The sequence below is a fragment of the Pituophis catenifer genome, unplaced genomic scaffold (genome assembly GCF_029215685.1).
Source record: "Pituophis catenifer annectens isolate HBS135680 unplaced genomic scaffold, rPitCat1.0.hap2 SCAF_7, whole genome shotgun sequence".
Taxonomy (NCBI): Eukaryota; Metazoa; Chordata; class Lepidosauria; order Squamata; family Colubridae; genus Pituophis; species Pituophis catenifer.
Window position 1 is genome coordinate 75198437 of NW_027256887.1, and position 135000 is coordinate 75333436.

At 41.7% G+C, this 135000-nt stretch overlaps 1 protein-coding gene across 1 annotated transcript; it reads left to right on the top strand.

Moving 5' to 3' along the window:
- The first annotated feature begins 42831 nt into the window (after positions 1-42831).
- On the top strand, positions 42832-107863 carry IQSEC3 (IQ motif and Sec7 domain ArfGEF 3). Its single transcript, XM_070947128.1, has 11 exons — positions 42832-43919; positions 52280-52441; positions 77400-77522; positions 80423-80589; positions 84677-84816; positions 88857-88982; positions 95108-95207; positions 101973-102134; positions 106312-106404; positions 107662-107705; positions 107789-107863. Exons 1-11 carry the CDS (start codon positions 42832-42834, stop codon positions 107861-107863), a joined length of 2280 nt encoding a protein of 759 aa, XP_070803229.1.
- Positions 107864-135000: the final 27137 nt, after the last annotated feature.

The following is a 135000-nucleotide window of genomic DNA, read 5'->3' on the forward strand; positions in this document are numbered from 1 at the left end:
AGAGGAGAAATAACTTGCAGAGATCATATATAGAAACTCCTGTTTTATATGCTTACGGTTCATTGCCAAGCTTTGGCATCTGTGTCTTAAGGCCAAATTAAATTTAAATTTGGCATTAAATGAGTTATTAGGATGCTTTTCAGGTTTTTTCGAAAATTAATTGCAGATGAGCGTGGAGTGATTTTTATTAGACCACTTTGCTCAGGAAGAGGAAAGCTTCACTTCTCCCTTCCTGTTCTCATTTCTGTTGAAAATGGCCTCATCCCTTTGGGAGAAAAAGGTCTGATTGCCAACCTCAGTGGTCTGGGATTGGTGTGGCTGGTTAGAAAAGAGGAATTTGGCATTTCCTCTGGTAAATTCCAGGTTTCTTTTCTGCACAATTAAAAAAAAAACCCAATTAAACTGAATCTTTTAAAAAATAAATGCAAAGCAAAATGCTGCCACATAGGAGTTATAGGGAGCCATAGTTAGTGGCTCTTTAGGTGTATGCTCAAAGTAAAGTCTCATGAATTTAGTTTGACTCCTGAGAGTCTTCGGTGTTTGCTTGGCACAAAATATGAAGGCAGTTTGCCATCGCCTTCTAGAATATTCCTTCAACTTCTAGTCTTAAAAATTCCCTGAGATTTCTTGGTAGTTCATCATCCAAATACCAACACAGGTCTGAGAGGCTTATCTAGCTGAGTTCAGCCACAACCTTATCCTTGTCTCACTAGTTGCGACTGGATGTGTGCTCATCTGCCAAACACAATACACAATCAAAAGCCTAAATGTGAGCTGAAGTGGTGAAATGCATCTGGGTTATTTCCCATGATAGCCATTTTGTAAGAATCCACCCACAGGTCCTCAGAACATGTCTCCTCATGTTTGATTGCGGATGTGGCTTGGGCAGAAAGTTTGTAATCCAACCTTTTTCCCCCCTTGACCCCTCTCTTCCCTGTTGTTGTCTTGAATTAACCTCTTTCTCACAACCGTGTATGTGTGTGTGTGTGTGTGTGTGTGTGTGTGTGTGTGAGAGAGAGAGAGAGAGAGAGAAAGAGAGAGAGAGAGAGAGAGAGAGACAGACAGACAGACAGACAGACAGATAGTCCGTCTCTGGGCCAAGGTCACGCAGACTGTGCCTAAGAAGGGACTACCACTCATGGCCTCTGGTTTTCTAGCCTTAACCGTTATAGGTAGTCCTCAACTTACAGCCACAATTAAGCCAAAATTTCTGTTGCTAAGTGAAACATTTGTTAAGTGAGTTTTATGCCCCATTCTATGACCTTTTCTTGCCAGAATTGTTAGGGGGAAGCACTGCAGTTGTCATATTAGTAACACATTTATGAAGTGAATCTGGATTTCCCATTGATTTTGATTGTCAGAAGGTCACAAAAGGTGATCACATGACCCCCAGGGACATTGCAACTGTCATAAATATGAATCAGTTGCCAAGTGGTTGAATTTTTTTCACGTGACCATGGGGCTGTTGCAAAGGTTATAAGTGGAAAATGGCCATAAGTCCCTTTTTCAGTGCTGTTGTAAGTTTGAACGGTCATTAAATAACTGTCATAAGTTGAGAACTACCTGTACACCCAATATTGTGTGTAGTTTGATCTAAAAGAGGCACATGGTGGCTCAGAAATATATAACCTGCTACCCTAGGAGAACAGCAAGTCTCTAATAGCCTTGGCTGATGCCACCAGAAAGCTCCATAACGTTGATATCAACTGGTAATTTTTAATGGGATAGAAAATGATTAAATGCATGACTGAGGACTAATCACATTAACTCTCTTTAATTTTGATGAAATTTAAATGTAAATGAAGAGGAATTTAATTTAATTTTTGCCCTGCTCTTGTTACTTTTTCTTGGAACGCAGCCCGTGGCATAGGCCAAATCTTTCACCCAGGAAAAGTTGAGCATTCCTGCAGTAAATAATATTAAAACAAAAACAAAAACAAAATTAAAACCAATTAAAAAATTCAGGGCTAGATTCTTGACTGACAAATATAAAGAGCAACAATGAAGCATCTTCTTTTATTTTATGTTCATCTCAGTTACAGAAAGTGAATTTCAGAAAGATTCAGTTTTCCCTGACTGAAAGTATTTTATTGATTACAGAAATTTAGCACATTGAAAACAACAATCTTCTTCTTCTTCTTCTTCTTCTTCTTCTTCTTCTTCTTCTTCTTCTTCTTCTTCTTCTTCTTCTTCTTCTTCTTCTCCTCCTCCTCCTCCTCCTCCTCCTCCTCCTCCTCCTCCTCCTCCTCCTCCTCCCTCTCCCTCCCTCCCTCTGCCTCCTCCTTTCCTCCTCCCTCCTCTAATTTATTATATTATATATTAGAGAACCAGTCTGGTGTAGTAACTAAGGTGCTGGTCTAGGTGCTGGTGCTTCAAGGTGTTGGTTACCACCTTTAAAGCGCTCCATGGCATAGGACCTAGTTATCTTCGAGACCGCCTGCTGCTACCGACAACCTCCCATCGACCCGTGCGCTCCCACAGAGAGGGCCTCCTCGGGGTGCCATCAGCCAAACAATGTAGGCTGGTGACCCCCAGGGGGAGGCCTTCTCTGTGGGGGCACCTACCCTATGGAACCAGCTGCCCCCTGAGATAAGGAGAATCCAAGACCTTGGTGCCTTCCGCCGTGCCCTTAAAACTTTCTTTTTTCATCAAGCCGGACTGGCTTAACATATTTTTAAATTTTTAATTTTTAATTGGTTTGTCATTTTAAACTGGGGCCAAATTAATATATATTCTTTTAATTGTTCTTAATGTTTGTATTGTATGTTTTTATCTGGCTGTACACCGCCCTGAGTCCCTTGGGAGAAGGTGCGGTATATAAATTTGAAATAAAATAAAATAAAAAAAAAAATAAATAGAAGCCAGGAGACTGTGAATTCTAGTCTCTAGCTATCTGGGTGAGGTTGGGCCAATTACTCTCTCTCTCTCTCAGCCCAACCCATCTCACAGAGTTGCTGTTGCGGGGAAAATTGGAGGAGCAAGCAATACCAGGAATATTTGCCACCTTGGGTGGGATAAAAATCAAATAATACTAATCATACTACTAATAATTAGTTTTTACTGAGCATTGAAAGAAAAAGAAGACATTTGAAAATTAGATTTCTACTGGGGCCAGACAGTGCTAAGTTTTGAAATAGCATATCTTATTTTCTTAGCCTCCATTTTTCTCTGTAAAATACAAAGAGTAGTAATAATGCTATGCAGGCTGCTATGTGAAGAAGGTTGAGAAGTTCATTAAAACGTGAAAGGAAAGGACCTTTGAGATGGCGCGATGTGTTTTAGATGTAAATATATCTCTTTGTCAGATTGAATATATTTCCTCCCCTCATTCAGGTCTTGCTGCCCCGCAGCTTTCAGCTTTGCTCAGGGTAACTGTGATCCTGGCAGGCTTTGGTCTCTCTGCAGCTTCACCAACCACAAGAACTGAGGTAAAGTGGCAGAAAGGCTCCTGCTGCAAATCCGAATTTTTCTTTCCTGGAGCAATTAGCAGGCGGTTAACATTAATTCGGGTCGCCATCTGTTTCTTCCTTCTGTGAAGGGTCTTGTTTACCAAACCAAGGAGAGTTTGGGGCTACAGGGAAAGCAGTTAAAGAGATGGTTTTCCTTCTCTTCCTTACATTTTGTTGGAAGGAAAATCCAGTTCCAGTTCCAAACTGAGAATAAAATGGAGGCTGAGTGGAAAGAAAGTTGGTTTACTGATGAACAGAACCACCAACAGCATGTGATTATGGGACAGCTGACAAAATAGAGTTTAGAGTGGGTGGGTTTTATACCTTCTGGATTCCTATGGGGTCATGTAGGGGTCGTGGCTGGCTCTATAGGCAAAAGGGGAAATGTCTGAGCTAATTTTGTCAATTTTTGGCTTGATTGTATTGCTTATCTGAAGTTTCTGCCTGATCCAGTCTTTCTGAATGGATTACCAAATCTGCATTTCTAAAAGCTGCCCTCCTCAGTGAAATCTAGAACAGGTTTCCTCAATAGGCTAACCTATCTGGAACCAGAGAGATTCTGGGTTGAAATAATCCAAGTTCTGCACAGCTGAATCATCATTTCCACAACCTGGCTAAATTATGGCTGCCAAACCAGGGCCACTCCAAAGTACTGTGCAATGGACAAACCCAATTAGTTTACTTTAATAAAAATGAATGGGAAGCTATTATGCTGGCTTAATATTAATGATGGCTGGGTACAATCCAGTGTCTTGTTGATATTCTAGCATATAGTTATGATTGACTTCCCTCATCATGGCAGTCAAGTCTCTGAAAGTGTTCATGTACCAATGTAAGTAGTCCTTGACTTGCAACAAGTCACTTAGCAACTCTTTGACATTACGATGAACTTCCCTGGGGTTATATTGTGTACAATTGATTCTCTTAACAATCGCAGTGTTTACTTAACAGCCACGGCATTGGCTTAATGACCACTGAAAAAAAGAGAGTAAAATTGTCGTAAAAGTGATGACCCATTTAATGGCCAGCATGACTTACAGTCATAATTCTGGGCTCAATTATGTTGTAAGTCAAGGACTACCTGTATCCAAAATGCCTGTGGTAACCACCCTTAGCATGTTGCTCAAATGCAGTTTCTGAATTTGTACCTGACCTAGGGAAAGTATGTTGTGCGAACAGAGTTTCTATAGGATTAAGAGATCAGGATTGGAAAATGCCATAAACGTTTAACTCTTTTCTTTAATGTTGCCATCCTAAAAATCCAACTTCTTGCCTTTGCATTTTTGGAGCATCCTTTTGCTAAATTGCTGCTTTGGAAGAGGAATGTTGGTCAGGAATGTAGCCCCCCCCCCTTTTGTTTTTTGACTGCTAAATGCATTTTATTAAAAATGAGCACACATTTAGCATCCTATCTATTCCCCCGAACGGTAGGCTCTATTTTAAGTAGTTTAGCCCTTTCAAGCATTGTTTTCTCCATGCAATTAATACAGCTTTCATTCCGATAATTCCTCTCCGTTTTTTGTGCATGAATAATCCAAGTAATGAAATCATGGTCTTAAGTGATAGAAAAGCAGATTCCTGTGGGCCAGTAGGAAAAAAAAAATCTTCAGATCAGTCTGACAGCAGAACTAGTTACTAAGGGAGATGGTGGGCTTCCCTTTTCTTCATGTCTTTAAGCAAAAATAAGATAGCTATCTACTGAGGAGGCTTAAATTTGAATTCCTATGCTAAACAGACCTAAATTGCCCCTGGATTCTAAGTCTACAGAAGATCTAACACTTCTGCTGTCTCGCTAGGTGATATGAATTAATTATACAGAGAAAGGAACATCCAAATAGGGTTTCTTTCTCAGACTGGCAGTGGGGGGAGAGAGAACGAAACAGGTAAACGTAGCCGGCTATGGATGGTAAATAAATGCAAACTGGGTGAGAGAGTGGCCTCCTGCACTTATAAAATTGGATTGCAAAGTCAAAAAGCGCGGTTGATTTCTTAGCATTGTTCCCTATGTCTGCTTCTCATAAACGTGAAATATTCTCTCTGACAATGTGTAAATAATGTTGCCTAGATAAATCTATTTGAAACGAGCAATAGTTTTGTTATTTCAATACAGGACTGGCATGTTGCTTAATGGGTGCCATGGATTTTTAATAGTGCTGTGATTCAGTGCTTTTCGCTGGCTGATTATCAGGCTTTTTCACAGAGCCGTTGATGGATTAGCTAATTGAAAGAAATGTCATAGTCTTGCACATGCCTGACAAAGCTAGTCCTTGCTATTAACTGATAAATGTAGACAGAAACCATCAATTCCTTGAAAAAACACTTCCACAATACTCAAAATCAAGATGACTTTGTTCATTATTTGGGGTTATTCAAAATAATTCATGAAGATGATGGTTTAGATTTTCAAACATTTGCTTTTAAAGCGAAAATTGAAATCAGAGAAAACTTGAGAGTTGGTTCTAGAAGAAACACAATGTATAATTTATACCTTGGAAAAAACAGGATTTCCCCCTTAGCAATGAATATAAATGGCAGATACAGGAACCCATGTATTTTTCTGACTTGTCCAGAATATAATATTATAATATAATATAATATAATATAATAATATAATATAATATAATATAATATAATATAATATAATATAATATAATATAATATAATATAATATAATATAATATAGCATTATATATTATAGACTGATAGCATTGTGATTAACACCAGCTGTCTGCAATTACTGTAAGTTCAAATCTCACCAGGCTCAAGGTTGACTCAGCCTTCCATCCTTTCTAAGGTAGGTAAATTGAGGACCCAGTTTGTGGGGGCAATAAGCTGACTTTGTATAAATATACAAAAGTATGAAGGCTATTGCTTAATGCATTGTAAGCCGCTCTGAGTCTCCAGAGAAGGACGGCATATAAATCAAATAAAAAAATGAATAAAAAAATAATAATATTATAATATAATGTAATGTAATGTAATGTAATGTAATGTAATGTAATGTAATATAATAATGTAATGTAATATAATATAATATAATATAATATAATATAATATAATTAATATAATATAATATAATATAATATAATATAATATAATATAATATAATATAATATAATATAATATAATATAATAAATAATATAATGTATATAATATAAAAATGTTGAGGAATTGATGGAATTGCACTTAACTTTAAAAATGTATCGCGAGTTTGAAGAATCTCTTCCATTTTTTAAAAGAAAACCTAGGATATTCCCACAATGCCTCAGAATGGTAAAACTTCAGGGTCTTCTGGGAAATTAAAGGTCCATCTTCCTTTAGAATGTTAATGTTAGGTAATTTTGGAGGAAAAAGTGTTCCTTCTCCCAGAGTGAATTCAGCAGAGATGCCCTAGAGCTAGACATAGGAAGGTATCTAACTGTATACATTGTAATATTGACTTTCATTCATCTGGCTTGGAGATTTTTTGAGTCTGCAGATTTTGCTTGGATGAAAACAATTGTGGTCGATGTAGTTGACTTTTTTTGTCTTTGTAATTGATAGTTATCTTGCTTTTTAAGGAAAGTGAGGACAAACACTGATTAATTTCAGCCTTGTTAGTTTTTTGGAGAAAATGAGCAGAAAATTGTGTGTGTGTGTGTATATATATACACACACACACTTTTTGGACAGAGGTGTTTGCAATCTTTCAATATTGGAATACTAAATGAGAGATCGAGAGGAAAAAAAAGAGCTTTTAGTATTTTTCATATGAAATGCTGTATAGTTTGCTTCACTAAACTATTGTAAGTTTTATGTTATTTCAGTATCTCCAATAAAATATATATATTTTAATGCAAGAACTCTTCTGGCATGACTTCAACTCACAATTTACATTGAGCTGAGTCAGTTATCCAGCTTTATAGATAGACCTCTTTGCCTTGGTAAGAAAAAAAGATGAAGATTTATTGGAATTAGATTCCTAGAAGTAGATGTGTCCTTGCCAAATTTCCCCAACTAATTTAAAACAGGACTTCTGTATAGGGCTGGGGTATCCATAGCACCATGCCAATCGTAATAAAGAATAATGGGGTAGAGTAAATATGTTCTATGGGCTACAGTGCACTCTTCATATACAGTATCTTGTTTCCACTGATGGCCAGTTTATAAACTCTTTTTTCATCTTTCCCAGAAAATGTTAAAGAGATTTCAATTATTTCTCATGGCCGGTCGTAATTGATTCAACCTCATGGCATTGAACTTCAAAATTATGCATTGTTGGGCAATGTTCACTTGATCGAGAATCAGCTGTCCTTTAGTATCACTGTTTGCTTCCAATTTCATAAAAGGAGAAATAGAATATGCACATCAACACATGCAAATACAGGTCATCCTCAACTTACAATAATAGTTCATTTAGTGATCGTTTGAAGTTGCCATGGCACTGAAAAAAGTGACTTACGATTATTTTTCACACTTACAACCTTTGCAACATCCCCATGGTCACAGGATTTACATTTGGATGCTTGACAGCTGGTTCATATTTATGACGGTTGCAGTGTCCCAGGGTCATGTGATCATCTTTTGCGATGTTCTTAACAAGCAAAGTCAATGGGGGAGCCAGGTTCATTTAACAACCGTGTTATTAATTTAATGTCTTAGCAGTAGGACCACCCATCTCTGGTGATGTTGTTCTCTATACTCCCAAAGTTTAGGTTGTATTCCTATTGCTTATACACCTAAGCAGCTTTCACAAGATGACTTCTCCAGATAAAATATAATCACCCTCTTAGGACTTTCTCAGATGTAATGCAGGAAGCAAAATGAGCTCTTCCTTCACTAATCAGCAGATGCTCTGGCTGGATGCTTTCCATCACTCGGGTTTCTGGATGCCACCTGTCGGGGTAGAAATGTTTTGTACAAAGCCACCACTACAGCGGGTAAAAGATGGGACTGTTGTGGCCCGTCAGTGGCCTGTGCAGCTAGTACCTGATTCCGACAGCGAGGAGGCTGGTGTGCTGCGCCAGCAGCCTATGCAGCTGGCACTCGAGTCAGACAATGAGGAGGCTGGAGAAGATGTGGTGCCAGAGGCGGGGATTCAGCCAGGGCCTTCAGAAGCTCCAGAAGCTCCCTTAAGTGAAGAGGAAGAAAAGGAGTAGCCTCTTCTCGATGCACGGGCATGCAGAGCTGCCAAAAGGCAGGAGTGGCTCCTCAGGAGGAGGTCTCCTCAAGAGTAAGGCTTGGGGCTAATTGGCCACTCCCTTAGCCTATTTAAGGAAGGACGACGACTGAGGCAATTTGTAGGGAACAACTTCGTTCAATCTTCTTCACGTCCTGATCTTAGTTCTCTTATCAGTTTCCTGCAAGTTGCTTCTGGGCTTACCATAGTAAGATTATGATTATTTATTCTTTGGATTCTTGTAGGCTGTTAAGAAAGTTAATTAACAGCCTTTATTTGAAAAAGACTGATTTAATTTAGTAAACTAAGGTTTGTACAGACTTTGTGTGTGCTGTGTTCTTTGGGGTCCGTAGCTGGGGCAGAACAGGGACCTAGCAAATGAGGAAGCTTAGGCTTAGGTCTGTATGGATTGCAAATACCCTTAGACAGAAAACCTGGTACATGTATTTTTCAGAGTATAAGACTCACCGGAGTATAAGACGCACCTTAGTTTTTTGGGGAGGAAAATAGGGGGAAAAAATTCTGCCTACCAGGTATTCATCTGGCTAGTCCCAGCACATTAGTTTTCTTGCTAGTTTTGAGGTTGGGGCTGGTTGGGGCTGTGCTTCTAAAGCACAGCTGATTGTCAGAGGGAGCAGCAATTAGAAAAGCAGGCAAAGCACAGAAGATCGCTTCGTTCGCGTTGGGGCTGAAAAACAGCTTAAAAAGCACAGCTGATCCTCAGAGGGAGCTCCAGTGACTAAAGCAGGCAAAGTGCAGAAGGGGTAAGAGAAGGCAGCAGCTGTTCCTGGGAGCCATTTTGGGCACCGCACGCGGGGTTACATTTGGAGTATTAAGACGCACCCAAATTTTCAGCCTCTTTTAGAAGGGAAAAAAGTGTGTCTTATACTCCGAAAAATACGGTATATATTTCATCTGCAAATCATGCCAAACAAGTGGGGCACTGTAAGCCTCCACCTGGGATGAACATACTAAACAATTCAGTTTCATCTGGTCGAGGTAGTCCAGAAGATTGTCAGAAGCCAAGTCTCACGTAAGGCTTAAGTTAAAGCTAATCCTTTGAATTCCACCTGCGTGTCAATGCTGTATATGCCATAATGGTTGGTATTCTTCCCCCACCTGATGTTCAAAGTGGCCTTCAAAGACATTGCCATATAAAGCACACAGTGGTGCCTTCTGATGACAAAAAGAGTGTGAACCACTGCCATAGGGACTTGCTGTTCCAGAAAGAACCACGACTGATGCACCACCCAAAGCTAGGCAAAGACTATCCAAGATGTGGTATCTATCTGTGCATCCAACAGTAGCCATGAGTCCCGGGTAACTCCCAAGTTGTGACATGAACGCTAGAGTTAAAACGAGATATAAAAAGAACCAGATGGTTACTGGGCAAACAGGAATCACATTTTGCTAGGATTCAAAGCAATGTCTTTTGTTCTGTTCATGCCCTTACACCCTCTAAACCAGGGGTCTCCAACCTTGGCTACTTTAAGACTTGTGGACTTCAACTCCCAGAATATCCTCACATTCCCATGCTGATTGGGAGAATTCTGGGAATTGAAGTCCACGTATCTTAAAGTGGCCAAGGTTGAGAAGCGCTGCCTAGACACTGGATCAGGATTCCCATGGCATCTTTTTGTCCAGCTCTGAAGTACAGATATACACCTTTGTTTCATTAGCATCCTGTAGATATTTGAACCTGAACTGAGAGCAGCTCCTTTAAAGAGTAAAAGGGGGAGGCTTCAATTTTGTAGCATTCCAGAAGGAAGTGCCCAACAGTCTTGATTTTTCTTCCCCCACCAATACCATATGGAATCATTCCTTTAGGAAGAAGAAATGGAACTATTACAGAACAGTGTCCCCAACTCTCAAGTGATCCCTGAAGAACGTCATGGCCATTAGCATCAAATGCCACTGAAGGGTCAAGGAGAACTAGGATGGGACACTCCTCCTATTCGTCCTGACACAGGTGATGCCGAAAGAAAATACAGCCATGAACCCAGTCCTCACTTGGACAATGTCTGTGCAAAATCAAGACTGAAGTGAATCTGGGTGACTGCTTGAAAATTTTTATGCAAGTACATCACAAACTAAGTAATAATTTTAATTAGCAATTTTATGATGTTTGTGTGTCTATATTTTTCTTGACTGTACACCGCCTTGAGTCCTACGGGAGAAAGGCGGTATAGAAATATAATAAATAAATAAACAATGGCCTAATGGCAGATCTTCCTGTCCAACCTTCCCTAAAAGGCCAATTTAGAAGGATGTTGACTTAAATCTTGTGTCAGAAGAAAGATGAAAATTGAATGGATGGGTGCTAGGTGGTAAGAAAAGTCCTATACCTCCAGAATATTCTATTGCTACCAGATAGAGTATAAAGAAGTTTATTGTCAGTGTCAAAACCAGGATCAATTTCTAACCTGTATATAGTGGAAGGGTTATAATTTCATTCTGTGACTTTGGTAGCAAAGCGTCTATTGCAAGATGGGGCCAATCAAATATTGGGAGGGAGAAAATAACATGTCGGAGGTGAACAAATAGACAAACTGAAAATATTTGCTATGCTAAGGGTCTCCAACCTTGGCAATTCTGGGAGTTGAAGTCCACAAGTCTTAAAGTTGCCAAGGTTGGAGACCTCTGTGCTAGGCAGTCTAGTAATTTGGAACGCCTGCATGCATCATATGCATTCATCTGTCAAGCTATGACCCTTCTTACTCACTGTTTCGGCATGTCATAAACATATGCCTTCCCTAAGGCTTATGAATGTGCAGCTTCTAGCAAATTCTGAATGAAAATGGCATCGGATGTCCCTTCTCCACACTCTATAAGGAATAATAATACGTGACTTTCTCCCTATAATCCCCGCGCTAAATATAAATATCCTAACCATCCTCCAGTCATACAGACAAGTTGAAAGGGTTGGGGATTAGGAAGTTTAAATAACACCTACTGAAAAATGTCTCACAGTGTAAGGTAAATAATTTTCCTCCCCTTAAAACTAATTGGTAAAGGAGAAGCATTTGTTCATTAGGATGTCCCAATAAAGTAGCAGCTGACAGCGGGAAATAAAAATGGATGCTCCTTACCCCAAACTGTAGGCTGAAATCTTCCAAGATCTCAGTTAGTGCACTAAGTAATTAGAGAGCAAGTAGCATTAGGATTTGATTTGCATGTGCTCAAAGGAAGCCTTGAAATTTCTTTCGAAACTAGTTTTTCCCTGAGGCCTAATCACTACTTTGGACAGTTCCTTCCCCTACTCCATACCGTCTGAAGTTTAATCTTTCTCTTTAAGCCTAATACACATACAGTATTTTCTTTGCTGCAGCATGTTTTTAATATATGACATTGGGGGAGAGGGAAGTAGCTAAAAATGTAACATGGGGGGTGCAACCGTGTATTCAAAACCCTGTCCCTTTTCTATATGTTTAGCACGGGGTAGCATTCTCCCAATTAAATCATCTACATATTTCTACACCAACATAAGTAAAAGGCTTGACAAATCTATTTGAACTACATATTAATCAAAGACAACTGGCCTTTTCCATTCCAGATAATTGACTTCGGCATCTATCTCTTTTTATATTCATAATCTAACACTTACTTAATCATTCATATCCCATCTTTGACACATATTTATGGGTATATAACCTGCAAAAACATCACCTTCTCTCTCCGATTGGGAACTATTATTGTGTCAATTGGGGGAGGGGTGAGTCTGTGAGTCATTATTACTGCCTGGAAACTGCTTGGACTTGTTCTTGCAGTTTTCTTTTGGAAGTGGTTTGCCCTTGCCTCCTTCCTGGGGCTCAGAGAGATTGACTGGCCCAAGATCACCCAGCTGGCTTTGTGCCTCAGGTGGGACTAGAACTCTCAGGCCCCCGGTTTCTCCAGTTTGTGGGACCCATCTTTTTGTGGCCTGCAGTCCAGTTTAAAAATGTGATTTTTCAGGATCTATCAAATTAGAGATCTGTGAGGGGAAAAAAGATACATGCTATTAAGACTAATTCTATGCATATACATCTCGGAGTAAATTTTGTTTGCTTCTTTAGTAGGGTTTCATGCTGTGAGCAGTAGATAGAATATGCAAGTAAACTCATGCTTAGAGATAAGCAATATATACACAAAGACAGCATCAGCCTAATTTAGGATTAATTTCAGTTGGGAAATGAATTAGCAGATAGCAGCATTTCCCTCTTTTTCCCCTCTCTTTTTCTTTCTTTTTTTCTCCATTCCTTTGAGTCAGTAGTGATTCTTGGCAATTGCTTGGACTAGTCCAGGGGTGAAATCCAGCAGATTCTAGAGAACCGGTAACAGAAATTTTGAACAGTTCAGAGAACCAGTAGCAGATATTTTGAGTAGTTCAGAGAAAGAGCAAATACCACCTATGGCTGGCCCAGAGTGGGGTGGGAATGAGATTTTGCAATATCCTTCCCCCAGGAGTGGGGAGGGAATGGGGATTTTGCAGTATCCTTCCCTTGCCATGCCCACCAAGCCACATCCACCAAGCCACACCACACCCACCAAGCCACTCCCCCAGAACTGGTAGTAAAAAAAATTGGATTTCACCACTGGACTAGTCTCTGCAGTTTTGTTGGCAATATTTCAGACGTACCTTCTCCTTAATAGGACTGAAAGTTGAATCACAGCTTTCCATCAGCATTAAAGTTGTCCATAAAAATAAGAGTTCCCTCCCAAAAGAAACAATAACTCCCCCCCCCAAAACCCACAATCACCATGCCATATGTTTTCCCACAAAGAAAGATACACAAATCCATAGATAACTCATACACGACATTCTTCTGGGCTAAGACCAATGGTGTGACATCCTTCCAGCCCAGGGGATTCATGTTGTCTTTCCATCCCATCTGTGAAAGATAAAAGAAGAGGTCATTGATGTGAATGAAGCTGAAATTATCGGTCCTTTTTTGGAAGGGCAGGGGTTGCCTTGTAATTGGTTAGAAAATTCACCTAAGCCTTAAACTAACAAAGTTAGTTAGCAACTTTAAGAAATGCTCTGGGTGACTTTAGACTAGTGATGGCTAACCTTTTTCTTGTTGTGTGCTGAAAGCGCAAGCGTGCGCAACCACCCATGCTCTGCCCACCCTCTGCACATGCGTGTGTGACCCCCCCGCCCCCCGTTTTTGGCCTAGGAGGCCTCCCTGCACCCTCCTGGGCCCAAAAACGGACTGTGGGGGGGGGCTGTGGAGGGGGCGGGCTGCACCCCCACCCCCACCCCCATTTTTGGCTAGCAGCCTCCTGGGCCCAAAAGTGGGCCATGGGGGACACACCCCACCGCACACACTCTGCCCCCACACTCACGCATGCGTGTGTGACCCCCGCCCCCGCACATGCATGCAACCCCTGCCCCCCCCACATGCACATGACCCCTGCCCCCCCTGCGCATGCGTGCGACCCCCTGTGCATGCACATGCATCTCCCACATGTGCCCCGCCTCCGCGCATCCCAAAAATCAGCTGGCCAGCGGGAGGCACGCGCGCGCATGCGCAGTGAAGCTAAGCTGGGTGATGGCCTGCGTGCCCGCAGAGAGGGCACTGCATGCCAGCTGTGGCACACATGCCGTAGGTGCACCATCACGGCTTTAGGCCTACACGTTCGGGATCAAACTGGGAAGTTGCATAAATATACCATTCTGTGGTATAAGAACTTCCCATAAACAAACGTTTCAGTTTCCCCCCTCTCCAATCTGGATGGGCTCTGGGGCTCAAAAGTAGGATATTGGTAGGCTACAGTTGTGTATGCTGATATCTGTAAAAATTGCCTTGTCTCTCATTTCCTTTTAGTGTCTTCTCCCGCCATTCTCACTTTGGTGTCCTCTGAATAGATGTATTTGGACTACAATGCTGGAGAAAACTATTGCAGTACATTGTTTTATGAGTCTAGATTGGCAGCATTTGAAATATGAATGAAGATTACTTTGAGTGGATATTGCCCATCTGTGAAGTATTTATTCCACATCAAATACAAACTGAGTATTGAGGCTTCCTATTATATGTATGTCTCAATAATAAAAGAATAACAGAATAACAGAGTTGGAGGTCTTCTAGTCCAATCTCCTGCTCAGGCAAGAAACCCTATACCATTTCAGAGAAATGCTTTTCCGGTCTCTTCTTAAAAACCTCCAGTGTTGAAGCACCCATAACTTCTGGAGGCAAGTCGTTCCACTGATTAATTGTCCTAGCAGGAATTTTCTCCTTAGTTCTAAGTTGGTTCTCTCCTTGATTAGTTTCCACCCATTGCTTCTTGTCCTGCCCTCAGGTGCTTTGGAGAATAGTTTGACTTCTTCTTCTTTGTGGCAGCCCCTGAGATCTTGGAACACTGCTATCATGTCTCCCCTAGTCCTTCTTTTCATTAAACTAGACATACACTAGACATCCTGCAACCGTTCTTCATATGTTTTGGCTTCCAGTCCCCTAATCAGCTTTGTTGCTCTTCTCTGCATTCTTTCTAAAGTCTCAGCATCTTTTTTTTTTTAATATTGTGGCAACTGAAACTGGATGCAATAGCATGGTCTTATCAAGGCATTATAAATTGGTTTTAACACTTCAGGTGATCTTGATTCTATCCCACTGTTAATGCAGCCTAGGATTGTATTGGCTTTTTTGGCAGCTGCAGCACACTGCTGGTTCATATTTAAGGGATTGTCTAGTAGGGCTCCAAGTTCCCTTTCACAGTTATTACTATTGAGCCAGATACCACCTATACCAGGGGTCTGCAACCTTAAACACTCAAAGAGCCATTTGGACCCATTTCCCACAGAAAAGAAAACACCGGGAGCCACAAAACCCTTCCCGTGCCTGACTATTTCTTAAGCGGCCACAAAACTAGCATATGTAGTTGAATTAAACGTTCTGTTTTCTTCTGAAACTTTTCTTTTCTTGGATTTATCCATGGTTGGCCTACCGGGGTGTTGAAAAGCTCAATAAATCGCGTGCTGTCAGATGTTGCACATTGGCGGTTGTGACGCATATTTTTTGAGTGACAGGGAGCTGCAGCAGAGGGGTGAAAGAGCCACATGCGGCTCCAGAGCCGCAGGTTGCTGACCCCTGACCTATACTATACAAAGTATAGTATGGTATGGTATGGCATGGCATAGCATAGCATAGTATAGAACAGTATACAACATTCATCTCACATGTTCTGGGATATGTAATGGGATCTTCCTAATTCATAGCTAAAAGCGTCTGTGATCTACTTACAGACGTCTGTCTCATATGGTGATCTTGAACTCAACAACCTTCAGTATCTGCATTTCCTGAAAAGGAGTAAAAGTGGGGTAAAATGCTAGCAAGCCACAGTGCTTTATTGCCTTTGGCTCACTAAATTCTAGATTATGTCAATGTATTCTCATTCTGTAATCTGACTTGCCAAATCCAGTGTTCTTGAGATGAGTTAGAGTTCAATTTGCATAATTTCCCGCTGACTTGGGATTTTAGAAATTGAAATCCAATAACTGTTGAGGGTAGTGGACTGGGAAGTTTGTTATAATGCCTTTGAAATGCCTTTAGTATAACCAGAAACGGGCAATTTTGATTTTATTGAAAATATAATTGTTTCTGGGGAGCGTGATTCTGGGGTTTGAGGCAGTGAGATGTGATACCAATGGAGGAAGTGGGACAAGTTTCAACCATAATTTGAGGAGCTTGGGAATTTTCCTGCCCACTCAAAATCTTCATAGAGGCTTAGCATACCTATTTTAAGTGTTTATGAAAAACTTGCATGAGTGCAAATGCACTGGTAAGAATCATCATTTTGCTGCTGAATTTTGACAATGATCTTGGGGAGCCTCGGGGGGGGGGGGTAATTCAATAGAAGTTGGGGGGGGGGGCTGTCAATGACTCATCAACCATAGGTTGCTCCCTCCTGCCAGACTGTTGTTGACTGTTACCTAGGAGAGGCCTACAAGTTTTGCCCTGCCTGACTCTCTCATGACGATGATTCCACTAATGGTTAACTTTCCCTCCATTTCCAGGAGCTTTCTAACATCTGCCCTATTGTAGCCTGTGCTCCGTGGATTATTTTTTTTTGTTTTTTGTTTTTGCAAAGCCAGTTAGCTACGTAGAGCTAGAAAATTAAACCGACCAGCCAAAAACAAAACAAAACAAACAAACAAACCAAAAAACCAAATAAAAAAAGAGAAACGTTGCGTTTTGTTCACAGTGATGATCCCTGCAGTTCAGCCAGCAAGAAAACCGGGTGTGACGTGGAGGAACCGAAGGAGTCCGGCAGAGGCAGTGGCCAGGAAGGCAGGTCCGACACCTTGAAGTTAAAAGCCCAGCATGAGGAGCGGCAGGAAGAGCAGGCAGCGGGGTCCTCCCATTTGGTGCAGAAGGCCAGCCTCCACCACACAGGTTCCCCCGTGAGAGGGCAGCGCAGCAAAGGGGCAGCTACCTGTTCCCATGCGGCTGCGTCCAATTATGAGCTCTCCCTTGACTTAAAGAATAAACAGGTACGCCTGCTTCTCCTCATGCCTTGGGAGAGAGGGCTGGGGCGGGGCGGGGCCATTTCTCCATCCATTGTTTAGCTTAGTTCCTTTTCATGTGCACTCCCAGCTTGCGGACCATCACCAGGGATGGGGATGGGACTGGGCGGATATATTTTGGGAACAACCATAGGGAATATTTTGCATGAAGAGGGCACCTTCATCTTAAATCATCAGTAGGACCAGTGGTGAAATCCAAATTTTTTTACTACTGGTTCTGTGGGCATGGCTTGGTGGGCGTGGGGGGCTTGGTGGGTGTGGCAGGGGAAGGATACTGCAAAATCCCCATTTCCTCCCCACTCCTGGGGGAAGGATATTGCAAAATCTCGATTCCCACCCCAATCTGGGGCCAGCCGGTATTTGCCGGTTCTCTGAACTACTCAAAATTTCCGCTACCAGTTCTCCGAACTGCTCAAAATTTCTGCTACCGGTTCTCCAGAACCTGTCAGAACCTGCTGGATTTCACCCCTGGGTAGGACGTGATGGGAAATATCTGTATTTTTTTGGGGGGGCAGAGGTCTGGACAGAACTGTTGTCTATCAGAATAGGCAATATTGACCAAGATAGATGAATAGTCGGATGGTGTATAAGGCAGAATTCCTGATGTACATCTTAGCCAGGGATGAGGAAATTGGGATAGGAATGCTGATCCATCACAGAATAAATATATATTTCTGTTATATTGAGGGATCAGAGAGAAATGTGGTTATTTCTTTTTTTGACGCAAGCTTATTGAATTCACGCTCCCTGAATTTATACTTACTGTGCCAATGCGTGAGTCTAATCACAAATATATCTCAAGAATCATGCGTGCACAGTCATGGAGGCACAATTTTCACTCTGTTCAGAAAAGGGGTATATTAGGGATAAGCGCAAACAATACAGGAAATATTTGTGAAAATAATGTAAAGAATACATTATGGTAGATGGACTGCAAAAAATATGAGTGTTAGGGAAAAAGTTAAGTACAAGTAATATGGGTAGAAGGGAAAACACACACAAAATATTCACTGACGTATATGCAATTATAAAGTGTAGCAAAACAAATGAATGAAACAAATTTAAGATTGGAAAAATGAGAAACCGAGTGAAACCATCATTGACAATCCATGTTTTCTTAATTATTTTTGGCTCGCTGTATGCAATTAACACAAACCTTTCCATGTGCTCCAAGCCATATTATGCAAATGAAAACCTTTTTCCTAAATAAGGTAGAGTGTGTATATAGAATGTATCTAAAGTACGGCCCCATAGAGAAAGTCAGTTTTGATAGACAGTTTAGTATATACATTAAATGTTCAAGTGGTTTGCCATTTCTTCTAAGCACTTCCTTATTTATTTAACACATGACTGTTGAGAACATTCCTTAATATAATGACATTTTCTCTGAAAAAAGATAATATAACATATTGCGGTTAGCCTATGGGGTCTGACTTTTGGTATATACTGCATTTTGCCACTTTGTCACTACTCTACCTGACACATTAAATTTGATGCCTGGCTGCAATAAAAATACAACTTGTAAGTGAGTTGTCATTTGCATGCACCTCTTATATTCCCCTCTGCCTATGTCTTTAACTAGGCATATTATATTTGGACTGTAAATACACACACACACACACACACACACACACACACACACACACACACACACACACACACATCAGTTGATGGAAGCAAAGAGATGCAGAATAGAATAGAATAGAATAGAATAGAATAGAATAGAATAGAATAGAATAGAATAGACAGAGTTGGAAGGGACCTTGGAGGTCTTCTAGTCCGACCCTCTGCTTAGGCAGGAATCCCTACACTACTTCAGACAAATGGTTATCCAACATCTTCTTAAAAACTTCCAGCGTTGGAGCATTCACAACTTCTGGAGGCAAGTTGTTCCACTGATTAATTGTTCTAATTGTCAGGAAATTTCTCCTTAGTTCTAAGTTGCTTCTCTCCTTGATTAGTTTCCATCCATTGCTTCTTGTTCTACCCTCGGGTGCTTTGGAGAATAGCTTGACTCCCTCTTCTTTGTGGCAACCCCTGAGATATTGGAACACTGCTATCATGTCTCCCCTAGTCCTTCTTTTCATTAAACTAGACATACCCAGTTCCTGAAGCTGTTCTTCATATGTTTTAGCTTCCAGTTCCCTAATCATTTTTGTTGTCTTCTCTGCACTCTTTCTACAGTCTCCACATCTTTCTTACATCGTGGCGACCAAAACTGAATGCAGTATTTCAAGTGCAACCTTACCAAGGCATTATAAAGTGATCTTAACACTTCATGTAATGTTGATTTGTATAAATAATATAAATCAGATAAAGAAGATTCTCTTTACTGCCATTTAGTGGTTCTCTGAGGTTTTGCAGCCCAGCTATAGCCACCTTGCTTTAACCATACCAAGGCTGAAATATTTCTTCCTGCAGGCAGGTCAGGGAATTCAGGCCCTTCTGCCTTTCTAAAAGAGTAACTTCCTCAGTTGTGAAATTAGAAATTCCTAAATGTATTGGTTATTATTAATGCCTGCTCCCAATGTATGCAGAGATGGATGGAATGGTGTTTTCTGAAGAACTCTTAGAGCAAAGGCCTACAGCATTCTTTCTCAACTTCAGTAGTTTTAAGATGTGTGGTGGCCCTCAACTCCCAGAATTCCCCAGCCAGCATACCCCGCAGGGAATTCTGGGAGTTTAAGTCCACACATCTTTAACATGCCAAGGCCAAGAAACACTGGCCTTCAGCATTTGGCCTTTGATACATTGCCCTATTAAATCATAGGTATGGCTAGGAAAAAGAAAAGTAAATTATTTTAGGTTTCATTAAAAGCAGTTATGATTGATTCATCACAGGTAATGTTAATTCCTCCCTATGCAGTTAATAAATCCCTTCCTTCTTTAATCTTTACATTTGGTAAGAATTTTTATAGACACCTTCTTGAGATCCTTGAAGCTCTCTTTCCATTGCAGATTCTCCATCTTAAAAGCAGCTGCTTTATCTTTCAGTTTGGTAGCTCTTGCTTTAATGAACCTGAAACAGAATTATGATAAAGTTAGTTATTGTACGAAATAATTTTAAAATATGTTAGGCTACTTGTGTTCAGCTACTGCAGTTTTTTTGCTGGCATGTCACTCTTCTTTTTATAATGTTCACCGTCTGCCACAAAATATTTGGCTCCAGATCTTGTTTCTCATCTCACCATGTGTTTCTATGTGTGTTTTTATTCTTCACCCAGCTAAATATTTTCACTCCAGTGAGATAAGGAGATTTTTAGTATGCAGTTCAAGTTATAATATTTACCAATGTGCATTCTCAGAAATGCATCAAAGGTATGAATCTACTGATGCACTGAGAAAAAAACTTGTCAGCTTTTCACCAAATTTTCTATTATATCAACCATTATTTTGGGGAGGGGGGACATGTTTTCTTAATCTCTGCATAGTTGCATGTAAATAGCATTCAGGCTTAATATGAATCTGAATCTAAACTGAGAAAATGAAATTAGAATTTTCAAGTTTGGCTCAAAATAATCCGAGGTGGAAATACATGTCTAGTAGAATCCAAACAGAATGAATGGAATTGGGGATATCTGTGCCAAGCTGAGCCAAATCTAATGTGACTGATTAATGAGTGATTTTTTCATAAATCAGGAGACAAACAGAAGACCATTTTACTAATCGTGTCAGTAAAATACCCTGTAGCTGAGCGAGGCATGTAAAAAAGAACCTTTGAAAAATAACTGGCTCGTTTGGAGGTACTGCAATAAATACAAAACAGATTTATTCTGAAAGAACTCTCTAAAAGTCTTAACATTTTTTGTCAAAAATGAGTTAAGGCGAGATCTCCATTACATCAATTTTGGCCACAAACAATTTGTGTTTTTGAATGTATTTGGTAGTTTCTGTATATCATCTCCACGACTGCTCCCAGATTTACTAGAAAGATGGAACCCGAATTACTTAAATGATATGGGTGCTTTCAGCCTCTTTTTCTAACTTTGGAAATGTAGTTGAAAATCAACAGCCAACTCCTGAAAAAATTGGTACCGTGTTTTCCCAAAAATAAGACCCTGTCTTATATTTTTTTTGAACCCTGAAATAAGTGCTAGCCTTATTTTCAGGGAGGTCTTATTATTTTGGGGCATGTGGAGGAAACCAGAGGAAATGGTGGAGACCGGCTGTGCATGTGTTTAAATTTTTTTGGGGAGGGCTTATTTTCAGGGGGGGCTTATTTTAGTGCATGCGCTCAAAAGCCCAATTGGGCTTATTATCAGGGGATGTCTTATTTTAGGGGAAACAGAGTACATTTTACACACAAGGACAATAGGGAGTATTCCTATTTTGCTTTTAATCGTTGTCCAGATGTTTTTTTAAAAAGTTGGTGTTAATTTGTATGTTTGTATGTACACTGATTATATTACTTTGTTGTTGTATGTACACTGAGAGTTTATGCACCAGAGACAAATTCCTTGTGTGCCTAATCATACTTGGCCAATAAAGAATTCTATTCTATTCTATTCTATTCTATTCTATTCTATTCTATTCTATTCTATTCTATTCTATTCTATTCTATTCTATCCTATCCTATCCTATCCTATCCTATCCTATCCTATCCTATCCTATCCTATTCTTCTATTCCATTCCATTCCATTCCTATTCCTATTCCTATTCCTATTCCTATTCCTATTCCTATTCCTATTCCTATTCCATTCCTATTCTTATTCATGCCCTATCCTATCCTATCCTATCCTATCCTATCCTATCCTATCCTATCCTATCCTATCCTATCCTATATGCTTCTAGTGATGTCAGTGCTATGGCACCATCAGCCTTTGACCCTTGATACTGAAAAATGGTAGAAAAGATAGATATGTTTCCTGGTTATTAAATTGCCTGTCTTTGCTAAATTTTTGAGGCAACAGAAAGTATTGCATGACTTTACTCAGTAGAGTAAAGAGCTCTATTGAAAACTGCAACAGAACAAAAGGAAGTGATGACAATAGGTTTGCTTCAGTGGTGGGATTCAACCAGTTCACACCACTTCGGGAGAACCGGTTGTTAACTTTCTGAACAGTTTGGCAAACTGGTTGTTGGAAGAAATCATTAGGGCACAGAACCGGTTGTTAAATTACTTGAATCCTTCACTGGTTTGCTTGATAGATTAGATGCAGACATTTGGTATTTAGAGAATAGTTGTACAGATAGTTAGGTATCAATGTATCATAGTTACCAACATAGCCTGTCTAAAGTCCTCAAACAACTTTAAATTGATTGGCCTATATCTAATATTTCAATATACAACCATCCCAAATTTTGTCATTTAAAGCCGCCTAAATTCATCCTTGGCATGTATAAAGATTTTTTTAAATGTATTTTTTCCTTAGGAAGTAGCATCTGGCTCTCTTTTTTAAATGATTCATATAATCCTTGACAACCTCTTAGTTGGATAAATCCAGTCATATGTTACGTGAGAGCATAAGTAATCTGTTCCCCCCGCTTACATTATTTGAAGGCCATCTATTATTGTACTAATTTCTTGACACAAAAGCCCAAATTACATATTTTACTCTTGCATTGCTTTCTAGTACATGGTGCTTGCATGAAGCACTTTTAGTCCCATCACATATGCATGTTAGATAGCCCTGATTCCTGGTATCAATCTGCAGGTAACAGCTGCATCTTTTCAGACATTTATTTTGCATATGCAAATGCCAGCAAGTGGGTCTGTACTAATGTAATGTTGCTGACCTGAGGTTTCCACCACGGGTGGGCTTCAAAAATTTTAGCAAGGGGCTCCCTGCCCGATTGCTGAGTGGGCATGGCCATGGTGGGCGTGGCCAAGTTGGCCTCCTGCACTACAGCAGGGGGGCGTTTTTGCCCTCCCCAGGCTCTGGAGGCTTTTCTCGAGCCTCCGGGACGGTGAAAATGACCTCCCCAGGCTCTGGAGGCCCTCTGAAGGCCAAAAACGAGCCTGTTTCCGGCCTTCCTGAACTTCCGGTAGGCCCAATTTTTGCCTTCCCCGAGCCTCCGTGCATACCTTGCACTTATCTGAATCCAAACCGGGCCGCGTGGGGACTCCTGGGAGGGGTGGGGTGGGCGGGGCCAGCCAGGAGTGGGATTTGGGGGTTCTCCAAACTGCACAGAACCTTAGTTAGAGGATCTCCCAAACCCCTGCGAATCCCCAGCAGCCCATCCCTGGTTTCCACTCATCTTCAGGTAGAACATCTGAGTGGAACACCTAAATAAGGCTTACACAGAGAATTTCCATCACACAGAAAGTATTGCTATGAAAGATATAGGGCACGGGGCTACCAGTTAAGGAGGGCTCACCAATAAGCTTTGGATGATCTTTTATTCATGAATGGTCAACCTATGGCTCCAAAATTGTAGGCACCCTTTAAATCCAATTTATTTGTTTGCTTACTCAGTTATTTACATACATGTATGTAAACAGTTCATTTAGTGACCGGTCAAAGTTAACAACGGCACTGAAAAAAGTGACTTATGACCATTTTTCACACTTATGACCATTGCAGCGTCCCCATGGCCACGTGATCAAAATACGAATGCTTGGCAGCTGACTCATATTTATGACGGTTGCAGTGTCGTGGGGGTCATGTGATCACCTTTTGCGACCTTCTTACGAGCAAAGTCAGAGGGAAAGCCAGATTCACTTAACAACCGTCTTTACTAACTTAACGACTGCAGTGATTCACTTAGCAACTGTGGCACGAAAAGCCGTAAAATTCGCTTAATAAATGTTTCATGTAGGAACAAAAAAAAATTGCGCTCAATTGTGGTCATAAGCCGAGGACTACCTCTACTAATTGAACTGCCATAGACCGAAAAGAATCTCTTTTTTGCAGTCCTTAAAACCTTCTCATCATCTGCTGAAAGCTGTTGATAAGTTTCCTGTCATTTTTAGATGGGACATAAAACAAAACCATAGTACAGGCCCTAAAGCAGGGGTGTCAAACTCGATTTCATTGAGTGCTGCATCAGGATTGTGTTTGACCTCGGGGTGTGTGCATGGCCAGGGTGGGTGTGGCCAGCTTGACCTCACTTGTGGTGGCCTGAGTGCTCTGCCAGCAAAAACGGGCTCCCGAGCTCCATTTTTGGCTGCAATGGCTTCGTGCAACCCTCTGCCAGCAAAAACAGAGCTCGAGAGGGCTGCTCTGTTTTCCCTGGCAGAGGCACCACAGGTTGGTCCTTCACTGTTTCCAGGGCAACCCTGTGGGCCAGATCTTAGCACCCTGTGGGCCAGATCCAGTCCACAGGCCTTGAGTTTGACACCCCTGCCCTGAAGTAATCCAACCATATCAACTCCTTTCCATAAATTCCTTCAGAAACAGACCAATCCAACATCGGCCTAGCCCTCAGCCTACCTCTGCTCTGAGGGTGTCCATGCTAGCAGGGAGTTCTAAGCATTACAGTCTCATTTGCTCTGAAATTTTCAGGTTGGCAAGGGCTATTTTACAGGTTTAGTTCCATAAGAATTACTGACATGATTCACTTTCCTGCCATTATTCATTAGACTCCATCTAAACCTTTTTGAAAGCACTTGGGTCACTGATATGACAAATGCCTTCAGAAGAGGCAGAATAGCCACTGGCATGCTGGCCTTAGTTTATGAAAGTTCAAGTCAAACATGTCTGAAAAGGGGGATCTTAGAGAGATCTAAGATATATTTAAATAGATATATTTAATCCTTCCAGGTCCAGGTTCCTCTTGGAGTCAAATATCCAGAAGGTACAATAGCAGATATTAAGGGGTAATAAAAGCCCTTAATAGTGGTACAGAACCTGTGGCACCACTCTGACATAAAAACAACACCTGTCCAACTTTCCTTTATATTCCTAACTTAGGTAATGCAGTTCTCAAGTGTATCTGTTTAATTGGCCAACTTCCAACTTGCCTTCTTAAAAACTAATACCAGTCAACATCTGCTTGAAGTATTAATTCGGTAATATGCAAGAAGAAAACTCTGGCCTGGTGTAGCACTCAAGGAAATGTCTCAGCAAGTTTACAGGTCCCCATCCTAGCAATCTTCTGGTGTAATAAGGGAGGGACTCAGAGGTGAAATCCAGCAGGTTCTGACAGGTTCTGGAGAACCGGTAGCGGAAATTTTGAGTAGTTCGGAGAACCAGCAAATACCACCTCTGGCTGGCCCCAGAGTGGGCTGGGAATGGAGATTTTGCAATATCCTTCCCCCAGCAGTGGGGTAGGAATGGAGATTTTGCAATATCCTTCCCCCAGCAGTGGGGTAGGAATGGAGATTTTGCAATATCCTTCCCCTGCCATGCCCACCAAGCCACACCACACACACCAAGCCACGCCCATAGAACCGGTAGTAAAAAAAATTGGATTTCACCACTGGAGGGACTGAGAAACATTATTTTCGTTTTGCTGTTGACTATGGTTTGCTGTGTCATCTGAGCATGGACAGAGCTTTGCACATTGTTTTAACCAGGTTTTGTCATACATACTGCACTGCAGTGGGTTAAGTTCGTGTAATGCTAAACCAATGCTAAATCAAAAATCGTGGTTTACAAACCATAATGGCTGGGTTCATGCAATATGTTAAGCTAAATTCAAATAGACCACATTTCTGAGACAATGTTATGTATGAACTAGCCAGCCTTAATTATCGTTAATAGAGAGAACTTGGCCTGAAGCACTGTTTATGAAGCTAATTTGTATTCAGAAGCTATGTTTAAAACTTATTTAAGAAAATTCATATGGCTGCCCAACTCACACTCAGTGACTCTGACTGAGCAGTTCATAAGGATAAAATCCCAATACAAAAACAATTTAAAAAAGCAATAACTCCCCCCCTCTACAAATCTTGCTGGTGACAATAATCAAATGAGCCATTTGATGGGCTCCATCCCACTCTGAAATCCCGAAGCCCATTGGCAAAACCAGGTCTTCAGGGCCTTGCAAAAGAGTATCAAAATAGGGGCTAATCTTATTTCTGCAGGGATGATGTTCTACAGGGAGGAGCCACCATGGAGAAGGCCCTACTTTTTGATCCCACTGGATCAGGGGTATCAAACTCAAGGCTTAGATCTGGCCCATGGGGCTGCCCTGGAAACAGCAAAGAACTGGCCCGTGGTGCCTCTGGCAGGGGGTTGTGGCCTGTCAGCGGCCTGTGCAGCTAGTAGCTGATTCCGACAGCGAGGAGGCTGGTGTGGTGCTGCGCCAGCAGCCTGTGCAGCTGGCACTCGAGTCAGACAATGAGGAGGCAGGAGAAGATGTGGTGCCAGAGGCGGGGATTCAGCCAGGGCCTTCAGAACCTCCAGAAGCTTCCATCAGTGAAGAGGAAGAAGAGGAGGAGCCTCTTCTTGATGCACGAGCGCGCAGGCAGAAGTGGCTCCTCAGGAGGAGGTCTCCTCAAGAGTAAGGCTTGGGGCTAATTGACCACTCCTCTAGCCTATTTAAGGAAGGATGACGACTGAGGCAATTTACAGGAAACAACTTCGTTCATATTCCTTTGCGTCTTGATTCCAAAAACATCTGATTGGCTCTTGCTCCTTTCTTGTCAGTTTTCCTGCAAATTGCTTCTGGGCATTCTGCTAACCACAGTAAGATTACAGTTATCTGAAATACTGTGCTTCAGAATTGAGTTATTATTCTTTGGATTCTTGTCGGCTGCTAATGAAGTTAAATTAACAGCCCTTGTTCAGAAAAGACTGATTTAAACTGTACTTGTGTTTGAACAACTACTAAGAAAACTCATTAGTAGTCCTTAATTAGTAAACTAAGATTTGTATAGACTTGTGTGTGCTGTGTTCTTTGGGGTCCGTAGCTGGGGCAGAACGCAAGGAAAACAGGCTCCCAAGCTCCATTTGTGCTGGTAGAGGGTTGCAAGAGGCCATTGCAGCTGGAAACGGAGCTTGGGAGCCCGTTTTCGCTGGCCGAGTGCTCGGGCCACCACAGGCGCCCCCGACACGACTGACGTCGAGTTGGACACGACCACCGTGGCCATGCCCCCCCCCCGGCAAGGTCAAACACAACCCTAATGCAGCCCTCAGTGAAATCGAGTTTGCACTCCTGCACTAGATGGACCTCCTTAGGCAAGGGGACTCGTAACATTCCCTGCCTCCCTGCAGTGATGGGTGGGGTACATGTAAAATTAGCATTCTTAACTTGATGTAGATCTAAAAATGCAAGGAGATAGTTTGGGTTTCTTCCAGCTTTGTAGAAGAAGAGGAGAAGTGAGAGTCAGCAGGAGAGAATGGCTATGGACTTACCGATAGTAGTACTGTATCTAAATCCAATCTCTGTGTTTTAAGTACTTTAGTGTAAAATACAATCTGGATTCAAATCGTAGTCTGGAGAGCCATGAAATTGTTCCTTGTGAAGGAAAAGTTTCTTTTTAAGAGAACTTCCTAGCAGAACAAAGGGGTGGGGGTGGAAATCACTCTATCTCATTACCTTGGTATTAATTTTTCTCTGAGTGAGGCATTTGTAAAAGTTCAAATGATTTCTTTTCCTCCAGGGAAAGGTAAAATATTGATGCAATGGATAGTTGGAAATATATTGCATGGAAATTAAATTAAGAAAACAGTGAAACCAAACAAACCCACTCTGAGTCCTGGAGAATACAATGCAATTAAATTTAGAGTAAGCAGCAAAAGAAAAGGGGGGGGAAAAAAGCCAAAGCAATAACTGTATTCAAATAGGCAACCATATACTGAAAATGATTAGCCCCCATATCATTAGATATATACAGTATATTTGAAAAAAGTGCTGCATTTTTGTATCATACTGAGCTATAATGGAAGTTGTAATGTTTTGGTTTAGTATGTTATGTAAATCCAGCCATTTCTGTTTACCAATAATGGTTTCTGTCTTTTAACTATCAGTAAACTCAGCCATTTGTGGCTTAGTGAAGAAAACTTCTGGGCAGAGCAATCCTATATTAAAGATGATCTTCAAAAACCTTGTGGTTGTAACATGACAAGATTGAAATGTGACCAGAGGTAGAGAAGATATTTAGATTAAACCGGAGTAATGTAGAGGGATACAAGGTCCCAAGGGAGGAGCAAGGGAGACGGATCAAAAAGTCAATAAGAGTTGAAATAATAAAAAGGGCAAGAGATGATGGATAGATACAGAATAAATTTTGATATGGGATTTGTTTTACTAAAGATTAGGAAATAGAGCTAGAAACTAAAAACTGGGAAAATGTTATTATATATATATTGTTATATGATGAAAGTTATTATAGTTACTATGTACAAGTAAATGTTAGAAGTTAAGATTATTATTATATAGAATAGAATAGAATAGAATAGAATAGAATAGAATAGAATAGAATAGAATAGAATAGAATAGAATTCTTTATTGGCCAAGTGTGATTGGACACACAAGGAATTTGTCTATGGCGTATATGCTCTCAGTGTACATGAGGAGAATAAAATACATTCATCAAGAATAAAAAGATACAACACTTACTGATAGTCAAGGTTACTAATAAACTATCAAATCATACTAGGAAACAAATAAAAACAATATAAATTGAAAGGTACAAGAAACATGGTTATAGTAATAAGTGGGAAGAGGTAGATACTAGTAAGGAAGAGAATAATAATAGTAATACAGTCTTAGTAAATTATTTGACAGTGTTGTAGGAATTAGTTGTTTAGCAGCATGATGGCATTCGGGGGAAAAACTGTCCTTGTGTCTAGTTGTTCTGGTGTGCAGTGCCCTATAGTGTCATTTTGAGGGTAGAAGTTGAAACAATTTATGTCCAGGATGTGAGGGCTCTGTAGATATTTTCACAGCCCTCTTTTTGACTGGTGCAATATACAGATGGAAGGCAGGTTAGTAGCAATTGTTTTTTCTGCAGTTCTAATTATCCCCTGAAGCCTGTGTTTATATGTTTAAAAAGTAAAAAATGATGATGATGAAAAAAAGAGATGATGGATAGAAGGCTTACTGAGATAGATAAGCAAATACTGCTATTATTATGTGATCGTGATCAATGTTATGAATATTAACATTGATAATATTCAGTGTTAATAGTACCATTATTACTATTATTTCTCAAACCTAATTGTACCCAGACAACACACTGTTCATGTAGACATTGATGTTTTATGAAAAAAATATTTTTTTAAAAAAAAGAAAAAAAAAGAAATGTGACCGGAGGGATATTTCCATCTCCCAGTCCTCCCTGAATTTGGAAAGACTGTAGGGAAGACTCTGATATTCTTTGGTTCAGCAACATATCCTGATTGGTCATTGCTAGCATGGCACCATTTTAGACTCCCCCATTGTTAAAAAATATCACCTCTCATCGTAGAAGAAAGTGCCTCTTCTGAGCAAATGACAAACGGCACAGGCACAAACTTCCTTCAGGACTATTGTTTTTACCCCTATGCAAACATATGCAAATCTATTCGACAGCTGCATATATTAAAACAACCCAAGCTTATATGATTGATTGGCTTCTTTGAATCGGTTGACAGGCGTGCAAAGTAGGTAATTCCAAGCTTCCTTCCGAGGAAACATGGGATGGTGAAATTTTAGCACATGTTGAAGCCCCACTAAGATTATGAGAGACAATTCACCCACTTCTTCATAATTGCAATATCATTTTAGACTGCCCTCGTCAACTCATTGATAGCAACTGGGACAGATGTTTCTTTTCTATCGCCGAGCTTAAATTTGTTTTTATTTAAAAGACATTTATCCTGCTTTTCAATCCAGAACTCTTCAAGGTGGCTCACCGTGTAAATTAAAACAGTCAACGATGGATTAAACACTCAGTGTCTGTCATACACTTAACTGGGTCATGAACAAGGTTAGTGTATTTTGCAAATACCATAAGCCCATCAGCAGCAAAGGATAGAGGAGATTAATTTTAGCTCAACATAGCTCTGGATCTCTTTGGGCTATATTAACCTCCCCCAATTAGGTATATTATGCACAGAGGGACAAGAGGGGTAATGGAGTGTAAACCATGCTTTCCTGCTGTCGGCAGGTAAATAACATCCTCAAGTAGCCTCCGAACTGAGAAAAATCATGTTTCCTAGCACTTCAAACCTTCTCTCTTTTAACTTCCATCTTAAAGGTAAAGGTTCCCCTCGCACGTATGTGCAAGTCGTTCCCAACTCTAGGGGGCGGTGCTCATCTCTGTTTCAAAGCTGAAGAGCCAGCGCTGTCCGAAGACGTCTCCATGGTCATGTGGCCAGCATGACTAAATGCTAAAGGTGCATGGAACGCTGTTACCTTCCCGCCAAAGGTGGTCCCTATTTTTCTACTTGCATTTTTTACGTGCTTTCGAACTGCTAGGTTGGCAGAAGCTGGGACAAGTAACAGGAACTGACCCTGTTATGCAGCAGTAGGGATTCGAACCACTGAACTGCCAACCTTTCGATCGACAAGCTCAGGGTCTTAGCCACTGAGCCAGCGCAACCCCTTAAAAAGGGAGAGGGATTGGATAGGTAGAAAAGATATGAGAGATGAGTAAACGGCACTTAATTGTCTACAATTGGATCATTGCAATTGTTATTCCTCCTTTCCCCACTCCCGATATCAAGGCTGTGAAATATAGCAGGGGCTGAAGAGGTTGTAGAAAAAATGTTTTTCAAAGTAAAAAAAAAGTTGGCCATGCCCACCCAGTCACATTACACCCCCCCACACACAAACACACCAAGCCACACCCACAGAACCGGTAGTAACAAATTTTAGATTTCACCACTGGGCAAAGCTGAATAAAGCTTAGTGGAACTGTTTGTCTAAATGCCAGCAATCTAGCAAAGAGTTTTCCATTATTTAGTTAGAAGACTCTATCTGATGCCCTATCTATCCAATGGCAGTGAAACATAAAATACAAACTCTAGTGATGAAAGCAAAGGACAGATAAATTGAAATGAAATGAAAAAGAAAACCTACAACCGAATTTGATATTATTCTTATGTTAAACTGTAACCAGTTCTTCTACATTCCATCTAGAATCTCATAATTCTTCTTCTTGCCTTCAGAGATACTGGGCATGCTTGTATATTTAAGATATTTGGAATTTATCTACAGGGATCCAGGACTGATGCTTCTTTTTATTTTGTTCCATTGGCCTGAATCTTTTATAACAGCCTCTTGACAAAAGTCTTTCATCTTAACTAGAGCGATTCCCCAGTCGCCTCCATTTTCTTTTAGACTTTCAAGTTGTCACATAGCTTGTGTGTTGGGATCCAGAAATATATTGAGTTAATCATTATTTTCAGAAGAAAATTCCAAGAAGGGGAGTTTTTAAATAGTAGGCAATTACTTTCATTAGTCTGTTACTCAATTAGATGTCAGATACTCCATTACAAAAATGGAAAAGGGGTTCTTCCAAATCGGGTCGGTAATCTGGGCTATTTCGTATATGGTATTCATTTTTTTAAAAAAAAAGTACAGAGGAAGCAGCAGCATTTTTATATATTTCTTTAAATGTCACTGCTCAGAGACATCCTTCCTAAATAAATAAATAGGTTGATGGTTGCACAGCAGTTTATTTGGAATATACTCAATTTCCTATAAAAAGAGATAGGCTAGGAGTGGACACAGGTAAAGAAAGTCCTGAGGGAAATAGGGATCTTGGGGAAATGGGGGATGGGGGCGGCAGAATGTAGCTCTACCAATTTGGTTTGTGGTAAACTGATTTCTTTTGTGTGTGTATGTGATTGGCCACACCACCAATGAGCCTAACTCAGGGGTGTCAAACTCGATTTCATTGAGGGCCGCATCAGGGTTGTGTTTGACTTCAGGGGGCCAGGGTGGGCATGGCCAACTCGATGTCACTCGAGGGACAGGGACACCTGTGGTGGCCAAGAGCTAAGGCAGGACTTCCCTCAGACCCTCCTTCCTTCTCGTTATAATCTTCCTTCCTTCCTTCCTTCCTTCCTTCCTTCCTTCCTTCCTTCCTTCCTTCCTTCCTTCCTTCTCTTTTTTTCCCTTCCCCCTTCCTTCTCCTTTCTTCTTCCTTCCCCTCTTCCCTTATTTTTCCTTCTTTGCTCTCTTCCCATCTTCCCTTCATTTTCTTTGTCTTTCCTCTTTCCTTTTCTCCTTTCCTGTCCCTTCTTGCATGCTGGAATGCAAAAGGGGAAACATTTCTCCTTTTGTTTTGTTTCGCTTTTAGTTTATTTTGCTAGCTCTCTGCCAGCAAAAATGGAGAGGGGAGGGGCTGTACATGCCTCCCTGGGCCCCATTTTCGGTTGTGACAACCTCCTACAGCCCTCTGCCAACAACAATGGAACTGTCCCGAGCTCCATTTTCTCTGGCAGAGGCACTGCGGGCCAGTCCTTTGCTGTTTCCAGAATGGCCCCATGGGCCAGATCTAAACACCCCATGGGTCGGATGTGGCCCATGGGTCTTGAGTTTGACACCCCTGTTATAAATAAGTAAATCCATTTTGTGAGACTATTGTCAAAAAACTCCAAAGCTACTCTGTGGCACGAAAGGAATGGCTTTCTCTCCTACGAAGCAAAACAGACAAGATAATATACTTCTTTTTGGTTTTTCTTCTTCTTCTGATAGATTCTAAGAAGAACAAGATTCAGCTTTTTACGTGATAACTAGCCAGTCCAGTTCCACCTACTGGATTAAATTGGACAGGCAGCTGAATTTAATTGAAGCCGTGCAGTGTTCTAGTGCACCCAAAGACAATATGTTTAGAAAAAGGCATAAGACAGTCCAAGAGAATTTAGGAATAAAGTAGAGGCCTGTCACCCCATACCATCCAGCTTCTGCCTCCTCAGACAACTTCCCAGTTTGACTACATAACGGTAACACTGGCTTTAAACGAGAAAAGTTCAAAATTGAAATTTCAAGTAAGGTAGTAAGAATAGAATCCTAGGAGGAACCAGTCCAGAAAAGCCACTAGGTAAAAAAAAAAAAATATAGCTATTTATTTGTGGGCTTTAAAAATCCAGCCTATCACTAGATGATAGCAAAGTTTGGTCTCTTTTGTCTGTTTGCTGCCATCTGGAATTGTGCATAAAATGAAAACCTTGCTCGGTTTCAGATCTGGAAAAGGTCAGAAGTCCAGATTAAACTTTCTGGGTTGGACACGGCTTGGTAGAAATAATGGCAGAACCATATTTTGTGAGCCTTTGTGGCGCAGTGGTTAGAGTGCAGTACTGCAGGCTACTTCTGCTGATTGTCGGCTGCCCGCAATTTGGCAGTTCAAATCCCACCAGGCTCAAGGTTGACTCGGCCTTCCATCCTTCTGAGGTGGGTAAAATGAGGACCCAAATTGTTGGGGGCAATAAATAGGCTGACTCTGTAAACTGCTTAAAGCATGGTAAAGCGGTATATAAGTCTAAGTACTATTGCTATTGCTATTGGTTGTTCCAAATGTTGGAAGAAACATAAATCCGGAAGGATTCATGGACTGAGTAGGGTAAGGCTAGACCATGTGGTTCTCACTTTCCAGCTCCCAGCCGAGTATATTTCACTGCCCAGCCTATCCCGATCTTCTCAGCACCCAACCCTTCTCTCAGGAACTGCACTCATGTCTTTGTCCCTTCTTTGTTTTCCACCCCTGCCAAAACTGCTTTCAAATAGAATGCCTGTGCTTTGGTCCATTCCTGGAGCAAAACACTCCAGTTTCATACTGGATATGAATCAAAACAACTGGTTTTGTCCTTCACACAAACTCTGCAAAATAGGTATTCGTGCCCCCAAACTGTCCAGTTGTTATGAAGAGATGCTCTACTGAGTCAAACATCTCCCCACACAGCCTCAGATACTCGAAATCTTCCCAGCTTTTGCCTTTAGTTTTGTGATTGTTGTGTGAAAATAAAATAGCATCTAACTAGGACGTTATGCTACCAAGCCAAAATGCACACAGATCTGTCTCTGTGTTTGTCTCTGATTATGGCTTGTAACAGCCCCTCCAAGAGACGCCATTATTTTGAAATTTTATATGCCAGAAGAGGAAAATTGTTAAATATATGGAGCATAATATTGCTAGATTGGATTAAATTTGATTTAAATTAAATCAATTATAATTTTACTTTTCACTCTTTTTCTCCTTGCCCTGCTTACTTCTTATAATATAATTCTTGGCATTCTACCAAGATCAAGTGTGCCTCATCCAGAATAAAGTAGTCACCCCTGCAATGAGCCAAAAAAGATTTCTTCCACTGGAGTATATCACGAAATGTCTTTAAGATTCGGTTTAGATCACATCTAATCAAAAGAATCACACAGTGTGACAATAGCCTGCTTTTCAATCAATTTATTAGAATTCCTTCCTCAGCTTATATGGGGATCCCTGTTAATATTATCCCCCAATAACTGTGTAAAGTAATTTAGACTGAGGGAGAGTGACCATCAAAGCTAAAAATAGAATCACCCAATGAGATTCTTTGCATGCCAGAAGACTTGAACTTGGATTTCCCCAATCCTAGTATATACATAATCCTTGATTTATGACCACAATTGAGCCCAAAATTTCTGTTGCTAAGCGAGACAGTTGTTAAGTGAGTTTTGCTCCATTTTACCACCTTTCTTGCCACAGTTGTTAAGTGAATCACTGCTGCTTCTAGTTAGTAACTTGGTTGTGATGTGAATCTGGCTTCTCCATAGACTTCACCTGTCAGAAGGTCGCAAAAGGTGATCCCATGACCCTGGGATCACATGACCCTTCATAAATACATGCCAGTTGCCAAGTTTTGATCACATGACCATCAGGATGCTACAAAGGTCATAAGTGTGAAAAATTATCATAAATCATTTTTTTTCAGTGCTGTTGTAACTTTGGTCAGTAAATGAAAGGTTGTAAATCAAGGACTATCTGTAGCGTTAAGATTTTGGACTAGATCTGGGGGGATTCAGATTCTAATATGCCGGCATGCATAGAAGCTCATTGGGTGATTTTAAGGAAGTAACTTCCTTCACAAGAGGAATTGGAGAAAGTATTCTGAAATAGGCCACTTTGATAAAGTGAGACCTACTGTAAATCTAATAAATCATAATAACCTCAGTAACATGAGTTGTGGCTAACATAATGTGTGTTGCTTTCTTCCCCGGTGACAGACAGATTCTGCAGAAAACAGCAAATGTTCTGTTAAGCCATTCTATTGGAAAAGTGTATGTCACAAGAGGTCATTGCCTCTAATTCATCAAGTTGCATTGCCAGGGTTGATAACTTGATTGGCAATTTTTGTGCTGCTTTTTATTAAAGGGCATTTTTTCTGTTCTTTCAAGTTAGTAATTATATCTTCCTACGTCTAGCATGAGGGATTGAAAGATTCTGCATATACCTTCCCAGAAAAGATGTCGTTTCATCAGAAATCTCAGATAATTACACAGGTGGCATTTCCTCTCAGTATTATGAACACAGTGACATGATGATCTTTATTGACATCTGCCTATGAATTTTGTAAGAATAAAGCCCTCAGGTAGAGTATTCAGAGCTATCTGTTAAACTACTTGCGATATTAGGCCTGTAGTCAGATAAATGTATTGTAAATGGCACACTACAATGTTCTAGGAAAATCATGTTTTGAACTCCAAACAACTATTTTAAGCTCCACGTAGAGAGGTTTGGATCAGGATTTGTAGCAATTTTATCCTAAAATATAAATACCTGGTCAAATTAAATGTGTGACGGCTTATTGTGTTTCTTCAGAGTGTAGCTTGAAAAATGTCATGTGATCTGTTCCTCAAAATATTTCTAGAACACGAGAATCAGTAATATGGACATGTGGAAAATTGTATATTGAACCACTCTAAGAACCCAATATAACTAAAAGAAAAATGCACTATATTAATTTCAGCATTTGTAAATGATTATAATTAATTCATAAAGCTATTATTTTGATCTCAAATGCTGGAAGAAGGGAGCCGTCCTTGGCTTTATGAGAACCCGGAGACTGTTTTGGCAGCTGGTTTTTTTATCATAAATATTCAAAATCAGCAGCTCAGCTTCTTACTGTTTTGAGACAAAATGTATATAAAGCTATAGCATATGCCCTAAAATAGATTTAATCAGTGGTGAAATCCAAATTTTTTTACTACCGGTTCTGTGGGTGTGGCTTGGTGGGTGTGGCTTGGTGGCGTGACAGGGGAAGGATACTGCAAAATCTCCATTCCCACCCCACTCTGGGGGAAAGATATTGCAAAATCTCCATTCTGACCCCACTCTGGGGCCAGCCAGAGGTGGCATTTGCTGGTTATCTGAACGATTCAGAATTTCTGCTACCGGTTCTCGAGACTGCTCAAAATTTCCGCTACCGGTTCTCCAGAACCTGTTAGAACCTGCTGGATTTCACCCCTGGATTTAATATAGTTAAACATACTGAACAATTCTGGGACAAAATCCTTGGTCCACCCACATGCATAAAAGCCTCCCCAAGGTCCAATTCTGCTTACCACAATACAAAAAAGAGGTTGAGATTCTAGAAAGAGTGCAGAGAAGAGCAACTAAGATGATAAGGGGTTTGCAGGATGGATTGTATGAGGAAAGACTAAGAGAACTAGGTGTGTCCAGTTTAATGAAGAAAAAATTGGGTGACATGAGTAGCTGTCTTCTGATATTGAGGGGCTGCCACAGAGAAGAGAGGGTCCACTTATTCTTGGAAGCTCCTGAGATCAGGACAAAAAAGCAACAGGTGGAAGCTTATCAAGGAAAGATACAACCTAAAATTAAGGAGAAACTCCCTGACATTAACAATTAACCAATGGAACAACTTGCCTCCTGAAGTTGCATGTGCACCATCACTGGATGTTTTCAAGAAAAGACTGGACAATCATTTGTCTGAGATACATAAGGTCTCCTGCCAAGGGCGGGGGGTTGGATTAGAAGACCTCCAAGGTCCCTTCTAGCCATATGATTCGATGATTTGACATCATTTCCCTGTTCACTGCAGATCTTAGACTTGGACTAAGACCGGTTCGGGAAAACCGGTAGTTCCGATGATCAGCTGGCCCCGCCCACCCACCTGCCATATCCTGTCCTATATTTCCTCCTTTTTGGCTCAGCTGATTCGCGTGGCACAGCTGATTTCCGCCCCTCCTCTGTTCTACTTACCGGGGCTGCCTTAGAAGGTAAGCAGCTGAGCTTCAAATTGCTGTATTTTGAACTCTGCACCCAAACGCGTTAAGTGTGTGCGCACTCAAAGCCCGAGTGCGTGCACGAAGCGCACACTCACAGAACCAGTTGTTAAACTGGTTGCAGCCCACCACTGATCTTAGCCCTCCCCATCAATCGTACTGAGGCTATTTTGAAAATATAGCTTATTTTTTTCTTGCAGATGAACATTTTTTGCACAATTATCATTTTCGTGTGTGTGTGTGTGTGTGTGTGTGTGTTTATATTTGCGTATTCATGCACAGAAGCAAATAACTGAGTCGGGATGGAGAAAGGCACATGAATCCCTCTGAAGTGTTCCTTAAGAAAGCAAACTTAGGGTTCACAGAAGATTTTTATTTTTTATCTCAATAAAGATTTGAGTAAGGAGGTGATTAGTAATGGTGGAGAGCAGCGCTCGCTCCTATTTCTGGAGGATCAATTCTATGCCTGCTTATTAATGCAAAGTTGACCTCTGTGGCTTGTATCTCCTTCTCCAATTTTCTTGCTTTACATTGTAATTTGGTGGGCAGCAGTTTTCATCAGAACTTGGAAGGAAAAAGCCCTTTATCAGGAGAAGCAAGAAACTGCTTCAGTCTCAATAAACACAAGCTGTAAATCTCTAGGGGAATAATTATTGTTTATCCTTTCTGTTTTGTTCTCCATTGCTATCTATCCTTCACATCACTGCAGTCATCACCACTGTTACTTAATGAACATTTGGGGGACCAATCCTGGGATGATATATGGTGAGGATAGAGAGATCCTTCAGTGGTTTCCTTTTTAAGCCTTTATCAACAAGATATGAAGAAAAAGACTATTTGTACAAAGATCCTCTAAGGCAGGGGTGTCAAACTCATGGCCCACAGGCCGGGTGCATCACATGCTGGCCACGCCCATGCCTGGTTTAGCGAAGAGGAAAAAAGTCACAATACATCACGTGACGATGCCATGACGACCCGAGTTTGACACCCCTGCTCTAAGGAATGAGGTAGGTACAATCAATTCTAATAAAGTGGTACTTCGGTAGCCATCGTTGATTGGTTCCAGGTGGTGCGAAGACTACCAAAAATGATGAATACCAAACAAATTTTTGCCATAAGGAATAATGTAGTGAGTCACAAGGCAGCTGATACCAAGTTCTAGCTTGTGCGTTGGGTACCAAACAAATGATGAGTACCAGGACAAAATTTTCATGTCAAAATGCATTGAGTACCATATTCAATGAGTTTCAAAGCAGTTGAGTACCAAGATACCACTATATAAGAAGTCTAGTTTGGTTGTTGTCACTGAACAAGTGCCATTATCAGTCCAGATATGGCCCTTTATAGTAGGGGTGAAATCCAGCAGGTTCTAACAGGTTCTGGAGAACCAGTAGTGTAAATTTTGAGTAGTTCAGAGAACCGGCAAATACCACCTCTGGCTGGCCCCAGAGTGGGGTGGGAATGGAGATTTTGTAATATCCTTCCCCCAGGAGGGGAGGGAATGGAGATTTTGCAGTATCCTTCCCCTGCCATGCCCACCAAGCTACGCCCACAGAACCGGTAGGGAAAAATTTTGGATTTCACCCCTGCTTTATAGACTTGCTCAACTTGAATATCATGATTTATCCTACTATGGGTTTGATGGTTCATATGACTTTTTTTGGTTGGGGGGGGACATTTCCCCTTCCTCCCCCAATTGAAATTTATCCAGCATTGATGATTGTCCAGAAAAACAAATTATCCTGTAAGGGATGAAAAGGTTCTTTAGGACACTGTCAACCAAAATTCATGTTGGAATCGTGCCATCATTGGGAAATAAGATTGTTTAACCCAGCCTTTCTCACTTAAAGAATGTTGGTCTGCTGTAGAGCTTTCAGATGTGGGTGAAAGAATCTGGGTGTTCAGGAGATGGCAGCAAAGAGTTGAGGTTTTCTGTGTCTTTTGGAGGTTGCCCATATCTTTGCAGCCCATATCTAATAGCCCAGTGATATTTTATTCTTAAGCAAACTTCTCAGGGAATCATTGCCATTGACTATAGGGAGACAAAAAAGCTCAGAGTTGTACTAATATGAAAATTACTGTCTCGTTTTTATTAATAACTAGCTGTACCCGGCCACGCATTGCTGTGGCCCAGTTTGGTGCTTCCGCTGGGCTAAAAGAGCGAGGCTGAAGTTCCAAACTCTCCACGAACATTTGGTGGGCGTGGCCAACTCGATGTCACTCACTTTCATCAGTCACATGACAGCCCCCGAGCCATGCCTAGCCAGGTGGTGATTAGGGCAGAGAACCGGTTGCTAAATAACAATGGGAACTACAAAATCCCCCCTCTCTGTCTCCCCCTCTCTCTTTGTATCTCTCTATGTCTCTCTCTCTCTCTCCCCTGTCTGTATCTCTCTCTCTCTCTCTCTCCCCACTCTGTATCTCTCTATGTGTCTCTCTCTCCCCCTCTCTCTGTATCTCTATGTCTCTCTCTCCACCCCTCTGTATCTATGACTCTCTCTCCCCCTCTCTCTGTATCTCTCTATGTCTCTCTCTCCCCCCTGTATCTCTCTATGTCTCTCTCCCCCTCTGTATCTCTCTATGTGTCTCTCTCTCCCCCTCTTTCTGTATCTCTATGTCTCTCTCTCTCTCTCTCCCCCTCTCTCTGTATCTCTCTGTGTGTGTCTCTCTCCCACCCTCTCTCTCTGTATCTCTTATGTCTCTCTCCCCCCCCCATCTCTCTGTATTTCTCTATGTCTCTCTCTCCCTCTCTCTCTGTTTATCTCTGTCTCTGGCCCGGCCTCTTCTGCATCCCCCACCATCACCCTTAGCTTTTCAGGCCAGGCCTTTGCAGCTCTCTGCACTACAGCAGAAACTCGGAGGCTCCCTCCATCCTCCCTACACAGATGTTCTCTGGGGGCTCAACGGGGAGATGCATAGCAGGGAAGGGAAGGGAAGGGAAGGGAGGGGGTGCAGCAGGGGTTCAAGGCTGGTTTGGGGCTTCCTGCCCGAAGGAAGAAAGCGGCAAAGCCAGGAGCCACTGGATCCCTGTTGCGTAGTTCTCCTCCCCTGCCTGCCAAGGGGAGGGGAATGATGAAATCCCCCGCTCTTCCAGATGAAACAAAGGCGGGCTGGCCATCCTCCCTCCTGGCCGTTTCCACCCCCCGAAGCCTCCCCGAAGCCCCTTTTCTGCCAGAGGCCGAAATTTTCATGTAGGTTGCATGAACTGCCAGAGCGCCCACCTGGGAATCAAAGGTGGCGCTGGTCAAAGGCAACCCCGAGGCTCCAGTTGCCTCCATCTCCTGCTCACCGACCGGATTCGCATAGCGCCGGTTAGCGGCTGGTCTTTTTGACCTCAGGGCCCGTGGTAGTGCTGGGCCAGATGCAATTCGGGTCAGGCGAGGGATGGAGGGTTCCCGCTCAGCGGACCCAGGCAGCCTCGTTGCCAAGTGTTCTTTGGAGGGAGCCCTGAGAGCGGCTGGCAAGGGGGATGGGCAGCAGCGGCGGGCAAGGCTAGTTCGCGGGGTGGCCGGGGGAGAGGGAGGTCAGAGCCAGACTTGGGTGGGCCCCGCCCAGCCCTAGAAGCACCGGCTGCGAGGGTTTCCCGGCGGGGAGCCGGCCGGCTGCCTACCTGCCGAGCCTAGTGGCAGGATATGGGCATCTCTGCCTTCCAAATGCGCAGTTTCTTGGAAGTAATATGGAGAGTAAATATAAGGAGCAGAAATCTGTTGAGCATAATCAGGGCTGGGAGGCTGCCATGTTGGTTTTACATCAGGAGATGGTGCTATTTTTCAATGTTTGTCAATGTTTGTCAATGTCTTTCAATGTTTTCCAATGTTTTTCATGTTTTTACCTGTCACAGGTGTGACATGTATATAATATAGATATATATAAACACGCCCGTAGTCGAATGCAATGTTGTGTCAAAATTTGAAAGCAATCGGTGAAGAACTTTCGGAGATGTGCGGTTATGTACAAATGGACATTTACATTTTTATTTATATAAATGGTCAGATAGTACAACCTCTAAAACAGTTCTTATTTGTTCTAATGGCAGTTGTCCTAAAATGTCTAAAGATACCACATTTAGGCAGACAGTTCTTGAAATAATCAGTCTTAGATTATTCAGACATTAGTAGACCTAAGAACCTGATGGCTACTTCAGTGACGAACCACATTGTTTTTAGATTACCATTTTTAGACATTAAGACTATAAAAATAAAGCTCAAAATAAATTTCCTCTATACTATGAGTTTCGGATAACATTATTTTAGAGACTGAGTCTCAGTTGTTGCTTTATAATCCTATAATAAGTAGATACTCTTCACTGAATAATCCTAAAGATGTGAGAACCACTTTGGTGTAGTGGTTAAGTCACCAGGATAGAAACCAAGAGACTGTGAGTTCTAGTCCAACCCTAGGCACAAACTCAGTGGGTGAATTGGAGCCAGACATTATCTCTCATCCCTAGGAAAATGGCAATGGCCAACCTCTTCTGAAAACTACAAGGACTAGTCCAAGTAGTTGCCAGGGGTCAAAACTGATTCATAGGCATACATATATAAAGTTTTTGCAACATACAGACTTGCTTCATCTAACATTGTACAGTAGAAACTGATATTTCCCAGTTTTCAACATAAGCGAAGAAAACTTGTATATGTAATTCATGATGTACTAAACTATGATTGGTTAAATATCTGCCAGTTAGATTTTTAATCTAACAGTTAGTTAGATTTAAAAAAAAAAAAACAATTTAATTTAAGTTACCATATTTTTCGGAGTATTAAGACACATTTCCCCCCCCAAAAGAGGGTGAAAATGTGGGTGTGTCTTATACACTGAATGTAGCCAAAAACGTGAGGCACGGAGATGGCGATAGTCTGTGGCAATCCCTGCAGCTTGGAACATCTGATTGGGGGTATTCTGGGAGGTCAATCCACCTGCCAATCAGCTGCTCGTGCTGAATCAGGCTGCAATAAGGTGCTGAAGCTGACCTGGCTGTTTGCTATTTGCTGCAAAGACTCAGAGTTTGCTGCAGTAATCACATCCAGAAAGCACACACAAGTAACTGATTCAGCAGGATCTAATAGCTTCTCTTTATATATAATATAACACATGAAGTAAATTTACAATACCAAAAGCAGGTTTTCCAACGTGGTAGTAAATACAAGCAAAACACAAGCAGAGAAGAGGAGTTTCAGTTTCAGTTTTGAGTAGCAGACTGTTTAGAGCTCAGCACAGACTCAGAACTGCAAAGCTAAGCCACGCCCAGGCTCCTTGCTGTCTCCTTCCTTGTTGCTCACACAGCAAATACTGTTTCAGTTTCAAAACAGCCTTCAACTTTCTCACACACTGGCAGGATGCTAGCCAGATGAATACCAATGGATGCTGGTAAGCAGAGGCAGATTTTTTTTTTCTTATTTTCCTCCCAAAAACTAAGATGTGTCTTATACTCTGGAACGTCTTATACTCTGAAAAATACAGTAATTTAATTTATGCAGACAGCCATCATATTTATATAGCCAACCATTTCACAAACATGACTCTGGGCAGTGTACAATAAAAAAAATGAACTGTATCAAAAGCATTTCACAAATAGAAGAATATTAATATTCAGAGACCAGGAGAGTATGAGAAAGTAGCCAATTGAAACTCTTCACAAATTAATTTTCAAAATCTTGTTTGTGTGTTTCAGATCGAAATGCTAGAGCACAAATATGGGGGCCACTTGGTCTCTCGGAGAGCAGCCTGCACAATTCAGACTGCCTTCCGCCAGTACCAGCTCAGCAAAAACTTTGAGAAGATCCGGAATTCTCTACTGGAGAGCCGCATGCCCCGGCGGATTTCCTTGAGGAAACTCCGAGTCCAGAACTCTGAAAATTTCTCTGCTGAGAAAGCTCTAGTGGAAGGCTATAACTTTGTTGGCATCCCCTTGGTAAGATCTCCCTCTTTGCCAGTAACCATTAGTGGGGCCCTGACCGAACTGGAAGACTCCTTCACTGAGCAAGTTCAATCTTTGGCCAAATCAATTGACGACGCGCTTAGCACATGGAGCCTGAAAACGATGTGCTCCCTTCAAGATGGCAGTTCCTATCAGATAAGAGAGACCTTCAGTACGAGTGCCATGCAACCAAACCAAGACTTGGACATGGAACTGAAGGACCAAGAGAAGGAGGAAGGGCTGCTGCCAGACACATTACCAAAGAGCAGCAGCACGCTCATGATGGCCTTCAGGGATGTCACTGTCCAAATAGACAACAAGAACATCTCCGTCTCCTCATCTACCTCGGTGTCTATGGCAAACTGCCTGGCTAACAGTAGTCAGGCTGGGATTTCTCCAGCTGCCAAAATAGAAGAAATCCCTGTGGAAGGGGAGAAAGAGGATAAAGATCTTCAAGTTGTTTCAGAAGGGCAGCCTGATGCTGGAGCCTTCCAGAACAGTCACCCAATAACCGAGGGGAATCTCAACACCAACGGTTTGGAGAAAGGGGAGGCTGAGCAAGACCAAATGATGATGCCAAAACTCGAGTTTGGCTCTGAAAACGGGACTGGGCAGCACAAGGGATCAGAAGCTGAAAATGTAGACAATTTGGAACAACTGAGCAGTAGCAGTACGTCCACCTCGGCGAAGTCTGCTTCAGAGTTATCCTCAAAGGAAGCCCTGCAAGCCATGATTTTGAGCCTCCCACGGTACCACTGTGAGAATCCAGCTGTCTGCAAATCCCCCACACTTTCCACGGACACCATGAGGAAACGGCTGTACCGCATTGGGCTGAATCTCTTTAACATGTAAGTGACTTAACAAGAACACCTCTTTAAAATCTCTTGTAGCTTTCCTGAGTTCATCAAAACAAGAGACTACCAGAAACAATTAGGATAGTGTTGTGGCCCGCCGGCAGCCAGCAGAGCTGGCAGCAGTCGGACAGTGAGGAGGTTGGGATGGAACTTGGGCCAGTCCTGGGGGCTGGGGAAAGCTTGGATGAGGGCTCTGCATTGGAGGCAGAGAGGGAGCTAGGCAGCAGTGAGGCAGAGGAACAACTGGAGCCCGTTCCTAGTGTGTGCATGCGCAGAGCTGCCAGAAGACAAGAGCAACTCAGAAAGCAGGGTCGACTCGGGAGTAAAGCCACACCTTGGAGGTGATTGGCCCCTCCCATAGGAAATAAAAGAGGAGCGAACAGGGAGCGGGCTTTTGCAGGAAACCATTCATTCATTCCGTGACTCTAAGAGACTCTGTGCCAAGTTTGGCCTTGTACTGCGGTTGGAAACAAGTTACGTGGCAGCTTGCCAAACGAGATAAGGTGTGTTGAGAAATATTCCTTTGAAAAACGTTTTGGACAAACCTTGCTGACTGTGAATGAACGTAATTCACAGTCGTGTAAATAAAAGAGGTTTTGCCGGTATCAATTCCTGCCTCCTTCTTATTAAGGGAGCCTAGGTCAGAACAGTTAGGTGTGGCTTATCCCAGCAGTATGATTTTCTGGTTTAGAGGTTCAGCTTTCGAAGGACCGAGGATTCTGCATGGACTTGAAGAGAAGTAATGGCTTTCCTATATTCTGCTCTGACTAGACCCAGCCTAGAATAATTGTGCCACTTCTGAGAACCATGCTTAAAAAGTATTTAAACAAACTGAATTCAAGGGATCTGGAGACTAGAAATAAGGGACTAGAAATAAGGGATACAGGTAGTCCTCAACTTATGACCACCACAATTGAGCCCAAAATTTATGAAGTGAAAAATTTGTTAAATGAGTTATGCCCCATTTTACGACTTTTTTTTGGCCACATTTGTTAAGTGAATCACTGCAGAGTAACACGGTTGGTTGTTAAGTGAATCTGGTTTCCTCATTGATTTTGCTTGTCAGAAGGTTGCAGAAGGAGGTCACATGACTCCAGGACATTGCAACTGTCATAAATGTAAGTCACTTGTCAAGCATTTGAATGTAAATCATGTGACCATGGGGATGCTGCAATGGTCATAAATATGAAAAATGGTCACTTTTTTTTTAGTGCTGTTGTAACTTCGAATGGTCACAAAAGAAACTGTTGTAAGTTGAGGACTACCTCTACTAATAGAAATTGATGGAACTTTGAATCTTTAGCTCAGAGTAGAGAAAGGGAATAACGATACTGTACCTGTCTTCGTGCAAGGATCTGGCCCACAAAAGAGGTCACCCAGAGAGTCAGGATATAGAATACTGATTTTAAATTACAGAATGGTAGATTTCAAGGAAGTGTTTGGGGGGGTTGGTGGGGAATCTTATTAGACCAATTTAATAGCAGAATAGTTCAGAGAATTGTTGGAGTTTTCTTCACTGAAAAGATTCAAGTAGAATTAAAGAGTTGATGTGGTGGCTCAGTGGCTAAGACGCTGAGCTTGTCGATCGAAAGGTTGGCAGTTCAGCAGTTCGAATCCCTAGTGCCGCGTAATGGGGTGAGTTCCCGTTACTTGTCCCAGCTTCTGCCAACCTAGCAGTTCGAAAGCACGTAAAAAAATGCAAGTAGAAAAGTAGGGACCATCTTTGGTGGGAAATGTTCCGTGCGCCTTTGGCATTTAGTCATGCCGGCCACATGATCATGGAGATGTCTTCGAACAGCACTGGCTCTTCGGCTTTGAAACGGAGATGAGCACCGCCCCCTAGAGTCAGGAACGACTAGCACGTACTGTATGTCCCTTTTTAACAGGGAGGTGTGAAATCCAAAATACCTGGGGATTTCAGATCGTCTACCCCTGACCTTGTAATAGAGACAATATTTATTCGTATCACTGTTGTGGCTACTTTTTGAACTGAATAAAGATACCACTAGTATCAGGCAGCAATGCGTTTCAGGGTTTAGTGACCATGGTTAGATAACAGATTTCCTGATGTTTTGCTTGCAATTGTGGCTGGCTGGTAACTTCAGAGGCAAGGCAGCCTGCTAATATCTCTTATAACACTTGCTTAATGAGATGTTATTTTGCATGCCCAATAACTCTACAGGGATGCTTTGAAGAATTTGAATGAATGACTGGATGAATAAATAAATAAATGACCTACTTACTCGTTTAATGGGCTTAGGTGCGAATTCATCTTTTCTCATTGTTTAATATCCATTTGAAAGGCAGCCTTAAGAAAGAAGCCATTCAGAATGCCGTGGCTAGAATAACCAGCAATGTAATAATACCATTTGTTCCTATTTAAAATCCTATATATAATCCCTTTAATTTAGTTTAGTCACCAGTGACTTGGCCTATGACTTACGCATGCTGAGGCACATAATGAATTTACGGTAAATGTTTAGAACTGGTAATATCCCACTATTTTTCACCATATGGACATATTCCCTATTTTTTTTTAATCGCAATGGCAGTCTGCATTTTCTCCTGCTTTCCCATTGGAATTAATTACCTCTTGTGCAATACCCTTGGTGATAATAATAATAAAAAAAAATGACTTCTGGTTGCCAAATGGTTCCAATGCTATTCCTTTCCTCCATAAGACTGCGTGCATGAGGTCTTAGTTAATAGGAACTGCTCCCTGCAGAGCAACAAACTTTATTGCTTTCACTAATAAATGGTAACATGTGGGGTGATATAAAACTTCCCGACAGGATTTAATGAAACCTACGGTTTACCTACAGTAGATATTCCCAAGGGAGAGCTTTCCCCGATATATGGAATTCAGCTCCTAGAATTCCTAGGCATTTATGGATGGGAATGATGGGTGTAACCCTCCATATCTAGTTGGCCTCAGGCTGGAGAAGGTTGGCCCATTACAGGTACTCCTCAACTTACCACAGTTCATTTAGTGACTGTTCAAAGTTACAGTGGCACTGAAAAACTTATGACCCTTTTCTAACATTTGCAACCATTGCTGCATCCAGTGGTGAAATCCCAATTTTTTTACTACCAGTTCGGTGGGCGTGGCGTGACTTGGTGGGCGTGACTTGGTGGGCATGGCAGGGGAAGGATACTGCAAAATCACCATTCCCACCCCACTCCAGGGGAAGGATACTGCAAAATCCCCATTCCCTCCCCGCTCCAGGGGAAGGATACTGCAAAATCCCTATTCCCGCCCCACTCCTGGGGGAAGGATATTGCAAAATCTCCATTCCCACCCCACTCTGGGGCCAGCCAGAGGTGGTATTTGCTGGTTCTCCAAACTACTCAAAATTTCCACTACCGGTTCTCCAGAACCTGTCAGAACCTGCTGGATTTCACTCCTGGGATAATCCCTATGGTCATGTGATCAAAATTTGGATGCTTGGCAACTGACTCATATTTATAACAGTTGCAGTGTCTTGGGGCTCATGTGGGGTCCCCTTTTGCGACTTTCTGACAAAGCAAAGTCAATGAGGAAGCCAGATTCACTTAACAACAGTGGCAAGAACAGTGACATGGTTGTACAATGGGCCAAGATTCATTTAACAATAGTTTCGCTTAGCAACAGAAGTTTGGGGCTCCATTGTGGTCACAAGTCGAGGATTACCTGTATATTATAAAGCGTTTGGTCCCTGGTCTTTTGTATGGCCTTTGCCAAACTCAGTTCAGGGGTGGTATTCACTTACCTTCGCTATCGGTTCGCAAATGTGAGCGCACGCGTATGTGCAGAGCATTAAAAACGGGACGTGATGACGTCCGGGCGGGTGGGCGGAGCCTCCTGCCGCCAGTGCTACCGGTTTGCCCGAACCGGATAGAACCGGCTGAATACCATCACTGGCTTCGGTTGTATAAATTCCCATATGAGAAAATTACTGGGTAATCTTCTGAATTGTGACAGCCTCCTGCGACATTGGTTGAATGTACTTATGAGTCGGCAGTTCAAACAGCAGCAACAGATGCCTTGGCGAACGGGTGGAATCCCTGGAACAGAGGAAGCCTCATTATGCAGCGTTGCTTTCATAGTGGCAATGTGTGGGCGGCCATCTCTGTAGGCAGAGGGGGAAGCCAGGAGAAGGGAAGAAATTCCACAGCATAACAACCAACTTGGTTAACTTCTCAGGGAAAAAAAAAAAAAAACGGGAAGAAAAGCTGCCAAGTTAAATCTAGAAGCGATACCGGCTGCTAATTGCTATTCCTATCACAGCATAATGCTGCAGGAATGCTGGGGCAACATTACCATGTGGCAACCTACCAATAGCCCCTGAACATTCGCCACGTTAAGACTAGCCAAGTAAATATAACCACGAACAAATGCTTCAAGTGACAATCATCTAATAACAATCAAGTGAAGCCTTCAGCTACCATCCACCAGGAATATAAATTAGGACTGATCACATTTTAAGAGTCATTATTCTGTGGAATGAACACGTTGAATCAACATAATGAGGACCCCGATTGTTGGGGGCAATATGCTAATGCTAATGCAATATGCTAATATGCTATATGCTATATGCTAACTTTGTAAACCATTTAGAGAGGGCTGTAAAGCACTATGAAGCGGTATAGAAGTCTAAATAATAATAATAATAATAATAATAATAATAATAATAATAATAATAATAATAATAATAATAATAATAATAATAATAATAATAAATGGTTGCCAATTATGTCACCACTCTTGGGTTGGTTTGACTAGGAGCAAGATAGAGAGAAAAGAAAGAAAGAAAGAAAGAAAAGAGATATTTCTTTCTTTCTTTTCTCTCTCTCTCTCTCTCTCGCTCCTAGTCAAACCAACCCAAGAGTGGTGACATAATTGGCAACCATTTATTACTATTATTATTATTATTATTATTATTATTATTATTATTATTATTATTATTATTATTATTATTATGACTTCTATACCGCTTCATAGTGCTTGATTGTTGTTAGATAATTGTCACTTGAAGCATATCCTTTCTTTCTTTCTTTCTTTCTTTCTTTCTCTTTCTTTCTTTCTTTCTTTCTTTCTTTCTTTCTTTCTTTCTTTCTTTCTTTCTTTCTTTCTTTCTTTTCTCTCTCTCTCTTTCTCTAGAGGCAGACAGACAGAGCTACATTTGTATCCCATCATTCTATCAAGCTAACGTATTATGGTAATTTATAGTTTAAAACAGGAAGGATAAGGAAAAAAACCAAGCAAATGTGTCAGGAATGAATTTCATTTCATAGATCATTACAGCATCAAGGTATTTGATGGAATAACTATGGTAACAGGCAGTTTGGGGTGAGGAAGAATACTTTCAGCTACAACCCATGGCAAACTTTTACTCATTCATCTCTTGTTCAGAAGCAATCGAAGGCAAGTAGCCCTTGTTGAGCCACTGCCTTGTTTAGCAACCGTTCACAGTTACAAAGTCGATGAAAAAGTACTTTTATGGCCAATCCTCGTATTTACAACTTTTACAGGTTTTAAAACTGGGGAAAAAAATGAAAACTCTAAGATTGTAAACACAGTTGTGATTTTACTTAGCCACCATTTTGTTAAACAAAGGAGCGATGGTCGCTCAATGAGGACTACCTGTACATAATGGAGTTATTTAAGGAAAGAAGGAGGTAAAAAGTGATTTATCACAGCCAGAGCAGACTATTATCAATTTCCTTGTTTCTTTAAGACATTGGAACATATTTTTTACCACACAGAATAACAGAGTTGGAAGGGATTTCCTGACAGTTAGAACAATTAATCAATGGAACCACTTGTCTCCAGAAGTTGTGATTGCTCCAACACTGGAAGTTTTTAAGAAGAGACTGGATAATCATTTGTCTGAAATGGTATAGGGTTTCCTGCCTAAGCAGGGGGTTGGACTAGAAGATCTCCAAGGTCCCTTCCATCTATTCTATTCTATTCTATTCTATTCTATTCTATTCTATTCTATTCTATTCTATTCTATTCTATTCTATTCTATTCTATTCTATTCTATTCTATTCTATTCTATTGCAAAGTATGATCAAAGAGGACAATAGTCCTGCCAAAGTCACATGGTTCAGCCATTTAATTTTTCATCTCTCACAGCCTTGAAATCACTGGGTTTCATTTTAAAAGCCTTTAGAAATTTATGGCAGCAGAAGAGAATGCTAGGAACCACACAAAAAATGTTTGGGAAAGGGATCACAAATAGCTTTCCAACTGCAGCTGATCCCCCACCGTTAACCAAAACCCAGAAGCTTGTTAGCATCTTTTCCAAATAATAAATTTGACTGAAAGCCATATTTTTTTGTGTGTGTGTGTGAGCTGTAGCTCATTCATCCAAAACATCTCATGATCAACTGTAGCTCACAAATGTTTAGGCCTTTTTATAAAACGTATTAGGTGTCAGACTCCTGAGCATGAGAAGAAAAGGGAAGAGAAATCTGTAAGAATCATTGTACCTCTTCAATAAGAAATTGCTAGTTTGATTACCTTGCTACCTTTCAGCCTGGGGGAAACTGCATATAAGTACTTTCTAAAGCAGAAGAGCCTATATCAGGATTTTCCCCCTCAGTGAATTTTCTGGTATTTGCTCTTTTTTCTCTAACCTTATGACACTTCCAGATGTTCTGATTTCAGAACTGAAACGAAGCAAGGCTTCAGTGGGCTTTTTCTCACAGTTAGTTCTCCCATCTACTACAGGTATTGTACTTCTTACTCTGACTAGACGTCTATAAGGTGGCTATTGACGAGTGCCTCACTCTAACCCCTCTAATAAAAATACGTATGAACACGAGCTTCTTTTCATGTCCTAAGCAAGAGAGAGTTAGCTGAATCTCCTCCGCTTGCCAAGATGGCGTACTTCCAGCTATGACAATTCTGTGTTTTAGCTCTCAGTCCTGCCTCCGGGGCATTATGTCAAGAAGCCAAAATCAGGGCATGGCAGTTGTCTTGCTCCCGTGGTTGCACTGTTCCACACATTGTTCCTCACTGGCAACCTATTTGTTCCCTGTTTGCAAAAAAAAAGAAGAAGAAGCAAAAAACGCCCTTCTTATAACTGGAGCAAAAGGAAGATGGAACCAAGCGTCATGGAAAGGATGTAGCAGTTGCTGAGAGGTTCATTCCATTCCATGAGTGGATTGGAATCAGGGCTGAAATGCTACTGGTTCGGCCCGGTTCGGCCAAAATGGTAGCGATGGTGGCGGGTGGTTTGGAAAACCGGTAGTGACAGCAGCGTGAAGCTCCGCCCACCAGCCCAGTCGTCGGAAGTAACCTGTTTTTTACCCTCTGCGCATGCACTTCTGAACCGGTAGGGAAGGTAAGTAGATTTCACCCCTGATTGGAATCCATGGGTGGCACTGCCATCTATTGTGCAACTGTGGAAAAGGCCAGGGTTTACATGGCCTTGTCAGAAGAATAATTTGGGGTGGCACAAGACTAAATAAAAATAACCACTCTGAGGAAAGAAGGAATACTTATTCCTAAAAGCAAAGAGTTTGACTTTAGGGGCATCTGCAGAGAAATGGGGTACAGTGACATAGTTATATAAGGGAACTTGTGAGAGTGTCTAGGGTGACACTTGAGGGGCATGTGTTTGTCTCTGTGTGTGTATTCTTGTGAACATGCAGTTCTGCTGGGAAATCTAATTTAATTAACTCTGTGTTTATGGACCTTCTCCTTTGATATGTGGATTAGGTCTAGATAATGGGGTTTGAGGGGACATGGTAGCTCAGTGGCTAAGATGCTGAGCTTGTTGATTGAAAGGTCAGCAGTTCAGCGGTTCGAATCCCTAGCGCTGCATAATGGGGTGAGTTCCAGTGACTTGTCCCAGCTTCTGCCAACCTAGCAGTTCGAAAGCACGTAAAAAATGCAAGTAGAAAAATAGGGACCACCTTTGGTGGGAAGGTAACAGCGTTCCCTGCGCCTTTGGCGTTTAGTCATGCCAGCCACATGACCACGGAGACGTCTTCGGACAGCGCTGGCTCTTTGGCTTTGAAATGGAGATGAGCATCGACCCTTAGAGTCGGAACGACTAGCACATATGTGAGAGGGGAACCTTCACCTTTAATGGGGTTTGAGATAGTTTAAGTAAAAGATTTTCTCCCGTTAGCTATTTCGTACTTGATTAATTTACTTTCAGCTTGACGGTCAATTATCTAGTGGAGACTCTGATTCTCAGCCCGTTGTGGATTCTGTTCATGTTTTAAGGGAAGATGGAAACAGTATAAAGAGTAAAATATATTTTGATATAAAACTGCTCACAGCCTCTTCTTAGACAAGAATTGTGTTCTAAGCAAAATTATAAGGATCCATCTCACCTTTATTTCCCTGCTCTTTGCAGAAATCCAGACAAGGGGATCCAGTTCCTGATCTCTCGAGGTTTCATACCAGATACACCGATTGGAGTGGCCCATTTCCTGTTGCAGCGTAAGGGACTCAGCCGACAAATGATCGGGGAATTTCTGGGAAACAGCAAGAAACAATTCAACAGAGATGTCCTGGAGTAAGTGTCCATCACCTGCTTCCTCTACCCCATCACCAGCCACACTTTCTGCTATTAACCGTGGTTAAGAATGTTCCTATAGGTCAGATCTGGGTATTTTGCACCCCCTGGAGCACATCTGGCTCTTTGGCCATCCCTGTCTGGCCTGCATAAAGTTAATTGGAAATTAGAAATCACTTTGTGCTATGCACACAATATACATTGCTTTTATTTTGAAGGCGACTGCTTTTTCTTTTTCAATTTATGTACATGTGTGCATGCGTACTTATCCACCTTGGTTGGATAAGTACCCTATTGGTTCGGCCCTCCAGAATAGAATAGAATAGAATAGAATAGAATAGAATAGAATAGAATAGAATAGAATAGAATAGAATAGAATAGAATAGAATAGAATAGAATAGAATTCTTTATTGGCCAAGTGTGATTGGACACAAAACAAGGAATTTGTCTTAGGTGTATATGCTGTCATTGTACATAAGGAAAATAAAATACATTCATCAAGAATAAAAAGATACAACACTTAGTGATAGTCAAGGTTACTAATAAGCTATCAAATCGTACTAGGAAACAAGTAAAAACAATATAAATTGAAAGATAAAAGCAACATGGTTATAGTCATAAGTGGGAAGAGATAGATACTAGTAAGGAAGAGAAGAACAATAGTAATGCAGTCTTAGTAAATTATTTGACAGTGCTGTGGGAGTTAATTGTTTAGTAGCATGATGGCATTCGGGGAAAAAAACTGTCCTTGTGTCTAGTTGTTCTGGTGTGCAGTGCCCTATAGCGTCTTTTTGAGGATAGAAGTTGAAACAATTTATGTCCAGGAAGTGAGGGGTCACATCCATGAAAAACAGTCCCAGTTTTTCATGGATATGACCCCCTCACATCCTGGACATAAATTTTCATGTGGCCCCTTTGAAAAATGAATTGCCCACCCCTGCTATAGATATATACTTCAGTTGCTACCTGCTTCCCTACTAGCTCCTGTTTTTCAGAAACCTTGTAAGATTTGCTGCTCGTTTTTATGTGGGGAACGTGGGGAACAATCCAACTGAATCAGCACTGCAGAAAGAATATGAGAGCAGCAGCTCATCACCAGGAGAAATAAACTGGCTGTACAGTTTGTTTTACAGAAATGAATTAAGGGAGGCACATCAAGGGAGGGAGGGGATGGAGGAAGGATGTTGTGCTTGCCGCAGGACAGTGAACAGCCTGGCTTCTCGGTTGTCCTCTTGCAAAAAGTCTACTCCACAATTTATTATAGAGTTTGGAGCATTTTAGCGCTTTGTCCACAAGTTAAATAAGGTTTCAGTGCTGGTAAATCACATACTTAAAGCAGCGATGACATCACAGAGAAGGGAAACACTGTGAGGAATTGAAATGCAGTGTAGTTGTGGTTCTGTTTACAAGCTTAGCTCCTTATGATAAATAGTAAACTGAATCTTTATCCTCCTACTTCCAGGTTTTCTTTTTGTCTGTATATTTGATCTGTGTCAAGCCGGAGGACATCACCCTAGTGATATTCTTGAATAGAAATATATATTTGAAAAAATTTCAGCCAGAAACAATGGAGGCAGCAAAGAAAGCTGGGAAGAATGGACGAGTTGTTTTTTTACTACTACTGTGTTTCCCCGAAAATAAGACCCTGTCTTCTATTTTTTTGAATTCTGAAATAAGCGCTTGGCCTTATTGCCATGCACTCAAAAACCAAATTGGACTTATTATCAGGGGATGTCTTATTTTGGGGGAGACAGGGTAGGTAGACTCTAAGCAGCTATAACAAAAGTTTAATCTGCTTACCATCAAAGACATGGCTGTGCTCAATTGCTCTGTGATTAACAAAGCAAAAGGAAAGAGCAAAGTGTCCTTAGGTGGCTCTAGGCAGCACGAATCTTTAAGCGAGGAGAACATCAACTCATTGTCAACCGGTTATCAATGGCCATTAACAGCAACCTGTTTGCCTGACATTGTCAAACTGATTTTCCTCCTCTGTCACTTTTCTCCACTTCATTTCTACCTGCTGGAGACAAAAAGATTGCTCGGTCCTGGGTCCTTAGGGGAAAGGGTTTTACTTCACTTGCTCTCATCCTGGGGTAGATGTACCTACTCGAGTCCGAGATTTCTTGTTTGGGCTTGCCCTTGCTTTTCTCCCTTCCTTTCCCTTTATCTGGGTTCTTGCCAGGGGTGCTATTAAGCAGGTTTTGGAGAACCGGTTGCATAAATTTTGAGTAGTTCGGAGAACCGGCAAATACCATCTCTGACTGGCCCCAGAGTGGGGTGGGAATGGAGATTTTGCAGTATCCTTCCCAGTGGTGAAATCCAATTTTTTTTACTACCGGTTCTATGGGTGTGACTTGGTAGATTTGGTGTGGCTTGGTGGGCGTGGCTTGGTGGGCGTGGCAGGGGAAGGATACTGCAAAATCTCCATTTCCACCCCACTCTGGGGCCAGCCAGTGGTAGTATTTGCCAGTTCTCCGAACTGCTCAAAATTTCCACTACCAGTTTTCTGAACTGCTCAAAATTTCTGCTACCGGTTCTCCAGAACCTGTCAGAACCTGCTGGATTTCACCCCGATCCTTCCCCTAGAGTGGGATGGGAATGGAGATTTTGCAGTATCCTTTCCCTGCCACGCCCACCAAGCCACGCCCACAGAACTGGTAGTAAGGAAATTTGAATTCCACTGGTTCTTACATTGTGCTAAGCCAGGATGTGGTGGGCCTGTTTGCTTAGTGTATGTGGTTTGTAAGTCATGGTTATGGCTTAACATGTTACATGATTCTGATCAGCTGGGACTAATTCAACAAACCATGATTAATATAATGGAAGTTTAGCCCAGTATATGAATTTCATCTCTCCACTCTCTTTTCCATTTCTTTTTTTCTGAGTGAGAGGAGTAAAGTTTGCATTATTTAGTAGACCTGCAAGAAGCAAAGATTTAGTACATGGCATGCTTCAGTCTTGCCTGCAGCTGTTCTGCTTGTCATAACAGAGCTATTATTTTCCTCCATGGTGAGGACAGTCTGGTTCAAAATGAGCAACATTTGAATTCCTGGTAATTTCTTTTTTTATGATAGCTAAGATATGGGTTCTACCAGTCCTACATAGAACAGCAATTGCATCAAAAAAATGGAAAGTATTAAAATAGTGATGTATGTATATATTTCATTTTAAATACTGACCTCTGATAGCTTGTTGTTGTTAGTTGCAAAGTCGTATCTGACCCATCGCAACCTCATGGACAACATTCCTCCAGACCTTCCTGTCCTCTACCATCCTCTGGAGTCCATTTAAGCCCATGCCTACTGCTTCAGTGACTCCATCCAGCCACCTCGTTCTCTGCCGTCCCCTTCTTCTTTTGCCCTCAATCTTTCCCAGAGGCTCTTCTCCAGTGAGTCCTTCCTTCTCATTAGGTGGCCAAAGTATTTGAGTTTCATCTTCAGGATCTGGCCTTCTAAAGAGCAGTCAGGATTGATCTCCTCTAGGACTGACCGGTTTGATCGCCTTGCAGTCCAAGGAGTCTTTTCCAGTACCATAGTTCAAAGGCCTCAATTCTTTGGCGCTCAGCCTTTCTTATGGTCCAACTTTCACAGCCATACATTGCAACTGGGAAAACCATGGCCTGATAGCATAATAGCATTCAATTTGTTAAGTCTGTAATTTCAAAGAATAGAATAGAATATAGAATAGAATATAGAATAGAATATAGAATAGAGAATAGAGAATAGAGAATAGAGAATAGAGAATAGAATAGAATGTAGAATGTAGAATGTAGAATTTAAAATAGAATAGAATATAGAATAGAATGTAGAATGTAGAATATAGAATAGAGTAGAGTAGAGTAGAGTAGAGTAGAGTAGAATAGAATAGAATAGAATAGAATAGAATAGAATAGAATAGAATAGAATAGAATAGAATAGAATAGAATAGAATAGAATAGAATAGAATACTTTATTGGCCAAGTGTGATTGGACACACAAGGAATTTGTCTCTGGTGCAGAAGCTCTTGGTGTGCATGCAAAGCAACTGAGTAATAAAAATCATAATAATGATACCAATAAGAGGGGGTAGTAAAGATGAGAAGGATAATAATAATATTACAGCCATACAACATGCACAAATATACTTAGACATAAGACAATACTTTGAGAATTTCTTCTTATGGTATCCCAATACAATCAAACTTAAAGACCTAAGATAAGGTAGAGAGTCTAATTACCTTGCTTAGAAACAGTATATAATAGTTAAAATTCCAAAAGAGGTACAGGATTTTTTTTTTTAAAAAAATCACAGTTTGTTAGAAAGTAGGAGGAGGAAACACATATAGCAGTAAGCCAAAATAACAAGGGATCACAGTTCGCAAAGAATGGGTTAGCAGATCCCACTAAACTAAAAACATACAAGTCACATTTGCATTGAATGTTACATGCACGTACCACACGTCAACGTTGTAATAGAAGAGAAAAGGAATACATGTTGTTGGAGAAGAAAACAGCGGCATGCAAATTCCTTTGAAGCTTTTTTTTTTTTTAGAAATAATGATTGTGACAAGAGTGGCATCATTATGTCTGCCTCTGCTATCTTTATCTCTTCATCCCCTTCCTTTCGACCTCTTGTTTGTCCTTGCGTGTCATCATTTTGCCCCGATTCCATTCGACTTTTGTTCCTTCCATTATGTCCTACAAATGTCGTATTCTTTGCATTCATTCATAAACCGTAAGGAGTGGATGATTCATGCCATGAACCATGAACAGGGTGGGGTGTTTGTTCTGTTAGCAGAGAGATCTCTGGGAAGGTCAGATGCAACTGTCTGCTTCAATTTCTATTCAGCGTAGGGTTATTTTTTCAAATGCAAGAGACATTCTGGTTAATGGGAGCAGGCTGCTTTTCAGACCGGGGCAATCTTTTCTGATGGTTTTTTCCTGGAGGACTAGACTCCGTTCATCATCTGGAATTTGTAACTCCTCTGGAAAATTGGCTGAAAGAAGTCAATCTGGTTTACAGAAAATGGCCCTGAGTCTTGCTGTTTATGTGGCAGGAAGAAGGAGGGTCAACTTAAAAAGCAGGTACAGAGTGTTCATTGTCAGAACATCATAATCACAACAATACAGTACAGTGCACTTTGTGGTCTCTAGCTATTAAGCTTTACAGCTTACGCTTGTTTGCAGTGCCTTGTCTAAATTGACTGAGTTGCATTGAGTTGAATGTGAACTCATCAGCTCTCCTATTTTGAGAGAGGGAGGGAGAGAGAGAGGGAGGGAGGGAGGGAGGGAGAGGACTTGGTTATCTTTTTAAATTCACACATCAACCTTTATGATGCCCCTTGCTAATCAAAACAAATGGCTTTTAAGGAGAAAACCACAAAATCTGCTACTTAGGGGAAATGGTTTGCAAATCTTCTGCCATGGACAAAATGGCAATAAAAATGATATGAACATTGGGGGGTGGGGGGTGGGGGCAGTGGAGGGGGAAATCAACAACATTCTTCTACATCTTATAGACTTTTTTTTTTAAAAAAAAATTCAGAATGGGTAACTGAAAAATAAAAAAGTAGGAGAAATAAAAACGGTTGGATTCACAAAAATGAGAGGCTGCAGGAAAGGTTTTACACCTGGGCAGGAAAAACCAAAAGGTACAAGTACAGATTAGGTGAAACCTGGCTCACAAACAGTAACTGTGAGAGGGTCCTTGGCAGAGGTGGGTTTCAGCAGGTTCTGACCAGTTCTGGAGAACCGGTAGGGGAAATTTTGAGTAGTTCGGAGAACCGGCAAATTCTGGTTTGATTTGATCTGTATTTTCTGAATGCTGGTCATCCTTCTGCTTTAGCGACAAGACTGAGAGTGTAGCCACAAGACTGAGAGTGCCATTCTGATAGTTTCAATGCAGGAGAAGCTCAGGGAAGCAATAGGTTGGCTGATTTCTCCTCCCACCAACATCCCCGTTTCTATTTCCTACCATTCTTCTTTCACCTGCCCAATACTTTTGAGATATCTAGCTCTGATCCTTTTTTTACATCCAGGTCTTTGATTCTGCAACATTTTATATAAGGAGAGTAACATGCACGGTCAAAGTGATTGGCGAACATCAAACAGTACTTAAATTGTTGGTATTCCCCATGGGGGATTGATTGGTGAGTAGGGATTTGACAAATGTGAGCGCTCCTTCACATCGTTTCTCCCTCCCCCCCACCTCTTGCTATCTGGAGAGAAGAAACAGCTACTTATTAATATGTTTGTGTCTTGTGGTTTTAAGAGTTTCCACCTGGTTGCTTCTCTGTATCCTCCCTGAGCGTGAGCTGCAAGTTCATTACAGATGCTTTTAGTTGGAAGACGTCTCCCGCTGTATTGTCACCTGAGCGGAAAAAGCTTGAAAATAGGTCACTTCCCTTGGCTGAGCAGATCCTCCATCCATATGAATACAGCTGCTTCCTGCCTTCCCCCAAACCTTTTGCCTCAGTCTCCGGTGCAGGGAATGAGCCTGGCTCTAGGTGCTTTGTGACAGAACAGATAGCAGGAGGATGCTTTTTGCTGATGGGACGAAAGTTCTCCCTGCTTGCGCCATCAGTGGGCACAAAGGGCAGGAGCTGAAACGGCAGAAAAAGTGGCTCAGGAAGACAGTTTTGGATTCCATTCCTCTTCAAAAGGAATAAATCTTTCGGTGTCCCTTCATTTTTTTTTTTTTTGCACTCTCTGTGAGATCAGAAAGTTCAGAAGGGATATTCTGAATTTAAAAGAGATCTTCTCAAAAGTTATTGTAAGGGAACTTCAACCATCAGCCAATAGTTATCAAACCACATATGTTTTTCTAATGGTGAACATCCTGCGTATATAATTCCACAGCAGTCATTTGGTTCCTTATAGAATAGAATAGAATAGAATAGAATAGAATAGAATAGAATAGAATAGAATAGAATAGAATAGAATAGAATAGAACAGAACAGAACAGAACAGAACAGAACAGAACAGAACAGAGTAGAAGAGTTGGAAGGGACCTTGGAGGTCTTCTAGTCCAACCCCCTGTTTAGGCAGGAAACCCTACACCACTTCAGACAAATGGTTTCCAACATCTTCTTAAAAACTTCCAGTGTTGGAGCATTTACAACTTCTGGAGGCAAGTTGTTCCACTGATTAATTGTTCTAACTGTCAGGAAATTTCTCCTTAGTTCTAGGTTGCTTCTCTCCTTGATTAGTTTCCACCCATTGCTTCTTGTCCAGCCCTCAGGTGCTTTGGAGAATAGCTTGACTTCCTCTTCTTTGTGGCAGCCCCTGAGATATTGGAACACTGCTATCATGTCTCCCCTAGTCCTTCTTTTCATTGAACTAGACATACCCAGTTCCTGCAGCCGTTCTTCATATGTTTTAACCTCCAGTCCTCTAATCATCTTTGTTGCTCTTCTCTGCACTCTTTCTAGAGTCTCCACATCTTTTCTACATCGTGGGGACCAAAACTGGATGCAGTATTCCAAGTGTGGCCTGACCAAGGCATTATAAAGTGGTATTAACACTTCACGTGATCTTGATTCTATCCCTCTGTTTATGCAGCCTTTTAAAGATATAAAAAGACAGTACAGATAATCCTCAACTTACAACCATTTGTTTCGTGACTTCTCAAAGTTACAACAGCATGGGAAAAAAGTGACTTACAAGTTACAACCCGTTTTCATGCTTATGACCATTGTAACATCCCCATGGTCATGTGATTAAAATTCAGGCGCTTGGCAACTGGCATGTATTTACAACCGTTGCACTGTCCTGGGGTCATGTGATTGCCATTTGTAACCTTCCCAGCTGACTTTTGACAAGCAAAGTCAATGGGGGAAAGCCAGATTCATTTAAAAACCACATGGTTCACTTAACAACTCAGTGTTTTGCTTAACAACTTTGACAAAAAGATGGCAACATGGAGCATGACTCCTTTAACCACTGCCTTGCTTAGCAATGGAAATGTTGGGCTCAAGTGTCTTTGTAAGACAAGGACTGCTGGTAATTTGGCCTCCAATTTGCTGTTGGCAGCTTTTCTTCCTCTGGGAAAGACACTCCTAATTGGCCTTGTTCTTTTTTTAAAAATTGCATTCTTAGAGTGATTTAGATTTTTTTCTGAATTTAGATTCTAGAATATATTGGTGGTCCTCACTTAGCCATTAAACCATAATTGGTTTAATGTTTTATTAAGAGCTTTGCATAAAATATTAAAAACTAGCAAGAACTAATAAAAGTAAAAGGGGGAAAGGAAAAAGATAGGAAAAAAATATCTCACAATCTCTCTTTGATCCAGAGAGATTTCACCCACCAGTGTCTGCCCCCCAGCCAGTATTTCTCTATTGTAATATTTCTTCGCTCCTCTGGAGATGTCAGTCTGTTGTAATTCTTCACCAGAATCTTAGCAACCACAATTGGGATGAACAACTCAGCTGCAAAGTAGAAATAGAAATAGAATAACAGAGTTGGAAGGGACCGTGGAGGTCTTCTAGTCCAACCCCCTGCTTAAGCAGGAAAGCCTACACCACTTCAGACAAATGGTTATGCAACCTCTTCTTTAAAACTTCCAGTGTTGGAGCATTCACAACCTCTGGAGGCAAGTTGTCTTACTGATTAATTGTTCTAACTGTCAGGAAATTTCTCCTTAGTTCTAGGTTGCTTCTCTCCTTGATTAGTTTCCACCTATTGCTTCTTGTCCTACCCTCAGATGCTTTGGAGAATAGGTTGACTCCCACAATTTGGACAACTTAAAAGTTTCTCTACTACTTCAATTTTAAAAAAATTGAAGTAGTAGATCTTCCCAGATCTTATCTCTTCTACTTCTTCTTGTTAGTTGTGAAGTCGTATCCGACTCATCGCAACCCCATGGACAACGTTCCTCCAGGCCTTCCTGTCCTCTACCATCCTCTGGAGTCCATTTAAGCCCACGCCTACTGCTTCACTGACTCCATCCAGCCACCTCATTCTCTGCTGTTCTCTTCTTCTTTTGCCCTCAATCATTCCCAGCATTAGGCTCTTCTCCAGTGAGTACTTCCTTCTAATTAGGTGTCCAAAGTGTTTGAGTTTCATCTTCAGGATCTGGCCTTCTAAAGAGCAGTCAGGGTTGATCTCCTGTAGAACTAACCAGTTTGATCGCCTTGCAGTCCAAGGGACTCGCAGGAGTCTTCTCCAGCACCATAGTTCAATGGCCTCAATTCTTTGGCGCTCAGCCTTTCTTATGGTCCAACTTTCACAGCCATACATTGCAATTGGGAAAACCATAGCCTTAACTATACACACTTTTGTTGGCCGGGTGAGGACTCTGCTTTTTAGTATGCTGTCTAGATTTGCCATAACTTTCCTCCCTAGGAGCAAGCGTCTTTTAATTTCTTGGCTCCAGTCCCCATCTGCGGTGATCTTGGAGCCTCTTATCTCTTATCAAATTGCAAAAACACATCATTCAGTCCTAATCAGCAAAAGTCTATTAAAAGCTCACAGAAATATTAACACATGTATTTTAATCTTAATCAAAAAATTCAGTGTTATATTCCAAACCTATCATTTTCTCTGAAAAATGAAGCAAAAGAAATTTCTCCCACCTCTAAACCTATCTTTAAAGTCTCATCATTCAGTCCCTAGTCAAAAGCAGATCCCACTTACAGCTACCAGAAACCACAACACATATATTTTAACCTTAACTCCTAACAGCCTTAATCTTCACTTCACTCAAATGTTGTAGGATTTGATTTCTGCTTTGTCCCATCACACAAAGTTCTTCAAGGCTTTTAACAAGCCTCTTTTGTAAATCCAGTAGGAAAAAAAAATTATCCAGGTCACTCTCTTGGTTTGTCATTTGTATTTCCCTTTTAAATTTAAAACCTCAGACAATTTCTTTTGTAGGCACAGTGAAGCATCCTTTTCTAAATCATTCCCTTGCCCTGTCAGTTGTAAATCCACTTTCGATACCATCTCTATCTTGTCAGATAAAATTTGTTCTATATCTGACATTTCTTCAATAACATCTTTTGGACATAGGCTGTCCACGGAAGCAGATATTATAACTGACATATACTTGGAGCTTTTTGTGACATCTTTCTTTTTCTCTTTCCTCTTTCAAACCGTGGGAGACTCCTATGGGCCCATTCACTGGCATCTTTCAGATCTGGGCCTCGGCCATTTAACAGATTAACAGAGTTGGAAGGGACCTTGTAAGTCATCTAGTCCAACCCCGCCCAAACAGGAGTCCCTACTACACCATTTTAACAGATTAACAGTTGGAAGGGACCTTATGGGTAGGATGGATTTGATTTAAATCGAGTCGATTTAAATCACGATTTAAATCACGATTTAAATCACTAGTAAAAAGACTTGATTTAAATCAACTCGATTTAAATCATAATTTTTAAAGAGCAACTGTCATCTCTACTACTCCTTTGACCCGCTGTTGACTCACCGATAGTCCCAGTGTTGCAGAATATACAGCCTTGTGCTACATAACTAAGCTCCATTTCATGCTGAATAAACTAAATTATTTATGTATCTTAAATAGAAAACTATCTTACGATAGATTTTTACCCCAAAAGTTTTTTATTAAAATAAATTCAATAAAAATAAAACAAATCTGATTTAAATAAAAAAATCTGATTTAAATCAAAAAAATCTTATTTAAATAAAAAAAAATCCGATTTTTTAAATTTTTTTTAAAAAATCATTGATTTTTATCCACCCTGTTTATGGATCATCTAGTCCAACCCCCCACTCAAGCAGGAGACCCTACACCATTTCTGACAAATGGCAGTCCAATCTTTTTTTGAAAGTCTCAAGTGATGAAGCTCCCACAGCTACTGAGGGCGAGCTGTTCCATTGGTTGATTATTCTCACTGTGAGAAAATTTCTACTTATTTCTAGGTTGAATCTCTCCTTGATCAGTTTCAATCCATTATTCCTTGTCTGGCCTTCGGGTGCTTTGGAAAATAGCTTGACCATTTGATACTGTGTCACATAAGATTATTAGATTAGACAAACAATTCATTTCCAGTACAAGAGAATGGATTATGTACAAAATATTCTGCATCCTGTATGTTCTATTCCAACCACCCCCCCAAATTTATTTGTCCTTGTCTTTCATGCAGGTAATATCTGCTGCAAATCAACCTCAATTCCTGGTCACTGCAGAGACACATTCACATGGCTTTCCTGACAACAGAAGGGATTTGACCTATTTTTTTTCAACTTTCCAGTCTAGTCTTTAGCCCTAGGCTTTTTCCGTTAATCTCCCATCCAGATATAAAGCAGATTTAACCTGCTTAACTTTTCTCAAGTTTAGCCAAGTGCAGTCACCTGCTGTGACACTTTTCCATGAAAATACATTATCATTCATGGTTAAAAACAAATATAGAATTCTTTATTGGCCAAGTGTGATTAGACACACAAGGAATTTGTCTTTGGTGCATATGCTCTCAGTGTACATAAAAAGACAAGATACATTCGTCAAGAATCATAAGGTACAACACTTAATGATAGTTATAGGGTACAAATAAGCAATCAAATCATACTAGGAAAAATCAATATAAATCGTAAGGATACAAGCAACAAAATTACAGTCATACAGTCATAAGTGGGAGGAGATGGGTGATAGGAACGGTGAGAAGACTAATAGTAATGCAGACTTAGTGAATAGTTTGACAGTGTTGAGGGAATTATTTGTTTACAAGAGTGATGGTGTTTAGGAAAAAACTGCTCTTGTGTCTAGTTGTTCTGGTGTGCAGTGCTCTATAGCTTCGTTTTGAGGGTAGGAGTTGAAACAGTTTATGTCCAGGATGTGAGGGGCCTGTAAATATTTTCACAGCTCTCTTTTTGACTCGTGCAGTATACAGGTCCTCAATGGAATGCAGGTTGGTAGTAATTGTTTTTTCTGCAGTTCTCATTATCCTCTGAAGTCTGTGTCTGTCTTGTTTGGTTGCAGAACCAAACCAGACAGTTATAGAGGTGCAGATGACAGAGTCAATAATACCTCTGTAGAATTGTATCAGCAGCTCCTTGGGCAGTTTGAGCTTCCTGAGTTGGCGCAGAAAGAACATTCTTTGTTATGCTTTTTTGATGACGTTTTTGATGTTAGGTGTCCATTTTAGCTCTTGATATATGGTAGAACCTAGAAATGTGAAGGTCTCTACTGTTGATACTGTGTTGTCTAGTATTGTGAGAGGTGGAATTATGGAAGGGTTTCTCTGAAAGTCTACCACCATTTCTACGGTTTTGAGTGTGTTCAGTTCCAGATTGCTCCGGTCGCACCACGAGGATAGTTGTTCAACCTCCCGTCTGTGTGCAGATTCGTCGTTGTCTCGAATGAGACTGATCGCTGTTGTATCATCTGCAAACTTCAGTAGTTTAATAGATGGTTCATTTGAGATGCAGACATTGATATATAGAGAGAAGAGAAGTGGAGAGAGCACACAGCCCTGGGGGTCCCCTGTGCTAATTGTACAGGTATCGGATGTGATTCTGCTTAGTTTCACCTGCTGCTTCCTGTCTGTTAGGAACAACAACAAGGATGATAGAATTGTATAGAGAAATAAAACTTATATTGAGATACTGAATGGCACAATTTTAGCAATGAAGAAAAGCCTCTCAATAAATCTCTACTTCTAAAGTTCCTTCCTCTTCCTCTTCCTCCCTCCCTCCCTGACCTCTGATCAGGAGCCCGGGTGGTACAAGGGTTAAGAATGCAGTAGTACAGGCTAACTGTGCCCACAGTCTGGAGTTCAATCCTGACTAGCTCAAGGTTGACTCAGCCTTCCATCATTCCGAAGTTGGTCAAATGAGGACCCAGATTGCTGGGGGCAATTAGCTGAAGTTGTAAACTGCCCAGAGAGTATTGTAAAGACTTTAAGTTGAAGTGCTATTGTTTTCATCAACAAGATGGGCAATTTTTGTTAATAATCACTGAAAGATAATTCCATCTCTTGATCATGCCAGATTCTTCATTTATCATGATGCACCAAAGTGAGTAAGAATTGTGGAGGCATAAGGAGAAACGCAAAGCAAAAAACCCTTTTAGATGTATAAATTAAGATGTATAATTGGGTATGTTGAACCAGTGTCTTTAATGGATTCATAACTTTCAAAAAATTAAAGAAGAAATAAAAATAAAAATTAGCAGAGCACAGATACATTTCTTCCCCATTTTATTCTTTAACAGAAATAGTGTCAGATGTTTCTCTACGTAACTGGGTGACATTGATCAGAAAATTCAGCCAAGCATCACTGATAATAAAGAGGTTTGCTTTTAAACAAAATGGCAGAAAACCTCATTTTTCTTACCTTTCCCCTCACTCTTGCATTCTTCAGCCAAGATTGGTTGAAAAATAGAGGGAAGAGATTGCTCATCTCTCTGATTATTGCTGTTAAGACTTGATTGGACCAATATATAAATTGAAAATATGCAGAGCAGGGTCGGATTTAGATGAAAAGAGGCCCTAGGCTATTCCACTTATGAGGCCCTTTCACCTATAGTGAAAGTGTAATTTTAATTTTGCTAACAATTTGAATGTAGGCCCCTCTTGATCTTGAGGCCCTAGGCTGAAGCCTAGTTAGCCTATAGGAAAATCCGGCCCTGATGCAGAGCAAAGTATGATGGGGTGGATTTTGTCTATTAATATCATTCTTGAGAGCTAGGGAAAAAAAAGAAATTTCAAGAAACTCTTTGTCTACAAAACTGAAATCTTTCTACTCTATCCTGGCATATGAAATGTAGCCTCAGATCTTGTCTTGGTGAAAAAGGTGAGATCTGGAGTTGCTAAAGCATCAAGATGTAACAATCTTAAAGGTAAAGTCCAGTCATGTCCGATTCAAGGGGACAGTCCGCATCTCTGTTTCCTATCTAAGGGAGCCAGCATTGTCTGAAGACACTTCTGTGGTCATGTGGCCAGTATGGCTATACACCGAGGTGCACAGACTGCAGTGGTACTTATTTATCTACTTGCATTTGCATGCTTTAGAACTCCAAGGTTTGCAGGAGCTGGGCAAGTAACAGGAGCTCACCTCATCGCGCAGTGCTCAAGTGCTTGAACCCGGGCTGTCAGTTTTCCAGCTGACAATCTCAGCATCTTTAACTGCTGAGTCATCGCACCCCCTTCATAAAGATTCTAGAGCAATGATTGCTAACCTTTTCTGGACCAAGTGCCCAAATCACGTGCACGCACTTGCACCCCCAAAATACAATGCATATACAGCCCCCACATGCCCCCTGCCCCCTGCACATGTGCATGCCTCCTGCATGCACCGCACCCACCCACACACGTGTGTGTGGCCCCCACATGTGCCCCTGTGAATGTGTCCTGCCCCCCCCACATGCAAGCACGGCCCCCCTGCACACACCCCACTCCCCATGCATGCGCAGCAGAGATCCAAAGACCAGCTGGCCGGTGGGAGGTGCACACACATGGACGGCGGAGCTGAACTGGGGCGGCGGCTCGTGTGCCCACAGAGAGGGCACTGTGTGCCACCTCTGGCACACATGCCATATGTTCGCCATCACGGTCCTAGAGGAAAATAATGAAGTAAAGCAATGGTTTACCTTTTTCTCCCAGACTTAAATGCTTCAGTGGTGTCTGCCATGATGAAATGGGTATTGATTAAGCAGAAAATGTTTTGCTGTTGTCAAAGCTAAACAAAGAAAATTCTTGATTTGCCCCCCCCCCCCCCGGAACTAAGAAATGCATATATTAAATGCATTTAATAAGAAATGTGGCCGCGCAAGTAGTTACGGGTGCGTCCCGCTACTCCCACATAACACCACTATTGTGCGAGCTGCACTGGTTGCCGGTGGTCCTCTGGATCTGCTTCAAGGTGCTGGTGCTTACCTATAAAGCCCTTCATGGCATGGGCCCGGGGTATCTGCAGGATCATCTCCTACTGGCCTCCCACCGCCCAGTGCGCTCATAGGGCTGCCCTCCTCTGGGTCCCCTCGGCTAGATAGTGTTGGCTAGCGGTCCCCCGGATGAGGGCGTTCTCTGTGGTCACACCGACCCTCTGGAATGGGTTGCCCACTGAGCTCTGGACGGCCCCTGACCTCCGCACCTTCCACGCCGACCTAAAGACATTGCTTTTTCACCAACTTCCCTGATCTGTTGTGGATTTTAACTTGGGGATTGGGGATTTTAAATTGGTTTTAATATTATTTAACTCTTATTTATTGTTGGGTTGTTTTATTGTTGTGAGCCGCCCCGAGTCATGCAAGAGAAGGGTGGTATATAAATCTGACTATAAATAAAATAAATAAATAAATAAATAAATAAATATATTAGTAAATTAAAAATAACACAGGAGAGAGAAGGGGAAAGAGAAGAGTATATTCAGTAGGCCTTTTTCTCCTTCTGCAAAATCCTCTAGTCTGCCCTTAAAAAAGAGGGGTGGGGGTGGGGAATAACAACTGCCTTGGGAGACCAGAGCAGATTAATTTTTCTCACTTTAATCTTGGGTCCAGTACAAATGGTTCCTCTGCCAGATGACATGGATTATATTTCCTTTCCCTCTCCAGAATTAATGTGGATTTGAAAGACGGAGAGCTATTTTGGATGGTTGCGTTTATCCTGCTTATCCTTAGGTTAAAATATTCATACGTAGAAACCGAGGGATCATCCAATGTTAATGTCTCACTGGAGATACTGCAGAGGAGACCCAAGTAGAGGACATTCCTAATGTGAACTTCTGGCTGAGCCCAGAATTTATCATCCCCTGCATCCCGCACCACCACCACACACAAATCTGAATAATCTCTATGCACACACCCTTCCACAACAAATCACTTCCATCCGAATGATTATCCAACCCTAACTGTGTCCTTCCAACATTGTTATTTATTATTTCAGAGGAAGAAAGTGTGCTTTGGATGTGATCTGGCACAAATCACTGATGATGTGGAGGTTGCTGTTGTTCTCAGGGACAAGGATCTGCCTTGCTCATATATATTAACTATTTTAAGTTGCTGTTGCCAATCCCTCGCCTAGCTGCCTGGCACGATTCTTCATGGCCATTATGGTTTGGGTTAGGGTTAGGGTTAGGGTTAGGGTTAGGGTTAGGGTTAGGGTTAGGGTTAGGGTTACCATCAAAAACATTTAAATACCCTAGATTTACATTATTTATTTCCTTATTCCAGCAATTGGCTTCAACTTAGTTCCTTCAAATCTATGATCACCGTAGTATGTAGATTAGGGGTGTCAAACCAGCATCATCACAACATCGTCACGTGACGTATCGGGACTTTTTTCCCCCTTTGCTAAACCGGGCATGGGCCGCGAGTTTGACAGCCCTGATATAGATCTTATGACTCCTCATGCATTTTTATGGTGGCATTTGAAAAGTGTATTATTGTCAATTTTATGTTATTTCAAGCAAATGTTCTTGGAAATACTTGTTTGAAAAACATTGTGCTTGAAAATCCAGCCTTTCTGATGCTGGACAAGGTAATTCCATAGGTATGTAGGTTGAAGTACATTTTTTAAAAAGTTATTCGCTGTGAATTTTGTGGTAGGTGCCAAAAATTAGGGTTTCCTTGCTTACCCCAATTTGTCTTCCTTGACAATTGTCTGTGTCCTCCTTTGCCTGTTTAGTTATCAGACACATAGAGATAAACCACATTTACACATAATTCAAAAAATAAAATAAAAAGCTAGAAAGGAAACAAAAAGACCAGAATGCATTCTGACCAGCAACCAACATCTATATAAGCAGAATCAAGACCAGACAAACAATCAAGCAAACCAACAACAACAATACTTTAATCAAGCAACTATCGAGGAGAATACCACACCCACACCAAAACTGGCAGGATAAGCTATTGCATATGGACAGGGAGCAAACCCCACTCTCGCTAGCACTGATGATGTTACTTAGGTGGGTAATGAAATGTCTGCAAGCAAACCACCAACCTCAGAGAACATCAAGGAGTCCACAGTTTAACTCTGAACTACTTTCTTCTCTTCTATTAGATATCTGATAACTTTAGCTGATATGGAATTTTATGGAGCTATCATTTTCTGCTGTTTTTATAACTTTGGTAGAGACAGGGCTTTTTTGTCCATTCTATCCTAGCCTGGTGGCTTTGGATGTTATGCATTGGCACTTATTATTATGGGCTGATTGCAAATTGTATGTCACCCACTAGCTACTCCTGGGTGTTGCCAGCCTCAGAGTCAAAACTGGACTGCTTGCTAAATTGCTAATATTTCCCTTCCCTTCCAGTACTAGTAAAGGGGGTCCTTGCTTATCATTGTTATCCCCGGCTTCCCTCCACATTCATCTTCTGATTTGTTATCTGTCAAGCAGGGAATTTTGGAACATGAATTTAGCACTTTTTCAGAAGAACGCCATCTCCAAATTCAGAAATGGCCAACTCATAATGTAGAGGACGGGCTGTGCTGAACAGAAACGCTGGGGGCGCCCTCCCACTTTGTCTCATGATTTTCTTTCATGTCTTAGATATATCAGACAGGTTTCTTTGAGACACGGGTTTGTCACTCTTTCAGAAGAGAAGGAGATATATGTTGCAGGATCTAACCTGGATCGGTCACCGGGACCAGAGGTGTACTCTTCTGAGCTTTTGGAATGCATCCTCAGGGAACTTTTCTCTCACCAGATGGTAGAAGTTCCCTATGGATGGGCTCCAGCACAGTCTGGTCCCAGTGACCGACCCAGATTGGATCCTGCAACATTATCCTGGGACCTATATGTATATATATATACATGTATGTTCCTCTTTTTCAAAATGACCATCAGATCTTTAGTATTTCATATACAGTATTATATTCACATGCTCTGATGCTAAGGAGTTAGACATTCTACTCCCCCTCCCCACCTGAAAGGAACTCTGTCCCAACTGCCAGTTGCCTTATATTCACACACTCTGATGCTAAGGAGTTAGACGTTCTACTCCCCCTCCCCACCTGAAAGGAACTCTGTTCCAACTGCCAGTTGCCTTATATTCACATGCTCTGATGCTAAGGAGTTAGGTGTTCTACTCCCTCTCCCCACCTGAAAAGAACTCTGTTCCAACTGCCAGTTGCCTTATATTAATATGCTCTGATGCTACCCCTTCACTAAACCAGGCGTGGGTGTTGCCAGCACATGACTCATCCGACCTGTGGGCTGGGATATTCTACTCCCCCTCCCCCTCTGTTCCAACTGCAAGTTGCCTTATATTAACACTCTCTGATGCTACGGAGTTACACAATATACATTACGTTTCAGGATTTAAGTGTCAATTTATCATGCCCAATTACATAGTTTTGTAGTGAAGCATGGGCGTCCAGCTAGTGCTGTATAATAGGGAGGTTGTTTTATACCAACATACTTTTCTGAATAGCCTTTTAAATTTCCTACCTGCAACAGCCATAAGATATCTCGAATAATGGGGGCCTTCAAAAGAGTGGCTGGAATTAAAGGAAATAATGAAAATGTTTTGAACGAATGTGTTGTGATGAAATATTTTATAGAGATTTATCTGGAGATGATAGTGATACATCAGCGAGCAGGATTGAAACAAGTGTTGTAAGACTTAGTGTCTAAGATAAAAATGATGATAGTCATAAATACATGGGAATATCAAAAAATTGTGATGCTACTAGTGAAGATTACATAACTCAGTGTTTTCCAAGCTTGGCACTTTTGAGTTGTGTGGACTTCAACTCTAGCTGGGGAATGTTGGAGTTGAAGTCCACATGTCTTAACGTTGCCAAGTTTGAAAAACTGGAGGAAAATATGTGAATATAATCTGCCTATAAAGTTGCTTTGTAAACTTGGTAAATGTCTATAAGGCCCCATCTATGCTTGATGATGGTAAGAATATTATTACTTTTCTCCTATGAAAATGGAATGGCAGCAAGAGCGAATGCAAAATTTAAAAGGATAATTATTTTTTTTCTGTGTGACTTGGAAAGTATTTGGCAAAATTGTGGCTAAAAGGGTAGGATGGGTGACCCTGAGCAAATTTTGGGGTCCACAATTCAACTTTATGGCAGGCAGACAATATACACCGTAAGCTAGGCTTTTGCTCTTCAAGAGTTTATTGAAAAATTGTGAGAAAGAAAGCTTATTATACATTTTTTGATTTTTGAAAAGGCATGTGATAAAGTGAGTGTGGTTGTGTTACGATTTTTGCACAAATGCAGAGTTAAAGTTTGGTTGCTGATTTGGGGTATGACAGAAATAAAGCATGTATGGGAATAAAGTGGATGATTAGCAGGTGTGAAATGCTCCCGGTTCGGACCGGATCACCCGATCCGGTAGCGATGGCGGTGGGTGGTTCGGAGAACCGGTAGCAAAAATCCCTGTGCCCCCCCCCCACCATGTTCAGCTGAGCCGCAGGATCATCAGAGGCCTTTTTTTTTTTTTTTTTACTTTTAAAAGCATTTTTCTACAACCTCTTCCGATGAAAAAATGCTTTTAAAAGTAAAAAAAAAAAGCCTCTGATGATCACGCGACTCAGCTGGGATCCTCAGAGGCTTTTGAAAGCATTTTTTTCTGCAACCTCTTGTCCGAAGAGCTGGTAAAAAAATGCTTTGAAAAGTCTCTGGCAACCCCAGCTGAGTTGCCTGATCAGCAGAGGCTTTTCAAAGCATTAGAAAAAATGCTTTGAAAAGTAAAAAAAAAAAAAAGTTGGCCACGTCCACCCAGTCACATTACCCCCTCCCCGACCAAGCCATGCCCACAGAACCGGTAGTAACACATTTTACATTTCACCCCTGATGATTAGCAAATGGTTCAACATTGAACAATGATAGGTGATAACATAAGTTTGTGGGAGTTGATCCAAGGCATGGCACAACACATTCCTTGTGATTTTTTTTAAAAAAATATATCTTTTATTAAGAGCCTTGGTAGTACAGGGGTTTAAGGCACCCTGTTATTAAAGCTGGTTATTAAGACCAGCTGCCTGCAATTACTGCAGGGTTCGAATCTTGCCAAGGTCCAAGGTTGACTCAGCCTTCCATCCTTTCTAAGGTAGGTGAAATGAGGACCCAGTTTGTGGGGGCAATAAGCTGACTTTGTATAAATATAAATATACAAAAGGATGAAGGCTATTGCTGAGCACATTGTAAACCGCCCTGAGTCTTCGGAGAAGGGCGGCATATAAATCAAATTAAAAAAAAAAAAAAGACCTCTCAACAGCATTTACTTCCAACTTTTACAGCCTTTTGGGACCAGAGTTATTTACAGCTAGATACCCAAATTCCATTCTCTGCTTGACTGATCACCACCATAACTTGAGTTTTAAAATGCATCATGAAGTGGACATTTGCCTCTTTTGAATATTGTGAAGCCTTAAGTGTTCTGTACCTAGGCATTCATGCATTCTATAATATTTGCTTACTGTATAAGTATGCTGTATGGTTTACAAAATCCTAGCTATACTTTCTACTTAGATATAAGTAAGGGGCTAAGAATACTGAGAATACAGAGACATCACCTGCCAACATCACCCTGCCAACAAAAGTGCGTATAGTCAAGGCTATGGTTTTCCCAGTTGCAATGGATGGCTGTGAAAGCTGGACCATAAGAAAGGCTGAGTGCCAAAGAATTGAGGCCTTTGAACTATAGTGCTGGAGAAGACTCCTGCGAGTCCCTTGGACTGCAAGGCAATCAAACCGGTCAGTCCTAGAGGAGATCAACCCTGATTTCTTTTTAGAAGGGCAGATCCTGAAGATGAAACTCAAATACTTTGGCCACCTAATGAGAAGGAAGAAGAACCTCACTGGAGAAGAGCCTAATGCTGGGAACAATTGAGGGCAACAGAAGAACGGGACGACAGAGAACGAGGTGGCTGGATGGAATCACTGAAGCAGTTGGGGTGAGCTTAAATGGACTCCAGAGGATGGTAGAGGACAGGAAGGCCTGGAGGAACATTGTCCATGGGGTCGCAATGGGTCGGACACCTTCTAATTGCCATCACTTCAGCCTTCCCCAGATGCTTCTATCTGTGAAGGATGGGTAAAAAAAGTCTTGTAGTCTTCTTTCTCCTTGTCTTTGGAGTGTCTTCCCTGGATCTCACCCAGCTCCACTTGGGAATTTTATCGAACCACCAATCTTTCAGTAGCATAACACTGCCTAGACCAGGGGTCTCCAACCTTGGCAACTTTAAGACTTGTGGACAATTCTGACAGTTGAAGTCCACAAGTCTTAAAGTTGCCAAGGTTGGAGACCCCTGGCCTAGACCATCTCAAGATCACCAATTATCGATGTTCTTTACTAAAGCCAATAATAAATCTTTAGCAGCCAATCCCATTGAGATCTATCTGAGGTTGCCAGCTATCACAGTTCTAAAAATTCTTCTCAAGCACCCTTTTTATTTTTTTAAGTTCTCTGTCACCTTAGCAGTTCTGCAACTATTCCTTCCTTTTCCTAGAGGAAAAATCTTCCTGTGATAAAATACGTCACCTTTTCCTACTCTAAACTTCAACTATGAAAAACCAAAGTCTATTTAGCTTCTTGCATGCATATGTGACAAACTTAACAGAAAATCATAAATTCCTGCTCATTGTCACGATCCTTTTGGTTGCTTAAGGTATTTATAGATAAAAATGTATAAGGAATCCAAGCGGTTATGGTAAAAATTGTGTTGCTTGAGAATGTGAATGTATGTCATGTTGTTGGCTGAGAACCTCAACAATTGGCAGGAATATTAGGTATATGGATCTGAAAATTGACGTACCAAAAGACTAAGGATGTTATTGTTGATTGGGAAAATATATTGAATAATGAATAGAATAGAATAGAATAGAATAGAATAGAATAGAATAGAATAGAATAGAATAGAATAGAATAGAATAAGAATAACAGAGTTGGAAGGGACCTTGGAGGTCTTCTAGTCCAACCCCCTGCTTAAGCAGGAAACCTTACACCACTTCAGACAAATGGTTATCCAACATCTTCTTAAAAACTTCTAGTGTTGGGGCATTCACAACTTCTGGAGGCAAATCATTCCAGTGATAAATTGTTCTAACTGTCAGGAAATTTCTCCTTAGTTCTAAGTTGCTTCTCTCCTTGATTAGTTTCCACCCATTGCTTCTTGTCCTGCCTTCAGGTGCTTTGGAGAATGGTTTGACTCCCTCTTCTTTGTGACAGCCCCTGAGATATTGGAACACTGCTACCATGTCACCCCTAGTCTTTCTTTTCATCAAACTAAAAGTAAAGGTAAAGATTCCCCTCGCACATATGTGCTAGTCATTCCTGACTCTAGGGGGCAGTGCTCATCTCCGTTTCAAAACTGAAGAGCCAGCGCTGTCTGAAGACGTCTCCGTGGTCCTGTGGACGGCAGGACTCAACGCCAAAAGTGCACGGAACGCTTTTACCTTCCCACCAAAGGTGGTCCCTATTTTTCTACTTGCATTTTTTATGTACTTTCAAACTGCTAGGTTGGCAGAAGCTGCGGCAAGTAACGGGAGCTCACCCCATTATGTGGCACTAGGGATTCAAACCTCTGAACTGCCAACCTCTCGATTGACAAGCTCAGTGTCTTAGCCACTGAGCCACGGCATCTCTTCATCAAACTAGTTATGCATAAAAGAAGCAAAAGAGTAAATCATTGTGCACTGCTAGAACAGTGAATGTTTACTAAAGATTGGACAATGGATGGAGAAGTTTTAATATTTGCAAATGTTGATTCAAAGTTAGTGGAAAGTACTGTAAGTGGTTTCTTGAGAGGAATATCTGTTAAAAGAAATGAAAATGGCTGTGACTACGAATGTGAGGGACGAAAGTCAAATGCTAGGAACCCAAGATCAGACAACAGCAACCCACAGACATCACTCTCCATCCACTAGCCCACCCATGGAGAAGCAACTACCTTTCACGCTGTTAGGCTGCACAGATGAAGAGCAAGAGACATACGCTTTGAAGCCAGGAAGTTATGAGCCATGTCCTTGAATCTCTGCCTGGTAGCTTCTGAGGATGAGTAATGAATTGGGTCTAGCCTGACAAAAGACTGTGCTTTTCCCACTGTTTTATGGAAGTGAAAGTTGGGCCTGTCAAGCAAAGTATAAGTAAGATAAATGCAGTGGCAATAGGTAAGAAGTATTGTACTTGAACAAGAAGATATAGGGTTAATAATGAATGGATCTGAATGAATACATGAATGGCCCTACAAAGAAGTATACTGTACGCACAGGTGGCTCGGTTATATAGATGGGATGAATAACAATTGAATTGCAAAGCAAATATATGAAGGTCAAGTGAATGGGTTGAGAAGAATGGAAAGTTATGGTTGGATGGAGTTGATGAGATCCTCAAAAAGGAAGAAATGAAACCCAAAAGGTGCTATATGAAGTACCATGTTCCCATTGTAAAATGAAGAATAGTTAGCATGGAGAGAAATGCATGGAAGGTTACATTGAATGATATTGGTATAAACTAGATTATGTACATTTCTTTTTCTTTTCCCCCCATCTCATACGTTGTATTTATTTGACTTACAAATAAGTGACTTACTGTTTCTTATTCCTTTTCTGTCCTTTGCATAATTCTGCTTATCCAGAAAGGGTATATTGTGATGAATATGAATTCACAAATGTGTATCTTTATATATATATTCATCCTCTACTGTCTACTTCCTACTTTCCCTGGGATTTTGGTGGCTTCATTGCTCTTTTACAATGAGAATTAGAGGAAATAAGCCCCACATCTCAAGGGGCTGAGCTCCAAAGTGTTTCTCCTGAGAGATTATGACATGTGGATAACATGTGGCAATTGCAAATCATATACATACAGTAGCTGTGAACTCAATGGAGGAAAGGTGAGATGAAATATACAGTAAGTAGTACATCTAAAACTCATAAATCAGATATTCCAAAACAGAAAAAGTGGTTCATGAATCTAGAAAGATGCAAGTTGGGTAGCATTCAGATCTTGCTTGATTGGGAAAAGAAATGTAGGAAGTTAGCACCCACCCCTCTCCTCGAAGAATGAAATATTTTAGGAAATATTAAAAAGGAAGAATATTATATTTCCCTGGATGAGAAATGGAGAAACATATTTTAAAGACAAAGCAGCTTCCTGCCCCCCCACCTTTGTCAATGGGCCATTAAGGCCTCAGCCAAACTCACTCATTCCCCCCACCTTTGTCAATGGACCATCATCTGCAACACAATAGGACCCATCTAGCAACAGAAACTCACCGCATGGCACCTGGGAAGATTGCATCAGCCAGCAAGGCTAGCTAAGACCCCCACCCCCTGGGAATCTGACAACCAATCGGGATACTCTTCCTATGCCCCAGGAAGTTCAGGGCTCAGAGGGCATAAAACCCAGGGACTCACAGCATCTCTGCCCTTTTCTGTTCAGGAACTCAAACCATGTGATCCTGTCCACCTGTCAGATCCCCAAAAGTGATACTGACAATCAATTGGGAGAATGGGGAGACTTGGATTCGATTTACTAGCATTGCCTGTGTCAACAGATATGTTACAACCTATAACCTGGCACCAAAGAGCCCTGAGATCCTCTTAACGTGGAGGAATGTTTATGATAGCCATGTGGGTTGTTTCACTTTAAAGGATAATGGTGTGAATACCTGTTTGTTCAGGTTCTCAGGGAAACTAGTAAAGAAAACATCTTCACACTTGTATATTGGCTAAAATCTGCATTCTGACTTAAAGGGAAGGGTCTCTACTGCTTTAATCCTACTTGTTTTGCCTAAGGGTATTCAGATCTTGCTTTAGCTTGGTTGCTATCACTTCTGCTTAATAAAAGGATCCTTTTGAATTACCACGTTTCAAGAGTCTTTACTTTCTTAAGTTGGAAGGAGAGGCAATCCTTCCACCACCATTAAACCATCTTTCCAAGCAGTCTCCATGTTTCCAGTGTCTTTTTCCCCACTTGGAGCTGAACCCAGAAGGATATTTCTTCCAACAATTATAAATGGATATGTTTGGCTTATTTCTCCCTTATCTTTCTCGATACATTCCTCTCCATAGGCCTGATAGTCAAGAAGTTCGTTTTCTTTTTCTCTTTAGCTGTGTAGTGGATGAGATGGACTTCTCTGGCATGGAGCTTGATGAAGCTTTGCGGAAATTTCAGGCCCATATCCGGGTGCAGGGAGAAGCCCAGAAAGTGGAACGACTAATTGAAGCCTTCAGGTAAACGTTGTGTTGATGTGAAGGTACTTTGGTCAATTTCTTCATTCAATGTAAGGGTATGGAGAAGAAGGGATTAAACGGTGAAGCAAATAAGAAGGCACCTAAAAATAAGTTAACTAGGGTTTCTTGTCTTCTGAATGTTCTTTCATTACAACTTGCATAACAAATTGCAAATTGGATGTGCTGGCAAAGACTAATAGAAGTTCTTTTTCTTTAAAGTTTTTTATTTTTTTATAAAAAGGTCAAATCAATGCGTGAACAGTGTGGCACCTGGGCGCCATACATTCCAATACAAATGAAACTGATCAGATTAAACATTATTATTATATCCAATCAACTTATATGTTTCTAATACCCGTCACTTTTGATGGGAGGGGAGTTGCTTACTCCCTCTGAAAGGGCTCGCAATCTTGGTGTCCTCCTTGATTCACGGCTGTCTTTGGTGGATCATCTAACGGTCATGACAAGGGGGGCTTTTGCACAGGTTCGCCTAGTGCGCCAGTTGCGGCCTTTCCTAGACAGGGATGCCCTCCGCACAGTCACTCAAGCTCTGATCATCTCTCAGTTGGATAACTGCAATGCCCTTTACATGGGGCTGCCCTTGGGGTGCACATGGAGGCTCCAGCTGGTCCAGAATGCGGCCGCGTGAGTTGTTACAGGAGCTTCCCGTTATTCCCGTGCAACACCTCTCCTGCGTGAGCTGCACTGGCTGCCGGTGGCCTTCCTGATCCGCTTCAAGGTGCTGGTACTTACCTATAAAGCCCTTCATGGCATGGGCCTGAGGTACTTGCAGGACCAGCTCCTACCGGCCTCCCACCGCCCAGTGCATTCTCATAGAGCTGCCCTCCTCCGTGTGCCATCGGCCAGACAATGTCAGCTGGCGACCCCCAGGATGAGGGAGTTCTCTGTGGCCACACCGACCCTCTGGAATGGGTTACCCACCGAGCTCCGCATGGCTCCCGATCTCCGCACTTTCCGCGCTGGCCTGAAGACATGGCTTTTTCAGCAAATTCCCTGACTGACTATGAGGCTTTTAACTTTGGGGATTTTAAATTCGGATTGGTTTTTAGTATTTTATTGTTGTGGTTTTTATTGTGTGAGCTGCCCCGAGTCCTACAGGAGAAGGGCGGCATATAAATTTTAATAATAAATAAATAAATAATAGCAATACACCTCTATATTAGGTTACAGTCTATCATTATTCAATTATTCCACCTATTTCTCATTATTGCTTCCATTAATAGAAGTTTTAATAACATCTTAAGGATCACATTGTTCTGACCCAGTCTTCGCAAGTAGTGATAAGATGTTTACTCGGGAGTAGAACAACCCCAATAATTTATTCACAAAAAATCAAACATAATTAGTCCCAATAAACCAGGGTTTATCCAAGGAATCTGAATTGCTTGCTGTATACTAGAAATGAACGGTTATCTGCGACAACCGGCCACTCCCAAACCCCTCTATTTATTTCCCAGCCAGGGAGGGACTGGCTATCGTCTGCGTCTGCCTCTCCCTGAGAGCCGGCTTACTGCTTTCCTTTGCTCTCCTCTCTTTTCCTCTCTGTGCATACGCGCATCTGAGATGGGCCCCATCTGTTCCTCCCCACACTCAGCTCAGGCCCCAAAGACAGTTGACTCTACACCTGGAGGACAGAAGGCCCTGGCTCTGTCTCTGTCTCTGATGCGGTTTCCTTTTCAGACCTTCCAAAGGCTCCGAAGCTGGCCCAGGCTCTCCCTCAACCTCCTCCTCATCTGACTCTGCAGCTAGCTCTGCTGGCAGCCGACACACATTTGGGCCACAACACACATTTGCACATTTTATTTTTAAAGAAAACACACTTCTTTTGGGAAGATTGAAAGTTATTTACATAGCAAAGCAGGAACTAGTCTCTGGTGCCCAAAATGTTGGGGGCCGCTGATGTAGAATATACTTCTTTAAGTTTGGACAAAACTCAGCAGCACTTTTTCATGCGGTTGTTGATAAAAATAGGATCGCTGACATGATTGCCAATGTCCGATGATGGATATGGCAGAAGGAGGAGGAAAAGGAGGAGGAGGTGGAGGAAGAGGAGGAGGAGGAGAGGAGGAGGAGGAGGAGGAGGAGGAGGAGGAGGAGGAGGAGGAGGAGGAGGAGGAGGAGGAGGAGGAGGAACAGTTTAAAAATAATTAAAATGAATAAAATTGAATTTGAATGAAAATTGAAAATGAATAAAATGAATAAAATTCAATTTCAATAAAATTGAAATTACCAACAACCAAAGATGTTACAAAGGATGACCAGAAACAAGATGAATGGACTCATGCATAGTGGCAATGAGCGCAGCTTTTGAAGACTTGAAGGTCCAGGTTGGAGACAGATCATTCTGGAGAAAGCCTGTTTATATAACTGATAAGACACAAATCAGATTTGACACAAATCTGATACATAATTCATTCAATCAATGCATTTCTCTTACAATTTGTCCAATTTTGTGTTGTAATCTTCCTTAATTATACACACATTTTTATTTATTCTTTATCCACTCTAAGAACGGTACTGAATAAAATCAAATTATAGTTGGTTTGAGAATTGCGAATTTAATAAGTTTGCATTAAAATTTCCCAAACCTTTTTGTGAAAAAGTACATGTTCTCTCAGCTTTTATGGTGCATCTATTCTTTATGATGTCCTTTCCACAATATCTGTGACACAATTAAAAAACATAATTCTTTGACCTTGGAAAATTATTTCTTACATGGATTTAGACAATTAATTAATATATACAACTGTGGTATTAGCCTAGTGAAATGTGAGTGTAAATAATTTTAACACCTTTAAAATAGGGGTGGAGTCATTTAGTAATGGACCCATTTTAAATTTGCTTTACTATATATTGACTTTGTCTCCCTCCCTCTGCAGCCAGAGGTACTGCATGTGTAATCCAGATGTAGTCCAACAGTTCCATAATCCAGATACCATTTTCATCTTGGCTTTTGCCATCATCCTTCTTAATACGGATATGTACAGTCCTAACATTAAACCTGACAGGAAGATGATGCTGGAGGACTTCATTCGGAACCTGAGAGGTGAGGGCATTGTTTGACTATATTGTTCCTTATTCCAAATCCTGAAGAAAGCAGTATTCAAATAAATAATATTGTAGATGACAGTAAAAGAGCTAAAATATATGCTGGTTATGACATTTGAGCTAATAGATTAATAGTGAAAATAGAATGAAACTTTTAACAATATCAGATAAAGCACATTTGTAGAGGTTAGTGCAGAGGTGGGTTTCAGCAGGTTCTGACCAGTTCTGGAGAACCAGTAGTGGAAATTTTGAGTAGTTTGGAGAACCGTTAGTAAAAATTCTGACTGGCCCCACCCACATCTATTCTCCCAAGTCCCAGCTGATCGGGAGGAAATGGGGATTTTGCAGTATTCTTCCCCCAAAGTGGGGTGGGAATGGAGATTTTACAGTATCCTTCCCCTGCCACGCCCACCAAACCACACCCACCAAGCCATGCCATGCCCACCAAGCCACACCCACAGAACCGGTAGTAAAAAAATTTGATATCCACCACTGATGTTAATGGTACATCTAGACCAGGGGTGTCAAACTCAATTTCATTGAGGGCCGCATCAGGGTTGACCTTGGGGGAGCCATGTGGGTGTGGGTGTGGCCAGGGTGGGCATGGCCATCTCAATGTCACTTGTGCCGGAGGCACCTGTGGTAGCCTGAGCACTCTGCCAATGAAAACAGGCTCCCGAGCTCCATTTTCAGCTGTGACGGCCTCCTGCAACCCTCTGCCAGTGAAAACAGATCTCGGGAGGACCACACGCAGCCCCCCGAGCTCCGTTTTCACTGGCAGAGGCACCACGGGCCGGTCTTTCACTGTTTCCAGGGCGGCCCCATGGGCCAGATCTAAGCACCCCGTGGGTCAGATCTGGCCCACGGGCCTTGAGTTTGACACCCCTGATTTAGATCAAATACAGGCAATTGTCTGGAGTATTGGGTGTTGTGTTTAGCTTTTTGGGGTTAGTTGAAGGCCACAGAAAATAGGATAATAAAGCAAAGGGAGTGAGACCATCAGGCTTTTGCCTTGGGTTGCTTTTTATTGCAGTTAAGCCTATTTCAGCATTCACACTGCAATTTTCAATTATATTTTGATTATATAACAGCTGTACAAACAATTATACTTTGCGATTTCAAATTAAGATTATTGTACACACACGTGCCTATGTCTGTATAATACGCCATTTACATCTTTGGCTGTAGCCTAACATGTAGATAGAGGACTGCTTGTTTGCATTGTTTAGAGTATTTTATAAAATCATACCATACAGAAAAAGTATGGTACTCCTCTCTTATTTTCTTGAACTGGCTTCAGCCTTTTCGTTAACTTTTAATTAAAGTAAAAGACTACACTTTATCATGCCTGGTTTTTTTATTTTGATTTGTTAAGACCAAACTCAAAGGTTCCAAAAAAAGATCTGGGTTGCTTACAATATTATTTTTTAATTCCTTTCTAGATGTTACCAGTATTTTGTTATCACTAGTCCAGTAGCCATTAATATACAATATAATAGTCCCTTACTTTTCAAACTTATAATTGTACCAGAAATTATTATGACAACATCAATCAATCAGAATAGAGCTGGGAGGGACCTCGGAAGTTTTCTAGTCCAATCCCCTGTTCAAGCAGGAGATCCTATACCATTTCAGACAAATTGTTGTCCAATCTCTTCTTAGAAACCTCCAGTGATGAAGCACCTACGACGTCTGAAGGCCAGCTGTTCCACTGGTTAATTGTCCTCACTGTTAGGAAGTTTCTCCCTAATTCCAGGTTGCTTCTCTCCTTGATTAATTTCCATCCATTGTCTCCCGCCTAAATATGCTATATCTCTAATTTTTAATTGGTAATTAATGCAATTTTATGAAACATTTTATCCCCAAATTTACTAACTATGGGACATGATTCTCATGTTTGCAAAAAAGGTATCACCGTTGCAATCACTTGAACATTGATTCTTTTTATTCTTTATGACATTTTAACTGCGGTAAGATGCCAACAATATAAAATCTTCTAGTGTTTCCTACAAAGGTTTTGAATGGATTTTTCCATATTTGCTTTTTTTCAAATCTTCTAATAAATATTCAGGATCTAATCTCTATGATCTCCTTTAAAGATGTTGTATCTCTGATTTCTGATTATATTCAAAATTTGCATTGTTAATACAACAGTTTAGCACATTTAACAAATGTAATTTGTTAATGTAATTTAACAAATGTAAATTTTTGAAGAATATCTTTCTGTACCATTAAAATACATACCAAGCAAGCTTTCAACAGGCTCTTGACTTGGATAAAAACCCTGATTTTTTTCTTAAAAGAAAAGTCTCACTCAGCTTGCATTGCAAAGACTTTAATTCAGTTCCTAAGTTCTGTCATAACTTTAATAAAAAATGAATTTAGAAATTAGAAAATAGAAATTTAGAAAAATCTAGAAAAAACTTTATATTTCCAGCCAATATATTGTTTCATTCTCTGTGTGTTAAAAATAGAGGATTAATTAATATACCACCGAGGAGCATTAAAAGAGCCTTATTTCACTTCCATGTCAGAGGTGGGTTTCAGCAGGTTCTGATCAGTTCTGGAGAACCGGTAGTGGAAATTTTGAGTAATTTGGAGAACCAGTAAATACCACCACTGACTGGGCCTGCCCCTATTTATTCTCTGCTTCCCGAGTCCCAGCTGATCGGAAGGAAATGAGGATTTTGCAGTAATCTTCCCCTGGAGTGGGGAGAGAATGGAGATTTTATACTATCCTTCCCCTGCCACGCCCACCAAGCCACACCCACAGAACTGGTAGTAAAAATTTTTGAAACCCATCACTGTTCCATGTCACTTAATATGGTTCATTAAATATTTAATACATGACCATTTGTGTATGTTTCCTGCCTTAATGTGATAGGAAACCATAATTCCAATCTTCTTCCAGTCTAAGCTTCTCCAAGGGCCAAGTCAAGGTCTGGGGCAACAGGCAGCATTTAAACTTCAGATTGCTGACCTTTAAATGAATCCAAATCTAAGTGTAAACCCAAGCGTACACTGCGGTAGAAAATATTGTTGTATGTAATTATGACCAGTTATGGCTGTAACTTGGAAATCTCCAGTGTGGAATTTGCTGCAGCTAATGGTCCCAGTTGCATGCTTACCCCACTCTTTTACATTTTTCAACTATTATTTTTGTATATATATGCACTCAAACCTATCCTCTTCAGGTTAAGCACCATCAGGCAAAGCTCAGGACACTTTTTAAGCCCAGAACAAAATTTAAAAGGAAGCTGGGATGGTAAAAGCAAAACATTACCTTCAGCTTTGCTCCTAAGGATGATCTTGGGTCCTACGTTTATTTCCATGTGGATGTTAAGACTGAAAAATGGTATTAGAAATAGCTAAATACTTTGCTTGTAAATGTGTCCACTTGTCCGTAGAAAAAAACGATGTCAACCTGGAACCTCTGTAGAGCTAGAGAGGAGCCATTTCTGATCAATTTGTAATTGGTCCCATCCAGGTTATAATTATTTGATGAAGGGTAACTCCTCCAAAAGGGATGCGGTGGCTCAGTGGCTAAGACACTGAGCTTGTCGATAGAAAGGTCGGCAGTTCAGCGGTTTGAATCCCTAGTGTTGCGTAACAGGGTGAGCTCCCATTACTTGTCCCAGCTTCTGCCAACCTAGCAGTTCGAAAGCATGTAAAAAATGCAAGTAGAAAAATAGGGACCACCTTTGGTGGGAAGGTAACAGTGTTCCGTGCACCTTTGGCATCTAGTCATGCCAGCCATATGACCACAGAGACATCTTCGGACAGTGCTGGCTCTTCGTCTTTGAAACGGAGATGAGCACTGCCCCCTAGAGTCAGGAACAACTAGCACATATGTGCGAGGGGAACCTTTACCTTTACCTTAACTCCTCCAAGGGCATCCATTATCTTTTCTCAAAATTTTAGGGGCATTGACTGACCACAAATGGTAGGAAATTATTTGTATATGTCCATAATCTATGGAGGGGAAAACAGCATGTAAACTGTCATTTTGTATGTTAAGAATTTTTGAAGAATGATGATTAAATGAAAAAAAAAAAAAGAATGTTTATATTGTTTTGACTTAACAGGAGTGGATGATGGAGCTGATATTCCCCGTGACTTGGTGGTGGGGATTTATGAAAGGATTCAGCAGAGAGAGCTCAAATCCAACGAGGACCACGTCACTTATGTCACCAAAGTAGAAAAATCGATTGTGGGAATGAAAACGGTGAGCCTCTGCACATCATTAGTAGACATCTCTTGTATTATGCTGATGAAAACTGTAGTTTTCTGCAGTTACTTTTATTTAAGAAGAAAGGATAGTATCTTAATATTGTCTATTTCGGCAGCACTTCTGCCGAATTTGGCAGCAATTCTCAGAGTTCTTACAGGGCATGGACAAAGATGTCAAGATGGAAGTTGCAATGGTGTAATCCAGGGGTGGGCAACTGTGGCCCTTTTACAACCTGTGGACTTCAACTCCCAGAATTCCTGAGACAGCTTGGCTGTAAAAGGGCCACAGTTGCCCACCCCTGGTGTAATCAAAGTTGTGCTTCTTTTCTTTGTGTCCCATCTTGACATGTTTTTAACCATAAATGAGGATTCCCCTGCCTCTAGCCAAAAAGGTCTTTTTCATTATTCATTCCTGATTGGAGATGCCAGCAAGGGCTGAACCTGGGAACATCCCCACAGAAACGAATGACTTTGTCACAAAGGAAATTACAGCTTTTACTTTAGGTCAGCGGTCTCCAAACATGGCAGCTTTAACACTTGTGGATTTCAGCTTCCAGAATTCCCCTTTCTAGCTGAGGAATTCTGGGAGTTGAAGTCTGATGGCCAAATATGGCTTTTTCAGGCTCATGCCTCAGTGTGCATATTTTCCAATGAGACAAACCGAGACATGAAGATCGTTTTATTACAATTTATCAGAATACTCAGACAAAAGGGATTCCTCTCATTAAAAGACGGAACCCCGATCTTTAGCTTACATCCCCTTTTATAGTTAACATAACAAAGAAAGAGGAAAGAAGAAAGAGGAAAGGATAATAGCATACATGTTTATTAAAATGAGGTCTGAAGGGGAATAAATTGTAAGGAGAAAGGTTGTTTAGGGTTCGCAAAAGAGATAAGCCAGACCCCAATTTGTACTAACAAACTTTTCTTATCAGGAGCTAGTCTCCAGCTTGTTTATCAGTTTAGGGATGTTAAAAGCTAATAAATCTTGAACATCACTTTAAAAGAAAGAATATAAATCAGGTTAAAATACAAAGTAACTATGTTAGTTAACAAATAACAAAACCCATGTTATTTGCCCCTCAAGTCCACAAGTTTTAAAGTTGCCAAGTTTGGAGATCCCTGCATTAGATCAGTGTCATTCCGTTGTGTTAACTTTAAGTTGTATGGACTTCAACTCCCAGAATTCCCCAACCAGCATGGGAGTTGAAATCCATACATCTTAAAGTTACCATGTTTGAAAAACACTGCATTAGACTTTCTCGTGCTGCTTCCTATTTTCTTTTCTTCTTCATTTATATCAGTGGTGAGTTGCTACCAGTTCATTGCAGATCGGGCAAACTGGTAGCGGTGGTGGTGGGCTCCGCCCACCTGCCTGGACGTCTCTGCACATGTGCAGAAGCATCGTGCACACGTGAGCACCCACGCGCCCACGAGCGAACTGGTAGTGATGGAGTTTGAAACCCACTACTGATTTATATCTAATATTCCTACCTACGTCAATCTGCTTTTCTTTGATCCCACTTCTTTTTTAAAATAAATACCGTGTTTCCCCAAAAATAAGACCTTGTCTTATATTTTTTTGAACCCTGAAATAAGTGCTTGGCCTTATTGCCATGCACTCAAAAGCCCAATTGGGCTTATTATCAGGGGATGTCTTATTTTGGGGGAAACAGGGTACTTGCTCATGAAGTTGGATGAATGGATATGTTTGATTTTTCCCCAGCAAGGATTATTTTTACACCATTCTTATTACTTGGGAACATATGCTCCATGGCCCCACATGGAAGACAGAATTACAAAGTGAAAGAATGTTACGTTTGAGTTTTTTCATGTTCACCTTTACTAGAAGCAAGCCCAAGATACAACTCTGTTTCCATATTATATTTTTCTTTTCCCTTTGCAACTTTCTGTGTCCTTCCAAGGTTTGCTCCCACTGAAATGTGGTCAGGTAGGAGCGTCCACAGGGAGAGAGGGTCAAAAAATCAAAATTATGGCCTCAAGCATGCAGTCAATGCCCCTTTTAATATGCGTTATGATGTGTGTGGTGGTTGTCATTTTGACTCTTTTGAATCATCCCTTGGGTGTGATAAATTTCTCCAGATGTTCCTGTAACGGAATCCCCCTAATGTGAAGTTCAAATAATAAGTGCTTAACTCTAACAAAAGTACCCACACAGAAAGACAGAACACTCTTTAAAAAGGTCCCAGAACACAGGCTATTTAAACAATCCTATGAGAACAAAACCACCCAGTAATTCTGGAAGAATCAGTGTCTATTGGAAAAGAAATATCCAGGCATTAAAATGACTGCAGTGCACTGCTGAAAAGGAATCTGGTGGCAGAAAGCCTCAACCGGACACTCCTTTTACAAGAGATGCTGCAATATTTTCTTGCAGATGTCAAGACAACAACATGTCCTTTTGCTGTTCTCCATCATTTGAATTAGCAATTTCCAGATCCTCCCCAGAAATATACTTCATAGTTTTAGACCTTAGGCATACATAGCTATATATTCCATAATTGTGGTTATATCGGCAGCTTCCTATGCCTTCTGTTCTGATTAGGCAGGATAAAGAGAATTGATGAACAGAGAAAATCCTGACATGGTTCCCTTGTGCCTCTCATAGCTGCCAGAAAATAACTTGATATATTCCATGTTATAACAAGTTCGTGGTGGAGTGTACACAATGATACCATATGTGAAAGCCTGCTGATTCCTTCCTGTAACACTGCTGTATCCTTCCTAAACTGCTGTTGGGGAGCTAAGCAGAATTCAGCCGGTTCACACTGGTTCAGGCGAATCAGTTGTTAAATTATCCCCCCCCCCACTCCCGCTGCTATCAAAGTGGATCCTGGGCGCTGTGCTGCAATGGAGAAACGGGCAATGGAGCACATGGCGCGAGGGAAGGAAAAGGCCACTTTCCCTCTTCTCCCTGTTCCTCTTTCTTCCCTCGTGCCGGTCGCTCCGATTCCCATTTCTCCAGTGCAGTGCAACGCCCAGGATCCGCTTTGATAGCTGGTTTTTTGTTTTGTTTTTTTTGTAATTTAACAACTAGTTTGCCCAAGGTCAGGTTGGCCGTTGCAGGAGGCTCGGCCCACATGTGTGGGGGAGCTAGAGGTTGGGGATGGGCCACTCCTTCCACGACAACCAACCTGACCCTGGGAGAACCGGTTGTTAAATTATTTGAATCCCACCTCTGGAGCTAAGTATAGAGCACCAGCCATTTTATGCCAGAGAAAGCTTTCCAAATTTATCAGGGAAGAAATAAGTGACACCCCCTTCCTTCTGCAGCCTGATCCATTGGAGAGGCATGAGTTAAAGACTAAGCCTGTTTCCCATAATCAGCATCACAGGTTTACTAAAAGATTTAAACCTTTATTACATCCATCCAGGTCAGGATCCTAGAAGAAAACTGAAAAGGAAACAGAGGAAAAGATACAATCAGTTGTTTCCCGAAGAGATTGATCTTGGTCAGTTCTCCCCTCTGGCAGGCTCTCACACAAACACCACCCACAAGGACAAATGCACACAGCCCATATTCTATGTTGCAGTTAGTTTCACTGATCCTAGTTACAGCATTTGCAATGGGAATCTAAAGAACCGAGATAGTGGTTGTGGAATGGTGATCAAAGCCCTTATTCTTTGGATGTGCATTTGTTTTTCTTGAGGTTCTACTTTCTCCATTCATTTCCGGCTGGATAGGCCAGCTGGTTTTCCTTGCAGAATCTGGAATAGAATGTCCCTATCTTCACAACATCCAACAAGTTGACCATCCAACAATTGAAAGAAGTTGTGTTTGACAGGGTAGGATGGAGGGCACTTGCCTATAAAGTCACCAAGAGTCGGACACAACTAAATGGTTAAAACAACAACATCTTCACAACAGACATCCAAGCAGAACATTTCATGATGAAATTATATGTTCTAGGGCCGATGAAGTTGCCCAGAGATCTTGAAACTGCACGGGATCATAAATGTGTGTTGCAATTGTGGTTGCGGAGGGAACCTTCCCACTCAGTCTCTTTCTTGCAGGTGCTGTCTGTGCCTCATCGCCGGTTGGTCTGTTGCAGCCGCCTTTATGAAGTCACAGACGTGAACAAAGTGCAGAAACACGCTGCCCACCAGAGAGAAGTGTTTCTCTTCAACGACCTGCTGGTGGTGAGGGAATCTTTGACTTAAGAATCGCTGCGGTTTAGAAAAAGCTCACAGGATCCCTGTCCTAGGATCTGGATTTTAAATGCACCTCTCCTTGTGAAATTCCCTCCAAGTCAAAAGCTAACACAGCAGGAAGAACATTACGTTTTCATGCCTGTTCTCTCTAACAAAGTCCTATGGATTGGATCTGGAAAAAGGAAGTTCAGGAAACCAGTCCTGTACAGTGGTGGGATTCAAATAATTTAACAACCGGTTCTCTGCCCTAATGATTTCTTCCAACAACCAGTTCACCAAACTGCTCAGAAAGTTAATAATCGGTTCTCCCGAAGTGGTGCGAACTGGCTGAATCCCACCACTGGTCCTGTAACTTCCCACACATAGTCAGTATGGAAGTAAGCAATTGTTTGCAGCCATCTAATATTTTATATGACATAATACCTCAGTGCTTTCATGGCTGTACTGAGGCCAAACACCATTTGGCAGCCGGTGAAGTTGATTGAGATGTGGAATGATGTTCCAAGTAGTTCCTCTCTTGTTGAATAGTGGCAGCTACACTCTAAGCGAGCCAAACATTTCTCAGAAGCAGCCCTGTGTAGGGTTTTTCTACACTTGCATACAACCATATACCCACAGCCTATTTTTGTGGTATTTCTTTATAATTTTGTGACGTTTCCTTATAATTCCTGACTAGCACTGATGATGTTACCTGGTTTGAGTAATGAAACATTTGTAAGAAAACAAGCAAGCTCAGAGAGCATGATGGACTGCTTATGATGTTGCTGTCTTCTCATCTCTAACCGGAGGCAATTGAAAGTTCTCCTTAGCTATGTCAATGCTAAAGTCATACTTTCCCCTTTGGGCAGGCAACAAGGCATGATGGTTTTATCATAGGTGGAGTCTGATGTGCTTTAGTTACCATGTGGTGGATGCCATGGTCAGGTGACTGCGGCGTGTTGGCCTAGTGGTGAAGACATTCGCCTCCCACTCAGAAGGTTGAGAGTTCAATCCTAGGTAACACAGATGTTTCTCTCTCCTAGAGCACAAAGAAAAAAAAATCTGCTGTGAACTCTGCGTAGGCATCAGGAAGGGCATCCAGCTAGCAAAAGCTCAGCTCCATCCAATTGCCCCAACTCTACCCTGAATTACAGGATTATAGGGTAGTAAAAAAAGGAAATTATGGTCAGGTGACTGCTAGGGGATGGGATCTTTCTGACACCTATTGTCCTTTTTAAGCTGGTGTGAGTATGCCCTCAGAAACCGGACATCATTTCCGAGCCTTAATAGCAATAGCACTTAGACTTATATACCGCTTCATGGTGCTTTACAGCCCTCTCTAAGCGGTTTACAACATCAGCGTATTGCCCCCAAAAATCTGGGTCCTCATTTTACTGACCTTGGAAGGATGGAGGGCTGAGTCAACCTTGAGATTCGAACTGCCAAACGGCTGGCAGCCGGCAGTCAGCAGAAATAGCCTCCAGTAAGCTGCAGTACTGTATTCTAACCACTACGCCACTTCTAAGTATAATAAGTGCTATAAGTGTAAATACTCAAATAAAGTATTCTTTATACATATTCTAACACCTGCCACTTTTGACTTGCATTATTTTGCAAGCCTCTTCTGCTTTAGGTAGAGAGAGAATCTGCTTCTTTCAAATGAAGTTCTCCCCATGGATCCACTAAGTCTCTGAGCCAATCTCTGAGCAGCGTGAACAGAAGCTAACCAGGAGAAGTAGTAGGGAATCTGTGCATTGAAGTGAAAGAGTGAAAGCCAAATCCTTCTGTAGGACTTTATGGTGCAATTCTTGCCATACCTGTCAGCTGTTGTACAGACTGCTTTTGGACACAGGCTAAACACCCTTCCTGAATGGTGCTAAACCCACTTCTAAAATGAACCTGGCTACCAGCTGATATCAGCCTTTTGTTTTGGTTCAGACAACAGGTCTATTCAACCTATTCATGAAAAATGTGCAAAAGTAGACCAAATCATGATAAATGGCTAATTCCCTCCATCAATGATTTATCAAAACTCACCCCTCTACAGCCCACCGCATCATCATACATACAAGTGGATTGTTGATTGGTGACATTTTATGGAGAGGGAAGACAACCAAACTGGAGGAATCTACAAAGTTCTTTCCTTAATAGTCTCTTATCCATGATAAGGGGACACGATGGCTCAGTGGCTGAGATGCTGAGCTTGTTGATCGAAAGGTCGGCAGTTCAGCGGTTCGAATCCCTAGTGCCGCATGACGGGGTGAACTCCCATTACTTGTCCCAGCTTCTGCCAACCTAGCAGTTCGAAAGCACGTAAAAAATGCAAGTAGAAAAATAGGGACCACCTTTGGTGGGAAGGTAACAGCGTTCTGTGCGCCTCTGGCATTTAGTCATGCCGGCCACATGACCACAGAGATGTCTTCAGACAACGCTGGCTCTTCGGCTTTGAAACGAAGATGAGCACCACCTCCCTAGAGTCAGGAACGACTAGCACATATGTGCAAGGGAAACCTTTACCTTTATGCATGATAAATAAGGGTAGCAAGATTTGTGCCTGGGTGAGGATTAGGCCAGGCAGCTTTCTTCTGTATCACAGATCAGTGGAAAGCATTTAACTTAGTCCATGCAGCATAGCCTCAATTGGATGTTCGTGTCTCCCAGATGGAACGGAGCCCATCAAATGGCTCATTTGACGGTGTGTATTGTCACCACTGGGGGTGGGGATTGTTGTTGTTTTATTATTATTTTCTATACTGTGTTTTTACTGCTTGTAAGCCACCTAGAGTCACTGTGAGCAAGTAGGCGGCCATATACATTTCCCAAATATGAATACAGATGAATGAGTGAAGATAAATAGATTAAGAAATGGGAAATTCCATTCTACATCAGCATAAAATTGACAAACTTGGTACTTTGATCTGTTCTCAATTATCTTTGATGCCATCCTAGATGAAGCAACACAGTTTTTGTAGAGCGTAGCCTAAGCCAGAGATACTGAAACAGTGTTTATAATACTCCCTGCTTCAGGGAGCCTAATGGTGTTTCTAATGAGTTGTTCACATATTATTATGGCCAATCTATAATTACTGCTGAGCTTGGTTTGTTTGTTTTCCTAATGAAATTTGAGAATTGGGTATTCCCAGATACAGTTTATATCCGTTCCCATATTCTGATGGCTGGGAAGAAAATTCAGCTACTACTGTAAGTTGGAAGTTGCGAGTTTGTTGACCGAGAATAGTCACGTTTGCTCCCTTTAGGGAGAAAGCATCTTGTCTGAGCAGATTAATTACCACCCAATTAAGAAGCCTTTGGAGAGTGGGATGATAAGTGCATACAGATTTAGAATCTGAGTGGGTAGAAGCCCCCTCTGAAGCACAGCTCTGAGATAAGACATTGATACCTAAAGCCAAGGCCTTAAACCAGGGGTCGGCAACCTGGGGCTCTGGAGCCGCATGTGGCTCTTTCATCCCTCTGCTGTGGCTCCCTGTTGCCGGTCGGCTCCACAATTGATAGGGCTTTCGGTTAGGACAGGTAGAGGAAAAAGGACGCCGTGCTAGGAGGAGACTCTATGGTGGGGGGAACCGGACTTCCGGGCGGCTCCAGAATTGAACGGGGGGCTTCCGGTTAGGGCCTTTGTGGCTCTTTGAGTGTTTAAGGTTGCCAACCCCTGCCTTAAATGTATGACGCCAGCTGTTGATAAAGCCAGAGAAACCCAGGAAAGCAAAATGCTACCTTTTTGCTCACACATCGCTCATTGTATCCTCAAAAGTGTAAGGAAAGAGTGAGTGGATCAAGCAACCAAAAAGACCATCTTTACTGCCAAACTGGGTAAAGGGAGTGTAGAGAATCCACTCTGTTTCATTTTAAAGGATCGGAGGGAAACTGCTAAGATAAAACATCCAAGCAATTGACAAGTGTGATTTGACAGGATTCCCTCAGGAGGAGATAATAGAAGTCCACTCTTCAGCATGGTTTTCACTCACTTCTCTATTCTCAGTACCGCAAGACTGTAAGCTAAAACAATTTCTTCCAGGCAAGACGAACATAAAACCGTTGTGCAATTCGGAACTGTGTGAATGTTTGAGGTTGGTTGTTTTTTTTTAAAAAAAGAACTGATATGTATGACATAACCAGATAGAAGGAAGGATAAGGGAATTAACTCTTGAACTCCCATATTGCAATCATTCTCCACACGGATTGTCCTATATTCCATCAACCCCCAGACTGTGCCTGAGTCTTACATTGGAAGGAACTTTCACATGCTCCTTCCAGTGCAAGGAGCTGATAGGGGGTTAGTGGTAGTCTGATATGGCTTGAAAAACACAGTTAGGAAAAAAGAGTTTCAGCCCCTTCTCATAGCAGGACTCCAAACCAGATTAGTCCCCTGCGATTCCCATGTCTTTATTTCTAAATTTTAAAAATGCACGCAGATTGCTTGCACTACAACAGGGTTGTCCATCCTTGGCAATTTTAAGACTTGTGGACTTCAGCTCCCAGTCTGGGAGTTGAAGTCCACCAGTCTTAAAGTTGCCTAGGTTTGGACAGCCCTGTGCTACAACAAGGAGTTTGAAGGGTGACACGCCTAAATATCTTACACTAGGTAAAGGTAAAGGTAAATGTTCCCCTTGCACATATATGCTAGTCATTCCCGACGGTGCTCATCTCCATTTCTAAGCCGAAGAGCCAGCGCTGTCTGACGATGATTCCGTGGTCATGAGGCCGGCATGACTAAATGCCGAAGGCGCACAGAACGCTGTTACCTTCCCACCAAAGTGGTCCCTATTTTTCTACTTGCATTTTTTACGTGCTTTCAAACTGCTAGGTTGGCAGAAGCTGGGGCAAGTAATGGGAGCTCACCCCGTTACGCGGCGCTAAGGATTCGAACCGCCGAATTGCCGACCTTTCTGATCGACAAGCTCAGCGTCTTAGCCACTGAGCCACCGCATCCCCTTTTACACTACACTGCCCTTTTATCTTACACTGGGGGTGCACAATGTAAGACCCTGGAATTTCATTGAACTTAGATTTGGATGTGCAACCCAATGTCCCTTCAGATTTTATCATCAAACTAAAGGCAGGAATCAGAATTGATTGACTGCCTTAATTCATTTAGACCCAGCATGTGATACTATTTATTTATTTATTTATTTATTTATTTATTTATTTATTTATTTTAATTTATTTATTTATTTATTTATTTTAATTTATTTTAATTTATTTTAATTTATTTATTTATTTATTTATTTATTTATTTATTTATTTATTTATTTATTTATTGGTTCGATTTATATGCTGCCCTTTCTTTGGAGACTCAGGGCGGCTTACAATGTGTTAAGCCAGTGGTCCCCAACCCCCGGTCCGCGGACCGGTGCCGGGCCGTGGAGTACCTGGCACCGGGCCGTGCAGCGGCCGGGGGACAGGAACGCTGCAGCGCAAAGGCTCCTGGGCCGTGCGCAATGGGCCTGCGCAAAGGCTCCTGGGCCGTGCGCAATGGGCCTGCGCAAAGGCTCCTGGGCCGTGCGCAATGGGCCTGCGCAAAGGCTCCTGGGCCGTGCGCAATGGACCTGCGCAAAGGCTCCTGGGCCGTGCGCAATGGGCCTGCGCAAAGGCTCCTGGGCCGTGCGCAATGGGCCTGCGCAAAGGCTCCTGGGCCGTGCGCAATGGGCCTGCGCAAAGGCTCCTGGGCCGTGGCCCCACCCCTGCGCGCGCTCAGCGGGCCGCGGCGATAAAAAGGTTGGGGACCACTGTGTTAAGCAATAGCCTTCATACTTTTGTATATACCTGCTTAGTAGGGCTTTCGCCCCCCTCCCCCCCAAGCTACTACTTAGCTGACCTGGCTTATCTTCAAAATCTAAGTAGGGTCAGACCTGATTATTGGTTGGACTGGATCCCACTAGGCATGTTTTTTAGCCCTACTCTTTTCTTTCACCATGCCCCATCTTTTTGGGGTATGGTTCCTCACACCGCTCATATTCCCATTAGGATCTCATTCTGATTGCCATACTGTAGTTGAATGGTGGCGTTTGGACCTTAAACTTTCCTGTTGTCATTTGCTGATCTTTCTGAAAGACTCTTTCTGTCTCTGTCTGTCTGTCTGTCTGTCTCTCTCTCTCTTCGTCTGTGTCCTTTCACAGATTCTCAAGCTTTGCCCCAAGAAGAAAAGCTCTTCAACCTACACATTTTGCAAGTCAGTCGGCCTCTTAGGAATGCAGTTCCATCTGTTTGAGAATGAATGTAAGTTTATCACAGTCTACTTGGCTCTTTGCCTGATGACGCTGGAGGGGATAAATGTGTCGTCTTTCATGGGTTGTAGAAAAAAGATCATTTGGGAGGGAGAGCAAATGTGGTGTTCTAGTTACGGTGAATGTTAGCATTTAGAAACTGAACTGGGGACACCCCCCCCGCCCCAGTGTTAATTCAAACTTACCATGGTGACTTTGGGCCACTCCTTCTCTTCAGCCCAACCGAATACATAGGGTTGTTGATGGATAAACAACAAGAGAAGGGAGTGTAGCGTATTTATTTATTTATTTATTTATTGAATTTATATTGCCACCTCTTTGTCCATGGCGACTCAAGGCGGCTTACAGAATATAAAACCACATTTAAAACAATAAAAACTAAGCAAAAGAATCAAATCAATCAATATAGTATAGTATAACAAAATCACCTGCTACCCACCCTCCGCCCCAGTGACAGCAGATTACACGAGCCATTTAATGGGCTCCATCCCGCTCTGGGTTCCCCAGGCCCACTGGCAGAACCAGGTCTTCAGCGCCTTCCGGAAAAGTATTAGAGTGGGGGCCATTCTAATCTCTGGGGGAATGATGTTCCAGAGAGAGGAAGCCACCACAGAGAAGGCCCTTCTTCTGGGTCCCACCAGGTGTATCTCCCTCGGGGATGGGACCCGCAACATTCCCTGCCTCCCCGCTCTGATGGGTCAGGTAGATGTGACCTGCAAGAGACGGTCCCTCAGATAACCTGGTCCCAAGTCATGAAGGGCTTTAAAGATGACAACCAGCACTTTGAATTGCACCCGGAAGCAAATCTGCAACCAATGCAGCTCCCTCAGGAGAGGTGATACATGTGCACACCGGGGTCTGCACAAACTATGTGGGCTGCTGCATTTTGCACCAACTGGAGCTTCCGGATGCTCTTCAAAAGCAGCCCCCTGTAGAGTGTGTTGCAATAGTCAAGATGGGAAGTGACTAGGGCATGAATGACTGTGAGTAGGGACTGTTGGTCCAGGAAAGGGTGTAACTAGCGCACAACCCGCCGTTGCACAAAGGCCCTCCTGGCCACGACCACCACCTGCTCTTCGAGCAGGAGTTGTGAGTCTAGGAAAACCCCTAGATTACGCACAAGGTCTGTTTTGGGTAATGCCACCCCATCCAAGACCAAAGGTGGCAATTCTCCCTGAGCCAACGAACCCCAAACCCAGAGCCACTCGGTCTTGCAAGGGTTTAGTTTCAACCCGTTGCTCCCCATCCAGCCCCTAACAGCCTCCAGGCACTGCGAGAGGGAGGACACGGCATCACTTAACTCACCACGGGCCGAGACATATAGCTGACTACAGCATGCTACCTTATGTTCCTAAGGAAACATGAGATACAAATGTCTATGGAGATTCTCAGTCATCCAGGTCATGGTTGTCCCAAAGGTACTTTTTCAAGAGGCAACTGGGCTTCCTGGTTTTTCTCTGAAGACGTTTCGCTTGGATGAGAAGCGAAACGTCTTCAAAGAAAAACCAGAAAGTCCAGTTGCCTCTTGAAAAAGCACCTTTGGGATGAGATACAAACGAATGAATCAAAACTGCTTGAAGAAAGGTTGGTTTGTCTATCACAGACTCTTGACTGGTTAAACTCCTTTAAACCATGATTCCAACTGAGGTAGTCCTCAACCTACGACTACAATTGAGCCCCAAATTCATGTTGCTATGCTGAAACAGATGTCAGGTGATGTTCAGTGGTGAAATCCAAATTTTTTTTACTACTGGTTCTGGTTTGGTGGATGTGGCTTGGTGGGCATGGCAGGGGAAGGATACTGCAAAATCTCAATTCCCACCCCACTTCAGGGGAAGGATACTGCAAAATCCCCATTCCCTCCCCATTCCTGGGGGAAGGATATTGCAAAATCTCCAATCTCACCCCACTCTGGGGCCAGCCAGAGTGTGGTATTTGCCGGTTCTCCGAACTAGTCAAAATTTCCGCTACCGGTTCTCCAGAACCTGTCAGAACCTGCTGGATTTCACCCCTGCTTTATATACATTTTCCTCAGTTCATTTTTTTTTAAAAAAAACTTCCTCAGTTTGACTGTGATTTGTTTTGTACTTCCAGTTTTATAGGGAGCTTTCTAATTGATTTCAGGATTGTTGCATAAGTGGCTTTGCCTTTATTTATTTGTTTTTGTCTGCACAAATTAACATATGCTAGCAACTGTGTCTTGCAAACTAAAAATGCACACAGAACGGAAGTCTGTGATGGATGCATATGAAAACACGATGGAGTGGAGCACTGTGAAGTACTTGGGGACATGCACAAATTCTGCATGAAGTGAAAGCTGACTTCCTTGATGTTTTCAAACAATGCAGAGCTTCAGGAGTGAAAATGATTGTGTGTAGCATCTTATGCTACATCTTGTGTGTAGCATGTGTGATGGAATGTGAACCTGGAGAATCGGTGGAGAGAAATTTTTGGCAACCTGGAACTTTCCCAGGGAGATAGTAGAAAATCTCATCAGAGGGAGGCTCTGATTAAGAGACTGCACATCTAACTCGGATGGAGGAGGAGTGAAGATGCTTAGGATAGCCACACCCTAGAATCCCTCCGGATATAGCAATAGCAATAGCATTTAGACTTATATACTGTTTCACAGTGCTTCACAGCTCTTTCTAAGTGATTTAGAGAATCAGAATGTTGCCCCCAACAATATGGGTCATTTCACTGACCTCAGAAGGATGGAAGGCTGAGTCAGCCTTGAGCCGGTGAGGATCGAACTGCTGGCAGTGAGCTGAATTAGCCTGTAATACCGCTTTCCAGCCACTGCGCCACTGCGGCTCCTGTTTAACTAGTAGTTTAGAAGGTTGTGCCTTTAGTTTGCTCTGATTCTATCCATTAGGTGTAAGCGAATAAAGGATTGGACTCGATTGGATTTTGCGGTGTTGTCTTTGGGCTTGAGCCTGCCAATATGTGATTCCGTTTTAGACTGAATGAGCTGGGAGCTTGCAATATAGAATTCTCTACTCTTTGTTGAGAAAGCAACGCGGAGAAGACTGTATTTAGATCAAGCCAAGAGAGGTCGGTGGTACTCAATTCCTTCTCCTCTGATAATAGCAATAGCACTTAGACTTATATACCGCTTCACAGTGCTTTAACAGCCCTCTCTCTAAGCGGTTTACAGAGTCAGCCTATTGCCCCCCCCCCCAACAATCTGGCTCCTCATTTTTACCGACCTCGGAAGGATGGAAGGCTGAGTCAACCTTGAGCCCGGTGAGATTCGATCTGTCAAACTGCTGGCAGCCGATGATCAGCAGAAGCAGCTGATCTATAATATTTATTTATTTATTTATTTATTTTATTTTATTTTATTTATTAGTCATATTTCTATACCGCCCACTCTCTGAGGACTCTGGGCGGCTTACACCAAAGACAGTATACTAAATAGCATATTGCCCCCTAACAATCTGGGTCCTCATTTTACCCACCTCGGAAGGATGGAAGGCTGAGTCAACCTTGAGCCAGTGAGATTTGATCCGCTGATCTGCTGAACTAGCAGTCAGCTGAAGTAGCTGCAGTACTGCACTCTAACCACTGCGCCACCTCAGTTTGTAATAAACCATGCAATGATTATAAACAATGGAGAAATACAGGTAATGCTTGTATGATGCTTGCCCTGAAGATATTGCAGTGCGTAGTTTGGCAATGAAAAGTCTGCAAGGAAACAATGAAAACTCAGATAGCACCAAGGACTCCAAAACTTCATCTCTTCTATTATGGGCTTACATTATAGCACTTGAATCCTCTTTCCTAATACTGCTACCCTGATGGAAGTACACACACACACACACACACACACACACACACTCCTTCTTCACACACTTGCATAACCCCACACCGCACAGCTCCTGTTTCTAATGAAAAAGACATCCAAGTTCCAAACATAGAGCTCCGTGTCAGGACTTATTTGATTCTTGCAGCGAACGGCAGAAAGCAACAAAAGAATAGAGTCGCCAGAATTAATTTACTGCACAGTGGCGTCCCCCAAATCTTGAAACGGAGTACCAATCATGGCAAATGATTCTTGAACATGCAAGGCTTCCGGAACAAAAACTGTTTCTCAGAAGTTGTTTGGCAGAAACGAGGCCAAATCTGTCTCTCTTTATTAAGGTTAAGTTCAGAAAGAAGATCTGCATGGCAACGTTCCTTTCCTTCTCTTTAAATTACATTGTATACTTGCTGCAAAGTGTCTTGTTATAGACACAGGTCCCATGCCTTCCTACCAAAATCCAAATCGGTTCTTTGTTCTCTGCTATTTGTAGAAGATCCTTAAATCCTTGATTTAAAAAAAAAGGGGGGGGGAATCTAACGTACCCATTAAACGTGCTTGTGATCATATTAACTGGAGGATGCAAAAACTTGCCTTATTTATTTATTTATTTATTTATTTATTTATTTATTTATTTATTTATTTATTTATTGGTTCAATTTATATGCCGCCCTTCTCCGGAGACTCAGGGCGGCTTACAATACGTTAAGCAATAGCCTGCATACTTTTGTATATACCTGCTTAGTAGGGCTTTCGGCCCCCCCAAGCGGTGTTCTTTTTTATACAAAGTCAGTTTATTGCCCCCACAATCCGGGTCCTCATTTTACCTACCTCGGAAGGATGGAAGGCTGAGTCAACCTTGAGCCTGGCGAGATTCGAACTTGCAGTAATTGCAGGCAGCTGGTGTTATTTAACAGCACTTTAATCTGCTGCGCCACCAAGGTCCTCTTAATCTAGGACAAATGAATTATCTAGCATTGTTTACCCTGGCAATGGCTTTTTCAGGTTACAGCAGACATATCGCTTAGTATCTGCTTTTCTATCTAGAAACGACAGAGGTATTTTGATTGGAGACAACAGAAATAACAGACTGGATTAAAAAAAAATACTACACATTTTCACATGTGAAAATGGGTTAGTTTTAAGTGATCGTGATTGTGTTAGCCCTTCAAGATCGACCAGACTAGGAAACTAAAGTTGTAAATGCTAATACAGGCAAGTCTTGGTTTACAACTATTCCTTTAATGCAGGGGTGTCAACTCAAGACTTGTGGGCAGGATCTGGCTCATGGGGTGCTTAAATCTGGCCCGCAGAGCCAGTCTGGAAATAACAAAGGACTGGCCCGTGATGCCTGTGGCAGCCAAAAGGGCACGGGGAGCCACACACACCCTGTTTTGGCTGGCAGGGTGTTGCAGGAGGCGTCTCTTCCCCGTCTCCCTACCCCCCCCCCCCACTGGCCTGGCCCGTGGAGGAGAACTACAATGCTGATCCGGCCCTCGAAGAAATCCAGTTTGACACCCCTGCTTTAGCGATTGTTCAGAATTACAATGGCACTGAAAAAAATTGACTTATGACTGGTCTCACACAAACATCCCCATGAACGCATGATCAACATTTGAGCACTTGGAAACTGGCATGTATTTATGATGGTTGCAACATCTTGGGGCTCCTCTGCAACCTTCCCAGCTGGCTTCCAACAAGCAAAGTCAATGGGAAAGCCAGATTCATTTAATGGCCATGTGATTCACTTAACAGCTGCAGTGATTCACTGAACAACCATGGCCAAAAGGTCGCAAAATCAGGCATGTCTCACTTAACAACTGCCTTGCTTAGCAACAGAAATTCTGGTCCAAAGTGTCCTAAACTGAGGACTACTTTTACTATAAGATTACTGTAACAGATCTTACGAGTCTGAATACGCTTCCCCCACTCCTACCTGTTACCTTTTGTAGAACTATTGAGCATCACGTCTGAGATGCTTTCCCAAATTACATTTCTGCTCTAGACTCAGATTTCATTGATCTGAACCAGGGGTGGGTTCTACTTACTTTACTACCGGTTCGCAATGGGACCACGTATGTGCACTTCTGCGCATGCGCAGAAACTTCCTGATGACGTCCGGGTCAGTGGGCAGAGCCTCCCGCCAGTTTTACTACCGGTTCTTGCAAACTGGTCCGAACCGGGGACAACCCACCACTGATCTGAAAGTTGCCTTGGCTGTGTCTCCTCCTCCTATTCCTCAAGGTTGTTCCTACTACATTATAATGCCTTGGTAAGGCCACACTGGAAATACTGCATCCAGTTTTGGTTGCCATGATGTAAAAAAGATGTTGAGACTTTAGAAAGAGTGCAGAGAAGAGCAACAAAGATGATCAGAGGACATATGAAGAATGGTTGCAGGAACTGGGTATGTCTAGTTTAATGAAAAGAAGGACTAGGGGAAAAATGATAGCCGTGTTCCAATATCTCAGGGGCTGCCACAAGGAAGAGGGAGTCAAGCTATTCTCCAGAGCACCTGAGGGCAGGACAAGAAGCAATGGGTGGAAACTAATCAAGGAGAGAAGCAACTTAGAACTAAGGAGAAATTTCCTGACAGTTAGAACAATTGATCAGTGGAACAACTTGCCTCCAGAAGTTGTGAATTCCCCAATACTGGAAGTTTTAAAGAAGATGTTGGATAACCATTTGTCTGAAGTGGTGTAGGGTTTCCTGCCTAAGCAGGGGGGTGGACTAGAAGACCTCCAAGGTCCCTTCCAACTCTGTTATTATATTCTAGGATGCTCATTGCATGTGATAGTGATGATGAAGAGGGATTTATTATTGGCCACCCACTCCAGTCCACTTTCTAATCCCACCCAGATGTTTGGTGTTGTTGTTTTTTTTAATAATATATGAAGCCAATACTAATATTTTCAGAGGTTGTTTTTTTTTTTTTCCTCCTCTCCTTTTTCATAGACTATCCCCATGGTATCACTTTGGTGATTCCAGTTTCAGGCTCAGAGAAGAAACAGGTGCTTCATTTCTGTGCCCTAAACGCTGAAGAAATGCAAAAGTTTGTGGAAGACCTCAAAGAATCAATAGCTGAGGTGATGGAGCTAGAACAGATTCGAATTGAATGTAAGACTCCCAGCGTGTTCCAGACTCCATGCAGTCATTCTGTCTGTATGTACATATGTCCGTGTCTTCTGTATTTTTATGCTTATCATTGATAGAGACGCCATTTCAGATTTTTTTTAAAAAAAAATGGGCTGGGGGAACATTTCCATGAAGGCAGAAAAGTCATTGTTTTAAATTGTATTCATTCAACTGCAGACATACATGGTTTTAGAGTATTCATTATAATTTCTAAGCCTCTCTTTTCTCCTCTCTCCTCTCTTCTCTCTCCTCTCTCTTCTCTCTTCTCTCCTTTTTCCTCTCTCCTCTCTCTCTCTCCTCTCTCTCTTTTCTCTTCATAATAAATATAGGAATATAGGAACATTATTATCTGGGGTAATCTCTTTCCCCACTATAAACAAAAAAGTTATTATGAGTTACTGAATCCACATCCCAAGTTCAACCTTTGGTCTAAGCCAGTGGTTCCCAACTTTTTCTTTGGCCATGCCCCACCTAAGCATCTCGAAAATCCTGATGCCCCCCTCCCCCTCATGACATATAATTCTTACTATTCAAAAAGTGAATTCCTACTCACAGGAGGAAGCCTAAAAGGCCATTAACTTGGTTTAAACAAGGTTCCAATTGCCCCCATGAAAAATCAAATTGCCCCCATGAAAAATCAAATTGCCCCCCTGTGGGGTGTGGGCCCCACTTTGGGAACCACTGGTCTAAGGTATTATTTGTTTTAACTGTGGTTTATACACAGTGCTAAGTTGTAAACCATCATTTATGAATCCCAGTGGTTGAATTCAAACACCATGCTAAACCAGAGTCAACTTTTATTATGACCCTAATGTGGTATATACAGGCAAACGTAAGGTACAGAATCATTGAGCTTGCCAGAGATACAATGTTCCTATGTTCCTATCAATAATTGCACATGGAACCAGTAAATAAATTACTCCCTTGGTTTTGGAAATGGGTAAGATGGATAAGAAAATAATGAGAATATTTGAAAACAAATGTATGCTGGAATAGTTCATATGAGTCCAGTATGCCGATACAATAACACCCGGGACTTATGTGTATCAGAAAACCTGGCATCATTTTTGGAATGCTATATGGATTATGTGCTCCTAATGTGACTGCTAATTAACTGCTTGGCTGCACAATCCGGCGAGTTCCTCTTTTTTCATTACTTACTTACTGAATAATACTTCCCCTCACATACACAAAAATATCCCTTCCCCACATACTGTTGCATCCATTCAGTTGAAGAGCTCTCTGGATACGGCTACAGTTATTCACAGTGGGGTAAAGCAAAATTTGCAGAATCAAAATTCATCCTGGAAACAGATATTTGCAAATTCAGAGAAGTCGCACTTCTGGGTTTGTCATTCCCTACTTTTTGGCTCAAGGAGCACACACCAAATCCAGGAGAAGAAATATATGTCATTGCCCCGATTGTGGGTATTTTACCCAATCTACTCCACTTGTAATATCTTAGCCTAAAATGTAGATAGCTTTCCTAGAATTCTTGATGTTTGTCAAAGCATAAGTAGAAGCGGGCCAAACTTTCATTTGTATTTTGCGTTTGTGTGTGTGTGTTTGTGTGTGCGCCCGCACGTACATGCACTCAGGTGGTATATTTTCTATCTTTTCCAACCGGGTGTTTTCTCACTGTGATAGACTATAGCTTTGCCCCTGTGTCAGGAGATGCCTGCTAGCACCTTTTCCAACCAGCAAATTTTAATAAAAACTTTTCATGAGATGCAGCTCACTTCAACAGATGCCCGGAGAGGCTAGGCTGATGGAGAATTTAAATTGGGGGGGGAGGAGAAGAAGGCAGGGGAAGACAGATTGGTTATGCAGATGCATGTTATAAATACTCTTGTCAATTAACAATTGTGCTAAAAAAACCTATTGTGTTTGTTGAGGCCTTCTGAGATGGCTTGAAATCTTTTGTTGGACATGAGTCCAACAGTAGCTTCCCCCAATGGTGCGGTTAAAGTTTCTTTTTTCCCAAAATGGCTAGTTTGAATTCTGTAGTGAATTATCCTAGGAGGCTGAAACGCTCTGATATTGCTTTGTCCTTGTCTTGAGAGCTGATGTCAAACTTGTGCCCATTAATTCTTTTGCACAAAGTTTGTCTGAGATGTACAGAATCCAGAGGGACATTGCTGGCAGATGATGGCATATATCCCACTGGAGGAAGAGCAAGTGAAGGCACCTTTAACCTTATAGGTGAAGCATTTTGGAGCCTGTGATACTAGTGCTGTTGAAATGAATATGGGGCCAAATGTCTGCTTTCCATCTTAATATCATTTTCTCCCTGTTTCTGAATACTGATGAGAGAATCTGCTTCAGGTTGGATGGTTTGTATGCAAGTCTAGATTGGCTACACCAGAGTTCCCCAATTTTTCCGATTTTGTGGACCAGCTGGGAGGGGGGAGAGTATGGTTCTGTGTGAGTGGTGGGCAAGTGCATGTAACTCCATTGGCGCAAGCATCAAGTACATGCACCCACTGCTCACTGTCAGGGTTCCAAGTAATAAATCCATAGCAAGCGAGACTCCGAGGCAGGTAGATTCCTCAAAGAATACTTTTATTGGAATGATCATATTGGCACATATCTGGTGAAAACCGACTCTGAAGGTTCCCGTGGTTTTCACCAGATTAATTAAAAGTAAATTAAATTAAAAGTAATTAAACATTTTATACTTTCTCAAAACACACAGCCATATGGTCCAATTGCACTCCTGACTGGCCACAGGGTGGCATTACTTCGGCTTCCTCCGACCAGGTGTGAAGAATGTCCTTGGTTCCCAAGAGAAAGTATTTTGTTTTGGCTACAAAACCCCATCTATCTCAAATCCCCCCTCCCTATCCCTCAGGTCCAGTGTGGCAACACTGAAGCGGTCAAAATGGCTTCAATCAGGTCAGCTTCAGGGTTGACACTTGCACAAGTAGAAATGCACATGCATACATGCACACTCGCACGCCACTTCCGCAGCCCAGTTCCAAAGTGCTCAAGCAATGGTAGTGGACTATGGCCCAGGAGTTGGGAACCCCTGTGCTACACAGTTCCTTAGAAAGCTGTCCAGCATTGATTGTAATTTACCGGTCTTAATAATGTCATTTATCAATAATCTGTTTGAGTGAGTTGAGCTATGACAGCCACTGGAATTCTGTTCTGTTTTTGTGATCTATCATTTAACAGAACTGGGAATTGATGTGGTTCTGTTGATGTATCTGTTGATCTAGGTGAGTGGGTTTCAGTCTCCCGAATGGCTGGCTTAATTTCATCGAACGAGCATCTCTTATCCAATGAATTAGAACAAATACAATTATAGCTCGGAGCCTAGCTAAAGATGATAGATTTGAGAGTGTGTTGTGGGTAGAAACCCGAAACATTTAAGCACGCATAGGTAATCTGTAGGCTTCATGTGTAATGTGATGTTTATATATCAATTCTGTATTGTTACTAGGACATCAAGGAAATGGACTTGTTGTTCAAGTGCACTGCTACTAAAGTTGATGGTGAGCTGGAAGTTGTTGAAGCTTTGATAAAATTTGATGAGCTTTTTTTTCCATAGGTCCATGTAGTGAAAATGTCATCAGTGAATTTCAAGTAAAGGAGGGGTTTTAGGAGGCAAGAACCGAGGAAGCAGTATTCTAGGTTGGCATGGAGAATTTGGCATATGACTTGAGTATTCATGCTGTGATGCTCATCTGCAAGTATATGTTGTTGCCAAAGTTTAAGGAGTCAAGGGTGAAGACCAGGTCATACAGCTAGGTGATAATAATGATACTTATAATCTGCCTCTCATCTGTCCTGCATTTCCATAACCCTCCCTTCTTCTCTTCTTTTTGCTACTTCTCTCAACCCAATTTAAATCCTACATTAGTCTAGTCACTTTGTGCATTAGATGAAGTGAACTGCAGCTCATGAAAACTTATGACTTTTAATAAAATGGGTACGACAGAAAAGTGCTACCAGATTCCTCCTGATTATTTGCCACCGTAGACTAACATGACTCTCCTCCTACAATATCTAGCAGACATGATTGCTCTTTTTTTCTTTGTCACATCCCTCTGGTTTTTATGGCTCTGTTTTTTTTTTGTTTTCATCTTTCTTTTTCTTTCTCTCCATTATATATTCTGTACCTTCCTCCTCTTCCCCCATCCCCATGTCTTCTTAGGGGAGCTGGAGAAACAGCATGGGGCAAAGAATCTTTCCTTAAAAACCAATGGGGCTCAGATGGAAATGCAATTCAAGCACGGATCTCCAGCAGGTTAGAATTTTCCCAGGTTCTTCACTCCCTACCTAGAACAACAATCAGTCCTTCTTTGCTCACCTCATAACCACAAGTAAGATCATAGGAAAAGGAAGGACAAAGCAACCTTGAGCAATAACATAACAGATCTTATCCTTGAAATGTCCCCAAGCTGATGTCATTTCAAAATAACTATGTTTCTCAAAGAACCAATCCCATATGCCATGCCATTCCCCCACAATTGGGGATTTTCCAGATCAGAATTAAAAGCTTATCACCTGATATTATCTGATTTCATAATGCTGACGTTCCCCAAACTAGGTCATCCCTGAGAAGGGAAGAAGCAAAAAGGATAAACCTTATATTAAACTAGGTAGACTGGTTTGTAGCAAAGGACTTTTCACCAGTCTGGAAGTGCTGCCATATAGTCATTAAATTAGGCAGGATGTATGAAGATATCTATTTTAGGCTAAAAGAATGAAGGTTCTTAAATAGATTCAGTAATCATTCAATCATTCTTTTTGGAAAGGCAGATTAGGGAAATTATACTATCTTTACCAAACTATAGTTGGAGGAGGAGAGCTGAAAGTTACATTAGCATATACCCAGTTGATCTATATCCTGGATAAGCCAACATATTTTATTTTTTCCTCTCAAAATTATATTTTCAGTTCCAGGAAGTAATTTTCCTTTTAATATTTGACTAGGAAAAGAAGGATAGAAACAGTACATATATGACCAGGCCTTAATGAACCAATATTGGTTAAAATGTTAGACTGAGAATGGAGAAACCCAGGCTAAACTCAACCTCCCATCTTGGAAGCTCACAAAATGACTAGTTACTAACTAGCTAGTTACTCGATTGTAGCTCAACATGTCTCACAGGGGTTCTGTGATAGGACACAAAAGGAGCCTGTTCTCAGGTGGAAAGTTTGGGTATGAACTCCAAATAAATAAGAAAATGGCGGTAAGTAAAAGAAGACATCTGTATCATGGATTTCATTAGGTTGATGTGACACAGCAAATAACTGATGGCAATTATTTTATTGTTGCATTTTTGCTGCCAGGAAAGTGAACTTGTGGGTTTTTCTGCCTAGGATGCCAAAAATAACTGACTTGCCTTGACTGTGAGGTAGATTGATTGAAGATGAACAGGGAGAAAAGCTTAGCAAGCCCAAGGAATCTGGCCCAATATAGAATACCAACAGTTATCCTAACTTATGGCAGAAAGAGTAGGTTGCACCACTGAAGGAAAGTCCTCTTTTATTTTCAAAGGCAAAAAAGATTTAGGAGAAAAAGGCCCGGAGAACACAGTGGAGGTAAGTAGAATGCGCAGCTGTGGAGGTAAGTAATTCTCCCTCAGTTCAGCCCTTCTTACATTCTCTGTTGTTTCTTTTCTCAGGTTTTAATCAATGCCTCCCCTGCCAGACTGACAATTTTACCAATTTCCAGAGATACAATAAAAAGTTACTGCTAGGACGGGTAATACAACTTTCAAATCCAGATTAAACTTCAAAGCATTTTTTTTCAAGCCGTTTTCTCTAATTGTTAACACATCCTTCATGGAGCCAGCGGCCGAACTCTGGAAACTAACCTGCTCCTTCCTCATCCCCCACCCAGCACCCTTTCAGGAGAAATCAGAGACAGAGCTGAGATGAACCCCCGGCAGCTCACGATCATTGCAAAATCTCCCCGATCCTCACTGCTCATCTGATCTTTCCTTCCATAGCTCTTTTGCCCAAGATGCTGGTGCCATGTTGGTGGCAGGCTGGGCAAGATTCACTGGGGGGGGGGGGTTGGAAGATTAGACCAGATGTTCCCTAACCTGGGAGAGATTGCTAGACAATATGGTATTGTGTTTCCTTATATGGCAAAAGATCCTTATATGGAAAGAGCCAAGGTGGTGCAGTAGTTAGAGTGCAGTACTGCAGGCTACTTAAGCTGACTGCTAGCTGCAGTTCAGCAGTTCAAATATCACCAGGCTCAAGGTTGACTCAGCCTTCCATCCTTCTGAGGTGGGTAAAATGAGGACCCAGATTGTTTGGGGGCCATATGCTGACTCTGTAAACAGTTTAGAGAGGGCTGCAAAGCATGGTGAAGCAGTATATAAGAGCACTTCCAAGGACTCCCATTCACCAGGAAAACTCTCCTAAGACTCATTCAGCAGCATCTCCCTCTCTCTGGAGATGCCACAACTACCTCTAAGGGCAGGGAATTCATTTATCCATCAACCTCTTAACGGACACCAAGCTCCATCACCTTATACTTAGTTTCTCTTCTGTAGCCTTTGAGAAAACAGCCCCTCTGGGCATATTTGTTGCTCCGGCCATGCTCCTCATAATGTGCTTCATAAAAAACTAACTCGTTACTCTGGCAGCATGGGTGCTAACGCCCTACAAGAACAGGCATCTCCATTTTTGAGTCAAAACAGACACCTCTTCGTGGAGAGATCTTCACTTCAGGATCCCAAGGAAGCCGTCCATAAAGCTTTATCCTGGTTAGAATTCCAGAATTAGACAGATAGGGCACCCCATCTGCCACTGCTCCTCCACAAAAGGGATCTCATTTTCCAACTCCTTGTTGAGCCTTACTCCCTCAAGTCTACTGGGTAGCTGTGCTTCTTTGAAACTCTTTCTCTTAACTTTCATCCATTGGCTCCCTAGATTCCTTCCGTAGGGAACTCCAGTCCATCTTAGTTGCTGTTTACAAACTGAACTTGAGGGATTCTTTGGGGTTCTTCTCGCTTCAAGATACCCCAAGCCTTCTTCCTCCCCTTCCCTCCTCAGCAGAAACAAACATCTCCATTTTCTCTGAGATTTACCTGATCTGCTGCCATTTCATCAGATTTCTTTTCTTTTAAATCATTGTACAAACTGGATGGATACTTTTTCTTTTCTTTTCTTTTCCTTTTGGGGGCAGATTTAAAAAAAAAAATCATTTCCTTTCACTTGCCAACCATTGAGTGGATCAGAGCGAGCTGCAAGTTTGCTGAACGATGTCAGATTTGTGCTTGGTTTTTGTTTTGTTTTTCCCCCCTCTTCCCTTTTTAATTTTCTCCTTTTGTAAACAGAGTAGTGAGTCATGTGTGCCACTTTCCTGCTCAGAAAGACACGAGCTAGGAAGAGCTCAAGTCTTTCCTTGAATGTCAGCAAATCTCATCTCCCGCCCGTCCCCGTTCCCCCCCCCCACAAAGATGTACAACCTCAATTATCCTTTCTTCTTTCTGCCTTGTTAGCCTATGGACTGCAAGATGATGTAAGAGTTTCTGAGCACTCCAGTCATAAAGCACAGCTTATCTGAAAATATGCCTGCATTAAGCAGAATTTGGAAAGACTTAATTCCCAGTTGCCTTTCTTCTAAGCAAAAGACAAATAGGGGCATAAAATAATAAAAAAAATCTAAGCGAACATTTAAAACTCTGAGTAACAAGATGGCTTTTTTTTGATAGCATGAGAGGCAGTGGGCTCATGCCTTCAGCGTATATTACGTCAAGCTTACGTTTTTCATCCCACTTGCTCTGGGTGCCACTTGTATTGACTCCACCTGGATGGTTGAGGTTGTGCTGTCTGTGGATATAGCATTATTGCCTTCGCTGTTATGAAGCTCAAGAAGGAAACCTGGGGAAGGTGTGCCTGTGGGAGTGGGGGAACGAGAGGTCAAAGGAGGGGTGAGGTGGGAGATTTCGGAGCAATGCTTAAGCTGGGCTGTGGCTTTTGGAGAAAAAAAACCTGGCGGTGGGGATGGGTGAAGGGCAGCCTGCAGAAGCAGCTGGGAAGAAGTCTTGTAACATTTAATGCTTCTTTGACTGTTTCTAAACTAGGTGTCAATTCACAACAGGCTTCAAACGTACCAGCACAACTCTCTCCCGGGGTTCGAGAGTGGAGTGGAGCCCAGCACACATCCTAATGTGGCACGGGAAAGGCTGGAGGCAGCATTGGCGCCCTCTTACCCTGCCTCAGCGGGGACCCTTGTACAGTGTCAGCAGATTGTCAAAGTTATAGTCTTGGACAAGCCTTGCCTCGCTCGAATGGAGCCGGCCCTCAACCAGACTTTGACGCGCTACGTGTCCTCCGATTCTTGCAACTCTACACCCTTGCACTGTCGAGGCAGCGGGCTCCAAGGGACCCCGGTGAAAACCATTCATCAGCCCCCGCTTCCACCTCCGCCACCACCCTACAATCACCCGCACCAGACCTGTCCCCCCAGTTCCTTGCTTCACAGACGCAGATGCTCCAGTGGCTCACGCAGTCTAGTGTAGCAGCCCTTACCAGCAGTAGCCAAACAGCACAGACCTAGCCTGGGACTCTTTTTCTGTCTTCAGAAAATATCTAGTTTGTAATTTATTTTTTAGTAAAATGAGAGAGAGTGTATGTGGGGAAGAAGAGGAAGAAAAGAAGAAGGAAGAAAGAAGAAAGGAAGAAGAAGAAGAAGAAGAAGAAGAAGAAGAAGAAGAAGAAGAAGAAGAAGAAGAAGAAGAAGAAGAAGAAGAAGAAGAAGAAGAAGAAGAAGAAGAAGAAGAGGAGGAGGAGGAGGAGGAGGAGGAGGAGGAGGAGGAGGAGGAGGAGGAGGAGGAGGAGGAGGAGGAGGAGGAGGAGGAGGAGGAGGAGGAAGAGGAAGAGTACAGATTGTGATAAAAACACACAAAATCTTTAGTTCTTTATTACCTCTTCTAAACTGATTCTATTTTGAAGGAGCCCTATGAGAGCTTCAGAAGATTTTTCCTTTGTAGCCTCTTCCCCATTCTGCTTCAAACTCATACCTTTTCTGTCCTCTCTGCCCTCCATCCTACTTCTGAGAGGTTCCTTGCCTTCCTCTTTCTTCTGCTTTCACTTGCCCTCCTGTCTCCCACTCCTTACCTTTTCCGATAGGACCTTTTCTCACCAGTACTGAATTTCATATGTTTCTGACCAAAACAGACCTATCTATTGGGGTGGGGTGGGGTGGTATTGACTTTCATAGCCCATTTTGTTGAGGTTGAAGAACTCTAGCTGCTGTTATCAACGCTGTTGCCTCATCACTGCAGCTTGCTAAGTTGGAGCTGAAAATCTGTGCCATTTCACCATGCTTTCTTCTTCACACTGTCTTCGCAAGCGGAACAGAAGAGGAAGCAGAAGATGGAGGACGCTCCTTCTTCCACCCCACCCTGCTGCTAAACACAAAATCCAGACTCATTTTTGGACAAGGAAAAAAGTCTTCATTGTAATGAGAGAGCTCTGTAAATACACACCTTTATAGCTGAATGTGGGTGGATCGTGCCTCACCTGTTGGGGGAAATTGGAGGAAAAGATAGAGGCATAGCCACTTTCTGAAAGTATTGGACAATATGAAAGGCTCTTCAAATTTTTACTGAATTATTTTATACCCTGCTTTTCAGTCTGTTCCAGATTTTTAAAAAGTGATTAAATTCTGAAAGAAGGGGGTAATTTCAGCTTTGGAAGCACCCTGCTTTAACCCCCAAGTCAAGATTTATGCTTTCTTCATGTAAGGCAGGGATGGGGAATGATGGCCTTTTTATGACTTGTAGACTTCAACTCCCAGAAATCACAGAATTGAAGTTTATAAGTCACAAAAGGGCCATCATTTTCCTCCCCTGATGTATGGTAAGAAAATGCAACTCAAGTTATAATATAGGCTAAAGATTGCATTTTTTAAGTTGATGGGCAGAACTGAAATGTTGAAAACATGTGATGGGTGTTAAAAAAAAAAAAGCTGAGGGAAGGAATTTCAAATCAATCCATCAATTTTACTTCGTACACCAGCACAGAACCAATAACATAACAATTACACTAAATAAAGTCATCTTGATAGAATAAAATAAGGCAAAGATAAAATTATTTCGGTAAAATTACTGAGCAGAAGTATTAAAACTCAAGCGAATCCTATAAATTTACAATTTTTACAATGAATAATCTAAATTCTATAAATAACCAGGACAGATAATTATAAAGGGGCCATAAATGATACCATAAAACATTATGAGAATGTAGAGCTATGCTACTTTATATTAAGTCTGATACCTGCTGAAGCTCTGCTAGGATTAATTGGGATTAACACTATTATGCTCCAAGCAACAATAACAAAGAAATGGCAAAATAAAACATAAAGTGATATGCTTATAAATTTAAAAGGAAAAGAAGGGAAATGGGGGAAAAGGGAGGGGGGAAAGAAGGAAAGACAAAAAAAAAAGGTATATATTGAGTTATGGAAGTCTAGTTAAGGCTTAGCATCAATCACCTCACCTGGAGATGTTTATGTTCAGTCGTAGCTCTGACACAAAACTGGACTGCATTGTCTGAAATTCTTGCTACCTGGTCTGAGACTGAGGTAATCAACCACTGGCCTGTCCAGGTATTGTGTTATAAATGGAGAAATATACATTTCTCATAGATGTCTATATATTAAAAAAGGCAATACATGTCCCACAGTTTCAATTTCCCACTCTCCACAAGAATAAAACCACAGCTCTTTTGATACTATCAAAAGATAGTAGATTAAAAGATAATATAGAACCTTCCTTCAAGAGAATGGAGGGGAGCGAGTAAAAACTCTTTGTCACGTTTCCGAAAGATGCCCTAATTAATTCATGAGCCATAATCCAAACTTCAAAGGAAATATAGTGATTTATTTGGAGCACCATTCCGGCAATACTCGGATGCAGTCAGGACTGACCCCACGTAGATTTACGTTCCCCTATGACCCTGTCTCTCCCCTCCCCCCCTGGCCATGTCATAAATCACATTCTCCAATTAATCACTTTGGCTAGCTGTGAAACCTAACACCCTCCTTCTGATTGCGATCAGAAAAATGTATGGAATTCACTTCAGTTCTCCCTCCCTCCTGCTCATGGCAACTTGAAAGCTTTGCAAGTTGACACTCTTTTGGTGTTTTTGAGGGACAATATTGTAATGGTAAAATGCAGGAGCAACGTTTTTTTGTGGGTTCACTGTATTAATCATATGATGGAGCCTAACTAAAATTGTTTTACAGGGCCATGTATCTGGCACATAGCTTGAAAGACACTTTGGCCCGATCAAATCCCACTGGAATCAATACATTGGAGAAAAATCCACAATGGATTAGGGTGGCACCAAGTAAGTTTTGCCAAGAAATCTGGAATTTGTCTTAAGCCAGACAAACTGGGTTGAAAATTATTTTGAACCAGTAACTACCAGGCATAAGTGTTAAGTGGAACCATGTCAGCTTCAGTCCGAAGAGTTGAGTTAGGAACACAACAAGGAAACCAAATCAGGTTCCTTAGGAAGATTGATTGTTCTAAAGGTCCTAGGTTCTTATATGCATATATTTGGAAGCTGTAGGACAGTGGGGTCCTTGGTGCTCTCTGAGCTTGGTTGTTTGACATTTTTCATTAGGTAAGGGATGATGTTCCCTAGTTTGGTTATGAAACATCTGTAAGAAAACAACCAAGCTCAGAGAGCACCAAAGATCTCTCAGTTCAGCCTTCAGCTACAAATATTATCTTCTATCAGCTGTGGGACAGTTGTGATACTAGTCCACCAGGTATGGAATTATCTCCCATGGTGTGAAAAAAACAAAAATAAGGCACCTTCACTTTTGACCTTTTAGTGCAGTGTTTCTCAACCTTGGTAGCTTGAAGATGGGTGGACTCCAACTCCCAGAATCCCCCAGCCAGCGCTGCTGGCTAGGGGATTCTGGGAGTTGAAGTCCACCCATCTTTAAGCTACCAAGGTTGAGAAAAACTGTTTTAGTGGCTGAATCTGAGCCCTCCATGAACTGGTTGCATGAAAAACATTTCTGAGGTATTTGAAGGCCTGAACTTGTTCATTATCATTCCCATTTAATTGTTACCTATGACTGTGTCTAGAAAGTTTCTCCGAAAAGGTCATATTTTTTGTTTTTACATAATTAATAATTAAATCATTGTCTATGCGGTAGGAGACAATTGATTTTAGAGCTCTCCAACCACAAATTGAATCCCAGGAGAACAACGCTCAGTTAAAAAGTGCTAATTTATAGAATGCCCACTAGCTCCCCTACTATCAGATATTGGCTATTATCCTTGCTTTCCTTTGCCAATTTTCAGTTTTTCAACCTAAGCGTTTAGCATCAGTTGCCTATTCTTTGGATTTTTAAAAGAAAGCTATTTGTGCCACAAAGATACTGTTGGAAATAACGATTGAGTTTAGAGTTTGATTCTTTATAACACGCCAATTTTCCTTTTTAATTTTTTTCTTTGAGTATACAAGGCTGGAAAACCTGTCAGATATTAACACATTGATTGCCTTGGATGTCACACTAGGGAGACCTACTTTAGGCTTTTCCCTATATTCAGAATGTTTCCTTTTGCATTCTGAGCTGTCAGATATGAATTTAGGGCACTGTTTCTCAACCTTGGCAATTAAAGATGGGTGGACTTCAACTCCCAGAATTCTCCAACCAGCATGCTGCCTGGAGAATTCCAAGACCTGAGGTCCATCGTTGCCCAGGTTGAGAAACACTGATTTAGGTCATTGTCCTGATGCCTAGGTTTACATAAGGAGGGAAAATGTTTGGTTCATATTCCAGATGCTTCTGGTGTGCTTGATTTAGATTAATCAGCTTCACCTGCCTTAATATTTGCAACAGAAAGAAATGAAACCTTTATGGAGATGATAGAGAAAAGAGGGATGTTAGTTAGCACCTCATCATTCAAACTATTTGCCTTGCTTTTCTGAACTCGTAACAAATTGGATATATTGAGGTGAATGAAGAGGACATGGTCACAGTTAGCCAGCCATGTAAGTAGAGCCCATAAGTTCAGGTTGGTTATGGCAAGCTGGGTGGGAAGCTCCAGAAAGATATGAAAGATTTTTAAGCTCCATCAATGATGCTGATCTGCATAATGATATTAAATGAGGCCATTACCATATTTTTAGAAAAAGTATGAGGGAGCAGCAGCATTAATTAAGAACTTTGTTCTTGGCTACTTCATCTCCCTGAGAGACCTAACTAAGAAGATCAACTTTGGTGTTTGGAAGGGGGGGGGAAATTAAATCTTTGACTTGTTTGTTTGCTTATAAAGAAATGGGTATGAGGAAAAACAGCCGGTTTTCTTCTTTCCACATGAGACAGAAACAAAAATGTTCACTGATGTTGAACCAAACACTGAATTATCTTATGCTGATAAGCCCAGGGCCTGCTGTGGTATGGAAGTATCAGTACTGTAGAGCTTGGTCAAGCTCAATAACACCCAGATCCATGCAGTCAGGACTTCTATTGTGCAATTGTTCTGCTTTGTTCATAAATGTGTCCAAGAGTCCTTTTTGATTTTATACCCTTCATGTTTTCCATGATTTCTTGTGGTAATGCAAGAGAAATCACACAATCTCTTCTAATTGAGAGCACTATGGCTTCTCCCTCTGGAAGTCCCAAAGGAGAAAAAATCCAAGAAAATCCAGTTGCCTTTTTGAAAAAGTACCTTTGGGACAACCATTATCTAAATGAATGAGACTCTCCATAGACATTTGTCCATCGGGAAATATAGTCTACCTCAGCTGGTTGCTAACAGCATTTCTGTTACAGTAATTCTGTCACTGTGGGTTGGCATTTGTTTCTTTAGGATTGTGGTCAAATCTGGAAAGCCTTAGAGATAAAGCAAATCATGCAAAAACAAACATTTGACTTGAAGAGTCAATTTAAGTCAATTATACAATTTCAACTTCTTAATCCGGAAGGATTCAGATCAGTTTTGAAGGATTTTGTGTATGTCCAAATATACCTTTTCCCAATTGCTCCTAAAGTTCAAATATAATTAATTTGAGAATTCAAATCCAATTAGCGTTGATAGCATGTCTCATTATATTTTTACAATCTGTTTAAAATGACTGCCCATATGACATCACCGGTTGCATTATGAATGAAATCCCATTCATGGTTTTATTTATTTATTTATTTATTTTTTAAATCAATCCCATTTGCCATCTGCTGAGCTTTGTGGTTTTCTTTTTCAACCCTCGTCCATTCAGTCAATTTATTCTTTTGGTCATTAGAAACTAGGTTTCTTCGAGAGCTAGATTTCATCACTTATGACCTTGGAGTGAAGTTTTGTGACTGATTGAGAACAGAGACAAGAAAGAGATCAACAACGGGGACAATACATTTTGTGCTAGGCCCAGGATGGATGGAAAACGCTATAACTTGATAGAAGGAGAAGCTCCTTAGGAGACAAAGATGTTTTTATTTCCACACAGTAAGTCATTTGCAACATCGGGGAAAAAAGGAGGTGTTTAAATAAATAAATTAGATTGCACTTGACACATGACAAAAAGTGGAAAAAAAACATTAGTGGACTTGATGAAATGATTGCTTTTTCAATTAAATATTTAAGAGAATGTGGAATTCTTAGACAAGTAAGAGATCAAGATAATTAATAATAGATTTGGGGTGATGTGAAAATATTCAACATAAGGACTTTTAGCTGAAAAGTTGCCCTCCTCACTCCACACACACAGACACACACCATTCTGTTTTGTGTCATTTCGAAAACGAAAAGTTTGGAGGGTCAAGAACGCTAAGATCAGATCTGAGTTTCTGCTCTCCAAACCCAGCCTGTGCCATTTTGATGAAGTTAGTAATTAACAGGGTTAAGCAAATGGCCTTGGTATTTTGGGAGACTCTTCAGACGAAAACTCAGGCTCACCAAGACGACCTTCATTTTAGAAAGATTCATTCTTGTGTGCTACATTTCAATTCTCCCCACTTCTCTTGATTAAGTTTATACGTTCCCTGCCTGTAGTTCCTCAAATTTATAAATTTTTGAGATCAGAGAGAAGGAGATTTTTAAAAAAATCAGTTGGAAATATTTGCAGAAGTCAAGAGCTATCTACATGCCTCCTAGTTTCAATAAAGGCTTCTGAGCACACTTAAATCAGTATTCATTTGTTTATTCATCCATAGTTATTTTTTTGCCACAATCCGAAGATTTTAGGCAGGATATAATAAAACCTTTAAAACATCCAATGATGGAGTGCCCACGATTTCTGGAGGCGAGCTGTTCCTTCATCTGAAATCATTCTACATCTATTGCTGCTACTGTTACATTGTGAAGCATCCCAATGCCGTGAAGCATTGTGTCTTTGGCTCAAATAACGCCATTAAAAACAACACTGGCTTAACTTGAGTCTTAATAGCATCTCTTCACTACTTAAGAAGCGTAACTGAAGTGGAAAAGTTGCCTTCAGTTAGAGAGCTCTGCATTCAGTTTCCAAATAATGCGAGTTAAAATTATGCTGGGGGCAAGAATTGCTGTGCCATTCCCACCCCTAAGTGGATTCCTGTTCTTTCAAATCTTCACATAGTTATTATTGCATTTTGGAAGGAGTCTCTTTATAGGAGATGCAAGGACTGTTTTCATAGGAGAGATCCAGGGAGACATTAGACAAGGATGTACATGAGCGCCCAATTTTATAAGGTTAGCTAAACGTCTCCTTATACCTAGATAGAATTTAATGTTACCAGAATGGGTAGCAAAGCAAAATGTTGGGACACACTGATGATGGATCCCCTTGAATCAACCTGGCTGCGTTTGGGGTGCAAAAACTAAGCCAGGCCCCCTTGGGACTGCAGTTGGATCACACAGCAGAGATTTGGGGTAGGAGAATGTGTAAGGAAGAGCTATAACAGGGCAGGTTCTTCATTGTTTTGTGGCAATATTTGTTTGTTTTATTTATTTATTTGCTGCCCATCTCACCACAAGCTGACTGGCAATGCTAATCACTTCTGTTGGTTGAATCTAATTGGGTTCCAGAAGAACAGCAGGAAAGAAAATAACGAGTGTCTTTGGGGAGGGGTCTTTTTTTGGAAGACTATGTAAAGATTTATTCTGCCTCCAGCACTTAATGCCAGAGAAAGATAGTCTCTTGCAAATATATTTGCAGGATACACCTGACTTTGGAGACGGGGGTGACATGATCTGTATCTTTGCTCCCACATCCTTTTAATTCTCTCCCAACAGATCGTATCAATTCTTCCACTCTGGAGGACTGAATCATTAATGTTCGGGCTCATAAACCTAAGCCGCAGGAATGTGGAATTTATACTGCTTTAATCTTACATATTTGTACCCAGTTACTGGGGCATAAGCCTCCCTGAATTCAACAGAACTTTTTTTTTTCTGGAGTCATGTGGAACGGTTATATCCTAGTTAAGCATTTTGTGGTCATCAAATGAACTAGGGCTGATAGCAATAGCACTTAGACTTATATACTGTCCCATAGTGTTTTACAGTACACTCTGGGTGGTTTATAATGTCAGCATACTGCTCCCAACAATCTGGATTCTCATTTTACTGATTATGGAAAGATGGAAGGCTGAGTCAATCTTGAGCTGGTCAGGATCGAACTGCTGGCAGTGAGCAGAGAGTTAGCCTGCAATACTGCACTCTTAACCACTACGCCATCACAACTGATTGCCTCCAATTGTAACTAGGCATTTTTATATCGGCTTCTTGGAATCTTGGACCATTTCAAGAAAAATTTCTTACCTAGGGATCTGTCATGCAAAGCCTTTTCAGGGTTCTCAGAGAGCCAAGAATAGAATGCTCATTTAATTTCCCTTTCCCCACCCTTCTGTCACTGCATCCCATATCAATGAACTTGTGTCTCTATGGCAGAGGTCTTCAAACTTGGCAGCTTTAAGACTTGTGGACTTCAACTCCCAGAATTCTCCAGCAGCTGGAGAATTCTGGGAGTTGAAGTCCACATGTCTTAAAGCTGCCAAGTTTGAAGACCCCTGCTCTATGGTTTTCTTCTCCCCTAAAAATCAGTGGAGATTGCACGGGCAAACCAAAGATACTGAAATGACACTTGGGATTCCATTTTAAATGATTAGCTTTTTCTTCTTTGCATTAGTTACATTCAAACATCATTTAAAATTTTGAAATGCACTTTGGATAGATTCTTTTGTAATTTTCTCTATTGGCCTTTCCTTAAGAGATCCCACTTTGTCATATATGTTGAATGCATCTCAACCATTTACTAAATAGTTCTGAAGCTAGTCATTTCTAATCAAGTCAGCCAAACATTATTTCCAATTAAGCTTAATATATGTCTTAAGAGAACAAAGGTTTTTAGATTCCAATGTAGTCATAGTTTAGGACTACCCTACAACAGATACCAATTTATTTCAGGACAGGTATAATAGCAAGCAGATATTTTCCATTACCATCAGGATTCAAAGCATGTTTACTGCTTAGCAGTAAAATAAATCTGTTTAATACCGAGGTTCTTAGTTGCATGCTTTCCCCTGCAAAATGATTTAGTTGAAGTTTATTAATCAAGGAGCCCTTTTAAAAGTCAGCTTTAGGTAGACTAAGGGGTTTATTTCAATGCTGTTCTAAGTACCTCTGCACTCAGTGTGTTTTCAGAGAGAAGGATTTGGTGCTTATTAATCATTGGGCATTGAGCAAACTTTGCATTTTCTCCTGAACTTCTCTGCAAGGAAAAAAAGATGAACCCATGGGTGGGAAGACAGATAGAAAGAAACGTCCTCTGGACCATTATAAAATTGTCGAATAAGGCAGAGCAATTGCACAATTTAAAAAAAATCATGCACAATAAAAAGCTCATCTATAAACACCACAATCTAAACTCAAGCTTGTGCTTTTGGAGAGACAATAACATTGGAGGTGAATTTCAAGTGTGATTATATCAGCCAGAGCAATTCACAGGCAAAGATTTGTGGTATTTCTCCTGCTAAAAGAAGTTTCTGGCTATAGGTTAGAGCTGGGAATTTTGCTTCCAAAGAAAGCATTGTTAACTCCTCCTGTTCTCTTTAGCTTCTCTATTTTAAGAGAGAGAGAAAGAGAAATCTGCAATGGATGACTTGAGAAATGCCCTAACTGTTGTATATATTCGTGAAACCCTAACGAATCGTGGTCAATGAAGGATACTTTCTTAAAGTAAAATAGTAAAACACAGTGATCATAAAGCAGCACACACAGAGTTCTTTCAACTGCAATGAAAAAAAAAATAATGCAATTGGACTTGTACTGGATTAGGGTCTCTAAATCAAGTTATGTTCTCCTGCATTAGATTTCCATCCTTCTTAGCCTTGTCTGAGAGTTTCCATAATTGTTTCAGAAACAAAGATCTGCTAGAATAATTTTTATACACTATTAGAACTACAACTCCCAGAATTCTTCCTCAGAATAGCCAAAGACTTCAGGGGTGTCAAACTAGCGGCCCGTAGGCCGGATGCTTCATCCGCAGGCTGCACCTACCCTAGCTCCGCAAATGGGAAAAACGTCACGTGACAACAATGTGACGCTGCAAGTTTGACACCCATAGACTAGATCAGGGGTGTCCAACCTTGGCAACTTTAAGACTTGTGGACTTCAACTCCCAGAATTCCTCAGCCTGCGCTTAAAGCTGTCAAGGGTGGACACTCCTGAACTAGATCATGGTAATTGAAATTCAAAATATCTGGAGAGCACCATGTTTAAAACAGAAATAAAAAAAAAATGATTAAGTTATGCAAGCTTGCAAGGAAACCCTTCCCTTAACTAAAGGATGTCTATCAGCTCTAGAGGTATTTCTAAACTACAAACGTAATTGGATTTATCTTTCATTTCCTCTTTCTAGAGAATTTTGTATTTTATAATTCCGTAGGTGCAGAGAGTGAGGGTGGATATCTATAGCAAAACACACACCGCCTAAGTCATATGTAGACTCTGAAATCCTTGGCTGTTTCTTCCAAGCACTTCTAAAATACATTTTCAAATTGAAATGCTTAGCATGACAGAAGGAAAATGATAAAACGACTGGAGAGCACTCATATTAACCATGTTTGAATTAAATTTAAAGGCAAATTAAATCAAATCAATGTTCTGGTCCCACCAACTGCTTCTTGGAACACGGCCACTCAAAACCATCTATGCCCCCGCCCCCAAATCTAGTACAACTCTTAGAGAAAGCCATTACACTTACACTGGTAAATGGTAGCAAGAGTAGAGGGGCCGCTACAATTGTGATTATGATTACATACTTCAGCAGAAAGGAAGATCGCTCTTCACAATGTTGGGTAGTTGGAAGTCCAGCCAACTCGTTGGGTAGATCAGCCCTCAGCTTTTCTTCATGCTAAACAGGGATCTGGCAATTTTAACTGGAGAATCTACAAAAGAGAACCATTCAATTACTGACTTTTTATTTCCTTCCATATTTGACAAATAGAATAGTTTGTATAATTTGAGTCATTGCTAGTGCCAAAAAAAAAAAAAAAAAAAAAAACACCTCTCAAAATAAGGTGGTAATTTTTTTTTAATCTCCTTTTTCCCTTTATTTTCTACACTGAAAGGTATATATTTAAGCTTCTAATAAAAACAGAAACATTTTGCTTTGAACGGGCATTCATCGCTAATGGAGCAATTTGTGACCCACAGTAACATTTAACCGTTTACACGATTATAATCATCATGTAGCATTTTAAGCACTGACTCTTGGGAAATTTTATGAAACGAGAAGAGTACTCCCTAGATTTCTGGAACTGACGTCTGCTGGGAAGACTCTGTCTTTTTTAATTTAAAAAAAAAAACGTAACTTGTACGGGAAGGAAATGATTTGCATCAAATTTCTCTGCTGGGCTACCTAAGTATCTTCCATTTGCTGTAATTGAGGGCAGAGCCTTAGGACTGTTAATAGTAGCTCTCGAGTCGGGCAGTTGTCTAACCCTTTGGCTTGTTACCTCTCCTTAACGATCACAGCTGGGTCAGAAGATTTCTTGTTTCATTTTGGTTTCTCTCCACTTGGTTATTCAATTGACGCATCCCACCGATATGTTTCTGTGTTATTTACTTACCGATGTGCGTGGGCTATTCAAGGACACCTGTTTTTTCACCTGTCTGTTCTGATTTCCTGCTGTACATAACTCTTAAGAGAAGTTTCCTTTGGGAACAGCAGTGTGCTCATATCTAGCAAAGATTCCAAATGGCTAATTTTTTTGTAACAGAAATAGACAAGATGTATTTTATCTGTTCAATTAATAGAGTTTTAGAAATTATATTGCATCACTTGTTCAAGTATGTCTTTTTTTGTCTCTATCGTGCCCAGCTATCTATCTCTACTCACATCTCATCACAGGAAGGCTGAATCAGGATACCGTGATCCTTATTGGATCAGGCAGCAGATTTATTTCTGCACAATGGTCAATCAAATACCTTAAGAGGAGGACAATGCGGTTTATCAGGGCAACAGAAACAATACAGTCCAAGAATGAATGGATGATGAATGAAAGCAGATTAAATGTAAAAGTAAGTGATCCGTATAGCAGAAGCGAAGCACTTTTGTCACATGGAGAGAATGAGGTTTGAATGGTACTAATTGAAGGAAAAAGGAAATAATGGAATAAGTCTCTAGAATGAATGCAGAGAAGAGCAACGAAGATGATTAGGAGACTAAAATATATGAAGAATTGCAGGAATTGGGCAAGTCTAGTTTAATGAAAAGAAGGACTAGGGGAGACATGATAGCAGTGTTCCAAGATCTCAGGGGCTGCCACAAAGAAGAGGGAGTCAAGCTATTCTCCAAAGCACCTGAAGGTGGGAGAAGAAGCAAAGGATGGAAACAGAGGTGGGCTGCACATACTTTAATAATCAGTTCGCTGAAAATGTGAGCATGCACGCACACTTTCCTCACTTACGTGCAACATCTAAAACAAGGCTTTTTTCGATGGGGGAGGCTTCCTGCACACCTGCTAGGTTCAGCAATAGTTAGTAGAACGGGAGAGGTGCACAAATCAGCTTGGCTGCGGGGCGGGGCGAGCAAGCCAGAAAGTGAAATACCTAGGACCGGATAGTGTTGGGGCAGGTGGGCGGGGCCAACCAGTGTTTGGAACTACTGGTTTAGGCGAATTGGTCCTAACCAGCAGCAACTCACCACTGGATGGAAACTAAACAAGGAAAGAAGCAACCTACAACTAAGGAGAAATTTCCTGATAGTTCGAACAATTAATCAGTGGAATGACTCGCCTCCAGAAGTTGTGGGTGCTATAACACTGGAGGTTTTTAAGAAGAAATTGAACGATTTGTCTGAAATGGTATATGGTTTCCTGCTTGAGCAGGGGGTTGGACTAGAGGTCCTAGGTTCCTTCCAACTCTGTTATTCTGTTCTGTTAAGGGAATGTAGAGAAGAATGGAAGGACTCTCACCATTGTGGCTGGGTGGAGTTAATAAGATATTCAGTAGAAGAAATGTTCAAAGAGCAAAGGCAATGTATGAATGCATAAACACACATGTGGTGGAAGGATGGACAATCTGCAAAGACAGAAATGCAAGGAATGGCATGATGAATGCTGCTGGTGTAAACTGATTTAGTTAGAGGTCATCCTGTATTCTCTCTTCTTGTGCCCCCAATATCTTTTGCTCAGTACTTCCCCATTTCTGCTCTTTGAATAATGTCTCCTAACCCAAAAAGAAGTGACACAGTGGCTATGTGTAATATATATCATTCTCTTGCTACTTCTCCCTGCATTTTTAAAAACAAAGTTATGCTGTCCTTGGTCTTCGAAGTAACACAATAATCATAACTGATTATCATTGATTAATCTAATCTACCATGAATTTCTGGAGCTATAATCTGGTCAACAAAACCCCTTTTGGTGGCAGTGAATTTCATGTTTGCAGCAGGGATGGTTTTGTCTGAATTATTCATTATTGGGGATTCTGAGAGTGAAGACAGAGATAGAATTTGCTTGTAACCAGAAGCTGGGGACCCCCATCCTGCAAAGAGCATAAGTATTTCATGTTCAGAATTTTATTAGAGGATATATAGGGATGGGGAAAAATTTACTGGCTGAGTTTTAAGAAAGGGGGTGGAATAAAGGGAAGTGAAGAACCGTAATCATTTCAGAAACAAAGATCTGCTAGAATAGTTTTTGTACACTATTAGAACCAGGGGTGGGCTTCAAAAGTTTTAGCAAGGGGTTCTCTGCACTGCTGCTGGGTGGGCATGGCCATGGTGGGTGTGATCTAGTCAGCCTCCTGCACCACGGTGGGGAAGAGGGCATTTTCCCCTCCCCAGGCTCTGGAGGCTTTCCTCGAGCCTCTGGGAGGGCGAAAATGGCCTCCCCAGGCTCCAGAGGCCCTCTGGAGTTTCCGGCCTTCCTGAACTTCTGGTAGGCCCGTTTTTCGCCCTCCCCAAGCCTTCGCACGCACCCTGCAGTTACCTGCATCCAAAACGGGCCGCATGGGGACTCCTGGGAGGAGCGAGTGGGGTGGGTGGGGCCAGCCAGGAGTGGGATTTGGGGGTTCTCCGAACTGCACAGAATCTTAGCTAGAGGTTCTCCCGAACCTCTGCGAACCCCCAGCAGCCCACCCCTGATTAGAACTACAACTCCCAGAATTCTTCCTCAGAATAGCCAAAGACTAGATTGAAGACTAGCATTCTATTCTCATCTCCCTCTAGACAAAATTAACTCAGAATGGAAGAAAAAGGAAGAAGCTCTTATGTCCAGACTGTGAAAGAATATCTTCACCAGCAGTTCCAAAGTCAAGGACTCTTGCTCAGGTTTGCCAGAGACAAGGCCTCTGGTTTCCAGTATTTTCCACAGACTCAGCCAGAACGAACCTTGCTGCTTTGGAAGGAAACATTTTTTTTCCTCCTTTCTTCCTTAATCAATAAAATTCAGCATTTTGGTGCTTGCAGGTTGGCTTCTCTTTGCCTGTCAGCACAGACTGATGCACCTCTGTCCTTCTATCAGACCACCATGCAACATTTGGGGGTTATTGCTCCACATAGCTGCTGGTTGGGAATTCTGTATTTTCCCTAACTTAGTTCCATCCTGTTCATGGCACAGTGAATAAAGATTTATATAATTACAGTATGAAAAAGAAGGAAAGCATTTATTTGTTTAAGAATGTTAAGGAAGGAGGCAGAGAGTCAGTTTGGTGTGGTGGTTTAAGGCATCGGGCTAGAAACCAGGAGATGGTAAATTCTAGTCCTCCCTTAGGCACAAAGCCCGCTGGGTGACTTTGGGCAGATCATTTTCTCTCAGTCCTAGGAAAAAGCAGGCAAGGGCAAACCACTTCCAAAATATTTCCAGGAAAACTGCATGGACTTGTCCTGATACATATCAGGTTACAAGATTGAGTTGGAGGGGGGAAAAGAAGGAAGGAAGGTATGATGAGGGAAAACTGAACTCTGCCAAGCTGAAAATGGGACACAACTCAGACGCTCCAAGAAAAAAAATCACTTAAAGCATTTGAGGAGTTAAACTTTGGAAAATTCCTCAATAAAAGTGTTAAAATCTTAGATTACCAATCCTGTCACCACCACATAAACAAAAATGGTCGATGGAATTGTCATTCATGGAGAAATCAAAATCTCATTCTGCAATTTCATGACTATTTGCCAATGACAGTTTAATAATTCTGAACATTACAGTTGCATAGAGGAATTCCACTTCAAAATACTCATTCTTATTTCACTACAGACTGACATACAGTACATGGATTTTTAAAAGGCCATGCTTAAAGCAAAGAGAGGCATCTGTGGCTCATGAGTACCAAATTAAAAACAACAACAACAACAACAAACAGCATCCCCTCACCATCAACCTTTCTGTTGAGGCTGTTGGGAGTTGTAGTTCACCAAAAATGGGGCAGTTCTCCTAACGAAAGCCACTTAGATAAAGCTTGATGGTCTAGAACAGTGTTTCTCAACCTTGGAAGCTTGAAGATGGGTGGACTTCAACTCCCAGAATCCCCCAGCCAGCAGCGCTGGCTGAGGGTTTCTGGGAGTTGAAGTCCACCCATCTTCAAGCTTCCAAGGTTGAGAAACACTGGTCTAGAACTAGATGGAACTTTTTGCATCCATTTTCTCTCAAATCCCCTTCTGTAAGAGTGAAGATCAGACAATAAGATTCCTTAACCAAGTTTTCCTCTACTTCAAATTGCCAATCTTGATCTTTATTTAAAAAAAATTCTTTGAGGTTCTTTGAAGTTGCCTCTGGGGTAATCTGTTTCATTATATTTTCTTATTGCTATTTCCCCTTTTTACTTGTGTAATGCTGCCTTTAGTCACGTGTTAGCTGGGCAGTCTGTTTTTTTTAAAAAAAATTTGTCCCATCTTCAACTCAAGGCAGCATACACATCTCATGCTCCAACCTCCTATTTCCTCCACAATAATTCCTTTATAAAATAAATTGGTTTGAAAGAGAGGGAATGGCCCAAATAAATCCATCTGCTTAAGGAAGGACTAGAATTTACAGTTTCCTGCTTAGAAATCCAGCACAACCATTACCCCAAATTAGTTCTTAGTTCTATAAATCAATTTAATCAACAAATAAATGAAATAAATAACTCTAAGGTAAAGATAAAGGTTCCCCTCACACATATGTGCTAGTCGTTCCTGACTCTAGGGGGCAGTGCTCATCTCCGTTTCAAAGCCAAAGAGCCAGCACTGCCTGAAGATGTCTCTGTGGTCATGTGGCCGGCATGACTGAACACCAAAGGTGCACGGAACACTGTTACCTTCCCACCAAAGGTGGTCCCTATTTTTCTACTTGCATTTTTTACGTGCTTTCGAACTGCTAGGTTGGCAGAAGCTGCGGCAAGTAACAGGAGCTCACCCTGTTACGTGGCACTAGGGATTCGAACTGCTGAACTGCCGACTTTTCGATCAACAAGCTCAGTGTCTTAGCCACTGAGCCACCACATCCCTTAAATAACCCAAGGGCCCCTCAAGATGTATGGGGTGACATCATCCATCATCTCTGCAGCAAGCACTGCAGTATTGCAAAATGCCTTCGGTGTGAACCAGAGTTCATCTCACAAAGACCTCCACAAATTTATTTAGATGTTTCAGCTGCTTGCTCCCCTATGCTGCAGGGAAAGGTCACAGTGGCACTCAGTTGTTACACACATTCCAGTGTGATGGCTGCTGAGGAGTTGATGTCATGTGGTCCAGATATGAAGATCTGCCGTGCTTTGTTTCAGAAAGCCTGAGGAGCAAACTCCCTCTGTTTCTCAAGAGCTTGCTTGGATTTATTTACCTCTCCTTTCCTTTGAACACCATTTTCCTCTGAATATGTCCCCATTTCTGACAGCTAAGGATTCAGCTATGGCTCCAGTTCCTAATCAGTAAGGGATGAGCCCAGTGGTGAAATCCAATTTTTTTACTATTGGTTCTGTGGGCATGGCTTGGTGGGCATGGTGTGGCTCGGTGGGCGTGACTTGGTGGGTGTGGCAAGTGAAGGATACTGCAAAATCTCCATTCCCTCCCCACTCCTGGGGGAAGGATATTGCAAAATCTCCATTCCCACCTCACTCCAGGGGAAGGATACTGCAAAATCCCCATTCCCACCCCACTCTGGGACCAGCCAGAGGTGGTATTTGCTGGTTCTCCAAACTGCTCAAAATTTCCACTACCGGTTCTCCAGAACCTGTCAGAACCTGCTGGATTTCATCCCTGGATGAGCCCCATTGCTGATGGAGTACAGTAATTCATTTCTAGAGAAATCCTGAGCAAAATAAGAGAGTTCCGCCCCCCCCCCCCCAATTAGAAATATTTCCAGGGTAACCTTCATTGTCTCAGACCACACAGTGCTGATCAGCACTGACCACAGTGGTGCCTTTCATATATATTGGGGCTGTGTTCCCATAATTCCCTAAATTCTTTTAGGGAATTCTGGGAGATGCAGTCCTGGTATCTCTAGAACAGTATTTCTTAACCTTAGCAACTTTTAAAATATGTGGTTGCCAGGGTTCAGAAGCAGTACTCTAGCAAAAAAGCCCAGGCCATCTTCTGAAATTCCATTCAGATACTGTATTTGTCCTGTGGAACTCATCTAGACTCACTTTTTAATCCCCCAGCCTGCTGTTCTTGAGATAAATGTGATAACAAACTGCTGGCTAAGAATAATGGAAAGTGGAGATTGAGGACAGATTGCAGTCTTAATAATTTTCCAGGGATGAAAGTACCTTTAAAAAAAAAAACATTTAAAATTTAGGCTGCAGTCACAAAGAATGCTAATCCAGAATGATTAATCATTTATTGAATTAAATAAATTAGACTTGAATATGAAATATTTCAGATTTAATTAAGGCCTTATACTTTTATCACATCATAAAAATCCGGAAATGTTCTAACCTAATTATTTGAGTACATTCCAAACATCAGAACAAACTATTCCTAAATGGTAATGCAAATAATTATTTATTTAAAATAATTAAAAAGTATTTTTGAAAAGAATAGGTTTTTTTTAAAAAAGTACCTGCAAATAAAAATACTATTATATATTTGTATCCAATGATATCTTTGGGGGGCTGCATCCATATTCACACATTGTTTTGTCAGGAGCTTACATTGGCATGCTTAGTGTCCCCTCCTCCTTTTTTCCCTAACAACAACCTTGTTAAGTATGACAGGCTAAAAGGGGGGGGGGCAACTGACTGAAAGTCCCCCAATAAGCTTTCATGGCTGAGAATGGAGAAGAATCTGGCCATCCCTCTTTAGTCAACACCTTCATCACTATCCCATAATGGAATGGATAACATCATCCTAGATCAGAGGTGGCTAGATTTTCGATGGCTAACCACCACATACAAGGGCACTGATGATGATAACTAACTTGATAATGAAACATCTGCAAGAAAACCACCAGAGAACACCAAGGAGCCCACATATAAAGTTTGCAAATAACTGGAAAACACTGCAGCCATCAAAAATGTGAGCTGGTTGCCAAGCATCTGAATTGCGATCTCTCTCTCTCCCTCCCTCCCCCTCTCCCTCTCTCTCCCTCCCCCCTCTCTCTCCCTCCCCCCTCTCTCTCCCTCCCCCTCTCTCTCCCACCCACCCACCCTCCCTCCCTCTCTCTCTCTCTCTCTCAGAAAGATTGGTTTATGGAGAGCTGATGCAAGATTGGAGGGTTTTTTCCCACATCAGTTGCATGTTTATTTATTTATTTATTTATTGGTTTGATTTATATGCCGCCCTTTTCCGGAGACTCAGGGCGGCTTACAATGCGTTAAGCAATAGCCTTCATACTTTTTGTATATACCTGCTTAGTAGGGCTTTCGGGGGCCCCCTAAGTGGTGTTCTTTTTTATACAAAGTCAGCTTATTGCCCCCACAAACCGGGTCCTCATTTTACCTACCTCGAAAGGATGGAAGGCTGAGTCAAACTTGAGCCTGGTGAGATTTGAACTTGCAGTAATTGCAGGCAGCTGGTGTTTCTTAACAGTGCTTTAGTCTGCTGCGCCACCAAGGATCTTGATGTTGTTCTCTCTAACATCAGTCATGTTCTCTCTATTCTTTTTTAAAAAAAATTATTCATAGGGAGGAGTGGCCCTGACTCTACTCCGAAAAGGAACTACAGCGTCATAATATGGGAGCTTTTTTTATAGGGAGAAATGAGTTATCTTTATGGTGTTTATTTTTTAGACTTGCAATACAGCTATTTTGTCCTTCCTCCAACCAGCAGAACAAAACTTGGAGGAAACTTAATAATACTATCATGATAAACCTGGGATTAGTAACAGCTGAAAAGAAAACATAATTCACCTCACATAAATTGTAAACCTATATAACTTCTGTGTACTTTCTCTCTCTTTCTCCTTTACATACACACTCACATGCACTGTTTAGTGCAACATCTACCCTCAAAGCAATCTAGCTTTTTACCACCTTGAGTCAGTTCCACTTCCATTGATGTTCTGTCTTGTTTCTGCAAACAGAGAAGCTGACGCATATTTAAAAATAACTCAGATGCATTCAAAGAAGCTGGAGAGTGAATGTATCTTTTGTTCTCTCTTCAAGGAAGAGCAAGGGGTCACGGTAAAAAAAAAAAAAAAGCTTCCAGTTTCACGCAAACCCACATACACACTCACTCACACACACAAATAATTCTGCATATGTAGCTACCCACAGTCCTAACCAGGCTGTTAGTGGATTGAGCGAAAGAGTCTAAAAATTCTAGTTTTTAACGTCCCATGAGATCCACGTGGACTCTGGCATCCTATTTCTGAGCAGATGAAAATTCCTAAAATTCTTACAATAAGCAGCCTGATCATGTCTCAAAAAAGAATATTGTAGAGTTTGAAAAATGCAGAAATTGGCAATAAAAGGATCAAGACTTACACTGTTATGAATAAAGGCTATAATATCAGGAGCTTTTTTGATCAGACAATAGGCACGTAGAAGGGCAAAACAGAGGTATATAAAATCATGCGTAGTTCCTGGAGAAAATGAAGAGAGACGGATAGCTCTTCATTTCTTATAACATTAAAAGCCGGGCATCCAATGGTGCTGAAGTTGGAAGGTTTCAGCAGAAATAAGGAAGGATTTCGCCACACTGGGCATTGCAAGTAGTCCTTGACATGATCTGACCTAGGCTTCCTGAGTCAGTAAAACATACGAGTAGTCCCAAAAACCTGTTTTATTTTAACAGCTGTGAATTCTGTTCATTCACAGATGAGTCCCAAGTAGTTGTAAAGAGTCCTTCGGGATAAGGCTGATAATCACCCACCTTTATCTCCCTTGTCACACTGCCAAAGACCTAATTGGCAAAGCCACACGGAATCCAGAATCAAAAAGAGCTTCAGACTTTAAACTGTACAGAATTAACAATGTTGCTTCCTGCACAGGCCCACATGCCTTTGCTCCTCTTTTAAGTCTTATGGGAGGGGCCAATCATCTCCAAGCCCTACTCCCGAGTCGTCCCTTTTGTTTTAACTCTTCTTGCCTTCTGGCAGCTCTGCGCATATGCGCACTGAGAACAGGCTCCCCCTGTTCCTCTGCATCGCTGAGGTCCGACTCTGGAGGCACATGTGCTCCCGTCGCAAACCGGTAGTAAAATAAACCCACCCCTGCTCCCAACCCTAGCAGTTGTAGCTCCTTCTATGGGGCTTTTTCTATAGCAGTGTTCTTGCTACAACAAAGGACAGTCTTGTGCATAAGAAGTTGTAGGAGAAGTTCTGGCATCCCGGCCACATAATCTAACACGATGTCTCCTCTCAGCGACAGCCGCTCTGCAATTTTCCCCTCCTCCACTTCACTTCACCAAGCTCCATTATCTAAAGGTTGCTGAGATTTATCCTGCCGGGACATTATATATGCAAAGCCTGCTATGAGCCACAGAAGACCAAAAAGGAGTGTTCTTCCCATGGAAAATGCAATCAAGAGTCATTTGCAGGTGTTTTTTTTTTTTTAAGCGTAAGAACTTGTGCAGAGAGGTGAATGTCCCTGTATGAATTTCAGTGAGACCACAAAGCCGGAAAGCAGGAATGCGGGGAGAAGATTAACCCCCTCTTTCCAAATTATTTTGTTTTCTCCAAAGCTGCGGATTTGTTTTGTAAAAGACAGATGGAGACAGCTTTTGCGTAGGAGGAAAAGGATTGGGTTTTTTAAAGAAAAATATAGAGGCGAGTTAATTCCACATTTCCTCATTATAGGGCTCGACCAAAGGTGTTCAGTTAAGCACGTAAGTCGTCTTCCGCTACGGCTTTCCCCATTTTTATGAAATCTGTGGAAAATAAAAAAAAGGGGGGGGGAATGAGTTTTGTGCATTTAGCAATTGCTCAAAAAAGACAAATGTTTGGCAGCTGTTCGTGTTGGCAGAAAAGCCGAAAACCTGCAGAGTTGCCACTTTGCTTGGGGGGAAAAAAAACAAGGAGGGTTTTTTTTTTTTTTTTAACCACTTAGCTTAGTTTTGCCTGGTTTGGCTGACAGAGGTTTGTCGAGATTTCAAGCAAAGGGTATTTCCCCTTCCTCTTCTAACTGGAATCTGGTTCTAGCTAACTAGTCCCAGCCTATCGTCCCTATTCCAGAGGTCCTGATGTCCTTTGCATTATGTTGACTGCCCATTTTTAATCCCTAACATCGATGGTACCCGATTGGTCTTGCAGAAGGTCTCCTGTTCTATAACCATGACACCTCCCATGCTGGAGCAGGGGGTTGGACTGGATGAGGTCCAGTCCAGTCCTCTGAGGTCCCTTCCAGCCCTAGATTGCTGTGCTGTTTCAAAGCATCCACTGAAGCTAGTGCTAGAGTTTGTGGTCCTTCCTTCCTTTCCTTTCTCTCTCTCTCCCTGCCTTCCCACCCTCTTCCTTCCTTCCTTCTTTCCTTCCTTCCTTCCTTCCTTCCTTCCTTCCTTCCTTCCTTCCTTTTCTTTCTTTTTCTTTCTTTTCTTCTTGTCTCCCTTCTCTTTCTCTCCCTCTCTCTCCCTTCCCTTCCTCCTTCCCTCTCTCTTTCTAAGGCTAGGATACCCACCCAAAACAAAAACTCCTTTGGATGAAGTTGGCTTCTGGCTGCCAGCATTGGCAACTAGCTGATTGGCTGGTGGCTAACTGTCCCAGGAGGCGAAAAGCCCGGGACTAACAGTATGGCATCGAATGGGCCGTGCCGAAGTGTGTGGGACGGAGGGGCCATGGGCGATTGGCCATGGTGAATGAACAGGGGCTTGTCAGCCAAGGAGAAAAGCTAGAGGAGAATCCCCCGAGGCGGAAGCCTGGTGGAGAAGCAGGCGTGGCCAAGGTAGGAGGCGAAAAGTCCCATTCTGTCCTAGTCTGGGATTACACTAAGGGGAAGGAGATGCTCCTGTTCTGATCGAGGTGTCCCAAGAGCATGAAACAAACTCCTTGTCCCGACAAAAACCTCTTTTATTAATTTCCTGTGAATTCTGCTCATTCACAATCGGCAAAGTCTTTCAGGGGAGGATTTACGGTCACAGACCTTATCTGGCTTGGAGAGCTGACAGGCTGATATCGGCAGAACTTGGCAAGGAATCTCGGAGTCACGAACCAATTAGCGAACTAATTGTCTCCTGCAAACTCCACTCCTCTTTCGCTCCTCTTTTATTTCCTCTGGGAGGGGCCATTCAACATCTGGCCTTACTTGCAAGTTGACCCCTGATCTTTAGTTGTTCCCTTCGTCTGGCAACTCTGCGCATGCGCACATTGGGAACAGGCTCCAGCTGTTCATCTGACTCACTGATGTCTGACTCTGAAGACAGCTCATAGCTGGCATATGGCTCTGGACCCTCTCTGCCTCCGACACAGAGCCCTCATCAGAGCCTTCCCCAGACTCCAGGACTGGCCCATGTTCCTCCCCAATCTCCTCACTGTCTGAAATTGCTGCCAGCTCCACTGGCCACTGGCAGGGCACAACAGCCCCTCAGTAAAGATTATTCATCATATTTTTCTAAAGGATCTATGATTTTGCGCTGTGCAGAAATATAGTCCTGCCTTTTTTTTTTCTACTAGGTTTCATCAGCTTGATAAAGGACAATTTATTTTCAGAAGTATTGTGAAAAAAAGAAGAGAATCTCAAAGACATTATTTGGGTGGAATGGGGTATTCTTGTAGCAATTTAATAGGGAAAAATAGGGACTACCTTTGGTGGGAAGATAACAGTGTTCTGTGCGCCTTTGGCGTTTAGTCATGCTGGCCACATGACCATGGAGACGTCTTCGGACAGTGCTGGCTCTTTGGCTTTGAAACAGAGATGAGCACCGCCCCCTAGAGTCGGGAACGACTAGTACATATGTGCAAGGGGAACCTTTACCTTACCACATTCTACCCGAAATTAAGGTGGAAAAAGATAACCCTCTTTCTCTGGAAGTCTGGGAGAACTTTTGAGAAATAGATAGATAAAGTTAAAGATAAAGCAAGATAAAGTTCCCAATATAGTCAGTTGACGCCATCACTGACTATTGGGGGCGAATCATTGGCCCCCACGGAGAGGGCTCGCAACTTGGGTGTCCTCCTGGATTCACGGCTGTCTTTAGAAGAGCACTTGACGGCCGTGACCGGGAGGATTTTTCATCAGGTTCACCTGATTCGCCAGTTGCGTCCCTTTCTGGATCGGGGCTCGTTACGCACGGTCACTCATGCCCTTGTCACCTCCCGCCTGGACTATTGCAACGCTCTCTACATGGGGCTCCCCTTGAGGAGCACCCGGAGGCTCCAACTGGCGCAGAGTGCGGCCGCGCGGGTGGTTATGGGAGCGACATGGCGTTCCCATGTAACACCTCTCCTGCGCGAGCTGCACTGGCTCCCGGTGGTCTTCCGGGTGCGCTTCAAGGTTTTGGTTACCACCTTTAAAGCGCTCCATGGCTTAGGACCCGAGTACTTGCGGGACCGCCTACTACCACCAATAGCCTCCCACCGGCCGGTACGCTCCCATAGAGAGGGGCTCCTCCGGGTGCCGTCAGCCAAACAATGCCGACTGGCGGCCCCCAGGGGGAGAGCCTTCTCTGTGGGGGCACCTACTATCTGGAACGAGCTCCCCCCAGAGATACGGAGGATCCCGGATCTGCGCACCTTCCGCCGCGCCTTAAAGACCTTACTATTTCACCAGGCCGGCCTGGCCTAAATTTCCCCCTCTTTTATAAAAGATTTTTAAAATTTTAAATATCTTTTAGTATTTATATATTCAATTTTAAATTGGTTTTAAAAGTTTGGGGTTTTAAATTTGTCGGGGCCAAAATTATTTAATTTGATTTTATTCTATTTTTAAATTTTGTATTGTATGTGTTTTTATTGTTTGGCTGTGCACCGCCCTGAGTCCTTCGGGAGTAGGGCGGTATAGAAATCTAATAAAATGAAAAATGAAAAAAAAATGAAAAAAGTTCAACCCATTATGATGATTCCTGCAGCCTATACAAAAGG

Coding starts and splice junctions, on each gene's coding strand:
- IQSEC3 (XM_070947128.1), top strand. CDS start 42,832: ATGCTAGAGCACAAATATGGGGGCCACTTGGTCTCTCGGAGAGCAGCC. Junction 43,920..52,279: donor GGGCTGAATCTCTTTAACAT/GTAAGTGACTTA, acceptor TGCTCTTTGCAG/AAATCCAGACAAGGGGATCC. Junction 106,405..107,661: donor CAAGCACGGATCTCCAGCAG/GTTAGAATTTTC, acceptor TTATTTTCAAAG/GCAAAAAAGATTTAGGAGAA.